Here is a 144179-nt window from a genome sequence, read left to right on the forward strand (position 1 = left end):
CCTTGCACGTTTGTAACAATTGAGCATAAAGACTTACATGCACCTTTTCTCACAGATCTTTTACTTTCAGTGCAAGCAGCAAATTCAAGTAGTACAGAAGGTCACGACAACAAAGGTTTTTATAACTTGTGTCTTTAAAGGATATTCTGACTGAAGAGGTATTTAAGAAGCTCTTCTATTTCGCCATTAACTATTAAGGAATAACAATCAGAATTCTAGAAGAGGGAACAACCTCATTTAAATGAATCTGTAACTCGTAAAGACAGAAGGCAGGTCGGTGACCTAAGAGCAACAGTCTACTTGAGATTTAATTTTCATTATGTTGTTCATGAACACCCAGAACACTGCACTATAATGCACAAATGGATACTGACATGGATCCTGCCAATTTTGCTCTACAGATCATACTTTTACATTATCTTTCTAATGGGCACTATATCTTTAGCTTGCAATGACATGACTCCAGAGCAAATGGCTACAAATGTGAACTGTTCCAGCCCTGAGCGACATACCAGAAGCTATGATTATATGGAAGGGGGGGATGTAAGAGTGAGAAGACTTTTCTGTCGAACTCAGTGGTATATGAGGATTGATAAGCGAGGCAAAGTAAAAGGGACAAGAGAAGCAAACAACAACTACAGTAAGTAATATTTTTGCTTTTCCTATTGCTAAGTCTTTAGAAATTTACACATCGTTGTTTCCTATTCCTTGATTTATAGTAATTTCAAAAGAATTTTGAATAGTATACTGACCATTGTATAAGACCAGTTTTCCAATTAATCCTACAGCAGGACATTTGTTATTGATTTTGAAATGCGTCATTTTAAATACTACATTGCAGATCTGCTAATGTATTAGTCACAGCTGGTAACTATTAGCAAACAGAGAGCCTATTTTAACAAGTGAATTAAGGTTGTAAGTATGAAAATGTATAACCACAAACTCTTCTCATAAAATACTTATGAAACATTAAACCACATTTATATAGTCCACAAACTACCTAAAAGTTTGGTGTGTTTGAGTTAACAATTAAAACATATGCAATACTAGAAAGTTCAATGGAAAGAATTATGTAAACTCTCTTGCAAAATCTTTTAGATAGTTTGCCAAGCCAGGAACAAAATCTATTATAGTTTCTGCAGTTCATTATTACAATGATCATGATGCTGAAAAAATATTCTCTCCCCTTTCTTCCAAAAACATGACTCATCTAGAGAGAATGGACATATAATATTTTGCAAAGCTGTACCAAGTACAATTTTTGAACTGGCAAAAGAATTGTTGTAATAATCTGTATTTTTCACACAAATACCTATATAGGAGGCATCAATTTTACAGTCACTATTTTTGCCACTTTGGTGTTCATGTTATTACAAATATATTGTTTATTTAGAGAACTATGACATCTGCTTGAAAAGACATTACTTAATTAAGATACAACAGGAAAATACATGGGATTACATTGCATATTTTGAAATAAAATTACAAGGAAAAGGGGCCAGAGACATGCTGGTCTAGTGTTTATAGTCAACTGAAAGGACAAATATATTTCCAAGGATGCTATTAAATACAGTTTTAATGTAGGTTGTACATATTACTGTGATTTTTATAACAGCAGCAGCAAAAGAAATCAATAAATCAAACTTCAAGAACTGTTAGTGTGATTCAGCTTTCAGCTGAAGTTGACTGCTTATTTTCTATGAGAACAGCACTTCTGCATGCTAAGTGCCTGGCTAGCGGGCTTCATAATTTATTTCTTTACTTCATGACTACATTAAGTTCTTGGCAACTTGCGTGGTTAAAACTTCATTGACTGATGTTACTGCTTTTTTTTTTAAATTTGTTTCCATATGTCTCCTTTCTTCCTACACTATTACGTAGTGAACAACCATATTCCTCTGAAAGACAACACATGGCCAGCAGCCAAATAAATTATTTGGTCCGTATTCAAAATGACTCCCATTAAGTTTCAGGAGGACGTTGCTACAATAGAGATCCATAAGGCCAGTTTCGAAGTGAAGTGTTGATCCCATAAAAACCACTGGGAAAAACTGACTGTTGAAATAGTTTCTTCTAAATTTTTGCAGATAAGTGAACATCCACTATACCCATTTTTTTCTGTTATTATTTACAAACACTTTAAAGAGGTTATGACAGCATATAGAGCTGAATAATTATATAAATTTGCTTGTTTTATTTTCACGCTGCTTAAGTAAAAACTTCGTTACTAATTTAGCATTATTTCAAATTCAAGTAAAGGTTCTCATTTCTCTGCAGGATCCCATGCTTCTGAAGCACACTAATGACACCCTGAAACATTTCTGTAGTGAAACCATTAGAGAATATCAGATCATCTTATGCTAAAGGCAATCCATTTTCTTGTAGTTTTCTGAACATTTTATGAATATTTAGTGATGGTAACTAACAAATTACAGAAAGGCAACCTTGAGTTGTTAAACCCTTGCATTTATATTGCAGTGAAAAAAATTTTGAATTATTTTTCTGGTAAATGCAACGAGTATCAGGAGAAAAAACAATCAATACTTGAATGTTTATCTGGTAACTGATGTGCGCTATGATAAACTGTCTCCACTAAATTTAACTAAAGTATGTGGGAAGTTTCCCACCATATTAAGTTTAGATCTCTTGCTGTAATTTATCTATTGTATACTAGGAAATTATATCCAAATGCTTTTGTTGGACAAGTAGAATAGGGAAATACAGACAAAGAGAACTTGAAAAATGTGAACACTGATAACTTGGATTTTCTGAGAAACTCAAAAAATGAGTATTGTGAAAAACTTTTGTCATACCCTCTATTCAACAGAATATGTAAGAAGCCTTTCTGACGATGTGTTTATGGCTTTATACTAAAATACCCATAAAGAAAATAATGAGGGGGGAAAAAACCAAAACAGAAAGCCAGAAAAACCCTACCTGAACTAATACATTTTACCAAAGCAAAATTTTTAACAGTAGAAGACTAAACAGGCTATTTTCATCCAGGGTCTCTAAAAAGCATCATTTTAAAATCATATCCATTACAAAGATGTATTAATCTGTGTGTTCAAATATTCTTGTTCTGGGATTTCCAGTTCTGGAAGTTAGTAAAAAGTATATCAGACCTGTTTCTCAGGATGGAATCCCAGAACAGTTGCAGTCAATTTAATCAATGGGTACGAAAAGTGTTGCTCCAAGAAGTATATTCTTATTTTATCCTAATTTTCCACTTACATAATAAATAAAAGGAATCCTTTTCCCTTTTGAATTACTAACATGTGCTACTAAAATGAAAACAAGAAAGAAATTCATATTTAACTATCATAACTTAGCTTCATAAAGGAAGCTGTATTGACAGTTTTGCAGAGAGTCAACTACTTGTTTTCAGTCCATGAGTTGTGAAGCATGAATAATGTGAAGAGCAATCTTCACATTGAGAAATGTCTGTAGCATGATAACTTAATCATAACTTTGGCAAGTGCCAAAATTCACAGTGGATCTCTCATCAGTTGAGACTATAAATGTAAGAATGCCAAGACAGTGAGGAATTAGGTTCTTTGTATTTCAAAATTGTCTAGTAAGTTACAGAATGAAGTATGTATACACATCCTATGAAAGTAACAGCAAAAATAATGAAAGTGTTAAAGTTTCCTAAGATTTTAATTCAAAAGCCAATTTATTACATGTATGTGGATTGAAATTCCATGACAAAATTAAATACTGAACCAAATCTTCACTCACCAGTTGTAATTAATCCGTATTTATCATTCAGTTGTTACAAAACGCATTAGAAATTAACTGCTTAGTCCAAGAAATGTTTCAGTGAAAGCAAATTGTTGAATCCTGTTTACAACAGTGGTGACCTTGTTAGGTACCCAAAGAATATTATTCTGTGCACATTTCAGAAAGCAGTAGAGCCTTCTGGTGGACATAAGGGTGATAACTCAAGAGTAAACTAAGCAAATCAGACGACAGTGATCTCCACTAAACAGAGGAAATCACTTTGCACCTGACAGCTTTGCTTTCATTCTGAAAACTAAAAGGCAGAGTGAGAAATGAGAGTCACATACTGAAAAACTAAAGCAAGAATTAGGAAGCAGCCAAGAGATGAGGTCACCCAGAAAAACCTGTCATTATTCATAAAAAATTTTCTCTTTGACAATCACTTATTATATCTTGTCCAAGCCTAAGTTATATGCTTTTTTTAAAAAACTAAATTTTGCATCTTGTTCATGTAAAATAATCTAAGTGGGCACACAAAACAGACTTTTTGAATTCATGATTGCAAGAAGTGAGAGCGACTGAACAAATCTTGGAGATAACATGCCAATTTGTTAACTCTTTATCTTTGTTAGAAAAGAAATCTCTCATCATTACTGCTTGCTCCTTCTTTCATTTCAGTTTGTGTTTATGAATTTTGCCAGGTATTATTTAATTTTGTACAGAAAACAAGGCAGCAAAAATCAGAGTTTATTTTGACGCTATCCAAGAGGATTTACAACTACAACAGGATGATGCTTTAGGACTTTCCACGCTCTGTTGCCTTTGGAATCTCATTTTAAAGACTTCAAAGGGTCTCTTAGTTACTAGAAAAGCCTTTCCGGAACCTGAATCCTAAGATGTCTGATCCTATCATATTCCATGTGTGCTCTAAACCCAGAAAGTGCCTATTTCCTCTTCTTTTCAGTGGATAAAGCCAACCAAAAAAAGTAAAAGAAGAAAAGAAAGTCTAGTGAGATCTTGGCACAAAATGGCTGAAATCTTGATTAAAATTTTTATCTTGGAAAACAACTTCTATTTTGATAAAAATCCAGCAGCTCATAGTTTTCAGCAATATTGAATGAACTGTAACTCAGTTTTGTTCAAACCTAAACCCTAACTGATGACAAAATACACTTTATACGCATCTTAGTGGTTAAATACTCAAACTTGCTTAGAAATCAAAGGTATTTCCAATAGCATTTTATATATGCTTTTTAGGGTAAAACAGATGTTGGACTATGTGTGCTGTGCCACTATATAAATTTTATTTCTGTTGCTTAAATACGTATTACATAGAGGAGCAAGAAGATTCAGTATCTGAAAATGAGATATTTCAAGGCAGGTATTGATGTACCAGATTCAGTTAAGGGTTATATATGTTCTGACCAAACAGAAAGTTTGTCTTTACAACTGCATTCTTGATTTGTCAAGAGGTTGTTGGTTCAACCAATACGTTGGCATCAGAAGACGACAAACCTTTACTAATGTGAAAGTGCTTTTGCTTCGCATTAGTACTCTGCTAATCTTTTCAATTAAAACAGACAGATTTAATTAAAATGGCAATATATGTGTATGCTCTCAAAACTTAGCCTACAGTGTCAAGGATGACTTTCTCTCCTACATTGATTAATTAGATCTAAATATAACAGATTTCCCTGCTCCCTCTCTAGCTCTTTGTCTAGCACTGGTGGTAGATACCACCCCTCAAGTTTCAACCAGCAGAAGAGACTCTCTGCCTATACCTTAGGCTATACCTTATCACAAATCCCAGCTTTTCACCATCAACTGCTGATGAAGATGGGTTTTAGCAAAGATGCAGATAACAGAAGCAGCTGAGTTATGCCTGTCTTACAGCTTCTATTGACTTTTTCTAAGAGTACCATTTGGGGGAAGTGAGGAGAAGAAAGGAGGGCGTAAAGTCTTGAACTATTGCAGCAAGATTCTTCAGATCTCAGGTATCAATGTCCAGATCAGTGCTCAACTGACACAGCATGACGGGGTGCCACAAAACACAATTAAAACTGTGCATCACTTCTGAATTTACCTCCTGAATCTTCATCACCTTTATTCCGTGGTATTTGCCAGTTGAAAAATATGTGTAAAGTCAGAATAGTAGCAGTTTATACTCACTTTCTTCTCACTTCGAGCACAAAGTGATTGCATAAGCTCTGTGAGGGGAGAACCAAAGCGCTGGGCTCAGGCACAGGCAGCAGCTTCACAAGCTAACGTAACACCAACAGGGCTATATCTGCCTGCATGTGCTTCAAAAAACTTGGGTATGACCTAAAAATCAATACGAGCAGTGAAAAACATCTAAGCTGATCCATACACATTGTGCTCAAACTGATTCATTTGAACTTGATACACCTTTGTGATTCAGCTGTGACTTGGCAGTTCTTCTGAATCTCTCAATATTGAGATTTATCAGAAATGAGAAATATTACATTTTTATGGAACCATCAATCAAGTTTAGCAGCCAACTGCAGAAGCAGCTACAGGATACATTTTAAAAGATAAATTGCAGCCCCTTTGCCCCCACAGCTTTTTTCCCCCCATTGTTTACAATTTCTGCATGTACAAAAAATTCAGTATTGTATCTTAAGCATGTTATTGTTCCATCCTGAAAAAAAAGTGCTGAAGTGGCCCTGACCTGAGACTCAGGAGACTTGAGACTAATCCAAACTTTCAAGCAATTTGCTTACAGACCTTGGGGAAAGTCTTCAAACTCTCTGTGCCTCTATGAAAAAGAATTATTCACCTCTGTGTAAAGAGCTTTAAAAATTATTAGTGAAAACACTTCCAAACCTACAAAAGAATTGTGTGTTAATGTTACAGATATTAAATACTTTTATTATAGAATATTGACTAAAATAACTTAAGTCAGTAGCTACACAGAAAAACACAGAGCTCAGATGAATCTTAAGGAAGCGATTTTCCATACAGGCAAATAGAATTTAGTAGAAAATTTAATTCCTTATACAGTCAATCTTGCAAAACAAAACCAAAATCCAGATATCTCTTCACAGCTTCCAGCTTTCTGTATTGTTCAAGTATCTGAAAGTGACTTTTTTAGATTTGTAGGATCCTGGAGCACAGAACAAAGCTGTTTTTCCCCTCCATCTTCCTTAAAACTCAGGAAGACCAGGACATCTTAAAGCATATAATTATACTGTCCCACACTACAAGATGTATCAACTAATAGTATATTTTGGAACACCTTCCTCGTCAAAACAGAGTAAGTTTAGGCAAATGAAGGCTGTTACTCTTCTTGGGTGGCACACTGCTTTTATTGCATAATTGACTGTCTATGACTATATTTGGCAACTGTATTTCAATTGTCTTTTTTGACCTTTGACTTTATTTTTAATTTTTTATTTTGGATATGAGCTGATGGAAAGGTCAAGTTAGCTTTCTGGTGTATGTAATTTAGAAACATTATTTAGAAAAAGCTAACAGTGAAAATTCCTATGGCAATAACATGATAGAGGTTAACAATCATAGCACTGAATTGTCACACTTTAAAACTTTCATAACACATGACATCATTTATACAAATGGAAAAAATTCTTTGTAACAATTGGTGCTGAAAAGTTGGAAGGGAAGTGGATATTCATAGATGTGGCCCACAACTTCATGAAAACACACCAAAAAAGCAATAAAAACACCAATGCAATCAATACGGTCTCTTGACTATTATTTAGCTTTTGAAACAAAGAACAAAATGAGGATGAAATTGTAACGGGATTTTTTTTACAGTATTCACACACTGCCTACAACATGAATCTAGTACCTCCGCAGTTTATCTACAGAAGACTACAATATTCTAAACAGGCTGAATCAGACAATCAGACAGGTAAATCCCAGTTAACATCAGTAAAGCTATGTCAATTTATTCCAACTGAGTATTTGCTCTTTTAAAGTTATAGTGGCAATCCGACAATTCAGAAACAGGATGAAATTATTAAAAAGTCTAGATATTCTGTTAAACACACTGAAATTTTGCTTCAGCATGCAATTTTTCAAAATTAAGCACAGTTAGAACATTGACAGATCAATGCAAATCTATAAACAAAACATGACCATTTCATAGCATTTATAACAACAATAACTTCAACAGGGAGTAACAAACACCACTCAACTCCACCACTTCAATCAAAACACTTTTTGAATACCTCCATTACCTGTGGGGTTTTTTGAAGGAGTTTCCTAGCGTTAGTACTTCAACCTTTAATAGCATACATGCCTTACCTTACTTCCATTTTTGGTAAGCTGGCTTGCTTTCTTTTAAACGTGTTAATAGACACTGGGAGGTGCTATAGACTATAAAAAGAAGCTGATCAGACTTGTCCTTGGCCATTCTGATACCTTGGAATTTTGATATTTGTCTACCTAGAAGGTAATGTATTTCAAAACAGAAAAAATCCCCACGTGCTAACAAGAAGCATATTTTCATTAATAACCTGCTAATTTTGTAAGTTCTCATTATGACCTTTAAATGTCAAGTGTGATTTGGTATTTCAATCAGAAGTAACTGTTTACAGAAAAAAAAAGTAAATAGAAAACTTTATGATTGTTAAAGACAGAAATTACTATAGATGAACATACATATTATCTAGAGCTGAAGATATTGGGGGGGGAGGGAATCACAATCAACATCAAATTTTGAAAATGTTGCATGTGAATCTGTGCTGAAGCCCCAGAGCTGCTCAGCTGAACTGGTGCTATAGTTCTGTAGGCTGTTTGTACACACAGCTGTAAGCAATGTAGCAGCAAAGACGAAGTCTTAGATGCTTGTCAGGTGTGTGGAAACACTTACTACAAGAGCTTTCTGGCTTCTTGTGTAATACATGCACAACATTGCAATATGACAATAGATTTGCCCTTTGAGTGGTCTATGTGAACTCTAAGGGTGGCAATGTTCAGGCTCTCTAGCTAGCCACTGAGCAGATGGATTTGGGAGAAAATGTGGATCTAGCTAAGTCAAGGGAAGAAGGCAGTACAAAGTGGGGAATGGACTGATTCCATCCAGTGCTTCTGTGGCTTCTGCAGCAAAGTGTGTGAAAACAGGAGTTGTACTCCCTGACAGAAACTCTGAAGTAAAATAGAAAGGATAACTGAATCCTAGAGAGTGCAGCCAGTACTAGTACAATTGGAAAGTGCAACTTTCACCAGCAAAAACAACTTCAATTCCACCATGCTAATTTATTTCCTTTGTAATAGCCTACGCAGCTTAGGGACTATGCATAATGTGCCAGATGATACAAAGAAATCCAAGCAGTTCTTGAGTGCTTATTGGTGAGGTTTTACGAGCTATGTAAATAGAGCACATAGCGATTCAAATAACAAAACTTACTTGTTAGGGCCACCTTGCAACAAGAGACAGATTTACGCTATGGGAAAGGCCAGTACAAGATCTTCCTCAGCAGCAGTCCTTTATGTTTGCTTATGTGGGGAAACTGCACCTGAGAAGCCTTGAAGTCATCACAGCCACATCACTTTCCAATGCCACAGCAAAAAATTGCAATATTACCTTTACGTAAGAGCAGGGACAAATACCTGTGCCTGAAGCGAGATTCATCCCACTTGAATTCCCCACCCAGCACTGCTGCATGTATTAGTTTAGCACCATCTTACTGATACCATGCTATAACATAGTACAAAAAGAAATCTGTGCCATGTGCTAAACACATCTCTGACAACATATGAACTGCAAGCATAACAAATACTCAAACAGTACTCTGCCTACAAATGTTGTTACTAATCAAAAACTAAATTGGATACAACTTCAAGAGGCTATTCTCAAACTAACTGGTGACAAAAAGCCATTCTTCCAATTAAAGTAAGCTCCATTCTTCTAACTGAACCTTTTACATTTTCTGCTAAGCATGGAGATCCTGGTCAATATTTCTAACAAAGACTGAAAATCAAATCCAAATAAAAAGGTACATAATTTCCAGAGCAAGCAAGTTCTTCTTTAGTGCACTCTAAAACACTGTTTACAAGTCAGCAAAAAGAAAAAAACTTTCTTATACTTTATGTCCAAATTATGATTCCAAAAAACCCACTCATCCACTCAGGAAAAAAATACTACCACCTACCTCATCAGGTAAGGGACAACATAAGAAACAGAGAGAAAACCACAGTGGGAAACACATGAAGAGCCTCTTCCCTGTAAGAAACCCTCCTTTCTCCCTGCTGGCCAGTTACAAGTGGCTAGCTATGTCCTCCTTCCTCCCACTTACTAATGTAATCAACTACACAGGTGTTTTGAGCCTCTTGCTCTCTTTTACATCCTGCCACCCCTACAGTACTGGTACTATGTTTTAGAGTGCTGAGCATTCTATCTGAGTATCTGCTTCAGCAGACAGGAAAGATGTTTTCTGACTGAGGCTGTAAAAGACAAACAGTCTGGCATGTTTTTGTATCTTACTAACAGTGTAACAACCATATATTTGGGTGAATTGGTATTGGAGTTTGTAGCTAGTATTTATTAGTTCAAAGGAAACCAAATGTTACATGAATTTTGAGAGTAGCCTTAGGAGACTCTGCTCAAATTATAAAGTAAATGGCAAGAGTCCTAGCCACTTATACTTGTCCCTTTAAATGCTTCTTAAGTTGAGCAATGAAAATAATACAGCTATTAATAAAACCATTCTTTTCAATTATTATACACCAATTTCAATCAGAATGTTCAAATTAGCAAACTGGTGCTCAGGCTACTTCTTTATAAATTCCAAACTAAAATTACTTAATATGTCTTCACCTCTGACTGCATCTTTGTGTGACGGGAAATTCGGTCTGTGTTGCTGAACATAACTGTCATGCAACAAAATTAAAGAAAAAAAAAAAAGAAAAAGATTACCACATCTTTCTAGGAAACCATTACCACGTCTTTCAAAGAAATCATGCTCTGTTAATTTTTTTAGCTAAGTAATCCAGTGTTTTGAATTTGAATTCATCTATTTTAATCATATTGTTCTAGGACATGTTCTGAATGATTTAATGAGAATTTCTGAAATGGCACTTTCATCCAGAAGGAACACTGGAAGCAAAACCAGTCTATACCAAAACGATAAAACTAGCATTAGACCAAACTAGACCAAAAGCAGAATTTTCCAGGTGATTCATAACATATGAGACATAAACCCCCTAATTTAGTAAGGTGGTGAACAGCCTAGCTCTGATCCAACCAGATTATTTAAGAGAATGTGATGAGTTCCAATGGCTGTATCAATTAAGCAGAAAATGATTTAGTGATATAAGATATATTTATCACCATTATTGTTAGAAATTATTGGAGAAATTATTGGAGAAAGTATTCAGAACTGTTTAACATTAGGAATGTAATAAATACCTATCTTTGCCAAAATAAGACTAAATATTAATCCCACTTTTTCTTCTTGTATAACAAAATATTTCATAAACACGTGTAGGTATTCTGTACCTTGCCCTTTTCAGATACGATCTGTAGATATCCCAGAGACAATTTTCTAAAAGTGCTGACAAGTACTCAAGGGACATTTCAAGTTACATTTCAAAAAGCAATACTTAAGCCTAAACCCCATAGCATACATATGGTACTTACATTTCTAAATCACTTCAGATGATATTTTCAAAAATGTGCAAGTAGCCACTGTTATGCAACTGTGTGAGACAAAATAAATAATAGAACCCATATTTCCTGACTTTCTCCTAATCGCTTGCAAGTGATCATCTTGTATCCATAAGATACACAACTTTTTTTTCCTGCTAGGGCTAAATTAAAATGTGTGACTACCATTACGAAAATCTTTTTTCCCTTTCTCCCTCTTCACATTAGCTGTTCACGTTTTTCTGCCTGTGATACCATTTTGTTTGGGGTATCCTTATCCATACATGAGACTATTTAACAAATATTAGTTTTGTACAAATTGCACATGAAAGTAATCATGCTTATTTCCCCAAACAATTAACTACGTGAATTCCAAAACTAGAATGTATCCTAACCCCACTGTAGCTGATGCAGGAAATTGCAGGGTATTTCTGCCTGTACACAGCACTGTAAATACTGACGATTTTGGATCACAAATTATTATATTGTTTTCTCGTTCATCCTTCAACAAGGCAGTTATGGGTACTTTCAGTTGAACTCAGCTTAGCAAAGTAGAATTGCTAGTCATAGCTCCTGTTTCATGAGTATACTCTTTTCCGGCTCCAGACGCATCACAGCGGGATGGTTTCTTTCCTTGTTTTCCTCTTAACAGCTACCTGTCAGCTGCATCCCAAACTAGCCTCTGTTAGTGGATCCCTAAAGAATTATATATACATCATCTATTGTAATCACATGTGCTGCAATTTACGTCACAGGTGGTATTGTACAAAAAAGTCTGATTTGAGCCCTGTCAGACTGTGCCATATTTATTTCATTAACATAGATTTCTACATGAAAAAATATTTCCTTCTCTGTGTGCATGGTATTTGATTGAAATACATTCTCAACAACACAGAGATGTAATCAACATGAGAAAGTAATCGTTGAGAAGTATAGCATTAGCTCTCTTTTCAACATACAGTCAAAATATGGATGTTCTATTCATATTGACTTACTGATGAACTATAGAGAACTATCATTAATAGTCTAAACAGTTGCTGCTGAAAGTAAAAAATATTGCACAGCTGTGGAGGAGTTAAGTTACTGACTAGTGGAAAAGCTATCTAACCCTGTGATTCATTAGGAAAAGTTTACTCAAGAGTTGAAAGACCCATATTAGGAAAGAGACAAATATATACTGTTTGTAAAAGCCTGGCTCTACTGAAATCAGTAAGAGTTTTGTTACTGATGCCTATCAATGGCTTGAGAAATTAATTTAAAAAGATGCCAAATAATAACTATTGCTTCTGCTTTTACTTTAAGATACGGTTTCATAACATTGGTAATACTAAGGGGTTTTTTGAGCTATATTAAAACCACAGATCCACATTTCTATCCTGAGTAGACACTGATTGCATTATTTATACCAAATATATATTTAATAGTAGAAACACAATCTATTTTTGTAAATTTTTTTCTACCGTATAACATTTGCATTCACTTATGAATCAAGAATACACTGACAGTCATGGAGGAATTAAGGTGACATAAAAAGACCAAGTTAAGAACAGCAGAAGCACTTTGCTTCATTTTGTGTGGTAAAAACCAATTGTCTTCTCAGTCATCTTTGGTACTTTTTCTCCATCTCCATGTTGCAATACAGCTGAAGTCACAAATATTTTACACAAAGAAGGAAGGTTTCTTCACCACTTTAAGTTCTTGGAATAGCCATAATTGTTTCAGTCGGAGCAAAAAGCATAGCAAATTCTTTACCAAGAACAGGGGGTTTGTATATATTTTAGAACATACCACTATAGGTATAGCCAAGCTCTGTGCTGTTGTACCTTCATGGTCTTCAAGGCAGTTCTAAAATTTCCTGCTGAGTTCAATGTTACACAGTAACTTTTCTTTTATGTTACAAACACTAGAAGAGAACAGTACCATAAGGAGTAGAAATGATCGTAAGTACAATGCAGAATCAAAAAAAGGCCTGCAAACTGAGTCTGCCACTCACAAAATTATACAAGTTTAATGCAAATCCTCCACAAAATTAAAATGTAAGAGCTGCAAACCCTTTATTTGCACATGCAGCTTGTGCTACCCAGCCCATAGTCTAATATTAAAAACCCACTAACCTTTATCTGAGTCTTCTAGCTCTATGAACCTATGGAAGAAATCTCTACCATGTTACTCTGCTTCCTTACAGAGAACATTTTACTCTTCCCTGCTTGAACAAGGTCCTTGTTTAATCCTATTAGCTGAAATGCAAGTTTTCAAACATCTACAAATCATAGACCAGCTGTTTTCCAGATTTTAAAGGGGTCCATATATACTGCTACAGATTGCTTATGTATTACTTCTATGGACCTCATCAAAACTTCATGACACCAATACATATAAAAGCCAAATGAGAATTATGTGAATTGTAGCAGAGAAATTGAAAAGTGAAGCATACCCAAAAGCCCCTGTCTGACACTGTTATCAAATGCTTGAGTAGTATGAAATCTTCCATTTGTCTCAAGATCAAGAGAAAGGTATGTCTTTATGCTTATGCCAGTGCACTGCACTGTAGTCTATCAAATAGGTTGTTCGATTATTGTCGGAGATGGAAATTTGGAATTCTGCCAATATAATAATGTGGCTGCCAGGATGGATCTGAATTTAAGATATTAAATCCTTTAACAGACTGGTCACAGATATCTTTACTATAAACAGTCACCATATAGTGATATAGTAGTACCATTGTGTTCTGAGAGCCAAGAAAACTAACTGCTGCAGTGTACAGGCACAGGAGAGCTCACATCCTTCCTTATATGCAGTTCAGGGCCACAAGAAAATTTCCTTAGCTGGCAAAGAAAGTGAAGTAGTTTCTATCACATTTTAAATACTTTCCTCTGATTAATTGAGAGATGACTGTTATGGCATACTGATTTTTCTAACATTTTTAAATTTAATCTAATTGTTTTAGGGCAATTTCTGTCAAAATGTTTAAAGAATCTTTTTAAGTGACTTGATCTTCTAAGTCACTAAGGGCTAGGATTTTAAGAATGTTTCAGTAACTAAAAGTGGAGTTAAGCAGCATTAGATATATATGAAAATCCTTCTTTTAAACTAGCCTGTAGATGGAGTTATTAGAAAATATTTACATGACACTAATTGCAATAGTTTTCTCACTGAATTCCGGATATTATGCACATGGGCAAAACTAAATGTGTGCACAAATATTTGTATCATCAAACTCAAAATCATTAACACCTGCTTTCCTCCACATCCTAGCATTTGAAGTCAAATTTTCAAATTGGATAATTTTCAAATTGGATATTTTCAAACTGGATAATTCAGCTGAATTTAAAAAGGCAGATTAAAAAATCACACAAATAAATACAAAATAAAAGAGAAATTTGGCTACAGCTCCCATAGTATATTTGCTCTGCTAATAGCAATTAGTCCTGAATCAGAGGAACAATTTTCTCCACTGCTGTTGATGCCGCTGTTTTTCTCAGTTTTGATACGGAAAAGTAAAGCTAGAAGACAACTAAAGATTAACTGGATGACAGTAAAACATTTATAAATATCTGATCATGTAAACAAAGAGAGAGATTTCAAAGTGCTGCCTGTGTGTAATGGTAAATATTCCATTGATTTCCTTAAAGTCAGGCTTTCCTCTTAGAAAAAACTTTTAGACTGATAAAAACAGTGTGTAACTAGAAGTAAATTAATTACATTAGGCAAAATTAAGACAAATTATTAAGATATTTAAAAAAAAAAAAGAATGTTGGATAATTGACACAAATTTTGATCCATATACTGAGCAAGACAGGAGACCTATCAGGTACAAAAATCCTAATTACTTTATCAGAATTGGATTAAATGATTAGATTGTTTTTGATTTTGAGGGTTTTTTAATTTTCTCATTCTATTAGTTTATATTTCGGCGTTTGGTCTAATACAGATTTTGAAAGTTGAACTAAATCTAAATTATTTATCGGCAGCAAACCAGAACAATTTGAGAGACCATATCATATAAATATATGTCTAGCAGTGTTTTGAAGGCAAAAAGAGTGAGCCAGATGGTTTCTATCAATTCCCACTCTGTGGTGCAGCGAGGGGTTAGTATGATTTTCTTAGCAGCTTCTTGCATTTTGTACCTTGAAAGGAATTACGTACTGCTTGCCTGTGTTCTTGTGGACACTGTACTTGATATATTTAGGTGTCTGGCTTCAGCTGTTCCTGCACCGAGCAGCAGATCTGGTTTGGAAATCGAACTAAAACTTATTCAGTTGGGTAGTGCTTGCCCTACATTTTACATAACTACTTAGAATGGGAAAAGATGTCTATCTCTTGCAATAGGGATTGCAGTGTTTATGAATGAAATGGTCTCTTAACTGTGTGAAACAAAATTTTACTGTTCAAAATTTCACACCATTTAAAACTATTTGTTCCTACGCCAGAGGCCCCTAAGTATACATTCAAGCTCTGGAATACTGCAGCCACCTTCTTTCTTATGCGTCCACTTTCTGAATTTACTTATTTTAAATAATTAGGTTATTAGCTACATCTGGGAACATTTTCACTATTAAAAATCCATTTTAATTTTTATTTAAACTGATAATACATTTTTCAGCACCAAGAATGTCATTATGACCATTCTATGAGCATTTAATAATAGCTTTTATCAATGTTTATCAACAATGTATATCCTAAATTATCCTGAAAGAACAGGAAGGCATTTCTCAGATTTAGTTTGTCCCCAGAATACAGCTCTGCTATTCCTTCTGTCAAGCCCATTTTAGGGACCAGAAAAGCTGCCACAGGAATGGCTAGAGACAGTACAATATGCAGAACAAAACAGCTAGACATTGAGGGTGAGGTAATACTTCATATAAAAAAGAACAGGTTGTGTCTTGATGTATTTTTGTCCCCTTTAACTAAGTAAGTCCAGCACACAGTGCTGTTATATTTATGCCATCTTTGCAACTGCCTGCAGCCAGCTTATACAGGTGATAAGCCATAATAGTACATGAAATGCACCTGGAATTGAAGTTCTTCAAAACACAATTCAGATAATGAATCATTTGATTCCTTATTCAAAGGTATGTGAATATCCACTACTGTTTTCCTCAGAAAAATGGAAGAAAAACTTTTCCATAGAAATTACATGACTCATTTTATGTCAACTGTGATCACTAATTCTACCCAGGAAAGGGGAAAGGAAATTTAATCAGCAATGGTGCTGGGGCAAGACACCAAAACACTGGCTCTTTACTAGATGAAAACACAAAATAGCATAGTAACAAATATCAAACAAATTAATATATTTAAAAACTTTGGCATTACAGAAGAATTTGGAGAGACAGGAGGCTCTGGCCCCATGGAATTTTCCAAGTTTCAGAATATCAAATTAGCTGTAAACACTGAAACTCTAAATTTGGGAACTTTTGCACCACTGAATGGATGTATCTCATTTTGCTGTGAAAAGGTTAATTAGCAGCGGTTTACATTTACTTTTGTTATGTTGAAGCTAGATTCTAAAAGTCTGCAAAGCTTGAAAAGATCATTTATTCTAGTGAAATTGGCACAAAAGATTTAAATACTAGAAATATCCTTCATCTGAGCTGTAATTGTTGTAGAAGTTTAGAGCTAAACTATTAAATCATTGATTTTTTACTGCTTGGAAATAATTATATTTTGTAAACAGTCATTACACCCTTTTTTTCCATTTTTGATATCAGTAAATTATTAATGCTGTAAGAAGAGTGTACTTTTTCAGACTAAGGATTAAGACTTAGATTTTACATGGCACTATTAATTCTAAAAAAAATTATTATTTTTCATTATAACCATATGTTTCGCTCCAAGGCAATTTTTATTGGAGGGAAATGTAGTTTCCTGCAAAAATGAGAAATTACTACATGCTGTGTAAGAGGCTGATCAAGAAAATATTTATATGAAATGCATAGTGGAGATCAGCAAAGTGAAGGGTTCTAATAAGTTTAATAAGAAATTCACAAGTGAATGTCTGCCTGGGGCAGCATGTTATTCAGTCATTACTATATACTGCTATTCGTAAGTCAGACCTCTAAATTGAAAAGTTCCATAGATTTACAATCTACTTCAGTGAAAAATGTCACACCCTTTTATTTCTGAAGATCAAATCAAGAGAAATATTGGAAAGACAGTGGTCCAAAGTGCTAATGTTCCAGAGACATACATAGAAGGAGAGAAGGCAATTTAGAGTCAGAATATCCTAGACCAATTCTTATTATGCTACTATTTTCAATGAAGAATGAAGCATTTGATTTACAAACCTATCTAACTCACCAACATTAGCAGAGAGTTAATACACAGCTGAGGCCAAGCAGGTTGTACAGTAAGGAAAAATACTCAGAAATTCTAAGCTATTTCTCTTCAGCAATAATTCATTGCAATATGGTCAGCAAAATCCTCACTACAGTCATCAGTGGAGGTAAGCTTTACTGAATGTTGTAAACTGATGAGCACTGCTTTACATTTATTCACTTTGAAAAATAACTACAAAAGGTATCATGGCTTTTAATATTTCCCATGGCAGATCAAATGTGGTAAGTTTGTAAGTAAAAAGGAAGGTGTATTTCCTAAACATCAGTCTGGAAGGTCAAACCAGACTCTTCTTTTCATGCTGTGATACCAGCAATACCTATTCAGAAGGCCAGATTATACATTTGATGATGAATGTGAAACTGTATAAATAACTTTGAACAATGCAGACTTAAGAGTGGAACTCAGTATACTCCTTCCTTTTCTGTCATAAAGGTAAACACCCACAAGTCCAAGTACACATTCAAAGAACAGATCTTGTAAGTAAAATAACAGTATTTCTAAACAGTCATTTTAGTTCCCTGTTGTATCTTCTCTCTTCTGTTTGGTTCTCATCTTGCGTTTTTTACACTGTCTTCACAGAGTTATCAAGTTGGTAGTTTCTTTCAGAAACCTCAACATGTCTCAGATTCCATAACTAACTTATCTGCCAACTGTTGAATACCACCAGGACAATGGTTTATTATAAAGTTGTTCTATCTAGCAATGCATGTACTAACCATTTTGTTGGATTGGCAAACAGTGGAGAAATTTATGGATAATGTAATGTCAAGTAAGGAATCCTTAAAATCATCAATAAATTAAAATCCACCAAAGTACAAAAAATACTTTGATGGACTTCTGTTTAGCAATTAGTTGATTTTTTTAATACAGTATGCCTACTGGTTTTGTGCCCAATGAATTGCAAAAAGTTAAACATCATCTACTTATGCTTAATCAAACATGTTCTGCACATGGACTATATCTTATAAGCAAATTCTGCTATTTGAGGATGCTTGAACAATCTGCTGCATCAAGTCCTCAAGGAATATCTCTCTATTGTTAATCATGTTTCCTCAGACAAGTACAATTTTTCCTGCTTGGAAATCACACACGGGACAAAACCAGGAGTTTTGAGTGCTTTGAATATTTGTCCATGATAACCAGATGTCTGGCATCTCACTGAAGCAGTAGCTTCAACTGTTCTACTGAAAATCCTTGACAGATCCATTGTTTATGTGCAGATCATTTTTACAATCATATTCATATCTAGAGTGATTCAGATAGTCTAACACATGCACAGCAAATGTACACATGGATGTGGCACAAAGCCTCTAAATAAAAGCTTTTTTAGCCTTTCATATTGGTCCATGCCATAAATAACAACGTATTTTATATGTGTTTATGCCATAAATCCAAATTCTGAGTATCACAAGACGCAGAAAATATATGACAATTAAAAAAAGAAAGTGATAGTGAATGTATGTACCAGCTTGTTTTCTGTTACTGTAATTAATTGTTTATTAAAATCATATCCATAGACAGAAAATTCCTGAGGTGGAGACAATCTCATCTCTGCTTTGAAAACCATTATAACATAGATTTGCGTACCTATTTCTACTTACAAAGCTTATGAACATAAGTTCTACGAGGTACCATCTGGGAAACTCTTTCACTCTCTTGCTAAGGAAAGTACAAAATACAAACACAAATTCTACTTTCTATCAATTGTAATTTAATAATGGGGAAGGGTAAAAGAAGAATTAAATCATATTACAATATCTCCTGAACTAATAACTTTATTTGCAGTAAATTTTTTACCATTAGATTTTGTATTTGAGAGAGAATGAGCACACAAACTGCTCTACCCAAAAACGAACTTTAAGACACATCCATTTAAAAGTATTAAGAATCAAAAGAACTTAAGCACAAGCAAATACTTCACAATATACACACTATTTTTTAAAAAGAGATAGAAAGGGGTAACGTTTCCTGAAACCAATGACTTACAAAACTATCCAATGAAAGTATTCTTTTACTTTCAGAAAACAAATACTGATAGACTCCTCTGGAAAAACATTTCAAGTGTAATAAGCCAGCTAATGAACATATTTACCGTGCTGGCTCACCAAATACATGCACGCGTTAATAACATCATGAAAATTTTCCAAAATACTGTATGATCGACCATCGTGATTTGTATTTTCTTGCTTTAAGAGGCACAAACATTAACTTATTAAATCCCAGAATAAAAGAACAAATTACATTAAATACCATTAAACACTGTCTTGTAAGCAATGACGAGAGCATTTTTCGTGGCCTTGAATCATCTGCAAAGGTCACTTGAATTCATAAATATGTGCTCCAAATTTAATTAATTAGAAACACAAGTTAGTGAAATTCAGAACTTTCATTTTGTTTTGACTCATTCTCCACCCAAGTCTTTTCTGCCCCCTCTTTCCCAGTTTGAGATTCCACACACTTTTATCTTAAGACAATTCTGCCTAGAAAAGGGTATTTCACAAACATGGTCCTCATAAGTGCTTAACTGTCAGTGCCAGCCTCCCTACCCCTAAAAATCAGCAACAGACTGTTTTTTTCAACTTCAGTGCACAGAAGGGCCACAAGAAATAAAGTGCCATAATTATCACAAAAAATTTGGTATTGTAAAGCATTTAGAATATTTTAAAAATCAGTATTAGATATATTATCTGTTAGCCATTGTTTTTAAAAGGACATAATAAGAATGTAAAATAACAACCAGCTTCTGGACACTTGCTTTTGCTTTTCTTTTCTTAAAAACCATACTTTTTTCTTCTTCTTTCCTTCTTTCCAGCATTTAGAAGCCTACAGAATTCTTCTTAGCAGTTTCCATTTTACCCTTAAACATTTTCTCATAACATATGTACCTGACAGAACAGAAAAATACTGGGATGAAATTGGTGTCAGCCTTGCTGAAAAATGTAATGGATGCCGAAATTTCTCTTTGAATTAATGTCTGCAGAAACTCTGATACTAACAAATCGAGGAGCAGTGACCAGAAACATTATGTGATAGATATTGAGGGGATATTGGCAACATATGAAATGTTTGGAAGAAGAGCCATCTGATGAGGGACTGAACACAATGTGTACTTTAAAACCTCTTCCTAAATCTCCCTGAACAATCTTATCACCTGCCATATTGGGGCAGTTCCCTAGTGTATGAAAAGATACCTAGCTTGGTGGCTCTGCTCTCTTTTCTATTCCAAAGACCCACTGGACAGGCTGTTACCACCTGCTGGATCTCCAGTAATGTGCTGGTTTCCTTTCAGCTCTCAGAAGCAAGAATTGCAATTGCTCTTTCAGCCTCTTGGCTGCAAAATGATTAAAGATGAAACGTCCTGATTTTGCTAAGTCACAAGGCTCTCACTACTTTGTTATAGATAGGATATTGTTATTTGAGGATATTATGGCCAAACACAAAGAAACTCTGCCTATTCAGCTATGGCTGCATACAGTTAGAAATTAGTTTAATATAATCTGTAAACAGATTGTGTAGCAACAAAAATGAAGATTTGTTAAAACAAATAAAATGTCACAGTATTATTGTGTTGTAAAAGCAAAAAAAGTTTAAGAAACAAAAAAGATAAAAATGTTAATGTGAAAATATTAATTAAATCAGAAAAAGATACTTAATATCAGGTGATTAAAAACAAAATTATCAAATATCACTTGCCAGGAAAGAATTATTTCACATGAGAATGCTCCATTTTGTATCAATGATGTAGCTAAATACCAATTTTTCTACATAAATTTCTAGCCCAAGGTACTGTCCTCTCTTCCAGGCCACAGTCATGGAATAAGTCCAGACATGAAAGTGTCTATTTGTAAAGTACTGAGCAATTGTCATTCTAGACCAGAATGCCACAAAACTCACCTCACTTGTTATGTAAATTGTCTCCAAAAACCAATATATATTTCAGCCACTAAAACTGTTGTATCAACCTAAAGGGTTGTTTTGCTTCTTTGTTTTTTTTCTAATGGATTTTATATCAACTGTCTGTTATTTAATTTGCACCAAGTGGTTAAAAAGACTGCTGCCAGCATCCATAATCATCATCTTCTAAAGAGAAACTATAGCCCATCTCAGCTGAGTGTCTTTTATGTACACCGGACAGACTTTCAGCTCTGTAGGAAACGTCATTCACTACAGGAATTTTAAGCTATGTTTGATACACTGACCACACAACCATATAAAATTGTTTGGAATTTCATGCTGATTTTATAGAAATTACAGTTGTTTTCAATTTTTATGCCCATTTTCAGGGTGTTTTTTTCACTTTCTAGCCTTAATCTGATTTCTTTCCCAGTTACTTTGTGGTATATTCAAGTCTCCTGTTAAACCTCTTCTGAACGTTTATGTTGATGCTTTAGATAAAGTAACTGAAAAACATAGTTTATAATTTCATTTTTAAACCGAGGATATTTAAGACCTTGTTGAAGTTTGGCCTTCTGAACTTCTCATCATCAGCATTTTATCAATTTAAGCATGTCTTTAAAGTAATTTTGGTTATTAGGGTATTAAAAGAGTATTTAAATGAAACAATCTACATGTAAGAATTTTCTCTTTCCCATCCTAGCTTGGTGACTTTTTCCTTTTCATGAATAGAGATTGAAAGGATTAGAGCTTTTTACTTCGAAAGGAAGCACGTAAGAATAGACTTGCTAATATAAGACAAGGAATAGTACACTATTAGATGGAGGAGAGGATGCTTTCCTTAGTAGAATTTCTGACTGTAGATTTTAGTTCTTTACAATTTCTCTGAAGTATCTGGTGCTACGTAAACTAACGCATAGAAACTGGTACAGAAATATCTACCGCATAGAAACTGGTACAGAAATATCTCACATGTGTGCCTGTTCAGTATTTTTCTCTATTTCTGTGTGGGGTTTTTTCCTGAAAAGATTTTAGCTTACTATACCTCTCCTGTCTCACTAAAGGAACTACCTTAGGGATAAAATCCTGGCTCTACTGAGTTAGCTGAAATCTTACTATTCACTTTAATGAGGAGAGAATTTTTGCCTTTATACATAAAATGGCCTACAAACGTAACACAACATAGTAGGTTTACTTCTGTTACCATTTTTCTACAGATATAGAGATTTACCTCCTTCCAGTGAATCAGCTAACAAGAATTAGCATGAACACTGAAGCTCAGATACACTTAGGTTCACAGTAGAGGAGCAATGAAACAAATACATTTTAATTCAGTTCATGTCTTAAAGGCAGTCAAAAATGGTATACTAGAAAAGACACTCTTTAGCTTTGGTCAGTTTTGCTTACCTGAGGTTACCATCCTTATAAAGCTAATCTTTAGAATATATTGCTGTTTTGTTGTTGATTTTAATACTATCAATTACTCAGAAGCAAAGCTTTTCCTGCATTTATAGAAAAATGAGATTCTTGGACTACTTTCCAGTATACCAAATGTTGTTCCTGGCTAGTCTTATTAAAGACATTGCAATGATGCAGAATTTCAAAATGAAAGAGAAGAGAAAAAAGAAGAGCTTTTTTTTTAAAATAAAACCAAACTAACTAAAAAGATCACATTCTCAGACTTGGCTGAATGTAACAGTCACAGCTATATAACAAACAATATACACTAAGAGCGTAAGGATAACCATATCAGCTCAGATCCAAATTTAATTTAGCCCAATATCCTGTTGGCAAGAACCGCCAGTAGCAGATGATTACAGAAAGTATAGAAGAAACAGGAAATATCTGCAGTTGGCCAAAATTCTGGTTGAACAGTTTTATCTCTTGACGCCTACTGATGGATTAGATTCCTATCTGCAACAACACATCCTAGTGTCTATTTACCATTATGTAATTTCTCTTACAGTGATTGAGTACCAGGAACACATACAAAATAAAGGCAGACCAATATGACTATAATGTCATATAGTGTAATATAATGTGATAGCTTGCCGTAATAGGGACACTGAAAGTAAATGAAACAAAGAGGGAAAAATACAACTTACTTTCTCTATTTTATGGATTTATTATTTTATTCTTTCATATATCCTTTAGCAATTTCCTGCTTTGGTGCTATAATTATGATATAATATAAAAGCTCATTTTTATATTTAAATGTAAGTTATAAAATTATAATTGGAAGAGACAGTGTTTTGCATTATCCACACGTCTCTTTAACCTCAAAGTTTGTGTTGAGTGTTTATATATGAAGCTGAGTATTAAAAAAATAGAAAAGTAGTTTAGATGTTTTCACAGTGAGATTATGTTGTTTATAAGTGTTCAAGATTCCATTAACTAGTTCATCAAAGAACTTGTGCTTTGAGAATTATGCAGCACACAATAGGTGTGCAGGAAACAGCCGGTCACCTTATAAATCTTGTATGTTCAGAAGCACCTTGTAAAACAGTTAAAGTACTGAAATCTCTGTCTGTATTAAATTGAATGTTACTCAAAAATCATTCTTCCTGGTCTGTGAGAGACCTCTAATATCGGATACTAAATTTAAGCATGTGATACAACTGCAATGCTGACACTGATAAACTAATGAACTTTCAATGTACGACTTCTCAAGTTTAAAGTCTCTTTCCATAGTTTCTGTACATAAAGGAAGAAATATAAAATTCATGTATGTACATGACATTTTGTAATTAACAAAACAAGTGAGTTCCATACAAAAGACTATAAAGGTCATAAATAAAATCCTCAGCTAAAATCAGCTATCACAGTTCTAACTACACAGTAAAGTCTTACTTTTCCCAGTTTGCTAAAAATTAGGTTTCCATTTCCTATATAATTTATTTAACTTAACAAAAAAAATGCAATTAATTGCAGCAATACTATATTTCTGAAATGAACAGAAGAATTGCTGAGGCACAGCCTCCAGAAGAAGAAAAGGGAGCTTATGTATGCTCTCTTATTGTTTAAGGAACTTGTGTCATATGCCTTAAAATAGAGAGGGGAACTCAGTGATGAATCACTTGCACATCGAATAACAAAAGTGCATATGAGATGCTGCCTCAGAGACCTAAATCACATAAATGCTTGGCTGAAAAGGGAGAAATTAATGCTTTGTTTCTCCTTTGGGGATACGTTAAGACACATCAAAACAGATGAGACATGATCTAGAACTGGGAACTGAAAAACAAGCACATGCAGTTTATGATAGGCCATTTGATTCTGAGACAGCCATGTTCTGAGCAAAGAATCAAGAATACACAAGCTCTGTTTCCACTGAACTCTCTGTGGTATTTTTTCTTTCTCTTTAACATTGCTAACATTACAACATTTTTAATGTGACATAATTACTGGAGAGTTCCTGTGGCGTTACCTCGCTGAACTTTATGGAGATATGCACAGACAGAGTATCTTTAGAAAAGTGCTGTTCAAAGACCTAAAACATTCTTTGGATTTCATATCACCTCCGAGTCAGGGTGTCAAATGTTATTTATATGCACGCTAGCCCTAACTCTGGGGGTATATAATAGCTTAAAATAGTAAAAACCACATAATAATATCACAAATAGTACTGAATATGCAAACAATTAATGAATTTCAAATTACCTGTTTTGAATTAAAATTCATTGCTTTTTATGCACAATGGGATTTTAACAAATAAGATGAAATCCCATGTAAAGATCTGAATACAATAAATCTATCACATGTAGTGCCCTTGTAAATTATAAGTAGAATATAACTTTGACAGATAACATTTTATTTTGCCATTCAGATTTGCTATACAAGAGGCTTACAAAACATTTTTACATCCCCAGTTTCTATCCTATACCAAATTCTATATGGATAGTGTAAAGTTTTCACATGAAAGACATTTATGTCTCAACTGAGAATAAAGTAGGAAAACAAGTACCCAAAACCAAAATAATTCCTACAAGTTAGTATGAAAGTCACTATCTACTTCAGGAAAAAAACAAGCTAAAAAATAATGTAAAAAATATAATAATAATATTGCCTTGGACAAACGCTTTTGGCATTTCCTTTTTAAAAGTAGTAGTATTTCTTACTTCTGTAACTTCAGCCAACACCAGCTTACTCAAGGAAATCTCAATTCCTATTAGCATGACTTGTTTTAAAAAGTCATTTTGAATCTTTCATTTTTTTAATTCTGTATAAATAGAAAGCTCAAACATAGATTTAAAAAAACCCTCTCCTTAAGTTAATGGCCAGCACAGGCAAAAGAACAAATGGATATAAGCTGTCGCTGAAAAAATGCAGATTGCAAATTACTACAGAGTCTCTAGCCATTAAAATAAATCAAACTCTGGAACAGCCTTCGGCGGAAACACTGGGGGCAAAGAAATAACAACTCCAATTTAGTATTGGCAAAGTTTATGAAAAGAGAATTATCTGATGCAATTCCCAGGCTAGCAGAGCACTGGACTTGATGACCCAGAGATCCCTTCCACACTTATGTTCTTTGTTTGGCTGGATGCAGATGTTCATCTGTTTTTCAGCCTCACTGTGGTTTTTCTAAAGTGAAATTTAAATGAAAGTTAATATAATTTTTGTAAGTTTCAGTTAGAAATTACTCTTTGTAAGAATTGTTGCTAGGCCTGCAGCAGAGTGGAACTTGTCAAAGAATTCTAAAAGCTTTACTTAAAGTTGGCTTAGGATTATAGAGAAGCACAGAAGTGTAAGTGTTCAGAGATGAACACCCAGCAGGGCGTAACCGAAGAAGAGGTAACCGATCTACTGGTAGGGAAAATCAGAAGAAAAAAGTAAGTAATACAGGCTAGGACTGATACATCAGTAATATCAAGGAAGAAAGCAAAACAGAACAGTAAAGAAAGCAAAGGACATCAGGATATAGAAAAGTATAGGGAAGGAGAAATATCATAGATATTTAATGCCTTTCTAAAAAACCTAATTAATGAACAATTATTATCATGTGTGGTGGCTGTAAAGAGTCAATACAAACTTGAAAGGGAAAAAAAGGAAATGTTTTGTTCAAGAGGAAGTTCATCTTTCAGGTGACAATCTAACACAAGCCTCTCTCTCCCCCTCCCTCACTTGTCTCCCCCATGCTCAGCGATTGGAATTTGCCTAGAGTTGGCTGGCTTTGAAAGACCCCATTTTGGAGAACGAGTCACAGTAGAGATGCTACTGTGCACAGTTCTGTAGGTGATTCAATATGGAAGAAAATGGCTCAAACTCAGAAGTATAACTAAACTATCGCTTAACAACAATAACAGTATCTAAGCTTGAAAACAACCTGGTGTTTCTTAATAACTTGAACCATCCTCCTGCCTTTGCTCCATTTTTTTTTACTAACATAAGAATATTTTTTATGTTGCGGATAACTTAAACGTATCATAGTGACTATAGAAAGCTATTGCAGATACACACCAGTGAGATGAAAATAAAGTAATTTACAGAAAACAACTCTAAATGTTTTCTGGTTTTGAATAAATAAGTTCTCAGAACAGCTTTTAATGATTTTCAAATACACGTATCTTTACAGCTCCCATCAGTCATAAAAGCATACAAAGGTCAAGCAAATACTTTATCTTATTTAAGACACTGTGGTCTGCTTTCTATCGTTCGCAAGTTCTAAGGTTTACAGTCTTTCAAGGAGATGATACTGCTACACAAGTCTTCAAAATAAAGGCTTTACACAAATTCTGTGAACCTTGATGGCTATGTATATAATTCTTCCAAATGAAACCCTGACCCTGATAAATTCTAAGATACGCTGATTCTTTGAAAACAGAAAAATTACTTATACTAACATCACAACTTCAGTATATACTTAAAAATTATCACCATGCAATTTTTTAAGTGGCTGTGTGCAGACATGATCACATACAGATGATTTTTAAAGTCTAGCCCTTTCTTCACATGAATAAATACATAATTTTTCTGTTTTCTAAGAACGATTGCTGCCGATTTTCAATAAACACAGAAGTATTACAGAGTATTAGTTCAACTAAACTCTAAGTTGAGTGAAGAACAAACAACCATTTCACAGCCCTTACTGTGTGCCTTTGCAGGTATTCTAGAAATCCGAACAGTGGCAGTTGGAATAGTGGCAATCAAAGGAGTAGAAAGTGAATACTTTCTTGCAATGAACAAGTCAGGAAGACTCTATGGAAAGGTATGGACGCAAACTTCTCTTGTGTGTACAATCATCATGTACAATCTTAAAGATATGTACTTTTTATATGTAGCATCTGTATAGTTTGTATAAAATAGACTCCTAACAAATTAAAATGTGTCCTGTACTTATCCCATACATCACATACTAGACTTTTATGTCCATTTAATAAATTCAGTGATTAGAGCTTATATACTTTTTAAAAATGTGGGATACTAAGGGGGAATAGACAAAGCTAAAGTATTAAGATTTCAGAAGTCCCATTTATTTATTAAAAATATTAGTAATATGTGGGGTTTATAATGCATATTCTTCTCCCATCTTCCCTACTCTAAGTATTTAAAAAACCACTTGTATTTATTTTACTCTATTTTATTATTTACTCTCAACAGAAAGTATGCAATGAGGACTGCAACTTCATAGAACTGATTGAAGAAAACCATTATAATACATATGCTTCTGCAAAATGGACACACAAAGGAAAGGAGATGTTTGTTACATTAAACCACAAAGGGGTCCCCATGAAAGGTAAAAAAACAAAGAAAGAACATAGAGCATCCCACTTTCTTCCTCTGGCAATATCCTAATCACAAATGATCTATAAAGAACTAGTTCCAGCAGGAAGATTATTTTTAAGAAGACTATTTGACAAGATATCAAGAGAGGCTGGAATACTACTGAGAAACTGAACAAGCTGGACTTGCGCATTTATGTTTATTTTTAAGAGACTACATGAAAAAGATTTGAAAATATACACAAAACCAGATTTACTAACTAAAAGTTGTAAAAAATTCTAAAGAGTTGTACAATCATTATCTTAGTCATTGTAACTGGGTAGTTTCTTAAATTAATTTACCCTGAAGAATAAGTCATTACTTGATTATCTGATAATATTTTATTTAAAAAAAACCTATCTGCTTCTTAAATATGGCTGCTATAATAATAATAAGCAGATGATAATGTTGTGTAAAATATGTCAGACTTTAAGGCTGCTGGAATGAGTTGTCAGATTATCAAGTCATTAGTAAATGTGGAGGCTGAGCAGTATTTTAAATACTTCCCCCAAGAAACTGATATCCTATACATAAACTATATGATCAGAAAAAAATATATAATCTTGTAAATGTTTATTGTTGTATTCAGATAAAAGAGTTAGTTTGGAAAAATTAAGTTTACTCTACTACAAAATGTTCCTATCTATTAATGAAACAAATACTAATGCTGCTCTGAAAGATGTTTCAAATAGAGTATGTAAAATAAGAATAGGAATAAATGATGTACTTCATCTCACTTTTCACAAATTAACATTTTATATAACGATGAAACAAAAATTCAGACATATTAAGGGTTTTTTTTATGTAACATATCCTATCTTTTGTATAATTCCTGTTAGGGCATACAGCTTTCAATATTGTTTTTCCATCCTTATACATGCTTTTTCTGTTGTTACAGCATTAAACTTTACTTTAAGTTGTATTTGAACTTTATTGTTCTAAGTTATTTAAATGTTATTTATAAAAAAAAAATACTTATTAAGCTGCATCTGTTTCATATGCTTTTAATTCTAAAGGAATAACAAAATGGTCTGGCTGAGATGCATGAATTTTTTTCTGTGACCAGACACAAAGACTAGTACACAACCCTCTTGCCAACATACATTGGATAGCAGACAAAAATGACAGCCTGCAGCAAATCGCACAATGGACATCTCAAAAGAAACAATGCAAAAATGTAAAAAATCTTTGCCACATACTCTTGTTAATTGAATTTAATAGCATGCTCAGAGTTACACCAGGTAAAAGAAGGTTACAGTTGCAGCAGGTACTGGAACTAATCCTCAGATGGTAGAACCTATACTTACAGATACAGAAATATGTAAGAGCCTGTACAACCAGTTTGAAATTTCAGCCAAAATCAGTGTGACCTGATGAAGAAAAGACATCTTAACCTTCTAGCTATTAAAGCGTTCAACTAAGCTCTACGTGACTAATGCATTATATAATTTCATTCTGTTCAGTTTGCCTACAAGTTTTCTCAGTATTGTGATAATTGTGCTTAGATAAAGATCACAAAAAAATTAGCTAAAACAGCTGCTAGATGACTGGGATGGAGTCAAGTTAATTACTAATGGTCTTAAATGCTCTACTTTTCATTACAAGGGTCTAGAGTCAACCATTTTTTCCTATATGAGATACTTTCTTTATAACAGCATTCTCAGAAACAGCAACAATTCTCTTTAACAAATATTTATTTAAAAAAACAAACTTGTTTAACAAATACTATAATTTGGAAATTATTTATGATTTTTGACTTGCTAATATCAAACATCAAAGTGTAGACATAAGTGGGTCTATACAGAAAAATTTGGCAGTACAGCTATATCTGTAAACCTTCACTGTGCTTTTGCTAGTTTATCTATTACTTGTTCACTGAACACAATAGACTGTACTATCAAAGAAACTTTTTTGCTAATAACTGTCTGCACTACTTTCTGTGAATATATAAACACTGAAACAAAGTTCACACTCATGATCGACATTAACGTACTAGCAAAAGTCTCTAGATCTAAACTAGGTTAGTCGAAGCTTTGAAATAAAAATTAAAACAACAAAATCTCATTAAGATTGTTGGTCCTTAAAAGCTTTACTGAAGTTTGAATCAAAATGTGAATATGCACATTAATATATGAATATATATGCCAAAAAACCTTAAAATTAAGTCCAGATATAGACAAGCTCTTCTAAAGATCTTTTGATCATGTAATTCAAAATATAGGAATACAGACAAAAAATTCCTGAATCCCAATAGTAATTAGCCCTTACTGCTGTATGCTTTATCTAACGGATCACTGTATTACCATCATTATCATCATTATCAGGTAAGCTGCTTTATGTTTAAAGCTGTCATATCTGAAATGCAGCCTATGAGTGAATGGCTCACAAAAAGACACCTGAGTGCAAATGATACAATCCTTCAGTAGCACAGTCATACGGCCTTACATGTTGCAATAACTTCCTTATGTTGACTTAGCAGAGGAGGGGATGTATTTGAGTTTGCCTTTCTTTTATGCTTTCTCTTTCATTTCTTCTGGCATTTTAATAGTCAAACAGACTGAAAGGTTAGAATATATCCTGGGTTGTTCTATTCCAGTACATAATGGAGAAGGTGAACAGAAAAGCAAGATCAAATCAACCCAGTTGAGCAATTTTCAAAGTATCTTTAACTTAGAAAATCTCTTCTAAAATAAAACATATTTCTTTTCAGCTGTCTCAAAAAAAAAAATCGGTTTAGTGCTAAAACCAGAGAATAATAATCAGAAAATTTATAGTAATGATCTACAGTAGCAAATTATTAAAAGATAAGGATAAAAAAAAAAAAGAATCTATTAGATTTTAACAGGTATTATTCAAATAGATGTCAGAAATCCTCACAAAAGCCTCTTATATCAGTTACATCACAATCCAACCTTAACATCAATCATGCAATATACCATGTGAGAGGAAAACAGGTTCGTGTGAAAAGAAACCGATACACCTGTCTGGATATGGCTCATTACTAACCTTTATAATACTAAAGGTTCAAGAAAATCCAAACAAAGTGGGCTATAAAAGCCACTCTCAATTGTAATTCCTTTGTTTTTCCTTCAGATGCATTGGCTTTCATCTAGCTTTTTTCTTTGTTTATCACAGATACTACAAAGTGTAAACAGACTGTGGTTTAGAACTGAAATATAAGCTCCTGCAGTTTAAGTAACCATCCCATTAAGCCACCTTCAATAACCATCCACATTTCCCAGAAACAGCTCCATTACACAGGCTCTTTAAATTTAATTAACAAGGTTCTACTTACTATCTGTTGTATTAATGCTGGTAAATACTCTGTGACACAGAAATGAGATAATCTCGTCTGGGGAATTTCACAGAAGACTGCAGAATCTCCATTCTTGAAGGTTTTCAAGACCTGACAGGACAAAACCCTAAGCAAACTAGTCTAAAATCAGTGTGGGCCCTACTTTGAGCGGGAGATGGGACAAGAGACCTGCAGCACCCTTCCAACCCAAATGAGTCTATGATTCCATACGAAAGTTATTTTTGTTAAAACAGCCATTTAGAGTGCAGTTCAACCTCTTTGAACAACTACACAAAACACATTTTCTATGTTAGGGGGATAATTACATATTTGCCTCATAGTTTATCTATAACAACTTCTATGTCATTAAAGGTATGCAAAATAGTGTAAATACATTCCTTAACACAATAAAAAAATGACAATTGGACAATTTCCATGATGTTTAAAAGACATGATATGGTACAGTATGGTCTCACTTTTAGTTCTGTTGCAAGTACTTTAAAACATCACTGTGCATGCATCTGTAATAATCAGATTACTAAATGATTAATCAATTCAGTAATTATTAAAATACACTTGTCTGTTTCAAATTACTTTTTGAAGAATAGATGTATATTCTTTTTGAATGAGCTGAAGCAAAATGTAAGTTAACATTAAATCAATAAAGTAATGACAGAACAACAGTATTTCAGTGCACTCAACAACCAGTACCCGACCAGTCTAAATTCTTCATAAGCCTATGCAATCTAACTCCTCAATAGTAGCACTGTAAAAAACATAATAATCTCATAACATTTAACATATGGGGAAATTGAAGGTGACAGGTTGGCTGAGTTTCCCCAAATTAGGGAAACAGTCCTTTTTTAACTAACATTTAATAACCAAAAAAAGAAATTCAACTGTTTACATCACTGGATGAGTTTTAAAAGGTAACACTTATTTCAATCACATGTTTACTTAAAACAGGGGAGAAGGTGAATTTATTAGCAGGGAAAAAAGCTAACTTCTCTGTGCTGTTAGTAGAATAATTTTGAAGATTAGGATGTCTTTAAAGCAGAAACACAGATGGGAAAATATTCAAGGAGTTGCATGAGGTTTTTAACATGACATTTATATTAACCTTAATGATATTCTCACAGCAAAATTTCTAAAAAAGCTTTTTAACACCATACATTTAAATTCATAGTCTTACATAAGATACAACTGCAGAATTTAATTATAAAATTTGCAAAAAAAAAAAAAAAAAAAAGAAGCATTCATATAGTATTAAAACTACCAAGTGTTATAACTTGAGCTCTGTAATAATTTCACAATACCTGGCTGAGGAAAGTTAGCTTGTAAATCTCAAGCATTCCAGACACTGAAATTCTATAACTGCTTACATTCCAGACCTAAAAAGGGAGATTTTCTTCAGTTCTGTTTGGAAGGCAGATCCTAGCTTACCAAGATTGGTTGTTTCATTAAGGAACCTCTTTTACTTAGAGGCCTGGCACTTGAAAAGATTGACTCTTAACACAGAGGGGAAAAAAAAGAAGTCATTTCAGAGGAAATTACTTCTTCACAAGAATAAACTATTTTCCTTCAGTGCCAACCAGAAAAGCAGAGGAATTTGAATGAAGATGCATAAACTTATCACATAAAGGTTACAGTGTTTTCAGACCAAAGTCCCATATCAAATAAGAATCCTTACTTTTAACATAATTTCTAAAATAGTGTTTTAGCAGAGATGGTTTAAGATCTGAACACTGAGTATTGTTCAATGAAATACAGATCTTAAAGGATACCAGGTTACCTAAATGGTGGATATTTGTATCTAGTGAGAACTTGAAGGTGTCAGGTTAAGTAGGCTGCCAAAGTTCAATGGATTTCAACAGGAAGTAGATATCTCGTGTGCTCAGCTACATTATGAAAATCGGTATTTGCCTTACCTAGTACCCAGATAACTTTGTGAAACACATTACAAGTTTACTTTACATATATCAACAGCTTCCCCATCTTTGAGGAGTTAGACTGGTCAATTTTAAGGGCTCAGTCCTCTGCAGACAAAGTTCTTTCTGGAGCTAAGACAGTCTGTGAAATTAGGAAGCATTTGTGTCACTTGGATGTTGTTCAGAATTTTGTAAGACTAAAACACACAAAAAAAATTTCTAGCTTTGCAAAGTAAACACTGAAAACAACTCATTCCAAGGACGAGTCTTCATTGGCTTGCACCTCTATTTTCTGACCGTGTGCCAACAATGGACTGACATATCTATGGTGTGATGTTAACTGAACAACTCCTTCAAATCCTTATGTAATGTCTTATTTATATATTTCTGCTTTTATACAGCAGCAGAGGCACTACTTCTAGCCTATATCCATCTTCCCGAAGGGAAGAACCCCAACCAAAGATATTTCATTGTCCCACCTTTAATTAAAAGAATCTCTGCCTCACTTTATTCACAGAATCACAGAATGGTTGAGGTTGGAAGGGACCTCTGGAGGTCATCTGGTCCAACCCCCTGCTCAAGCAGGGCCACCTGGAGCCAGTTGCCCAAGACCATGTCCAGATGTTTTTTTAATATTTCCAAAGGAGGGAGACTCCACAACCTCTCTGTGCAACCTGTGCCAGTGCTCAGTCACCCTCACAGTAAAAAAGTGTTTCCTGATGCTCAGATGGAACCTTCTGTCTTTGTTTGTGCCCATTGCCTCTTGTCCTGTCACTGGGCACCACTGGAAAGAGCCAGGCTCAGTCCTGCTTGTACCCTCTCTTCAGGTACTTGTACACATTGATAAGGTTCCCCCTTGAGCCTTCTCTTCTCTAGGCTAAACAGTCCCAGCTTTCTCAGCCTTTCCTCACAGGAGAGATGCACCAGTCCTTTAATCACTTTCGTGGCCCTTCATTGGACTCTGTCCAGCATGTCCACGTCTCTCTTGTGCTAAGGAGCCCAGAACTGAACACAGTACTCCAGGTGTGTTGTCACCAGTGCTGAGTAGAGAGGAAGAATCACCCCCCTATTCTTCCAACGAATTCAGTAATATCTTTATTACCACTAGAAACGTTTTTATAATAATAATGTTATGTGGTATGATTTTTATCAGAATTCAGGACCGACTCCCTTTACAATTACAACTGGCTGTCTAAGCATAAACACAATTTACTATTACCTTGGACAGCACCAGTTGTGATGGACATGAATCAAGTCATCTGCTAGTGACTGCTGAGTTTTCGTGGTTCATCTACTGGCCTTTGAAACCTGGTTCTGCTACAGATTTCTTATATAATTTTAAGCAAGCCACTTTCAATGTCCTATTCAAAAGTAAGAAAAAGAAGTCTGAGTCTGGTACATGCTGCTAAAACATTAAACATACAGCCACACTAGCTTTAAATTACCAGACTAATTACAACAGGGCACAGGTCAGCAGAGGAGATGTAGCTGTTTCTACCCACACTCATAGTCCTGCTACACAGGACACCATATTGTCATAGTTAGATTGTAATCTCTGTTCAAAATAGCTAACAAGGTTAGCATGTTTATGTCTGTATGAGTGATTCTGTGATTCTGTGAGTTGCTGTGATATTATTGCACAGTACAGGAACACCAGATGAGACCTTTAGAGGAAAGGGAACATTTGGAAACCATGGACACTCAATTCTTGTATAAGACATGACATGTTAATATGACAGCTAACTTGCAAATACACCCTATTCCTATTGATTTCACCGAAAACTAGGCACCAAAGTGGAACTGGACAAGCAAGTAATTTCTCAGTGGTCATAAAAGAGAACAAGTGATTATTGAACAAAACTGTGAGTGTACTGCAACCCTAAAGCAATAAGGTAGATCACAGAATAGGTTTATAACAGGAAGAACTAAAATAGTAATGCTTCTCCCTTTTATTTTATTGTCATAGAAAAAACCAAGTCATTATATCTTGGAGAGAAACATCAAGATAACAATAGCTTCAGTGACTTCAGAAATTACTGTCATTAAAACAGACTCAGTTAGGTTAGAATTGTTATTATAACAGCTGAGGTGATTTACTGAACCTGCTTCACAAATAATCACTTTCTACTCAGTTTCATATTCTTGGTTTCATATATTAGTAAAGTACTACAATGACGAAGATCTGAAAGGAAATACGATTATACCAGAACAAAACCATTGGAATTCATAAAAATCATGCAAATATTTCCACTGGTTTTTACATTTTGTAAAAGCATATTATTTTTTAAACCCAAATGTTCCTCTGCTCAAAAACATGGATACATTTCTGTTTCTAAAAACTGTACTGCAAACTGAGCAACACACAAAAAAATGGATTCAGTAAACAAGAATTTCCTTTCAAGACTGTAACATGAGGAGAGTAACACTGACTTTCAACTTTAAAGAAACCACATATCTTTTCTTTAATTGTACTTGAAGAAATACTAAAGTAAAAAAGGAAAATTATTCAGGAAAGCTAACAGGCAATACATAATGACAATAAGATAGTTCACTTTACTAAGCCACAGATGTGCATAGCCAATCCATACAAAGATTCTACAAAGCTGTATTCATTTGTAGAGACCAAGTCCTTCAGCTAGGTCTCAAAAGCAACTCTCCTCTTTGCTTAGATAGTCTGTTCCACTGGGAAAACCCCACGCAGTTCTCTTACATCTACATTACAAGAGAAAGCTTTGTGGGAATCATGGCATACGCCAGAACACTTCCCTTCCTCTGACATGTCAGCAGTACTTCACTAATTCAGGGTTTCCTGAGTACAGCATGTTCCAAACCTTCCCTCCTTATCATTAACAGATAAAAGAGACAACCCTCTATCTTTTCCTAAGCATTTAACATAACTGTAGAGAAAACGTGTCAGAGTGATATCACTGAAAATGGTAGGGGCTGGGGAGTGGAAAGACGGTTATCAACAGAGTGGGGTGAGTAGCCTTGAAAATTTGCACAGAGATATCTTTTCCCATCACTAAAGGTGATGGGAAAAGGTGGATTCCATCACTAAAGAATTTCTAAAATCATTCTTCAGCTTATCTTTAAGACTGGCAATGAATATCCCCGTTTTATATAGCCAATTATACACTAGAAAATAGAAAATCAAAGAATCACAGACTTCTCTGCCCTAAATGACACCTATGATGCAAATTTATGAGTTTTCTCCCAGATATTTTCCTACCTTGGTGACTGGGGAATGATCTAAATCCAGAAAAAGCATATGAGCCCATGGAAAAAAGGATGGGGAAAAAAAAGGCAAGGTTGGGAAAAGTTGTTCGGTTATGGTTGTGGTAGAAGGAAGATAAAAAGGAGTAAGAGAAGATTGGTAGCATAAAACGATGGCTGTATTTGTTAGGAGAACAGTAATTTCAGGCAGGGGAAAGAGAGAAGAAGCTGGCTAGCTTGAAGAAACAAAATGCTGGATCATGTTCAGAAAGGGAGCAAGCTAGAAGCAATATCAGCACAAAAAACTCAAGAAAAGATGTTAAAATAGTGGCAATGAGAAAGAACAGCAGGCTAGTATGAAAGAATAAAAGTCAAAGATCTGATCCATCAGGACAGGGAAGACAAAGGAGTAGACGTTAGAGTCTAGAATGCAAGACATACTGAAAATGGGAGCCAGGTGCCAGTGAAAGGAGTAGAAAAAAGAGTAGCTGTCATGAGTATTAGAGGAACTGACAAATCGAAACCATCAGATTTTACTAGATGGAGTATCAGCAGCTTCTTTAAATACCTTGTAATATTGTTTACAGCTTAATTAAATGGAAGTATCAGTATACTGGGAGGACATATGTTTAGAGTCGATCAAAATCCACAATTCATTTTTAATTGCTATAACATTTTGGGTTTGTGTAAAGGCAACTGAAAATATTATTAATAATTTATGTTGACAATTAGATTTTGCAATGTACTATAAGTTTCATTCCAAAATGTGCACGTGCATTATGTGTTTAAAAATATTTACAAGACTTACTGGCTGCTGTAGAACTGGCAGATGCATTAGCTTGTATGTCAGCAGTAGCATCTTTACTGGTATGATTTACTGTGGCAACTTTAAAGCTTTCGAGAGTCCATTTCTTCCACACAAATTTCCTTGGTTTTAGACCTGAAAATTAAAAATTTAATTTAGAAAAAATGTTTATGTTATTTTTGAAAATCACCCTACGAATCTTCCCAAATGAAATTAAAATTGCTTTCTTTCCTGTCTCCAATGTGCAAATTTTTATGCCCATGGTCAACTTTAGGCTTGGGATCCAAGCCTGTTAACTGAAACATTTATATTCATATACTTAAAGTCAACCAGGACAGTTTTTGCTATCTTCCTTCTGCTTCTATTTGGTTTTGCACATCGGTGAATATCCTTGCTTTGTGGTTGTTCCAATTCTGGTAATTTAATATATTTGCATATATTTCGTTGAGGTTGTGAATTATTCTGGCAGCAATACATAATTTACTTTATTCAGTGGTTTCCAATATTCATTCCAGTAGAACTTTGCACAGTTCCCACACCATAAGTTCCATGCAGATACAGAATCTATGCCATAGCAGTGGTCTCCTAGTTTCTTGTGATTTTTTTCTGGTCTGACTAAATTTCAGTTAATTCTATCCATTATCTATTTATAGTGGTTACACATTACAGAGTATACTGTGGGTTTACCCAGCTCTTCCAAGTTAAAGACCCATTTGGAGTTTGGTGCATATATAACTTTGAAGTATGTAAACCTTCTCTAAATTAAATTTTTCAGGGTAATCTTTTTCTACATACAACTTTCTCTGTCTGTAACTAGAAAGAAAATTCTGCCCAACAAACAGTGACTGACACAGAGAAAGGTTTTGAGAAAATATTTCTGTATTTTATATCTACTTCAAAAACATATTTCTATTGCATTTGTCAATCGGCTTCAACATACAAGATAATGAAATCCACATTGTCATGAAATCTAAATAAATGAGCACTAAGGATAGAAATCTGCTCTAAATCTAAGTTTTGGAATGGATATTAAATGACATACACAATCTAAAAATCATAAACATGCAGATATTTAATGGTAATATAATACTACTTCCAATAGAAACTTCTAGGACAGGTACAGTCTGAATCCTGTAAGAATATTTATACTAAGTGACCATTTTTTATAAGAGATACCTTCAAGGCCACCTACAAATAGCTACTGAGGAAGATCTCCTAGTCTTCTGTTTTAACCAAAAAAAAAAAAAAAAAAAAAAGAAAATCCTCACTATGTTCAGCAGCTTTTCCAAGAACTAGTACGGTTTTGCTTAGGGCTTGAATGTTAAGGCTTCCTTCCTGACTGCATTTATGTGCTTACCATAGATTTTTCCAGAATACTTCTCCTACACAGTATCACAGAGAAAGCAGTGAAATGAAATCTGCATTCATCAGTTCAATTATAAGTTTTCTCTCTGGGTATGATTATATCCTTGCTGGCTAATTCTGCAATAGTTAAGTACTTTTACAGCTAAAAGAGCTACTACAGAACAGAGTCACTGCAATAAGGCAATGATTGGACTGGATTAGAGCCTATATATAACCCTAAAAATACAATACTTTGTTTTCAGTATCATCCTGATACCATCTCTAAGGAGATTACCAGTTCCCATCCACTCTAACTGAGGCATATAAGCTTTTAAACACCAAGCGACATCAGAGCTTAATTTAATGGGGAAAAATATATAATTAAGTCCATCTGAAAAATGCCAATCTAGCTTCATCCTCAGTCATCTTACACGGGAATAGTTCCAAAACTGGATCTAACATGTATCATGATAGAAAGATAGAAATGCAAGCAGGTTGTCAGAAATGTCTCATATTTGCAGTACGACTTTATCATTATTGAACACTGGGAGGTCCAGTCCAGCCAATCTTGCTACACAAATAAATAATTAGAATGCAATATGCCTCCACTGTGTCAGCTGTGGGATACTAAACAGGTTTGTCAGGACAGATCTAGACAACACAGTTTAACAATTCAAACAGGTTACATGCTTTGACATGCTTTTGCCAAAAAAATTTTGAATTGTCAGATCCAGTTTTATTTTTCCTTAAAGTGAGATAATGCCATGGATAGTCAGCTCAGATTCTTTGTCTCTTTTCCAGGCGAGTGTTTTAAACTATTTATCCATATTTATATACCAACAATCAGAATTAAGATGATATTATTATTATTATTATTATTATTATTATTATTAAGCAGAGAAAGCCAGCTTTGACAATAGTATTCCTAGTACTGAATTTTCTATGTATGTATATATAAGTATATAACTACTGGGGGAAAAAGCAATGGATTCTCATTGAAATGCATGTGAAATGTGTGGACAAAATATGTCTCAGGAAGAAGGAAAAAACCCTACCAGTACCTGATATCCACTGGAAAATTAAGCCTACCAATCCATTCTTAAAATCATCATCAAAACATTTAATAGATTCAGGAAATGCTTCATAGAAAGCGACATAAATGACCTGTGACAAACAATCAGGATATACCTGACAATAAGAATAACGCTGTATCTAAAAATGCTACAAAAGAGATTTCATATTACAATTTTTTAGTAAATGTAAAAATATTCAAGTGAACTGTAGTAATTGCAAAGCCATTCTGCTAAAAATAAAAGTACAACCTTTTATTATTTGTGTGAAACATTAGGCAACTGTATCAACAATAGGGTAATTCACTTCTCAAAAATTTGCTTGATCAGTGTATAAGTTCCCAGTTAAGCCTAAACTGGAAGATACCGATTTCAAGAAACTATGTACTTTGAACAAGTCACTTAGGGTTAAAATTAGGATGCAGAATAAAGTATTATTTATTAATATTTAAATAATCATTATACTTAATGAAACACAGGACTTTTTTTTAAAAAAATCACATCTTTTAATATTATAATTAAATTTTACTAGCCACACATTATATGAGCCTAAAAATCACTTCTGATTGCCCATGATCATTTCTAGCTTTTCCTCACCATTTTTGATTGTTCTCTCTCTGGTACTTACTCTTTTGGAGCCAAATGCTGCCAATCTGGATACATGTAAATTGGTTTATGTGACATGTTAATACTTTTATGAGCATCTACCCATATATCACTGAAAATGCTAATTGTACTGTTACCTGAAAAAAAGCACCTTTAGCATCGCTGGGAACAAGAAGAAAATGTGCCATAAAATCTGCAATTCTGTCAAACAAGTGGCCTTAATCTTCTTGGTTAGGCTTCAAAGGGGAAAAAAATGAGGAAAAAGGTATCAGCATAAATCCAGATATAGTTGTGTGCTAATATACTGATGCATGACATTATTAAAGCTCATGTTTACCTTATGATGTGAGGCATTGACAACACAAAGGAGTACCACTGAAACACATATTCTTAAATTAGTTTAACCTCTTACTCCAATATGTTGTTCTTCTAAATGTATTAATAGATTTTTTTTTAGTATATTGCAGTAGTTCCTGATTCAGAATAGTACTTAAGAAAACACATTATTTGAAGCATATGTTAAGTCTATCAGCCAACAATTAAGATGGAATCTAAGTGCTGTACTGAATCAAAACCAGGGTACATAATCACAATCTCCTGCCATATGAATATTTTCCTTCTCTTCTTAATAAAGAACATAGTGATCACCTGAGGTAACATAATCCATACACTTTGATTTATGTTCTTAACCTAAATATTCCAAACTCATACCTCTTATAAATCCTAGCACCGTTACACAAAGTAAGCAAAGTAAAATAAAGAGTCCATTTGATCTAAAGGTTTATTTTAAGCTTCATGGTATAAACCTACTAACTAAATTAGTTCTTCATATGTTCAACTACTGCTCTTTAAAGTTATGTGAAAAATTAGTCTTGGGCCTATACTTGATGCAGTTGAGCTTAATCAGCAAAACACTTGCATTTTTGTACTTGCAGAATGTGCAGCTTATTTGTTTCACAATAACAGATCAAAGAATGCTTGAAATTAATTTATACCTTAAATTTTTGGAGAAACCACAACCAAAAAAAAATCCTGAAGCACTGCAATCAATGATCTTGAGAGGGACAAACTTCTCCAAACTTTGAAAACATTTTTCTGTCAAAACAACAATAAAATATTTATTACACTGAATGCAGAGATTTAAAAAATCCTAAAACCACAAAACAAACCAAAATTAGTCAAAGGTAAAAAGTACAAGCATTTTCATTTGGAACACAATCCACAAGCAAATAGGAACTTCTTTCGGTTTGCAGAAATACTGAAGGGAAAAAAACTTGCAGGGGAAATGCTTAGCTTTTACTGAGAAGAACAAAAGCTGCTTCTTTGGGGACTGATCTGGATTTGCCGAATACCTGCAACTCTCTCAAATTTTTACTGTTTTTTAAAATTTTCAGTAAACCTAAGACTAAAAGTCTAAATACCTAAAGTAAATTAAGGTATACAGAATCAGTAAGACAGCAAGTCATACTTGTTGTATTAAATTTATTACATAATTAAAATATCTGTAAGAACAGAAATATTGCAAATAACCACAACAACAAAGCAGATGAAGACACTGGATTGTCTTATTTCCTTTTACATTAGGAGGCAAGCATTGATTCTAAACTGTGCCAGAACTGTGTGCAGGAGTGCCAATAGGATTTCCATATTCCTTGCATTCTGCTTCTCTGGGTACATTTGCACATATTTAAGCACAAATAAACAAAATTTTAAAATCAGTCCTCCAAAGACTCTTTTTTTTTTTTTTAAACATAGATGTGGTATTTCAGAAAGCTACATCCGGTTCTGGCAGCGTATTACAAACGCCTCTAACAGGAATAGCTGTAGATTATAAACTCACATAAGATTTTTATCCAGTGCAAGTAGTAAGGTCTACAGCCATTCTTTGAGTGCTAAGACATTAGGTTTTATGCAAAAAATATGACATTTTATATTTTGTAGGACTAGTGATTACTTCTGTGTATTGATATTTCTCTGTCAACTTCAACAAGCATGCTTCTGTTTGTATGTAAACACTTTTTCTCAAAAATGTTAGATTCGTGCGCACACGTTTTGCAGCAAGTAGTATCAACAGGTCACTATTTAGACATAGAGTTTATCACAGCTGCTCAACAATCTGAATTTTAAATCTATCCTTCACTTGGGACAACTTGTTTTTATCAGCTTGACAGTATTTGGACTTGGACAAATTACAGGAATTAACAGTTTCCTTCATTTATAAATCTGAAGCAGTGAAAATTCATTCAGAAAAATGCAGTATGTAAGTGACATAACATTTGCAATATTCTTCAGTCTTATCGGTTAGTAACTATTTTAACATAGATTGTGAAATTCAGTCTGTGTAATACTATTTAATAAGTTAATTTGCAAAAAAAAGTTGAAAAAATTATTTTTAATTTGATTAGTAATAACAACTTACTATGCAAAATGAATCAAAAGTCGGGATTTCAGAGTATCTGATACCAGTAACATATTAATGATTGTTTTATGTTGGTGGTAATCATGTGGCTATTAGGAATTTGTTCCTCTTGTTTATATGTATTTCTGTACCAATGCAATTCTACTGATCCTACAGCATAAAGGAAGTAACTTTGTATAGCTACTTACACAATTTTTAAAATGTTTCTATAGTGAGAATTCAAATGTGTTCATAAAATAAAGTTACTTTTTTCCTTGTGGTCTAATTTATACTCTAAGTATGTATGTTTATCTAATCTGTATCTTATTACATTAAGCATTTCCATTTTAAAGATAAATATTAATGAAAGCTTACACATTTCCACTTCAAGTGGAAGTCATAAAAAAATCTAATGTACTGTATCTTGGCCTTTCACAGTGCTATGAATTCTGACTCTCCCCCACCCTGACTTTCCCAAGGAGAAAGCTACGCTGACCCACCAGTCAACTAACTAGCCACAGGAATAGGGATTACTGCCTGAAGCAGGTCACGAAGACAGGAGAGACATCGCTAAATCAGCCCTGTTTTTTCAGCTGTTACTTAAAATACTGAATTCACAAGGAAAGACTATGACTTCTCATTTGTCTGCTAGTGAAGTAACTAAAGTATTTAAAGTCATAGCTAATTCCCACTGAAGTGAGTAAAAAATCAAAACAGAAAGGTTAGGGTTGCAATAATACTATAAATTGTCATTTACAATTTTTGTGGCTAATTCAGTTAAGGGGCAGGTGCAAAAGCTTTACCTTTACATGTACATTTACATTAGTACCTCACATCAATCATGTAAAAGACAGGTGCATGCACGCTGCGGGAATTAGCATATCATCAAATAAACCTTGCCTTGGCTGACAAAAAAGAGCTGTTAACTAGCATTAAATAACAGTGCACATTGAAGCCCTTACAGTGTCCAGCTGCTGCTTTTTGCTGCTGTCGGTCGTATGAACGAAATAAGGAACGTCTTCATTTTTTACGCCCTCAGGTGGGAGGCATGAGTATGTACTTCAGTATGTTGTGAGGCCCTGTCTGACACTGCTGCTACAAGATCAGTTTCACAACCTTGAGGTTCATGCCCATCAGCTGTGGAGTAAAAGTGAATGATCACCCACAGAAGAAATTAATTTGTAATTCATTTGCATAATAGCATTCAAGTGTTTTACATACTTGCTGCAAACTCCTACTTTACCAATCCTACAGTTCCTGCAGCAAATCAGACGTAGGTGTTACAGACAATCATCTCACTGCATAATCTTAATTCACGCCCTGAGCATTGTCAGATCTGTGTACTCAATGATTTTTTTTTTAATTTATCATGTAATTTAAGATGACGTGTAATATATATGCTAAAGTGGACTGCAATAAAATTACATATTCTACATTCTAATTCTGGGTTTACCTTACTTTTGAAATTCTTTTCAAGTTTAATACTAGTTTAACATTATTTATTTCAGTACTTTAATTATTGGTCAACTCCGGGACATGAGGACAGGGCAGCAGGCAGCAAGAAGAATCCTTCAACAATAATGGCTCCTAATAATAAATGACCACTGGATTTGTCAATTTCATAGCTTCCAGAACTGCTAACAGTGATACTAAAAGGAGTATGAAAATGGAACAAAAAGATGAATGTGTCCAAATATTTTCAATGCTCTTTATCAGTAGCTTCTGTTCAGGATACTGAAAGAAAGAGGACATACTTGGAAATGCTGAGCTTTTATAACTAAGTCCCAAAGTTTTGGAGCTTCCAAATGTCTTGCTAATTCTGAAAGTTGTCTTACCATGAAACCAGTGTAGTTATAGCTCTAAAAAGAAAAGAAAAACAGTTAGTAATTAAAGCTAATTATTATGTTCCCTTTGTGTTAAATAGCTGCTCCAGTGAGAAAATACTATTTCAAACATATAACTAATTTTTTTCTGAAGTAAAATTTAAAAAATATTTCACAATAGAGGTGTTCACTTGCTGGTGACCCCGTTTTCTAAAAATACTGTCTTTAGCAGTTGCTTTCTTTTATTACCTTTAAGAGTCTGTCAAACTGCATGAAATGATCACGTCAATCTTTGATGAGGTTTGTTTCTTGTGAGTTTCTTCTTTCCCAAAATTTTCTTTTCTATCAGAAAATGACTAAACCCATGCCAAATTTCTGAGATGTCTCAGAAGAATCTAACAAAAGATTTTTTATTTTTACATATGTCAATAGTTTCTCCAATAGAAACTTCAATTGAGCTTTAATAAGCCAAATTACAAATATGATATGGCCTTATGTTAAAAATTTTGAATCACTTAATACATTAACTCAATGGGTTATTAATAATTTAGGGCCCAGTTTTATCAGTATTCACATTAATATTTCAAATAAAGAACCTGTTCATGACTGGTTATGCCCAAAGTCTAACCAACATCCAAGAAATACCAGGATCAAGACATTCCAAATTACCAGAGACACATTTGTTCTCTTTCAAGTCCCTCATCTAGCACATTGGAAAGTCCCAGACACTAGGCTCCAAAGATTTGACCATAATATGCCAAATGAATAAAACTAATAATTGTATTTACATTGTATTTGGAATTTCCATTACCCAGTATATTTAAATTCACGTAGTCTTAGAAAAATGGACTAACTCTTGAATGAGTGATTTTCAAACCTTTTCTTTCCCTTGGTTTGGTATCAGAGGTATTTCTTCGACTTCCAATTCAAATCATATTCGTAAGACAGAATGCTGTGTACTTTTTTACGTGTAGCATAAAAAAGCTCACCTCCACATTTCTACCCTTTGACTCCTCAGCAATGTCTTTGGCAACCTGAAAAATGTTTAAATACTTAATTCATAATTAATGCTATTTCACACAATAATATAAACAATATTTTCAGCTAAGACAATTCATACTATGAACTATGAATATACTTCAGATAAGGAGCAATGATCTAAAATTGAGACTTAAGGTAACTACAAAACACCTTTGGAGATACAAAGAAAAAAAAGTACTTTTTCAAGTTGGGGGTTTTTTCCCCCCAACAAACATACAGAGATAGGTGTAGTCCCACTTCTGGATCCAAGAGAAAATTCAAAATTTGGTCCTTCTTGTCTAATTCGTAAAAACAATTAAAAATATGTAATATGCCTTTGCTTTGCCCATCTCACTCGTCTGAGCCAGAACTTCCTCTGCACCAATTTGCTCAGTAACAATGTCTTAAAAATATTAGCAAGGTTTAGCTAGAAATAGAGCCTGGATTGATTATTTTATTAATTAAAAGCTCTAATCAGGCAAAGACTTTTTATACAACTACATCTACATCTAAACACGTATGTGCACAAAACACATTGTATAGTCGTACTGCCTCACCAGAATGATTGGAAGGCTTAAAAATCACCATTTTGGTCTTTCTGTGTGTCTCATCCTTCCTTTATAACACCAAGATTTGTGGAGAACAACATGTTTTCATAGACTTTTGGCCTGAAACAAAATGTTTCTAAAACCTGGGCAGAATTGGGACTTCAGCTTATTAGAATTTTTTAAATTACAAACTTAACACTTCAAACTTGCAAACTGAGGAAAAGCTGTAAACACTTATCTAGGCCAATGTCTGTCGGTTACTCTGTTCAAGGGCAGTAAGATATTCCTCTAGATATGCTGGTCCACACTGTAATGAAAACACTTTTTCAGCATGTTTCTCTAGTCCAGTGATACATGTGTTTATTCTCTTCTCCAAATCTGAGACTGGACTGACATTCAATGGAACATGTTCATACAGATACTTACATATAGCATTGAAGGAATAATCTTTGTGTAACTTATCCACTGGAGAATAAGGCTCATGGAGAGAAATACAACTTGGCCACTCTTTCTGCAATCAGTACATAGTAAAAATAGTTATTTATGAAAATGATACAAATGCAAAGATTAAGTTAGGTAATCTGTGAACTTTATTTTGCAGAAAGAATTGTAATACCATTATAATACATTTTACATATACCTTCTAAGACTCTCTAATTTTGGCAACATTGTTAACATAGACTGCAATTTCCTTCTCTCCGATGCACTGCATTCAGAGATGATTACATCATCTCAAAAAGACAGAAAAACAGAAATAGGCCAGGGAGGCCCATTATAGCATACACAGAGAAATTAAAGGACTGTAACTTTTTAGTTAGAAAAGGAGATAACTCAAGAAAAAAAGGGTTATTATGTTTCTAAAGAGCCAAATAAAATCATGTGCAATTTAAGTTCTCAGAAAGGACAGTAATGCCTTCCATCTGTTGAGAACAGCCTTGGAAGCATAGGAAGAAACTCTGTTCCTTGATCTAGCAAAAAATTTGAAGTAGCAGCTTAAGTATTTGAGCAAATTGTTGAAACCAACAGTAGTCATTTGAAGTTAATCATCAAATTGGTCACTTTCTTGAAATAACTTAGTAAGTGTTAACACAGAGTAATCAACGTGTTTTTAAACCCTCTAGTATAGCTGAGAGACAATGACATGTTCTGTCTTAATAGCAGAACAGCAAGACAAATTATTACTTTAAAAAAAAACAAATGAAATGCAAACTACTAATACACATATGTCCATTTCAGGGTAAAAAGGGAAAAGGTGAGTAAAACCTATTAGAAAATTAAAACATATTAATATTTTGTTTTGACATTATCCCAAATTAAAATGTTCCCATTGTTATGTCAGATTGCTCCTCTTAAAAATATACCTTTTAAAGAAAAAATTAAATTTTATAATGAAATGTTCCACCCATCAAAATACTTTAAAACATTTTTTGTTTCTTTGTTCCTGTGAGAGAAAAAGTTCCAGTTCAAAGCAAAAGAGCAATTTTTCTCACAGCTCTGTAGTTAAAGGCTTTGAGTGAATCAATACTTGCAAATAATGTAGGCAGGTCAAAAGGAATGTTCTATTTCCTCCAAAAAGAATGTAATTTCGACAAATCACTGGTAACCACATCAGATTAAATTCTTTAACAAAATACAAAGGCGTATTCAAAGATATCCCTAGCAATCTTATCAGTACAAGAAAAGAAAGCTCATCAAAAAGCAAAACTAGCTATTCCCCTTTTCATACTCATCAGAACTTTTCGCCTCAGGGTTCAGAACTTTCTGTTATGTTAGTAGTGCTGTGGACTGATCAAATATTTTAAACAAAGCTTGATTCAGTGTCATCACTCAGGCATGCTTCCAACAATAGAAAATTGCTGTACAGCAGACAAAAATTTTCCTCCATGGTTTAGCTTTGAGAAAAAGGGAAGTTAACAACAGAGAGGCTGCTCTCTTAAAGGTTTGCCATTTCTATGAACCTCTTAGTCTCCACTGCCTGAGGCTCTTGGAAATACAATCTATGCTCAAACTCAATTCTCAATATTTACATTCACATGGCTCTCCTCAGGACCCGACTCCTGTATGTTCACTTCACCATACACACGGGTAGTTAAAATAATAAGCAGTCAGACTTACCAAATCTTGAGACTGTAAGAATTCTTCAAAAGTAAAAGGAGGCTTTTGCATTTTCTGCTGACATACAGTAAGAATTGTTCTCATCAGAATGCCTTAAAAAAACCTAAGATAACATATATTGGCAAATATTTAAACTTTAGATAACTAAAACTGACAGTCAAAGCTATCTCTATAGCATATATAGAGCATGTTCATTGTCATTTCTTCCAATAAACAGAAGAATACTACACATTCTTAGATGTCAAGAAACACGTTAAAAATGTGAAAGGTATGTAAAGACACTTAATCATAAAGGCAGAACTTCCATTTTCTTCTCAGTACCTCCATACAAAATATTCATACTATTATTATTTATGTACTTCTAAAATAGATATGGAAGAAAAAGCAAATGTCCAATCACCTGGCAAATCTGCTCTGTTCTTACATATTCAGTTTTTGTTTAGAAGTTGGAAGAAATGTGAGGGTTGCAGATTAGCAGAAGTCTTACTGAAATCAATCAACTGGTATCTTCTGAGTTCAGTGTAATTAAAAACTCAAACTTTACACTGTTACATCTGAGCAGAAACCAAGTGTGAGAAATAGCAGTTTGAAAAAAAATTATTTTTAGTAAATTGTGAAATTAAGAACCCCAAACAAAAATGATATAGCAACCATTCCTAAAAATGGTTTTGTTAATATCACAGCTTTTGTGCAAATAACTGTATAGAATAAAAGTATATAAAGGAGTAATTCAAATTTCAGAGCCTGCTTTTAAATGATGAGCAGGCTCTGTTTGTTCCCAAACAACAGGTTCTGGATTAAGCACACAAAGAAATCATTCAAACAAAGTAAGAGATAGTACACTTAGTAAAACTTACTATAATTAAGTTTGGCAAGAAAGAATTTTAAAACTATTATAAAAGTCTTCTTTGTGTCCAATAAACATTTTTCTATTTCAAAATAATTAACTACTGCACATCAAGATGTATTGTCACAGCATAAGGAGATAAAAATATACGGATGGTGAAATGTAGCCCTTTTTGCTTACTACTGCAAGGTATTACATACATACTGCTAGCATGAAAAATGGATCAGGTCAAAACAAAACAAATAAAAACAGAATGCTGGTAGAAATCCTCTGCCACTGAATGTAACACAGCTAAATTCAGTGAGGTTTTTGGGGTGTAATGGAGATCAAAGTTTGGCATAAAATCTGCCTACAATGTCAACTTTTTCCCCTAAGGCTATTGCAACTAATATATCACAGACTTTATTTCACTGAGTTGAAAGAAATATTCTCTACACCAAAATTCCTGGTTTAGTTGGGTCACTTCAACCTAAACATGCAGTTACTGAACACTGAGCATTGGGTAAGTGCTCCTGTTGAGCAGCATCCTCATCCAGGCCAAGGCATTCCACAGAAAAGATCCCATATCTTATTTAGAGGGAGTTGCAAAACAAGAAAGGAATACGGCAACACAATTCTTCCAGCCCTTGGTGTCAACCGTAAGTATGCAGTAGGTGGGGGGAAAAAATGCAGGTAAAAAAAACCCCACTAAGTGATCTAGCTTTCCTGGAGTTAACAAGGGAGTGAAACAAAGCCTTCAACCCCCCACCACAATGGTTTCCCGGCACTTCCCCCGGGCAGACAGACCCCGCGGGACGGGACCCTCTCCATGGAGGGAACGCCTCCAGGAGAGTAAAGCGTAGGGGACGTTTCCCACGGGCTGGGAGCCGCGGGAACGGACACCGGCTGGGAAGGGCGGATTTCTCCTCGCAGGTAGCAGGATGTGGTTTCTGTTCAGGGTTTTCAGACACAAAACGTGGAAGAGCCGGTCCGGGGCGGAGGCCTCAAGTAAACACAGAGTCCAGTGCTCGAGACGACCCGTGAGGAGCCACTCTCGGCCTCGGGCTGCTCCCAGCCGTCCTCCTCTACCGGGGGTAACCCCGAGAGGCGGCCAGCCGGCTGGCCGCGGAGCTGTGAACAGGAGGACACCCCTCCGCGGAGAAGTACCCTCAGGCCCCCCGTCAGTCCCTCAGTCCCTCAGTCCCTCTGCCTGCCCCTCAGCGGCCGCGGGCGGCACGCGCGCGCCGTCACTAAGGGCCCCTAGCAACAGTTCCCCGCCGAAAAGCACTCTCCCGGCCACGCTCTTCCTGTCCCCTCCTCCCCGCGCTGGCCGAGCCCGACACTTTCGTTCCGGGGCCTGTGAGGGCCGCAGAAGAGCCGGGCGGCCCTCTGCGGCGAGTGCCGGCCCGCGGAGGGGCTGGAGCCGAGGGAGCGGGTGAGGAGCGGTGCGGTGCGGTGCGGTGCGGATTTCCCCGCCCCACCGCGAGGGTGTCGAGGCCACGGGAGTGGGGGGAAGGAGAGAGGAGGGAGCACGGTCCGGAGGAAGCGCATCTCCGGCAGCCCCGTGGCCGTGAGGGGCAGGCGGCCGCGACGGGGGTGGCGGGGCCTCGGGGCCGTGCGTGGGGCGCCCTGGCAGCTCTCTCCACGGCGGGGGGCGGCCCCAGACCGCCGCCGTGGCCGTCGGCTAGGCCGGCCCGCGGTAGGAGGCGGCTTTTTGCCCTCAGAGGCCTTGGCGTCCCTGCAGCCACAGGGGCCATTCAGTCACGCCGAGAGAGGAGAACTGCTTTGTGATTTTCCGTGAGACACCACAACAACAAAGGTCTGTGCCCCTCAGAGTCCCGGTGCGTTTCCTACAGCCTGCTTTACGCTGCCCTGGGACTTTGTTGCCACAGAAGAGTCCCAGCCCTGTAAATGGCCAGACGGCGCTCCGCCTCACGGGCGGTTGAGGGCATCAGCTGCCTCCTCAGCAGCTGTCATCGCTGCAAGCTGAGACCCAACCATGTTGCTTCCACATGGTTCAGCAGACGTTAGTGAGCAGAGATGAGTGAGCACACGGCAGTAACCGAGATGAGCATGCTTTCTGGCACTTCATGAACTTTCTAGAAAACCCCTATGTCCTGAGATTTTAAATTGTCTTAGAATTGCCGTTGGAATGTGGAGGGTATTCTCCAGCTGCAGTGATTTATCTGGGTTTTGGAAGTTAGGTGTAGATGGAGTTGTTATTTACAGTCTTAAAATGTTATGTCTGAATCAAGATTTGGATCTTACAAGTTGTGTAAACTCTATTGCTGTCTTTTTTTGAGAAGTATACTGTATGTATACTGCTGTAACTTTGTGAACAGCTATTATTTTGAGACCACAGAGGTTTTCCTGTGCCATTAGAGCAGCATATCTCTTGTCAGTATCAATAATGAAAGTGCTTCGGGGTGTCATAGTTGAACACCACAGTGCCATAAGACATTATACTGAAAAGAATCAGCTTGCAGCCTGGGAATGCATGTCAAATTACAGGGCCTCTCGCCCTCTTTGCTTCTTGAGGAAACTTGATAATAGTACGGGTTAGTCTGAGGTCTAGAGTGTATTTGCTTTTTCTCAGAGATATTTAAAAGCAAATTGCACTATAAAATCTGTGTGCATATTAGATTTTGTGTTTATTTGAATGGACATCCCTGACCTTTCAAAAGTTAGAGCTTGTCAGCGGGCGAGGGGAAGGTATCATAGCATGCATGAGTATGTAATTTTACCAGAAAATAACAACTGATTTTTCTGGGATTAATTTTAAATTTTTATTGGAAAGCTAGCCGTGTTTTGGTTTTGTTATTTTTCAATTAAATTACACTTGGTTTTATTTAAACACTTAATTTTGGATCACATCTCAGGAATTATTGTTTGTTTGTTTTTGTTAAACATGACTGGTTTGTTACATCATTTCACAAGTGTGAACCCTGACATGAAAAAGTAAACCTAAATTAGCTGAAAGTAAATACTGAGAATGTCTTTTTTCATTTTAAGTGATGCGGCACAGAGTGCAAAAGGCAGTTTGTAACTACTGCAGGCTGTGCAGGCTCCTGACTGGGGGCTGCTTTGAAGACCAGAGAGGACCCTGCGTGATCGAGTCAGAAGGGTTTCACTAAAACTGTGACTGTGACTCTGAGCCTCTGCACACAGCAATACTAATTCTGTCTGGATTGGGTATGGGCATCCAGTCATGCTTCTGATACATTACTCAGAGTACACAGTGAAAATTTTTTGCCAGCTGCAGAGGGTGAGACAACATCTGTCCTGAAGAAAGCCTGAAAAAAAATCCATCGATGTTATTAAATAAATACAAACTTGCAGAATGAGTCTAGACTGGGTCAGCACTTATTATCTGGTATATGGAGCACCAAAGCGGTGTTGGCGCTCGAGACTAATTTTTCAGCCTCAAGCCCTGCTCCTGGAAGATTTCTTTTATCTCACAAAGTTTTGTCAACAGAGATTTCATTCAGGTGGCTTGGTTTGCCAACACACAATAAATTTCGGGCTAGAGATCTAAATTTGTACAATTAACTTTTATGGATTTCTGTCCTGTAGACGTTTAATTCATTGTCACTAGTCATGCTGAAGACTAATGGGACTGCTCACTCAGGTAAATAGTGTCTACTAGTGTTTCCATAAACTTTTAGACACTGATCCTAGTGATGGAAAAAAATGCACGAGTTCAGTGAGTGGGATAACTTATCTTCGTAAAATGAAGAATGTGCATATATGTGCATTAAGGATACAGATCTCAAGTTCTTTCTAGCTGTTTATCTCATGCTCTCCTGAAATCTGTTTGGAGTTCTTGGTGCTATAACAACTGAATCAGATTATTTTATTATTCTTTCTGTTATAGGAAATACCTTCTTTGATGAGTATTTTTTGCTAAATAGGATCACACAGAATCATTTCCAATAAATCAGTGCATAGTATATTGGATTTTTATTTAACAGCTACAACATATTGTCTGTTTCAGCTAACCATGTCTTTAAATTCATCTACATTTTTAAATGAAGAACACTCTCAAGGACCAAAAAGAAATACTGAATGTTTGGAAAGTCTAGAATTGCAGACTCCATCATCGTTTCAAGATAACCCACTTCAACAATTACAGTTAGCATCGCAGGAAGTACTTGAAAAGGCAAAAAAGAGTGGGAGATCAAAATGCCCCCGATGCAGTAGTTCAAGGATGTTTTATTGTTACACATGCTTTGTTCCTGTTGAAACTGTCCCTACCACAGAAATTCCGACTGTGAAGGTTAATATTTCTTATGGATCTTTTATAATATTCTTGTGCCTTTTAGTTACTGGGGACAGAGAACAGTCTGCCTGTGACCATTTCTTTTCTGATTCATTCTTTATGGACATTCATCTTGAACACAGCTATAAGTATGAATAAACTACAGTTAGATAAAATTATTGTTCTTATTTGAGGAATTACACGTACAACACTGGCAATGTTCCAGTCCTCACATAAACATTTATGTACCTACTAGATGAGAAGATAAGCTGAAGTCACCCAGCTTCTCATGCAAATGACTATGTTTTCACTTAGTTTTTAGAAGTTTCTTTACAGTGCTCTTAACTTCATTCTCCAGTTTCTAAGAACTCTGGCCAGAACAGAGTATATTGTGAACAAAAAATATGATTTGTCCATGATCAAGAGTGAATTTTACATAAAAAGTGAGCTAAAAGGCATTCCTAAGTGTCATGGTTGTATAATTCAGATAACCACTCTTAAAATACAAATAAAGACTAAAAAGTGTAATACCCTTCAGCTAAAATACTTGGAGGAACCATCAAAGGGGACCAAGAGACATTTTGCAAAATCACGTAGGAACAAAAATGCATTTTGAAGACACTGTACTTCGAAAGCATCGTGAAAATACTTTAGAAGTACTTTAGAAATTTGACCTAGTGGATTTAGGTGTATTTTCATTGAAGTGGCCATTTTTGCAACAGGGTGAATACCTAATACAGATAAGCATTCATATTTAGGACCATTATGTTGCTCAAATTAAGACCACATCTTATCTACCTTGATACTATTTCTAGAGATTTTACCACACTACTATGGCAGCAGCATTCCAAATTGCATTCATTGCATACTTAGGTATTTACATGAACTGAGAGAATGTAACAGGTGCTTCCTGTCACTTGTCTCTAGTTTAGTTCTAAACCTATTAAAACAAAAACATTGTCAAAAATTGTCAAATATGTCTTAGTTACATGCCCACAGGGATTTCTCCTAGATTTTGCATAAATTTTTGTACCTGTATGTATGATCATAAATATTGCTTATTTCTTTTTTTTTTCTTTCTTACTGTAGTTACCTTTGAAGATTGACATTATTAAACACCCAAATGAAACAGATGGCAAAAGCACTGCTGTGCATGCTAAGCTCCTGGCACCTGATGATGTTACAATTTATAAATACCCTTGCATTCCAGAATACGAAGAAAAAAGACATGAAGTAAGGAATTCTATATAGATAGCAGGGCTTTGTGGTGGGGAGATGCAGAGGTATCTTCTGTACTTCCTCCTGCAGTGGTACTGCACTCTGCTGGGAGGGAGTGGGAGGAAAGCACTCTTCTGTTAATCTAGTCCACTCCATCTTGAGCTCTCTCAAAGCTTGGGCCTACAAACGTGCAGTGGTTACGGACTGTCCTTCAAAGCTTGGAAAAACTAGCACTATCTAACCACCTTGAATTTCCTATGTTCACCACCTCAGATAATGGACAATTTGATTCTTTGTGTACTATAAGTATTTTGCCCAAACATATGAAAGTATTCAACTTACAGGAAGTTAAACAGCAGTTAGGTGCTGTGCTCATCATATTCAGCAGCTGCAGTGTTTAAACTTCCTTAAAATTTTTAACATTCACTATTACAGGGAAAACGTACTGAAATTGTCTGAAATTGTCTGAATTGTACTGAAATTGTCTATCACGGTCAGCACAGAGCATGAAAAAAGTGAGCTATGAACTTGGATTTATACGCTCATTTAAATGGTGTGATTAATCTGAAATCTAATATTTACACATTTGATGTCATAATTAACACTTTCATTATTGTTTGACTACATGAAGAGGAGGATAATATACCTAGTTCATAGACATGTTATTTTCTTCAAGAAATGAGCCATCAAGGAAAGCATAGGTGGCAAAGAGGCAGGGAGCTGAAAAAAAGCAGAAGGAGCAATGGGGAAGGCAGGCAAAAGTGGGAAAAGAGTGCAGTGACTTTGTATTGTCCAGGCTTTCCAAGCCACAGAATCTGAATGCTGCAATAAGCAACTGAAAAAATACTACCTGAGGCCATCACTGGTCTTTTTCATGTAAGATAGTTGTGGGACCTGCAATAGACAACAAGGGCAGAAGAGATTATTTGCTCTGATCTAAAATTTGTGAATGAAATTAGAAACTATTTTTTATGGCCTTCCTGACCCATATACTGCAATGACAAGTGAAATTTGAACTTCCTCAGGGCTGACACCATTGTCTTAGATGAAAAAAAACTTTTTACAGAAGTATTAGAGGTGGTAGCAGAGGCATGGAGGTGACATTTAATTAAAGATCTCTAATAAGTATCTTTATGCATTATTTTAACATCATCTTTTATCCTTTTAGACAATAGAATATTTTTAAGAGACACTCTTTCATCTTCCCCTGACTTAAATGTTTGTGGGTGGGGATAGAAAATTTCTGTTCTTTAATGAAACAGTTCCTGGTGTGTTATTAGATATTGCTGACACTCAAGATTTCTTTCTTTTCTTCATTTAGATAGCACTTATATTTCCAGGCCCCAATTCAGTTTCAGTAAAAGATATTGCTTTCCATCTCCAAAAAAACGCTAAGAAAGGTGTTTGTAATAATGACGACGACTGTTCCAGAGAGCCATTTCTTAAGCAAGCAAAGATAGAACCTAAAGAAGAAGAAAAAAATCTAAATGAATGCATCTCAAGCAACAGGAGTGAAGGCGCTAGACTGAAGAAAATAATATTTATTGACAGTACCTGGAATCAAACGAACAAAATAATAACCGATGAACGACTTCAAGGTAAAAAAAAAGTTGATATTGAGATGTTATTGCTACAGAAATAATTAAAGGAAACATATGTCTATATAACAGACCTGAGCATGATATAAGCGTATACCTAACCCTATGTATGAGTATACATGAAAGATTCAACAGCCTATTTCAGTGCTATAGAAGACTTCCTGAGCCAAAGACTCCATTACTTTTCATGTCATATAATTTGTTTTGCAAAATGATAAGACTAGTATTAAGAAAGCATTTACATTTATTTCTCCCACTTCTCTATTGGAACAAATTTCCTCAATCTCACACAATGGAAACTGTCACATCAGACAATAGAAGAACAGTAGTTTGAATGGCCTCTGAAAGAAGACAGAAAGATTTCCTTTGCAGGTGGCTATCTGCTTTTTCAGAAGACCCAGATGATGTACTAGAGCAGACTGGCCACTAGCAGCATATAGGCCACTAGAAGGTGAAAGAGGAATCTAGGAGATACAGGGCAAGCATGTCATGGCTTAGTTTCTTTTTCTAGTAAAGTTCTTGGTTTCGTGTCATTTCAGTGACCTCAGTACTTCCCAGACAAAAGGGGAATGGCTGCTCACCCTCCACACCCTCCCATCTCTGAAAGCAAAAACTTGTAACTCTGTAAAGGTTTTTTGTTTTAGGTTCATTACAAGAAGTTTACAGTTAAGTATTCTAAATAAAACCACAAAAGATAAAACAATTTAACAATAGCATTTCATTTCCTTTGAGATAAATAGGAGTTTGAAAATAACTTTCATTGGTGAAAAAGGTGCACTTAGCTGTGAGACGTTAGTATAATGTATTGGCTAATTAAACGGTGGGACTCAATCTTAAAGGTCTTTTCCAACCTAAATGATTCTGTGATTATATTCTATAAAATCCTGTTACTAAGTATTTAGTTTAACACAAAACATACTCTATCAAATAAATTGAAGTATGACTATAAAGATTAGAGTAATTGTATGTTGCAAGTTACTGTAAAGCAGTTGGAACTTATTTTAAAAGGATGAATTTAAGAAAAGTAACAGGCAGCCAGGGGAACTGAAGATTTCTGTGGAAGCTTATGCAGTCTATCAGTCAAAAATTCGTGCTTGTTGTTAAAGAATGGTTTCCAGTTACCCCATGCAAATGCTCATCTGGCGGACTCTTCCCTCTTTTCTAGAACTTCATCTCTGTTCCAGCTGTATTGCAGTCCTCTCTTTCCCTGAGCACCTTTCAGGATTGCTCTAAGGTGTGACTAGTGTCATGCAAGTGAGTCTCACTTATCCACACCCAGGCAAGAATTTTACCCTCCATACAGCAACTAGGGCAGTGCGCACAACTCGTGCATTCACTGCTTTCCTTAGTGCCTGTCACAAAGTACGTAAGTTGCATTAATACTCATTTTAGAGACTGCAATCTGCCTTCCAAGATGAATGGGGCAGAGTTTCTTTAGGCATAAACTGATGAAATCTTTATGTTTTACACACATGAAAAAATAGAGAACTGTTGTCATTTTTCAGTTCAACTACAAATGAAGTCATCATCCAACAAAATATTCCTCATATATTAAAGTTTTAAAAGGAGTGTTCATAATTCCAAATAAAAAGTAATTGCTATACTTATTCAGAAAGATGAAATTACAAGAAATACTGGATGGAAACGTTAACAAAACCAAGAAAATGTAAAGAAAAGCCTTGTGTTTTGTAAGCCTGCATTTATATAGAGAGTAAACCTAGCTAATTGTACTGCAAGAAAAAGCGAATGAGTACATCAATCTTAAAAAAAAAAAAAAAACAGTCTAGAAAACTTGGATGAAAAATACTTCTATATCTTGGAAAAGTGGTGTAATATATCTTTAGAAAGCAAAACTAAATCAGTTGTGTTAAAGACAGGAAATATTTGAGAGTTGGTAATGTCTAGGATTGATTACTTCATTGAAAGTGATCACTAATATAAGTGATGAAGCTTATTGGCAACATCAACATGGTTGTTAAAGAAACAGATTGCTTTGGTATTTTTTCCTGTAAGTTTGATCCGCTTTGTATAAGCCAAATGTCTTATTTTATTAGCTTATACGTTCTCTTGTACAAGGCTGAATCATACATCTGCTTTAGTTGGTGTTTTTTGGTTTGGTTTTTGTGGTTTGTCTGGTTTTTGGGTTTTTTTGTTTGGTTTTTTTTTTTAAAGTTTTTGTGCTTTCTTTCATTTCTGCAAGAAAATGGTGGCCTTTGCCTATGCACAGCTAGGATATTTGAGAGCTGTAAGTTGATGTTCTCTGAGGCAAACTCCCCATATCCTCTTTTTCTGACAAATCTCTTGTCCTCTTCTCATACTTTCATTTTTCTTCTTCCCTCAAAATCACACTTGGGGGTGTAATGCAAAGAAAATGTGGGAACTCTATCATGAATTTCCACATTCTTTCTAAAATAACATATGCTGACATCATTCAAGGGGCCATAGCAGAGACAAGGTGAATCCAAGGTATGTAAACCCCTTCTTCCTCAGCCTAAATCCTTAAGTTACTCAAACCTTGGGAATCTAAAAGATTAGGAAAGGAGCAGAATTCCTGCCTGAAATAGCATTTTCAAGCTACTACCTTTTTAGGAAATTAACAGTATAATTAAAATAACAATAGGCACATTAGTAAGAGGTTACACTCTTACTACCATAGGTGCAAACTGTAATTACTCATTACTTAAAATTTTCAGCACTTGTATTTCTTGAAGTAGTGGATCTCCCAGTTCGCTACACGAACTATAGTGATGAAGAGGTGATGGAAGGCTCAAAGTAAGCAACAGGCTTCAGCATGTGTGTAAACTTTACAGTAAGGCTTGTTGATAAGAACTTAACATCTCTCTTCGATGTAACATCAGTGACCAAACATGATTAGGTTTGAGCATTCAATTATTATGGTGGAGGGAGCACAGGAACTGTGCTGTGATAATAGGATGTAGCATATCAGGAAAAAATGGAGGCTTAAGGAGAGGTGGGAGATCTCTGAAACGTATTGTCTACTGTAAGACACATACACAGGAGAATAACTTTTGTAAGGGAAATTTGGTTACATTACCTAAGCAGATTTAAAGGTAGCTGTATTTCCATTTCACTTGATCTCAGATTCATAGAAATTTTGATTTCTAATGAGCTCAAAGTATGTGGATGCTAAAAAAAGCCCAACATGTTTATTTCCTTAGTATTTGCAAGCTTTCATATGAACAATCAGTATTTGTAATAAAACATTGCCTTTGGCTGTATAGATACAAATACCATAGAGATGATACAAATATGCTCAGTGAAGTGTAACCCTTAACCCCCTCTAATTTTTTTTTTTTTTTTTTTTGTTAAAAAAACTCCTAAAATGCTATGTTTGAAATTAACTGATCCTGCATTTGTGGTAAGCTTAGTAGCATCAGTGGTCTTGCCTTCAGTGAACTTTTGTTTGTATTCAGACCACGAACAGGTGGGAGTTTACATTGGAGGAATCGTCCCCTAAATTAAGTTCACTGCTGATAAGATGGAAACATCACTGAATTTGATGAAAGTTTTCACTTTGGTTAGGGCTGAGAATTCAAGTATTGAAACCTCTTGAGGGAAACAAGCTTAATGCAGTTTCTTATAACTATTTTGAATACACATGTATAGGATTATTAGAGGTAACAATTAGACTACATTATTTTGAATTTTTCGTTCTGAAATGCCAACAATAACATTTAAATTCAGTGATGGAATCTCCTGTTTAGTTTTTTAAAAAAAAAAAAAAGCTGTAGAAGAGATTTTTTCAACAATGCAAGATATACATTACTAACTTCAAAGCAAACAACTAAATCCATCTTGCAATTACACTAGAAAGAATTAAATGTAGTTAGAAGGTAAAAAGCATAGAATTACAAGTGCTGGGCTGTAGGCCAGTTTGCGCTCCTGAATTTGGACCTTACTGGAACTTTGCTGTCCACAACTTCCAAGCAATTCTTAAACCATATTGTTATTTATACTATTACTTGTATTAAACCACCCCATGACACACATTTAGTATTTGATTTTAACATTTAGTAAAAGATAATTTTACAACCTGATCCTGGTATTATTTGACAGGTGTATACGCTATTCTTTAGAATCCAATTGTCCATCCTGTTTACAAAGTGATTACACATTAAGGTGGTTTTAATTTTGAGTAGTTTGTGCATCTTAAGGAACATAAAAATCCAGATACATGTTTAAAATTCAGCTGAATAATAAAACAGTTACAGAGACTATAGTAGATGAAAGATTTTCATATGCCATACAGAGACCAAATTTCTTTCTTTCATCTCAAGTGGGAATAGTTTCTAATAAAATCAATCACCAGATTCTGTCATACTTACTCCTGAGTAATCCCAGGGAAATTTTAGTTACTTGACAAGCATAAATGAAAAGCGTCTGGCTCTTAGCAAATATTCCTCAGTTCAGCAAAACTAACAGTCTGAGGGATTCTGTTTTACACTTGAAAGGTATTAGCTTTGCAAAAGATGAATTTTATTAATAATTTTATGAATATTGATGAGTCTTTGTAGGTGTGGGTTTCACTCTTCCTATCTGAAGAGACCCTGCAGTTTACTGAGGGCTGTGAGGCTGTATGAATGAAAAGATAATCTAGAAGTTTTAACTGCAAATATGAGGATTGTAACCTAGAACTTGCAGCACTTTTTCATGAAATTTCCAAGTGGTCCGCAAAGGAGGATAAAATTACCACCTCCATTTTACAGATGAAAAAAAATGGAGGTACAGGAAGAGAAATTATTTGCGTGCAGGCATCTAGCAGGCAAGCAGCAAAGTCAGAACACAAAACTAAAGACTTGTTTGGCATCCCATCCACCAATCCACATTGTCTAAATATACGTCATCTTTTTGTTGACAGGGTTACTGCAAATTGAGTTGAAGACAAGGAAAACTTGCTTTTGGCGTCATCAGAAGGGAAAGCCAGATACGTACCTTTCCACAATAGAAGCAATTTATTATTTCCTTGTGGACTATCATCAGGAGATTTTGAAAGAGAACTACAAAGGAGAATATGATAATCTGCTTTTTTTCTTTTCATTTATGTACACATTGATTAAAAATGCCAAGTGTTGTGCAGGAAAATAGTAAGATATCTGTCTATAGGTAAGTAACACTACATTTTATTTTGTTTCTTTTGTAATGATAAACTGCACAAATGTAACTATTTTTATCTAAATGAAGTCTGGAAGTAGCTTGTACTCTTAATAATGACTACAGTGTTTTTCCAAAAGTAAGCTGCAGACCTCATGTCCTGCGTGCTTGAGGTTGTAGAACTACTCAGATGAGCAGCCTGATTAGAATTACTTATTTGAAAACAGTTGTGCTTTGCTAAATATTGCTGTGTTTGAACCTACAGACCTGATACACTTATCACAGTGAGAGTATTTCCTGAGGTGGGGATAGGAGGACTTGGCCCCTCTAGCCATAAGGAGTGATCTCTCTAACTGTAAAAAGGAATTAGCATGTTAGCTTTTTATTATTATTAATACTTTGTTTCAGGTGTTTTCTTTGTGTTTTACCCAGTAATAGTGATTTCACTTTCACGACATCAAAAGCTTACTGAAATTATTAGGATGGTATTTAACTGGGGGGGGACACACCAATACAAAATGAAAGACCACATTAAGTGAATAGAGTATAAATTATGTACTTTCAAGATTTTTTCTGGAAAATTGTCCTAGTAATAGAAAAGAGCAATTTCTTTAAACGTCATTATACAGCGCGTGATTTCTATAGTACCATTCACATACTGTTATATTAAGATTATTCTCAACTTCTTAGATAATTTTAGACTTCTTCAAACAAGTTAATTTAGTTAAGTGTTTATTACTATTATATAATACCATTATTATTTTGGGGAACGCTAACTTAAATGTCACTATGGCATATCACAGACAGTAAAATTTTGTAGGTGCCACATACTTGTATTCTAAGCAGCAGAAGGGGCTCGTGGCACTGTAGGAGTTGTCTGAAAATGTAGATCTTTTTGCAGGACCTAAGAAAAAGTAATTGCAGAGACAAGAAAGAGGGAAGATGGTGGTTCCAACCACATTTCTGACAGACTTCCTTAAATTAGGCAGACTAAGAATCTGCTGCGTTTTTTCTTTTGCAGTAGTAGTGCAAATTTGAAGAGCGTAGATAAAACTTTGTCTTTGCTGATAAAATTTTTGCTGGTATATGTATCACTGCTGGCAAAGTCATCACATGTGAATATAATTATACAAGTGTGACTTTGCCAGGCTATACCAGTACAGCTAATGCTGGCAGAGGTAATAGACCTAAGCTATATCTTTACAAGCAAAGTTATACAAATGTATTTTTATCATACTAGGATGTTCGGCCAGAAAAATTCACGTTAGTGAAAATTACAGTCTTAAGGTAGAAAAAAAAATGTTTCATTAGAGGTACGATATAAGATGGATATTTCTGAATACTCTCAGAAGTGTGTTACTTCAGAAAAAAATAAATCTTGTTGAAGTGACACAGATTGAAAAATTACAATAGATTGTTTTTTAAACAAAAATTTTGAAGTTTTTGTTGTATATTTTCCTCAGCAAATCTGGTTAAATTATCACCTGTAGCATACTTATACATACATATACGTCCATATATACATCCATATTTGCTCAGGGAGGTAGTGGAGTCACCCTCCCTGGAGGTATTCAAGGAGCATGTAGATATGGCATTGTGGGATGTGGCTTGATGGGCATGGTGCTGTGTGGTGTGGGTGGGTGGGTTGTTTTGGTGTGGGTTGTGGTGTGTTTTGTGGTTTGTGGGTGGTTTGGGTTTGGGTTTTTTTGGGGTTTTTTTTGTTTGTTTGTTTGTTTGTTTGTTTTGTTTTTTTAATGGTTGGACTTGATGATCTTACAGGTCTTTTCCAACCTTAGTGATTCTGTGATTCTGTGATACTCTCCAGGAGGGCACCTTCACACCCCAGTGAACATAGAAACAGTGCCTTGAAAAATACATCAAAATCTTTTCACACTTACACAGCAATTCATGCAGGCTCAAATAACTAATTTGTACCATGTTTTTTAATGCTTCAAGACATTGAAATCAAAGTTAATGTTGCTTAAAACACAAGAGATAAATACACTCTCTCTGCAAGTCATACTTCAGATTTATATGCTTATCTGCACAAGTGAATGCATATAAAACACATTTCAGTGGACAACCAAACCACATCTCCTCCATTTGCAAAAAGAAATGCTAGTTAAGTTACAGGAGTGCACGTGAAGTGTGCATGAACTGTAACAGCACCACGAGAAACACAGGCTTGAAGTCAGAATGAGAAAGCTTGTTTTTAAATATACATATATAATGGCACAGCTGTTAAGTATATTGTGAGTTCATGTACCAGGCAATGAGAAAAATCAGCAGTCATGTCTCAGTGCTATTGAAACAACACATTTCTTATTCATTTGGTTCTTATTGCTATTGAGAGGTTATTTTGGCTTTTTACAATGATTAATGCTATTTCCTTTGGTATGAATTTTGATAGTCTTTTGACATTTCTATCTGTTCTTGTATTTCTTAAACAAAGATTGCTGTAATTTTTTAAAAAAATCACACAAGTATAATAGCTTGAGAAGGAAACTTTCACCCAGTTTAAACAAACAAAAATAAAATGAACCCACTGACCTAACGTTTTACAAGAACCAGAGAGAAAAATGGGGGGGCGCAGAATTACTTCCAAGACACATTTCCCTGAAAACATGTTTTTTTATTTAAGAAGCAGAGGTCAGATAAAAGCTTGTATAAGCTGTTCTTTGTTACTTTTGGAAAATAGTTTCATAAGGTTAAAAATGGTTTCCAAATTTAAGTTTTGTGTACCTCACTTAATTTGAACAATGGGAATTAAGAATCTATTCCAAAAGTAAATTAATTTTAATTCTCAGGTGAAATCAATGTACAGAAAAGATTTTAAATCTGGAACACTGTGTCCAGGAATTGGGTTCAAATTCTTTGTAATGCAAGAACAATTCTTATGCCAAGTGACAGAGGCACATCTAATATCCATAATTAATTATGGTCTGTTGATATTCCTGTGATAACCTTTTGTGAGGGCAGGAGGGAGGTTATTGTCACTTCTGCTAGAAATCTGTTCTGTCCGAGCAGCAGCTGTAGTTCCCCTTTCTCTCCCATCTCCTGCTCTTCCCTCTGTAAAAAAGATTTAAATCCTCTATTTCATTTCAGTACTGGTATAAGGAGTCAAACCAACCAAGTCATCCACCTCATACTGAAAATGTCTCAATATCGCCGATACATTTTTCCAGCTTTGAGACTAAAGAATAGTTTCGTTCCACCAAATGAAAGCGATCCAGTGGTTAATCCTTTCAAGTGCAATTAGCAGCACTGACCATCCCATTCTTTAAAATGAGGGTCATGGGGAGGTAAAGGCCAGTTCTGGGCCTTTTGTTTCATATCAGAATACCCCTTCACTAACTATCTCTTCTGTTTCCAAAAACATCAGAGAACAAGGGGGAAAACAGGCTTCCACTTCCATTAGCAGTAACTTAAACAGCCATAAGTTAAAGGGGGAGGAAAAGGAAGAGCATCTCTATCTATCTCCTTTCACAACAGAAGACATCTGGCCTCCTGTGGGGAGGCCCCAGATAACAAAGAACCTGTCATTACAAACCTCCGCAATGCGTTCAGAGAACCATTTTTACCTGCAGTCTGGCTCATTCATTTCCTGCCACTGAAGCCATCTGCTTTTGCTTATTGTGGGTATTTTTGTTCTTTGTTTGGCCAGGAGCGTGAAGTGGCTTCACTTCAGCATGCCTGTATGCTTGGTCAGAGGGAGGATTTAATCCTTTTCTCAAAATGAATAAGAGGGAGCTGCAAAAAACAATTCCTTTCCTGGAAGGTAGCACAAAAGTCATCCAAGCCTAGGTTGAATAAAGGGTCATGTGAGTGCATAGGGTAAAAATACACTGAGACTGAAAAAAGATGGCAACTTGGAATCTACAGCAGAACCTTCCAAAGCACTTGTAATCTCAGCTGATTTAAATCATTGGCTACTGCTTCTTGCAATTCTTTTCAGTTTGAGTCCATCTGATTTTTCCACATAGGCTTCTTCAGGCCCAATTGCAGAATAATGTAGTGATCTGTTCTTGCTTTTTTCTTGCACTGAGTTTCAGTATTTTGCCCAAATGCTTTAGAAATCAGTCTGTCTTCATAAATGATGGTCTTAGCATACTTGCATAAAATGTAATGTGATGTGAAAATCCATTCCACCTATCCCTATCTTTGAAAATACCAAAATAAGGAGGGGAGAAAACTTCTTATTAGTTTCCCATCATTTACTATAATGCAGTTCCTACGCTCCCAGGTACCATTAACTTGTGGCTCAAAGTATTGCAAAAAGCTGCTCATCAGCTGAATTCTTCAAACCTGTTTTGCAACACAAAACTTTAACGGTGACTACAGCAATGTTAAAACAGGAAAGCTTTCCCACTAAGATGAAAAGATTATGTGGCAGTAAGACGCTGATGTCTTGATACCAGAATATGAGGTCACCCATTAAGGTACTGAACGGCTCAACATAATTCCTGAACTGTCATCCCTTGTCTTGAGAGACATTATTTTAGTAAAATTCGAATGCTATCATTAGTAAGAATGTTGATTTTGACTGGTGACACTTAAGTAATACCAACATGCCAAGTAAGTGTTTATATGGAAAAATTACAACATTCTTCCTGTTCACTTGTTGGGAAAGATAACACATGGCTGCCATTTTATGGAGTCTGAAGAGAAATCAGATGCTGTAGAACTTTGAAAGTAGTGTAGCGCATTAAAGTGTAAAAACACTCATAGTGGTGTGGTTTCTTCACCACTACCTACCAGAAAAAAAAATTCTAATGGTTCTTGAGTCCTACAGCAAGAGGTAGGAACTACTTCTCTAATGCAAAAAAGACTTTGTATTTTCACCTCACTGAAGATGGAAATTTTTGCCTAACTTTAGCAATACTGGTGCTGTTACCACATTCAAATAAACTATGATTTTATTGCTGACTTTTCAGATCACTGGTGTTGCAATAGGATGTTTAGAAACATACCACAGAAGAGTGAACAGAAGAGAATGCTCCACACTAATATACCCAAGATTGAGTCCTACCTGACCTATGATCCTGTGCGCTTCACTTCCCTTACCTGCAAAGTTAATTTCTGCCTCTGAATAACATGTCTCCACATATGAAGCTGAGCCCATAAGCCAGTTGAACTCAGCAGGAAATTTAAAGGCTGAGTATTATTACTTCAAAGATTCTGATGGTACAATTTCTGGGTTTCCAACAACAGGGGTAGAAGAGCTATACAGAAGTATGTGTACATGCGTAAATATGAATATATACCTCCCTCCTAGCGATAAATGCATTAAGGACACAAGCCAAAGATTTTCTTCTATGATGTTTCTGTCTTCGCGAACATAAAGACAAAGAAAAATCGAAGTGTGGTATCAGAGTTTACAAAATCAAAGAATAAACTGTTATATGTACAGAGCAAATGTATACTTCAGATACAGACATATCTGCGTACATTAACAGGCTCAGCTATAAGTAGTTTGACCAGGAATTCATTTAAGTTTGGATGCACTATCCAGCACAAGTGCTATATTATCCTTCCAAACAATACACTGGAAAAACAAATAATCTTTCATACCTTTTCACTATTCTGAATATTGCTGCTAATGAGTCTAGTGTAGCTCCCTACTCTTGTCTCATAAAGGATCATGTTTTCTTTGCATCTCCAAGCAGCACTGAAGTATTAGATTTGTAATAAAAAAGCTACCCAATGCTGCAAACCCAACTCCCTGCATTAAAGTTAAGCACATCCATCCAGGCTTAACAGGGCATGCCAAAACAGGCCAAAGGGGTAAACAGGTTATTCCAAAACAATTAAAAGAGTAAAACTGAGAAAAAAAATAAATTAGAGAGTGTTGAACTACATGGAAATTCTGACTCACCTGCACAGAGGAAATGCCATGGATCGTGCTCCGCCATTTGTTTAGCAGAGAAGAGGGGAAAGGAGCAAAAGCGCACCAACCCTGGCACTGAGGAAAACGCATTTCCCTCAAGTAATCATGTGCATGAACACCTACAGTGAACATGCACATTTATTACCCTTGATGAAAAATTGATTTTATGTATAATGCAACGTGATGTTTTCTTTGCTGTCTTTTGATTACTTACTGGAGAATAAAATAATCAGACCAGAGTTAGTGTTCCTCTGATGTAATACACAATTAGTTTATAAATTCCTTTGTTTATTCTAGTATTTACTCTGTTTCAATGTAATTTTTTTTTTTTTTTTTTTTTTTTTTTTACAAACAGCAGCATGTAAACCTGTTCATGTAACTGTAAATTTTATAATATACCTTCTGTCCTACCAAAGTGAGATAAGACCTGGCCTTTACTCTGTGAGAATACATTTTTGTGCATATGATCTGTAATGACATGTAACTGTAACAAAACAAGTTGTCTGTGAGGTAAATAACATGGACTTTTAATTTTTTGTGATGTTTTATGTCTCAGTATCATCTTCAACAGACATGCTATCAACAATGATTGGATATAATCTCTAATCATATTAACGTCTATATCTGTTAATGTCTACAAGTCCTGGTTTTAAACATACTTTAGGACTTCTGAGGCTTTCATCATAATGAGCTAGGTTGGTTTCCATATGGAAAACCTTACTTCTACTCAATTAAAAATTGAATTATAAAAAACATTCCTAGGATGCACTCCATTTTGAAGTGTCTTATATAATCAGTGAGTCTTTTTAAACCATACTTGAATGCCACCCTCACAGCCTAAAGGTCTGCTTTAGTACCATTTCTGAAACTATGCTTTGGAGACAGATGCTAATGAATTGAACAGAATCAGACTCTTTGTAAGTCTAAAAAAAGTATCTTAACTGTCTTTTCTACAGAAGAACAATACTTTGGGTTCCAGCAAAAAAGTTTGCTCAAGCTGAAACTACAGACTTAATTTCAAGCGTTGCTGTTGTTTTACTTCTTTCAAAAATTATTTTTAGGGCTTCAGTTTCATGACTAAATTGGTTACCAAATGTCACATGAATTCCAGCTGACCTGAACCTGCATTTTCTCATGATTAGGCTGTGCAACTGAAACATTCTGTCTAGCTATCTCTGTTCACAGGCTTCCTTTGGACCAAATCAATGCTGCAGAGTCAATTTTTTTCATATTTGCAGCAGACAAGGAAGCAACTTGATACAGCTTCAGTTTTCAGAAGCATCATGTAAAGCACCTCAGTCTACTTGAAGTTGGATGGCGCAACTTCCTCTTACAACCTCACACACGTCTAAGTGTGTTTAGAGTATTGGCTTTGATCTGCATACTTACGTCAGTTAAGAGTACAAAAATGCTTGCATTCTTTTCTATCATGACTGTTTTAGCAAAAATATAACATAGAAACCTTTACATTGCCAAAAGCTTTCTCTTTTCTTTGAGTATGGCTTACTTTATCTGGGGAACTGGTTTAAAATCAATACCTGAAGGAGCTGCCAGGGAATTTGCCAACAAAACTATACTCTTAAACTCTTAAATGCAGAATAAACTCTAACATAGACATAGGGTAATTGATTTTGCTCATTTTAAAAGGAGAATCCATTGAAAAAATACAATGGGGTAAGAAACGAGACATCTTGAATCTTCTGAAGTCGATGAAAACTAGCAAAGTAGATTTAAGCAAGCAAGGTAATATGCAATACTGTAGCTGTTCCAATATATGGATGGTCCTATGGAAATGGCTAGGATTTCTTTTTCTAGGCCCCTGCGGAGTTCTGCTCTCTCTGTATAGGCAGTGGCTGTTTTCAGTTAAACATGCACCTATGTGTATTCATCTCGTGAGGCATCAATTTAGAGAAGACATTTCTTGTTTATTTCTCTATATGTTGGTACTTTTCTTGTGAGAAAGTAAATGTCATAACTAACACTGTACTGAACTCTGACATTGTTTTTTAGTACCTTTTTTTGCTTTCCAGAGTTCCAGTATTGGCATGCCACTGATAATAGAATTGGGATCTTTCTGTGCTGCTGAGTTTACGGTGTCATTTGCACCAATGACCAGAGCCAAATGTGTATTGGAGATAAAAAGGAAATATATTACAAAACGTATTATTATGAAGGAAAAGCCACTGCTTCGAGTTATCAAGACAACACCAAAGCACATTAATCAAGCATACAATAAACGATGACAGTTTGTTGTTTCATCTGAATGAAAAAATTAGGTCCATCTGTTGGTGTTCAAACCTAGAATCAAATCTTAGCAGTTACATGTGCTAATGAAAGCTATTAAAAAATTTGTGCATTCTCTATGTAAGATATCATGAAAATAAATACTCCTCTAAGATTTAAGAGGCAGTCTTACACAAGGCCCTTGTGAGGTAGCTAAACAGAGTACATAATGTGGTATCTGAGGATAATGTCCATTATGTTATAACATGTAGTTTACTTCAAAACTACTCACGATCCAAATCTACAATCTCAGTTCTGTTCAGTTCCTCAGTTCCATGGTTCTGCATGCAAGAAGCACTCCATTTACACACAATCTATTGTACGTCCAGGAATTAACATTTTAGTAGTCCAAGAGATTCCACAGCTTGTGTTAAGATGGTAGAACACAGCTCTAAAAATTGCTAATAATTCCTAAAACCTCTAGCCACAGTGCTCATGAATGATGTATTTCTAGAGTAACTACTGCTAAAGAAATGGGGCTTAGTTTAGAGCTGTTGCACCAGCAGTATCAATTAGATCACCCGTATCCTCATGCTCATTGAATCCTTCAATGAACTCTTAATCGGTTTGTGAAATGTGACATCTGCAAAAGCAGCAGTGATTCCTCTGCCAAACATACTTACCCATATGTGCCTACCAATTCTTTTTTCCCACAGTCTGCCCAATAAAGTCAAGCTTAATGGTCTGTATGTCTGTTCAGTCTCCTAGAGTCCTTATTAAAATCAGCATCACCTTCCAGCTTCCATACCTCTTAACCTTTTTAACCATAGGGCTGGCTATGCCTCTCAGAAGCCTGGCAGCCAGAGGCAAGGATGTTCTGGCTGTACCATTTTTATATCTTCTGCAACAGCTCTCCAAGTGACTGAGATGCATGAGCCAAAGGCATTTAGTGTACTGTTATATGGAGAACAGCCTCCAGGTGTAAGACAACTATAGGCCTACTTTGAGCAAAGAAGGGCATAAAAGCAGTCTAATACAGAAATGTCCGTTTTCCCTGCTGTTTCTAAGTTCCTAAAATGCATGCAAATAAAACGTCAACAAACTTACATCAGACACAATAATGCAAGCAGATTAGCCTCATTTACAGTAATGAAGCTACACCTGTTTCAGACATTTAAGAAAAAAAAAAAAATCTTGCCTTTCCAGACTGAGTTTATAGGATGGACAGTGAGTCAGAAACATTTTAAGATTGTCAGCTGAAAAGATTTGACATGGAATCTTCTCAGAGGCAGTAAATTCAAGATCCCATGGTACTAAATTTAGCTCATAAACCTTCCTTTATGAGCTATCACTTGCATATTTGCTTGGAACAAAATCATATAGTTTGACTCCCATCCGTTAGGCTGGGTCCAGTGATGCAAAGCAGCTCTAAAACAGATGAAGGAGTGAAGAATTCTTATGTGAAGGAAATATGGCCAGTGTAAGGTGATACAAAGATCTGAAAAGGTGCTGTTGAAATTACCAGATCCCTACCTGTCAGTGGCCTACGTAGTCTCTGGTTTAATAGTTGGCAGCCTCAGAAGGAGGGGGAAGGCCTAGAGGCAGTATAGAGCCATTTTTGCTTTTCTTCCTGATGCTACAGATCATATGCATCTCCAGAGGAATGATCACAGCTGTTATGGCCTTCCTTACTTATGCAGTGTGGAATATATTAGGAAAGATTTGCCATCCTCACAAACTTCAAACTCGTACAGGAAAAAAAAAATCCAAAAGAGACAATTAAGTGAGTGAAAATTAAAACCACAAATCATTAACACCCGGAACATTGATTTTTTGTGTTTCTGTTTTTAACACTGCAGCATTCTATTTGGAATTCACTATTTTATTGCAAATAAAGCCTCTGACCCTTTTAAAAATAATTTCTTTAATCTTCAGGGGAAGAGTATATAAACATCTTGACTAATAACAAATTTCTAGAACTTTGAGTGTTTTCTGTTAGATTTTTTTAATGTGACTATACAAAAACAACAGCACTTAACATTACTCTCTACAGCAGCTTGCCTTGCTGGGGGAGGCACTTTGGCAGTTCTCTTCTTTTTTTTCCACATCTCTCTCCTTTCAGAGGCCCCTCATCACAATGACCCATCCGTTTGGCTAAGGGCTGCATGCAGCTGCATCTGAAAGAAGCCAACTGTATTCTTGGGTCAGCTGGAGAAGTCTGCTTGATTACAACTGTAAGTATATGCAGTGCTGCTAACACCCGTAACTTAGGCAAGAGAAGACCCAGGCCTCACCTCAGGTTTCAGCAGAGGTACAAAACAGATCATCCAGCTACATAGCAAGTGTTCAATAGCTTCAGGCAATCTAGCGTGTAAAAACTATTTTATTTAAGGATTTTCTCCTACATATTTGGAACCATAATCTTTTGTTCACATGCATTCATAAAACACTCTAATTTTTTGTGATTTGTTACAATGAAAGAAGAATGATTAGCCGGCACATTTCAATGCAGTAGCTATGCTGTCCTGTAGATGAGATGTGTGAAAACTGAATGTTTCCTGATCTCCATTAATATTTTCTATGTATAATTATCCTACAGAAATTAAACTCTCCTAAAAGATCACAACACAAACTTTTTTGTTATTGTTGCAAACTGAAAATTAATGTTGGCCAAAGCTTGCCATTCTTGGAGAAATCTCAGACTGAATAGCTGATTACCCTGCGTAACTCTTGGCAGTGCCAGGTTACCCATTTTTAAGCAAAGCAGGAGATTTTTTATTTTATGAGAATTAACACGAAGAGGGAGGCCCAGTGAACTAACTTCAGTAACTTCGTCTCATATTTCTTTGCTATAAATCAGTACCATTCAAAGGTTAAAAAAAAAAAAATCCATTTAAGGTTTGTACCCAAATTCTTTGCATTTCCACTATTCCCAGCTCTACACTATAGGCCTTCATTATTTTTTAAGATGAGAAAAACTCCCAGCAGAGTTCACAGATGTAAAGTGAGACATTGTTCATTAAGGTCTAATCATAAAAGACCGGGTCTGACTTACATTGTAGCTGGAATACACATCAATAGTAAAACCTCAGAATTCCAGGATATGACAAATGGCATAAACCTGATAAAATTAAGATTAGTGTAGTCTTAGATCTAGGGCCTCGATGAACCCTTTTGCCCTATGCTGTATCATTACAAAAGGATGAGGACTGTAGTACTGCCAAGATGTATGCTGTATTATCAAGTGTGATACTTCTAGTTAACCAGTGTTTTTCATTAGAACTATAACATTAATTATGGTTGTAATTCACTATGTCAGGAAGCATTCAGCTTTCACTAATGTCACATACATCCAGGACACACTATTAAATGGGTTTACTGGTGACAAGTAGGCACCAAGTCCCCAAAATGTTGTGCTTTTTGAATACATCTGAACAAAAGGTTTCCCTGCAAACATAGGAAAGAAGAAATACAGACTTGTAGTTTGTGACTAAACATTTGTTATAACCCCCTTCTTAGCTTATATTGTATTTTTAATGTCTATCATGCAAATTTTCAAGTCTCTTGCATATTTGTAAGTGACTAAAATAACAGTTAATACTTAGCACTAGTCTGCAACAGACAAGAAAGCAAAATCTGTGCCCTGAAACGCTTAAAATCAAGGATAAAAGTTAGCATCAAAGACAGAAGAGTAGGCTTGTCAAGGTGAAGCCGGGCAATGCTTTAACAGTGTGCACTCAGGTAGTTTGCAAGTAAATGACTCAGCAGGCTTAGGCTTTCAAAACAGATTTCAAGGTAAAGAAAAATGGTACTCTGCTGGAAAGCTCAGGACACTCCAGCTGCTGAGGAAGCATAGCATATACATAGGAACAGAAATGATTAGTCATGAAGTTGACTAATAATTGTAGAGGTCTGTATTAACGGGCAAAGCCCAGGGAGGAATGGCTGCTAACATCAGATGAGACACAGGTGGCATATAGGGAGAGAAAAGATATTTAACAATTTTAATATTTGTCTAACAAGCATGAATTGGATAGATTCAAAGGAAGTGGAAGCAAGAGTTTGACATGATTAAAGTGACAGTGAACAGTGAAACATGCAGAATGTTATGCAAAATCAGAGGTAGCTTGAAAAGCCTAGTCTTGAGTAATTTAACAAACATCTGAACTCTCACCCGGGGTAATGATAGAATTAGACTCCTTTATCATTTCAAAACCTTGGTCTAATCCAGCTTCAGTGTAAGTTCCAACAATTTAAATAGGTTTCCTTCCTGCGGTAGATGCTGTGCCACATCCACCCAAAAACAACATTTGGCAAAGATCTGATCATGGCCTAAATATGAACGTATTAAACAAGCATATTGGTCAAAATAACAGTTCCAAGTCCATTAAAAGAATCCCAAAATAAATAGCTTGTTTGCTATAAATTCCCATGTAGTTTGGGAAGGCAGACTGCATTATTCTTCAGCTCATTAAAGTTTACTTTAACAAGCTGTGAAGCTGATACAGCAATGGTTCAACAGTTCAGTATTGCATTGCTTTTGAAAGCTTCAGCATCCCACTTGGCATAAAAATCACGCATTTCAAACAGATTTTCAGATATGCCTTTGAGAAAACCTTGGTTTTCAGCCATTTTTTAAAATTTTTTCTTCTCCTCCCTAAACTACCTTAACATTTTTCCCTAGCAAAACAAAGATGTTCTTTGTTTAAATAACATCTCCCCTCTTGCTTGTTATGAAACAGCACATTTCCCATTTCCTCAAAGACAGTTGCTGGGTGAGATCTTTCAGTGAAGGCCATTCAGCATTTCATAAAATATTAACTTACATTGTTGGTTTTATGAGTAAATCACACTGCTGTTACTGCTTTTCCTAGTTGTTCTTAAAGTTCAGTTGCCAGATGTAGTGTACTAGGAACTGTTTACATACACAATGGCTAGAACTCGGGCAAAGCTATACAAGTTCTCTTATGGTATAAGACCACCACTCTGATCTGAAGGAATCAACTCTCTCAAGGCCAGTAGTTTAATCTCCATGCTGACATGTGAGTGCCGGTCAATGCCCAGTCCACCATGCCTGTAACCAGCAGGAATTTAATTGTTAGCACATTTACACAGTTCAGTGAAGTGCCACGGGGAAGTGCTTGAGCTATGGGTAAAGAAGCTACTAAAAAGCATGGTAAAAATGAGGCAGGGCTCTCCTAGGACATTTATACTGAGTGCAATCCTTGAGTTAGCTGGGTATCTCTGTACAGCTCCGCATCATGCAACCCAGACATATTCCAATTTCTTTGCTCTCCTTGGCATTTAAGGAGTTCATTTGCCATATCCTAATTCTAGAAAACACACCAGACATCTATCCAGTTGTTGTAACTTTTCATTATTTACTACCATTATAACCAAAATTCTGTCAGGGAGCCAGTCCAGTCATCCAATCTCCTGCAACATCTTATTTCTAAAAGTTTCCAAAGTGGATGCCCTAGTCTTTTTTCACACAGAAAAGGGAACAAACTAATAGTATTTCCTTACCACACCCACAATGCATGACAGGATAGCTCCATCCAGAGGAACCAATCAAGGCACCCAGAATTGTCAAGACTGTTGTCAAAAAGAAATCCTTCTGCATACAAGGCTCAGCCCGAGTAACTGGTATTTTAGTACCAGGCGTATCTGCTCCACCTACAGCTGTCAGGGTCAGTCCCTGCAATTTAGTAAATGCCACATAAGGGAAAGAAAAATTGAATTCCTATTTCAAGAAATTATATAATTCCTAAAATATTAAATAAGTGAAACAAAAGGAAATAAAAGTTCATTCAAGCACCCAGTTAGCAGAAGATTGTAAAATACAATCATTATTGGGTTTGGTTGTATAAGCAGATACACCTTTAGAATTTTTGCTTAAAGATTATATAGGCATAATAGGAGCTGAAATAATTTGTTATTTTGCAGGACAAGACCCTTACTCTCTTACTCCTTTCCAAAACTAGTCCGCAGTTACAGCAATGGCTAGGATTACATATACATCTGACTAGATAAACATCCACAGCTTATTTTACAGCACTGCTGCTGGCTAAAAAGTTTTGGATCTCTGCAGTCCGGTTTGTGTGATCCTGCAGGGTCTTGCAGACTTGTTACAGAATTTCTATACGACTAGATAAACATTGCGCAGAGTGCTTTGTTGATTCCTTGTAATTTACGCCAAATTTTTCAGCTAACGTGCAAAGCTGCATTGTGGCTAGTGTTCAGCAAGTGCTGGATGTGTGTACAAAAACATTACATTTATTTGCAATCAAGAGGTTCAAGAATTGCTCTCTTGATACTACTACCATAATTGAGGAGAGTCCTGTAATACCAAGACTGCACACTAATCCAGGGGTGTATCTCGGATCCAATGTAAAAATAATCATACTAGCCACAGATGCTGCCAGCAAGCCAGCATTCAGCTAGTGATACCCAACTAGAAATGGTTCTGAGTTCAGCAAAGCTGGAAGCGAGTGTACTGCTCTAACACTGTGTTGACTTTAGCACTAAAATATTTTTTAACACTAAAGCACTAGAAATTAAGACAGACTACAGATACAAAATAAAAATACCAAAGACACTGGTCTCCTTGGAAATTAGTTTAGCTGGACAAAAGATCCACCTATTACAGATACAAGACAAAAACTTAGGAATTTTTTTGGGAGGAATACTCAGAAATGGAAGTACTCCAGCTCCTGTCATACTCCGTGACTCTTTCTATTTCAGCCTTGTTAATTATGGGAAAACAAAAGCAGTTCGATATATGATTGCTTTGTAGTAGCAAATAGGACACAGTACTCATTCAGAACACAAAGCTTCAATAGCTGTATATCATCGCAATAGGAAATAATTGATACATAGGGACCTAAAAGATCTCTTACTATAATTCCTCTAGCCACGAGTTGTTCACATCGGAACCTTAGAAGTAATGCTGTATGGAATCTAAGTCAGACTCTTAGTTAAGCAGACACTCCAGCAAATCCAGCAAAAGAAATCCTTGAGACCAACATCAACATCTCTCCCAATCAACATAAAAGCCAAAGTCACTAACCTCCTCCTCCTCTTTGTGTTCCAGTCCTACTGAATTTGTTAAGCTAAGCTGTATAAGGCTACTTCCCTCCCTTCGCAAAGGAGCTAAGAGAATTAGCCCCCAACTCCTCCTAGGATTCAACTGTATTTTAAGAAAACAAAAAACGGCCTCTAGTGAACTTCATCCTAAATTTGTGACAGACTAAAGAGTACCCAGCAGTTTTCCATAAGCCACTAAAGAAGCACTGAAAGCTACACCCCAATATAGTGCCCAGATATGCCACAATTTTGAGAATCTTGGCAGAAGGGTGAACATCAAGGTGTGGATATTCAATCACATACTCAGCAATATATGTGAGAGCTGCTACTGCCAAACCAACCAGACTTTGAAATGCAGCTACAAGCTGAAGAAGGTCAGAGATTTCAATTCCTTTTGCAATGGTAGGACCTGCAAAATTAAATTATTTCAATCCAAAATAGAATATTACATTGTGTTTCATACTAAAAGCATAAACAGACCATTGAGCGAGAAAGGACTGTTTACTTTTTAATGTTGTTTTCCTTTTTGTACAATGAAATAGAAATATAATAGTTATAGGAAATTTTAACCTAATTTAAGTCTTTTCCAAAAATACATTGCTAGAACATTTTGGGATGACAGCTTGTAAGAAACAGAGCCAGAACAGCTCTTCTGAAGCCACTGTTCTTCTGTATGGAAGAGAGTTGTGTCAATGCATTCACCACAGTTTCCAAACACATTTTGCCTATAGAGAATCAAGGCGGGCGAAACGCCTCTGGACACATTAGAAGACTGCCACAATCTAAGTGACAAACTGGCAAAGAAGTAGTACCTTTCCCTCTTCTCTCTTACCAAGTTTCAGCCTCAACCTTTGAGATCTTCTGTTGACCTCCATAGTATCAGATGCAAAATCCTCCTTAGAGAATCAGCATCAAAACTAAATGAAATTTTTCAAATATTTCTTTTCCCACAAATTAATTCTAATTCAGATCAGCTGAGACAGTTGGTAGATTCATAACAAGAAAATTGTTTCAGTTGAGAAAATAAATGGGAAGTTCCAAAAATGTCTAATGATTTCAGTGCTTTTTGAAACACCATTTTTTTTCATTTCAGAACATTTGACTTGGACAAAACTTAAGCTTTTTATCAGCAATTAAGATCTTTCACCCCAACTTATACTTCCCCCTTAGTTAAGATTGCCACCTTTAGGAATTGATACACTTTCATAATATATTTTTCTATTCTCTCAAAGAATAGTAAATTGATTAATGACACTTAACAAGGATGCTGTGAATTGAGCACATATACTGTATAAGCGTATATACCCATTGTGCCACCCAGAGCCGTGGCTATAGACATCTGTGCAAGCACTTCTGGTGAGGATTTTGGTGCTCCTACTGCTGCTTGCTCCTAAATCTCTGACACCCCAATCATACCAAGGGCATTCCCAAATCCAGAAGTGTTCTGACTAGACAACCCTGCCAGCACTCCTGCACAGCACACAACTAAGCTGAAATACATCATCTAAAAAACAAACTAAAAAAATGAACATGTAGCATTGCTGTACTCCAAGCTTTACTCTTTGTAAAGGAATACAAAGGCATTGAAAAGCTTTTAAAATCTCCAGGAGGACTGAGAACCAATAGTTTATCTTTAAAGATGAGAAAGATTTCTTCTTTGTTTGTTAATGCAAGTGAATATCCGTTTCTGATTATAAGACTTCTGCATATTCCTCCTTTCACATTTTCTGGTTTCTGTATTTCTCTGTGACAGCAATCCACCAAGCAATCATGAAACTAATTAGCATCCCAGCAACTCAGTTCCAAGATCCATTGACATATATTTGAGTACATGTTTTCAATTATCATCAATGCTGACGTATTGTTTTCTAATATTAGTCTACAATACCTCAACTACTGCCTTATTCTTTATTGTTTTCAGGCTTTTCTTAATACTCTGTCCCAAGAGAAAAATACTTACTGCATTAGTTCAAGCTGAAAGATATTACACCTTTGCTAGATTTGCCCTGCGCTGGACAAATTTAAAACTGGTTTAGCTGTTATATCCTTTATGGGTAAAAGTAGTGTATTTTATCAAGCTAAATATAAAGTTCTGATTATCTTATATTTTGATTTTAGATGTTTTGATATTAAAAATGCTCTGAAATTCCTACATAACCTCATTTAGTAAACACGTGGTCTTCCTTCTGATATTTAAATGGCACACAGTGATTTAATTTTTAAATACTAAATTGTCTTTTAACCTGCATCACTGAATAAGTCAAAAGTATGATCCAAAATAATATAGTCAGAAAAATCCATAATGCCCAAATCATAACTAACAGGCAAATACAGTCATTCAACAACATTCTTAGAACATTCGGAAAAGCCAAAAGACCATGTGTTGGCTGGTATCTTCAGATATTTATGGGCTTTTCAGACGTCTAAGTCCAAAGACTTAAGTCTGACAGAAGGGAAACTGTCATATAAGGATATTAACAATGCTGAAATGGAGCAAGTTTATAGACACTGTATCCTGAGTAGATTTGGCATGAAACAGAATAGATGTATGACTGTATTGATGTGGCTTGTACTACAGCCTGTGGAAAAGATGCAACATAGCAAGAAGCAACATAGATTTCCCAGAACACATCTCAAATACTCAAGTACTCATTTGTAAGACAACTGGAAAAAAAATATTAGCTTCAGTGATTTTACACCTTATTTTTAAGAAGCAACAATGCAGCATATAATTTTGATCCAGTGTTTATTGAATTATTAACCTGGTCCGCACAATGAATCAGGTCAAAATCTAAGTGTAAGAATTAATGTCTCCTTTATTTGTATGCAGAATATACACTGAAAATATCTGCTACTGCTTCCAGTTCAGTCTGAGCTCTCTCAGTCTTTAAGGCATTTATCACTTGTAAGATTTTATTGATCCATTCCTTCCGTGCAGAGGGAAATGTTTTAATTTATTCTTTTAGCATACATATGAGGTATTCAAGTATGGTAATACAATATAATTTCAGAAAATGGGGTTCCAACATAAAACTAACTGTGAAACAACCATTTAGAAAATAAGCTTTGTTACTATGTATAGTGACTGCCATGTGACCTTCTGGTAAGTTCCAGGACATACATCAGATTTCTCTCCAGTGATGATATTGTTTAAAAAAACTTTAAAGAATTAATGAAATCCAACACCTCATTTCTTCCAGATTTAGCGCTGAACACTATTCTAGTATGTAGGAAGCCTTAAGGGCAGGTAAGAGAACCAGTTCAGGTCTGATTACTATCAGATTTTTTTCTTCCCCAAAAACTTCCTTTCTCTGTCTTTAGTAAAGATAATTACCAATGAGATTCTACCTCTAGTAAGAAATAGCTTAGTTTTAGTAAGTTTTGAACAACACATGCATCTGGAAATGGATTAAAAAATAGCAAATAAGGTAAATATGGTCTCTTTCCTGATGTACTTACACTATAAACTAGATACAGGTTGGTACTACTGCAAATGAATTAAGTTCTTTGATTAATGTGTTGCTGCTTTGTAACTGACTGAATATTATGGAACTGGAAATGCAAAGCTGTTTCCTCTTGAATGAAACAGCACAAAGGAATATGCTCAAATAAGGACAGTAGAAAACAAAAAAGCTATAAAATTGTTTCTCTGGCCCAAGGGATAACAGATTCCATGATCTAATTAAGAGGGATGGCAAATATTTGCCCATATAAGCAAACAGTTACCCTGGAGGACCTGATTCTGCACATACCCCTCGTTCCTCGCCGCTTGTAGCATTAATATTTCAGGCAGAATCAGACTCTGTGCTTGCTCATATGACTAGCTTTGCTAGCCAAGACCACCCTCCTAGTTTTGGATTACTTAACTATTGAACAGAAGAAAACTTAACATTGAGTAACCTGTTCAACGTTATGTCCAATAGCATAGAAAGGTACCATATCCTCCTATAAACACTACTTTAGGGAGAAGGCAGAGATAATCATATTCTGGAGCAGATCATTTGAACCTCTCCAGCACTCTGTGTAATTAAGAAACCACCTGTTCAGAAATATAAATTTTACCTGTAAGAATTAGCAAGTAAAGACTAACGTGACTACCCTTTCTTTCTCTGCACATCCCTTCATGTTAAAAACTGGTGTAACTATCATTTCGTATTCTGCAACTTATTCCAGTTGCAAATTCAGTTCCCTTACGGTGTTGGACTTTACCTTGTTTTCCTTTCAGTAGGGGCACTTTCAATTTTATTAACTATTTGTGCTCTTTTTAAATGGATTCCTTATTCTCTCAAAGTCAGGCCTTCATTATCCATGTTATTTCCTAAACTTCTAGCATGGCTATGGTACTATATAAGATATGTTTACTTAAGTTTTTTCATTTTCTACTTAGAAAGGACTGTGTTGACTGTTTATGCTTTTTTAAATAAAATTAATTTTATCAAATTCTACCTTTGTTTTTCCTTGAGAGTTACAGAACTTCATGCTAGATTATGTTATCTAATTTATCTTCTTTTCCCAATCATGAGTTTTAAAAACTACCCTATAATCTTTTTAATAAGTGCTAATAGCCTTTCATCTTCCATTATATAGAACCCATCCTTCTGTTGTAAGCTCTATTACTCCATAGGTTTCCTAGTTCCTAAAAAAAAATCTATACACATCTTTCTTTCCTATCGATGCAGACTTTGTCTCTATACGTGGTTTTGGGGAGCATTTTGGAAAAATGCTAGCATGAAGGTTCTTATCTTTAATCACTGAACAAATTGGATTGTGATCCTACTGTCTCTTTTCCACCTTTATCACATCACTGGCTGACCACAGATTACTACTCAGAAACTAGATAGCTTATGAGATCTGCTACATCTGCACCCACAGACAAAATTACTGTGAGGTTCCAAACAGCATGACAAACCCACTGATTGAAATGACTGATGTACAAATGCCCCAGCGCAAGGTCCTACACTGGGGTTGGAGCAACGCCCAGTATCAATACACACTGGGGGATGAAGGGATTGAGAGCAGATCTGCAGAGGACTTGAGGGTACTGGTGGATGAAAAGCTGGACATGAGCCAGCAATGAGTGTTCACAGCCCAGAAAGCCAACCGTATCCTGGGCTGCATCAAAAGAAGCGTGGCCAGCAGTTCAAGGGAGGTGATTCTGCCCCTCTACTCTCCTCTGGTGAGACCCCAGCTGGAGTACAGTGTTCAGCTCTGGAGTCCTCAGCACAGGAAAGACATGGACCTGGTGGAGCGGGCCCAGAGGAGGGCCACAAAAATGATTAGAGAGCTGGAACACCTCTTCTATGAGGATAGGTTGAGAGGGTTGGTCTTATTCAGCCTGGAGAAGAGAAGGCTCTGGGGACACCTTACTGCAGCCTTGCAGTACTTAAAGGGGGCTTATAAAAAAAATGGGGACAGACTTTTTAGCAGAGCCTGTGGCGATAGGACAAGGAGTAATGGTTGTAAACTAAAAAAGGGTAGATTCAGACTAGATATAACGAAGACTTTTTTTACTACAAGGGTGATGAAACACTGGAACAGGTTGCCCAGAGAGGTGGTAGATGCCCCATCGCTGGCAACATTCAAGGTCAGGTTGCACGGGGCTCTGAGCAACCTGATCTAGTTGAAGATGTCCCTGCTTATTGCAGGGGGGTTGGACTAGATGACCTTTAAAAGGTCCCTTCCAACCCAAACCATTCTATGACAGAGAGGTTTCCAAGAGGAAACCCTGTCTGCAGAGGGGTAGTCTCAGTGCAAGTGTGATCAAACTAAAATATGAAAGTATGTTTTGATTGTGGCTATTTACAATGAGCTCTTTAAATCAATTATCTTAATAATCTATCCCTTCCCCCTCTGTGTGTCCATACAAACATTTGTTACAGGTTTGCTTCTGGACATTAAGTTGCTGACACAGATACTTTATAATCTGAAGTTTTCCACACCCGAGTACTCAATTGCGTGGACCAAAAGTCCATAATTATTATTCACTCTTTCACAGAACTGGTGAGCATGAAGAGATTTCAGAGGCTGTCCTAGCAGTTTAATACTTTAAAAAATTATGTTATTGATTTTGAGACCCTATTAGTAACAGAAACCTAACATTAGACATACTGACATCAGAAATAGGTATGCTATGTAGAAAAAATTAGTCAATTATCCTAGAAAACGCATTTTCAGAGCAAAGGTCTTGATCATGTGCAGTATGCACAAAACAACAAGTAATATTGCAACCTTGGACTTCAGGAGGGCTAATTTTGATCTCAAGGAACTGCTTGGATAAATCCCATGGGTGAGGGCTGTAGAGGGTAGGGGGGCTCAAGAGAGCAGGGTGATATTCAAGTCCCACTTCCTCCAAGCTCAGGATCAGTGCATCCCTAATAGCAAGAGATCAGGCAAGGGAAGCAGGAGACCTGCATGGTTGAGCAAGGCGCTTCTGAAAAAGCTCAAGTGGAAGGAGGAAGTTTAGAGCATGTGGAAGAAGGGACTCACCACTTGGGAAGATTACAAGAATGCTGTCAGAGTATGCAAGCACGAAACGGGGAAAGCCAAGGCCTCCTTGGAATTAAACCTGGCAAGGGATGTCAAGGTCAACAGGAAGGGTTTCTTCAAGTACATCAGAGGCAAAAGGAAAACTAGAGAAAATGTGGGCCCGCTGCTGAATGAGACAGGTGCCATGGCGACAGATGATGCAGACAAGGCCGAGTTCCTGAATGCCGCCTTTGCTTCAGTCTTTACTGCTCCGGCCAGCCCTCAGGAGTCCCAGACTTTGGAGGTAACAGAGAAAGTCTGGAAGATGGTAGACTTTCCCTTGCTTGAGGAGGATCAAGTTAGAGACCAGTTCAGTAAACTGGACATCCACAAGTCCATGGGATGCACCCGCGAGTGCTGAGGGAGCTGGCAGAAGTCATTGCTGGGCCACTCTCTGTCATCTTTGAGAGGTCCTGGAGAACAGGCCAAGTGCCTGAGGACTGGAGGAAAGCCAATGCCACTCGAGTCTTCAAAAAGGGCAAGAAGGAAGACCCAGGAAACTACAGGCCAGTCAGCCTCACCTCCATCCATGGAAAGATCATGGAACAGCTTGGTCTGGCCATCATCTCAACGCATCTGGAGGAAAAGAAGGTTACCAGAAGCAGTCAACATGGATTCACCAAGGGGAAGGCATGTCCGACCAATCTGATAGCCTTCTACAATGGCATGACTGGATGGACAGATGAGGGGAGGGCAGTAGATGTCATCTACATTGACTTGAGCAAGGCTTTTGACACCATCTCCCACATCATCCTCATAGGCAAGCTTAGGAAGTGTGGGTTAGATGAACGGACAGTGGGGTGGATTGAAAACTGGCTGATAGATAGAGCTCAGAGGGTTGTGACTAGCGGCACAGAGTCTAGTCGGAGGTCTGTAACAAGTGGTATTCCCCGGGGGTCAGTACTGGGTCCAGCCCTGTTCAATGTATTCATCAATGACCTGGATGAAGGGATAGAGTGTGCCCTCGGCAAGTTTGCTCATGACACAAAACTGGGAGGAGTGGCAGACACATCGGAAGGCTGCGCTGCCATTCCGCGTGATCTGGACAGGCTGGAGAGTTGGGCAGAGAGGAACCTTATGAAATTCAACAAAGACACATGTAGGGTACTGCACCTGGGGCGGAATAACCCCACGCACCAGTACAGGTGAGGGGCTGAGCCGCTGGAGAGCAGCTCTGTGGAAAGGGACCTGGGAGTCCTGGGGGACAACAGGATGGCCACGAGCCAGCAACGTGCCCTTGTGGCCAAGAAGGCCAATGGCATCGTGGGGTGCATCCAGAAGGGTGTGGCTAGCAGGGCGAGGGAGCTTATCCTCCCCCTCTACTCTGCCCTGGTGAGGCCGCATCTGGAGGACTGTGTCCAGTTCTGGGCTCCCCGGTTCAAGAAGGACAGGGAGCTGCTGGAGAGGGTACGGCAAAGGGCTACGCAGATGATTAGGGGACTGAAACATCTTTCTTGTGAGGAAAGGCTGAGGGACTTGGGTCTTTTTAGTCTGGAGAAGAGAAGACTGAAGGGGGATCTTACTAGTGCTTCTAAATACTTCAGGGGTGGGTGCCAGGAGGATGGGGCCAGTCTTTTTTCAGTGGTGCCCAGTGACAGGACGAGAGGTAACGGGCACAAACTTGGCCATAGGAAGTTCCATCTAACCATGAGGAGGAACCACTTTACTTTGAGGGTGGCAGAGCACTGGAACAAGCTGCCCAGAGAGGTTGTGGAGTCTCCTTCTCTGGAGATATTCCAAACTCGCCTGGACGCATTCCTGTGCAATCTGCTCTAGGTGGCCCTGCTCTGGCAGGGGGGTTGGACTAGATGATCTCCAGAGGTCCCTTCCAACCCCTATCATTCTGTGACAGTGACAACTGACTTCTACTACCAAATCAATTAGACTACTTAAAACTGTACATAAGCAGTTGTATTAGAAGAGCATGTTCTTCTGTCTAAAGTTTTATAAAATTAAATTGGAATTAAAATGCTTCTAAAGCCAAACAGAGGTCCACTGGCATTCAGCTTTACTTAGAATAGAAACCAAATTTAAATACTTTTTCTGTCATAAATGGAAATTTAAAGCTGAAAACATCAGGAAAAGTCTTCTCTGCAAAATGCTCTACTCCAAGAAATTGACAGTTGACTCAGCAAGGATGCTGCTCAGATTGTAAATTCCCACATGCAGCTTTGTACTTCTATATCATGGCAAATTCATGTAGTATCTCAGTTAGGCAAGGTAACCTAGCTACTTGTGTATCAATGATGTTTGGAAAATTTAACCTAGTAGTTTCATCAACTGAAGAAACAGTCTCCTATTTTGGAGACATCTTCTGTTTTGGACAATACCATGCAGAAAGAAGCTGGTCCTATGCAGATGAAAAAGCAAAGGATATAGACACACATACCAGAGGTGACAGTTTTCTCATCACATCATCTCACTATTCCCATTAATTCTGTTAAACATTTTCTTCTCTCTTCATCTTATCACTCACAGAAATATGTATATGTACTATAGAGGCAATGGGTATAAACATAAAGCCAATGCTTATATTGGCATTCCTGTATTTACAAGCAATGATCATTATACAATCCTTTTTGTTGCCAGTAAAATTTCTGTGCATGAATATGCATCATGGATCTAAGTAAAGATGAAAACAGCATTGTTTACTGCCTGGAGTAAAAGTTTTGAGGTAGGAACTCAAAACTTTGGGTAAGTCATTAACCTTGTTTTGAATTCCTGTAGGTCCCTCATAATTAAATTGAACTCAAATCTGTCATAATGAAGCATACAAGAGAAGAAAGCAGCAGACAGTACACTTAGCAATAATAAATACAACTTCTGGTATGAGAGGCAAATGGAGGCCAGGTGTGACTCCCTGGGTATGTGATAACCACTATTCCAAGCAAGAACAAATCTGGTTACCATTTGAGTAAAAGAAGGATTAGGAGAAACAAGCATCAGTCCTAAAATACCCGCCAAACCTATAAAGAAAAGTACGCCCTCAGAAGAATAAAAAAGCACTTTTCTTTATTAATCATAAAATAAAAACAGGCATAGAACCCAAACCCTACTTCCACTGAAATTGTGTCACTGACACCCATGGCGGTGGAAGGCATTTCCTGCACATGCTTTTACATGCATTGTTTTTGCCAAAAAACTAACACTGGAATAATAGAATGTTCATCAACCTGAGGATGAAGTGGGGACCCCAGGATCCAGCAGATGCATATGGGACTTCCAAACTAAACTTCTTAAATAAAAAAATATTCCAGTTGGGCAAATATGGAGAAATAGTTCATAAAAAACCCAAAATTAAATGTGTCATAAATTCCCCAGTGACTTCTCACAACCTTTACTGCTTTAGTAGGAATACAGACCACAGTGTAGCATCTGAACATTGTTAAGTCATGCAGACCACACAAAGAGTTCAACAATACTTCCTTGGGAGAAAATATTATTACTCCCAGTACTAGTCTCTTTGACCATATGTGTTGGTGGTTTAAGGAAATGTTTTTCCCTCGTTAGGAAAAGACTAGATCATTTCATTAATCCAAAATAATATAATATTTTACTTGGAGACATATTTTGTCATCACTTGCACAATGTTCTGTTAAATATACCTAAGTAAGCTCTGAGCAAATCAGTGTGCAGTATGAATTCCTCCAATCAAGACAAAGCCCAATGTAGAAAGATATCACAGTCTCACTCTTGGAGACCACAGGAGTTCAATTTTCAGTTGGATTATCATTTTAGGAAGTTTTTAACAAAAACTTTAAAACCTGTGTACAAATTGCCCAACATTAATCAAAGAAAGTAGATCTTCAAACAAGGATACTTTGGACAAAACATTTTAAGTCACTGACCCTGGGAGAAGGCAGTAAGGAAGGTCTTTCAGGTGCTGTACAAAGCTCGGTTGTGGAATGGTTCACTAAGTGAAACAGATTTCCTTCTCTTTTTTCCTCCTTTAAAATCAACTGTACCACCAAAAATTGCTTTCCTTGAACTAACAGATATTTCTACTGTTAATCATTTACCTTTAACAGGAGCTTTGAAGGTAGTGAGCCCTTGGAAATGTGTGCTGTATGTATCCTTTTCTGTTATCAGTTGCACTGTTCTTTTTTCATTCTGTCATTTCATCCATGTAAAGGCAGTTAATGCAAAGAGCATAACAATCTTGTTTATGAGGAAAATATTATTCAACATAATCAAAACCTTGTTATATGATTCATTTTCCATTTCATACATATATTTCAACACAGATAATGACATCTGGAGTTATGCAGTGTATACAGGCCCTGATCCAAAAGCTTTTGAGAACAGTCTATGTTAATTTCAATTGGCCCTGGATTGGGTCCCTAATCTATACCATATTGGCTCTTTATTTCATACATAATTAATATCAGAAGTTTCTTGGTAACAAAAGGTATACAATTATTCACCAAGGATCCTGAAAAGTTAAATTTTTAGCCTTTCATTCAATTGGAAAGCAACATGATATGCTAGCAACCCTGACTTACCACTGCTGCTTTTCAATGTTAATCCACACTACCTTTCAGGAGCTCATTTTGTTTTTACATAATTATTCTTAGCATGGCTCATCATTTAAATGCCAAACTGGCAACAAGAAATATAGATAAATTAATTCCCTTTTACCTTTTATATAGATTCCAGCTGTGGTGATAATTTTCCTAGATTGTAAGAGTTTGTCTCTTCCTGTTCTTGTGCTTTTTTTTTTAAATAGAAAGGGGTGCTGGTTTTGGGAAAGGTTATTGAAATAACACTTTACACCTTCCTGTTGCAGAACAGAACAACCATTATGATGAATTCCTATTGTATCTTGCCTTTCATTATATTATAGAGTGATCCTTCAGGCAAAGTTTGTCATGGTTACTTGGTTGTCCTTCTGAAATTAGTGGGATTACTCACATGAGTAAACAGAATGGGATTTGGCCTTTATCTTATACTGATTACAACAACACTTGGTTTGTAAAATGGCACTGACCATTGAATTCAGTCAGTTGTAAAAACCATCTTTGTGTTCTTACTGCACCAAATTTGGCCTGATGTATTTCAGATGTAATACACTTAACCCTGGAGGGGAAAAAACCAACAAACAAGAAACTCAAAACACACACACAAAGCTCAGAAAAGAAACATCAAACAAGAAAACCTACCTAAATCCTAGACTACATTCCTTAAAAGCTGAACATGAATATGCTTCTCTTTACAAACACTTTCTTAGCCAAACAGTAATTCCAGTCTGCCAATGTTTAAATGTTTAGCATGACTGTACTTTGGATTAATGCTACCTGCAGGCATATATGGATTCCTGTCAATCTTCAACTCACCATGACTACACAAATTAAGCCTTCCTCTTTACTATATCCAAAATAAACTTAACTGAAAAAGAATCAGTCTATCTCAAGAAACATCTTGCATACAGAAAATTGCAGCCAACATACAAGTAGTATCAGTTTTCACAGATCTTAAGGCTGCCTCCTGATTTAACTGTACATCTAGTTCCTTTTCTCCTCCCAGAATAAGGAGCCAAAGGATGTAGGAAGGTATGAAGGCTACTGCTATTACAACAGAGACTACTACACAGGATATAGCCTAATGATGTCATATCAGGGTTGAAATACAGTTCTTATTCTGAGGCTAAACCCCTGCTTGTTTCAATAGAAAACCACTGTATCTTTATAAGCAACAATGCTCTACTTCTCCTGACCTTGGCACAAAGACATAGTAAGTGTCATCAAACCATTTGGCCTTTGAAGTACTTGCACTACTTGAAGTCCTTTTGAGTATCACACACAGCTCACCTATTCCTACTTGTCAGCACCTTTGTTCAATACATACTGATTTGAGTCCACAAACTATCTAGCACTTGAAGTCATATTGCTTAAGGCACAGTTCAGTAGCTCAGGAGATGGGCCAATTCTCAGTAACACATTCTTTAAAAACACAAGTTTGAAGTACAACAGTCATTTTACAGTATCAAAATTTTTATAAATCTTTTTGCCCCATATTCTAGGTCTTGAAACGTGCAAGAAATTCCCTTCACCACATTATCATGTAGACACTGGATTCCTTGGAATGACTAAACTCACTAACAAAAATCAGTGCTTTCATAGAACACATTTTATATGTTTTTCTCAAAAATGTTTAAGTGGTGTTGAAACTCACCTTCATTACCAGAATTCCTCTAATGACATGATCAATAGCCCCATAATCTAAATCATCCTTTTGTTCAAAGTGAAAATATTCTCTCTCATGAGAAACAGTTTTAATAATTTCAAGATGGTATTGCAATAAAGGCTACTGGCTTGAGTAGCCATTCTACTTGGCAAGTCCTTGTAACCAGTGTTCACCACACCCTGATGAGAAAGAAAAATAAATAGTTGTCAAAGCTTTCGTGTACTGGAAACTTTTCACATATTCTCCACAGATCTGATTCCTATTTTATACATGCTAGTAAAACAAATTTGCATATTACTGCAGACATGAGTTACTAAAGTTTTCTTTTACAAGTTAAGGATTCTGTTTAATAGCTTACTCTGATGCATGACCAAAGAAAGGCAGCAATTTTGTCAGGAAGCCAGAGACTAAATGAGCTGGGAGGCCAGTCAGGGAACTGGTTACAAAACCATATGGTGCTTATTTTTGAGAATAAGAAATCAACTACTTTGAATTCGAAAACACCTCATGCTTGTCTGATAAGAATCACATTGCACAATGTGTTTCACAGATTAATTGCACTCCAGTCAATCCCAAGGAAGAAGATAGAGATACCTTCAAACCTTAAATTCTTTGCAAGTACATCTGGATTAAGATCATGTTTCTTTAACATCCCTTCCTTCATATGATTATGAATGCAGAGCATTCAAAAACCACAAAAGAATTCTAATGCCATGCTCGGAAAACAACTTATATTGAATTCTGATCTTGAACACTGTACCCTAAATTGTTTTTTTCTTTCATTGCATCATTCCAGGATAGCCATCTGGACATTGCAGTTGCCAGTTCATCCCATATGCAGCCACACATGTTAGCTTCAATACACATCCTGGAGTAAGTCATGACATGATAGTCAAGTATGGCAGCCACAGAAGAAGTCAATAAAAGACCAAATTGAAATACTTTTATTTGGACTATTCTTTTCACCCAGCTTTCCAGAACAGGCAAATGCATGTATCTGCTACCTGGAGGACAGTGAAGGCTGCAAGTATTCTATTATTACTTTATAGTCCACTTACCAAGTTGGTTCCTGATGAGAGACATTTTCTCCTTAGGTAAATTTCCACATACTTAAAAGACAGCATTTTTAATTGCTTCAAATAATGGGTCTTTACAAAAGAAAACAAATGACACAGTACTAGAAAGAGGGGAAAAATAGAGCATTGTAGTTATTACTGAAGAGAGGATGGTAGAGAATAGTAGGTGCAAAGAAGATTTTTCTCATGCACAATAGTATTTGAAGTGTTTTCACACTACAGGACTCTCACAATTTGCATCTATGCAAGCTGGGCATTTAAATTAACAGATTGAGCAAACATTTGAGCCCCACGGCATACATGTAGGCCTTCTGTGTGCCTAAAGCCCACTGCTACACCAAAACAAACATAGTGCAACATGGGACATGCAGTCTAGGTAGCACATGTGGGGAGGAGAGGCAACCAATATCCAAACTGTTGATTATATGTGACATTAGATCAGCTCAGGCATGTGCAACCTGACCCAGCACAAAATACTTTTAAATGGTTCAATAACAGGAGTATTTAAATTTGGAAGATCTACATAAAATTTAAGCATTTCAATTCAAATTTTCAACAGAAAATTAGCAGAAATATTTCTTCCCCCCAGAGAAAAAGACATAACTGAACTTTTCCTGTTAAGAGAAGATGATGATAGCAAATTTCTTCTCAGCTCTGCTGAACAGAGTTGGGAATTGTACAAACTTAACTATCTTTAACCAGGCTCCAACATTACAAAATGAAAATAGTTTTGACAACCAATTTAGCACAAAGCTGGAGATGCAAAAAAAAAAAAAAAAGAGACAAAACTAGACCCTCCTAGAAGAACGTAGGCCAGCAAGTCTATGAACACTTGATATCATCAGTTTTATGATGTTTGCCATTCTTCAAGTTCTAACTGCTAGAACCAGATCATTACAGAAAAATAATCTTCCATTCAAAAAGAAAAATATCCTGTAGCTAAAGAAATAAATTAGAAATGTGAGCCCTGAAGAGATAACGAAAGAAAAAGTTTAAAATTGATTACAACTTCACACATTTTGAAAATGGTCTCCCATCTTCTTAGGTATTTTACCACTTAAGACTGCACTATTCTGAAAAAAAACTTGGTAAATCTTGAACTGTTTAGACAGTACTGTAACATATGCTCTGGTGGCAGACAAATAATTGCACCTTTATATCATCTTACCATTATACACTGCATGACTTTTTTTCCAGATCACACCTGAACTTAGTCTTCATCTAAAAACAGTAATCCTCAGAATGATAATCTGTTAAAATCTACCATTCATGTTGTAAAATAGTGACACAGAACACTTTTTTCAGTATTGAAATTAAACAAATCTCTAAATTGATTTTTCTCTTTTTCTATATTTGGAATTGGACACTCAAAATTCTTGTTAATAAAGATCTAGGGATGAATTTAAGGGCATTATGGATATCATTGTTAAAAATTATGTTACCATGCTTATAAGAGTCACAATGCCTAAAGCATTCAAAGATGGAATGGTGTGTCTGGATAATATTCCAATTTGTGGTTTCATTACTTATGAAAGACTCTACTTTATTAACCCACAACACATCGGTAAGAATTACATGGCAGACTTGCAGTGGCTTCAAGGAAAGACCGTTTTTATTATTGTAACATCTATTACTTTTTCATTTGTTAGAGCATCACTGACATTATTTGTATTTTCACTGCACGTCAGTTATTTCTAAATGCTAATATATAATCTACACAACTCACAAATGTAAAGTTCTGCAGGATGAGTCATTTGTACTTTACTTCCAGCCTCAGCTTCATAAGTACTGATCATTCTTTCATTGACTCCATCATACTCTTAGTGATTACAATTGGTGCTTTCTTCCCCAATTTCATGTTTAAGAAAACAAACCAAACAAGTTTAATAATTCTTACTAGAAATAAAAAAGGTATATGGGGAGATATGTAATACATGGGTGCTTTCAGAAATAAATATAAAATATTAATCACATTGAGTCTGAATTGAAAATTACTAGGAAATCATTAGCAAAGAGAAGGAAATACTCTAAACCATTAAATAAAACAAAACCTAATCCTAAAGCCTTTCCTCATTAATAGTTTTTACCACATATTTAGATACACGCATATTTCACTAAGCATATTATACTAATAAGGACATATGTTTAGGCTCTGCAATAGTTATAAGCAATACCTCACCTGGAATAAAAGCTGTACTAATATCAATATCCACTTTTTACACTGTTTGGCAAGTAACACCAGATTTACTTCAATATATTCCTGGGACATTTCTTCTGCATAGCCTCCAACACCCTTTCCTGTCTCAGCAGTTCTCTCCTTTGAGAGATTCTACACCAAGAAATTTAAGCCCTTACAGTGCTGGAGGCACAAGCAAAAATAATAGCAGATACATGATTATCTTTTTTTCTATTTTTATAAAAACAATCATTGCCGTGTTAACAGAGGCAAGACAACAGTAGTTAGCAGACTCTCTCATCATAACTAGATCTATTAAAAGAAAAGGGACAAGAGACAGCTTTTAATAAGCACTAGGCAAATCAGGTTGTGCCAAGTTATTAATCCGCTTTACCTCAGCAGCTTGTAAACTTTATTTCAAAAATAAACTGATCACTAAAGTTATTTTTATACATGCAAAAATACTTACCTGGGTGTTTATTTTAACAATTAAAAAAATGAAGCTAGTTTGTCCAAACTAAAAAAAGGCTGGTTTTGCTAAGTAGTGACTGCTCAAAGAGTCTGTGCCTAACACACGTTAGGCATATGATTTAATAACTTCTTTAGAAAAACCTACCTGCCTTCTTAAGTCATGAGAGTTGCTGTTGCCTTGGATAAACCACTTACAGTAAGTTCTACAGGAATTAAATTTTCTCTGTTGTGGGTTAAAGTATATTGCAATCTCTACAGATTACTAAAGAGTTTTTATAGGGCTTTCATTTTTTGCTGTAGATACTGGGGTAGTTAGTCCATAATAATTCTACTGTGTTCATTAACAACGTATGTTTAGAATTGCAGTACTACGCATCACTGCTACAATACCAAGGTCCCAACTCAAACTCATACATGCAGACAAACAGCTGTTCTTGTGCAGGTTCCCATTTTATTTTGATGGGGGCTAGATGAACAGTCCCCAGACTTCGATATAGAATTGGAGCCCAATCACATCTACATAACTGTCTGAATAAAATGGGAGAAAAAGGCATTTCCTGACTACAAGCAAATAGATTCCCGAAGGATGTGAGAGGAACCACAGAAGTTCGGTTGCTTGGGACACAAACTTGACTATTCAAATAAAAAGGGACTGTAGTTAATGGATTACACTGGCAGAGGAATGAACTGAATGGCATAACAGGGTTTTCTATCCAAAATTATGATTTGTTTTCCAGTTTTTCAAAGTTTGAATATGAAGCAATTTGACTGGCAGGAATACAGGATCTGTAGCAGAATGCCAGCTAGAAACCCAGGGAGGAATAACACCATGTACTAATACAGGCTTGGGACCAATGACTGGAAAGCAGCTTTGTAGAAAAAGACCTGGGGTCTTTGTGCACACCACATTGACCATGAACCAGCAGTGTGCCCTTGTGGCAAAGAAGGCCACCAGCATCCTGGACATAAATTGCAGTGTTAACACATGAGCACCCAATTAATTTACCCATGAACACCCAATTATTACATGCATGTGTGCCTAATCAGTTCGTGTGTGAGCACTGTAGCAGGCATAAATTGCAAGGTTTGGTGGCAGGGGCTGCAGAGGTGACCTGAGCAGGAGAAGGCCATGAAGTGCCCTGTGCCATCCAGTTCCAGCTGGCTCTGAAACCCATGTAAACACCCTCTTCACAAAACAAAAGCTGACAGAGCAGCATATGGCACCCCTGCTCACACATGTGAGCAGTAGCTGCTAGGGTAGGAAATGTGAAGAGCTACATAAGGAGACACATGGGAGTGCTGAGAAGACAGTACCTGGTGAGACAGTCTTGAAGCAGGCATTCCATACCAAAGGGAATTCCATACCTGAGGGACTGCAGCCCAGGGATGACCCACAGTGGGACAGGGACAGCTGTGAGGGGTGGGTCAAAAACAGTTGCACACAACCCCACGCTCAAAAGGAATTGGGATGGACTGAGTCTAACATGCAGGGAAAACAAGGAAAGTTGAGACTAGGAAAAGGGGAGGAAGATGATGATGTTTGGCTTAAGCTGGGCCTGGGAAGTAGGGAAGAAACATATTTAAGTGGGTTTTTTTAATTATGTTCTCTTTTTCTGAATACTCAAATCAGTAATTTGAAGTTTGTGTTAATTAGCAATAAAATAAAAATTCTGCAAGTTAAAACTCTTTTGCCTGTGACAGAGAAACCTGGCAAATTGTTTTTGAAGAACATCCTTGAATGCAAAGAGAGCAGAACTTTGACCAGAATATTTTATAAAGTGTTAAACAGTGTTCTATATTCTAAACCATATTTTCTTACTCTACCTGATATCAAATCCCCTGACAGTAACTCCCATTGCTTTGGCAGCTCCTGCTGCAGCCAGCCCAGCAATGCCACCACCAATTATCAGCACCTAGAGAGATCAAACAGACAGTAAAGTGGATTCTATGTTCACTTATTCCATCACATGCTGTGTCTGCAGTATGCCTTATCTTCAAAAGCACATAAACTTTAAAGAGCATCAGAAGCTAAAAACTACAAGTACTTCAGCGAAGTAAAAAAATAAGTCTTATCTTAACAATGCAACATAGTTAAACAGCTGGTTTAGGATATAAGAGCAGGTGGTCATCTGTACAAAAGGTACCGTATATAGAAAATAAGATTGTTTCTATCTTGAAAAAAAATTTTTTTGTTAAACAAAACATGACAAGGCCCACTTTTTCTGGTCCACAGGACATAGACCTTAACTCAAACTTTGATAACAAAGGATGCTAACCCTATTTGTCCAGCTATGCAAATGTTTTCCTTTACTATAGCTCTTCTCAGATATTAATTCTGACAAGTATGCTGAAATGGATATCAGAAGGCAGAGTACAGTCTCAGAATAAAAAAATAGACTGTTTTAAAATCCTTAAAAAAATATTGAGTGTCCTTCTGAGGTATGATATGATTTAAGGTATTTTTTACACTGAAAATAATTGCAATCAATTGAGCATTTGACAAAAATAAATTAAAAACCCAAGACAGAACTAAAACATACATAATACATTCACCTATGAATTTCAGTTGCCCTTGGCTGCACTACATTAAGGCAGGTGAGTACAGACAGGAGGAGTCCTTGATATTAGCGTCCTGCCAAACAGAAGCAGATCTAGTACAACATCCTTTTTTAGACCATCCTGTGAACAATCCAATCCTGACCCCAGGGCAGTCTTAAAAGGTTCTGATCAAGAAAATTCTGCATTCAGAAATGCTCAAAGGCAGTTAAATCAACTTTTACAGGATGGCTCAAATGTCTAAAACCAGTACCATCCAGCAAACCCAAATAAAAATCACAAGAAATCAAATGCCATTAGCTTTTCAGTCTGAAGAAGAGGAGGCTGAGGGGAGACCTCATCGCTCTCTATAATTATCTGAAAGGGGGTTGCAGAGAGGTGGGTTTTGGTCTCTTCTCCCAAGTGACGAGAGTAACAGGACAAGAGGAAATGGCCTCAAGTTGCACCAGGGGAGGTTTAGACTGGATATTAGGAAAGATTTCTTTACTGAGAGAGTGGTAAAACACTGGAATAAGCTGCCCAGGGAGATGGTGGAGTCACCATCACTGGAGGTGTTCAAGGAACATGTGGTCAAGGCATCATGGGACACGGTTTAATGGGCATGGTGGTATTAGTTGATGGTTGGACTTGATGATCTTACAGGTCTTTTTCAACCTTAGTGATTCAGTGATCTCTTAGAATGGTCATGTGGGAGAGCTAAACTGCCTTGTTACACTAATGGTCTAGCTTTCCAGTGCAAAATTTTATTCTAAATATCAGCTGTAGCAACTGTACCTTCACAGGAGAAACTTGTCCTGATCCTATTATCTGATGAGTAAAATCCCTGCCAAAAGAATTAGATGCAAGCACTACTGTTTTGTACCTATAACATGTAAACAGAAAACATTGTAGGTAGGCATTGACACCCTCAGATAAAAAAACATTCAAGTATCCACACCAAAAATATGGCATGAAATATCACACTCCCTAGAGTTTAGATGTCAATATACAAATTACAGAAGCAGAGCCAAAATCTCTTGAGACAAATCAATTAGATAATTAATAGAAACCTCATCACAATAGCATAATGGACATCTTAAAGCAGTAAATTTTGAAAAAATATATTCAAATGTCATTCAATTTTATACCAGTGGCTTGAAAATTAAACGTTTGATGTAGGACAAATGCTGGGAAAAGAATGCATACCAAAGGTGGTGACTCATAGCATAAAGTGTTTGTTGCAACTGCAGTAATTATTTATTTTTAATTCTGTGGATCAGCTAACATGCCTATACTTCACTTTCATCGCACTTGCACAGACTGTGGACGGTGCACAGGGCTGTTTCATAGCTATTCCAGGAATTTACAACACAGATTCCCTTGCTAAAGTAACAAGTTGATGATTATTTAAACTTTACATGAACTGGAAAACAGGGCAAACCTTTTAGTTACCTTCAAAAGGAAGTATGTTTGAAACATAAGTTGCATTCATAGTTATGTGCTGCTTGAGCATTCCTGTACAACTTACCTCTCCCAATAAGCTATTGCTCAAAAATCTTTTCAGTTTATTTTTCTTTGTTCAGAGAAAAGGAGGTGGCCCAGACAATATTCACTAAAATGCTGTCACTAGAATAAAGAATATATTTTTGTTACAACAGGCTTTTTTGTTAGCAACATCTAACACTTGCAGAGTTTTTGGTGGGTGGGTTTTTGTGGTTTTGGGTTGGGTTTTTTTTTCTTTCTTTTTTTTTTTTACTTATTGGGGAATTAAGAAAAGAATCACTGATTTCTTCGAAAGTGCTGCAGGTATACCATAATTTGAAGAGGAGTTGCTGTTGTTTTGGGCTTGTTTTGTTAAAGAAAGATTTTTCAGGACACTTAACTATGGGTTTCTTAGTGCTTTATAGTATTTGGCAAAAAGGCCAAGCAGCTTCAAGATTTTGCTTAGAAAAATTGAGCACTTGGAAAACTCTTTTTCCATCTTTATAATTTTCTTACTTAAAACCTTTTTCTCCTTCTTTCAAAGTTTAAAATAAAACTAAGCTGGGCATGGAGTAAAATCCTCTTTATCCTAAAAGGGTAAGGGATATAAAACCAGTCTAACATCAGTGACCTAAATGCTGAAGCAGGGTGCATCCAGTGCAACTCTCCTGATTCCTTGGATACAGATGGGAGAGAAGTTGGTCCATTGTCAGTACTGCAGGGTAAAATAGGCAGTCATTCTGGGAATTCCTCTACAACTCTACAAAATTAGTCGTTTGTAGCTAAGTGATAATTTTTCCCACCAAAGTTAATGGCAAAATTTCTACTGGCTTCACTGAAGTGAAATTTCACCCAGTGGAAGAAAGTTAAAGACTGGCAAAAATAAGAATTGCTAACATCCAAGTTGAGCCAGGGCAAGACAGTCAGTCATTGTATACACATGCTTTCTGTATTAGTCAAAAAAACGTTTTTCTTCTGTGGGTACCATCTGCTTCACTATCATAGCCATACAATTCTGAGGTAACAATTTATTCTGGTCTGCAGGCAAATAAAAAGATAAATGTTCAAAACAAATATTTTAAGAGAAGTTGTTATTAAAAAAAATAATCAACATTTAGGGCCCTGTGTTAGAACATTGGAGGGTAATCAGAGACTTTGACACTAGGTTAGATTTAAATAGCTTCAGAGAGAGAGAGAAAATGTGCAACAGGAAAATACCATTCATCTTTGTAGCCAGATTGCTTAAGTTTACCAGAGCTGTCATCAAGACCTTTTAGAGACTAGTTTCATTATTTTGTTTATGATTCTGTAAAGAGAAACAATATCGACTGCTGACATTATCAAGGTTTTTAATTTTCCCCCCCGAACTTCACTGTGGCTGACTACATGAAAAGTGATTTGTTTAGCTTCATATCCTTCTGCAACAAAAGAGAAAAATATCCCTTTCAATAAGATAAGATGCAACTGAAGGACCCAATCTAAGTCATGAGGTCCAGTCTCCTTCAATTGCAAACACCACACACTATCCCCATCAGAAACATAATTTGACTTTAGAAATAGGTAAATAGGAAACGTTTCCTATTAAAGGTAGTTTGAAGTGTGAGGTCATAGTCATAATTTCCTTACAGAGACACAATGAATGAGCAAATGTACTGAACCAAACTTATGCTGTGGATGAAGGCCTTTCTTCATATCTGATCCAATTCAAACCCTACTGAAGTCAGACAAAAAACTGCACTAAGTTGGAAAGAAAAGCAGACCTTTTTCCTCACAGGTACAGGACAAGGTCTTGTTTTGTGTCCCTAAAGATCTGGGAAGGCTATATATATATATATATTCATCACAAGAAATCCTATCATTTAGGTTATTGTTTGCACAGAGATGCATCAGACATGTATTAGATTTCTAGAATTTTTACTTTGTTCTTCAGCCCAGATGTGATACAGTTGAAGGATTTTTCTAGCTCTCCAATACTGTTACTCCTGATGGCACTGAACTAGCATCACTTTCCTCTGGGGAAAGAAAATTTGCTAATCCCCAGTTGCTGTCAGCTAACTCCCAGCTTGTCTTCATCAACACACCTTACTGCTCACCAACTTATCTCACCTCGCTTTTTTCATTCTCAAATATGGAGAGAAAGTGAAAAAGATAATTTCCGGCTTGTATAATATGCTTCAATTTAGTCTACTACAAAAGTCTGGTTTGAAAACACCAGGGAGTGAAAATGCCACATCAAAGCTCTCCAAATACCAGCATATATGAGGTTTTAGTTCTCTTTTCCTTCTTTAGTAATCATTACTGAATCCTATTCTGTGGATTCTTCGCTATTGAGAGTGTAACAGGGCCATAAGCTCACTCTTTTCCCATGCTATAATATTTGTTAATGGATAGTTTACTCATCTCTGACTATCTCACAGTTTAGACAGCCAGACAATTTCAGTATGATCTGAATTAGTAACTGCTTACTTCTGCACAGTTTTGTTCATTAGCCACTTCTTTGTGTTTTCTCTCAAAGACATAAGAGACCCTGATAATTTGTATTTTGCAAGTAAGAATAATAAAGGGGTCTGGAAGGACTAAAGCAGTAGCAGAATCCCCTTTTTTTTTAATCATAAGGCAGGGGTTTTTCACTTAACTTTCACTTGCTCCCACCATACTGATCCGTTAACTTATCCTAGACACACTCACTGCGAGAAGGGAAGACATAGAGAAATTTTATAACATATTAATACGTGTATTAAAAGGTCCATAGACTGTATGCATTCAGAAGGTATGGAAATAAAAAAGCCTAGGAGATGGACCTTTCTACTGGGTCAATCTTATTCCAAGAGGGAAAAATTACTGGTAGGTGATTTCCTATGATCTCGTGAAAACATGGAGGGCCAAACCAATCTCTTTCCATCCACCTACAAGTAGACAGGAGTCACAGATAACAACTGCTTTGCATCATTGTGCTGAGCCTGCCAACCAGAGTCAGGATTGGTACTTGCACAAAGGTGTCACTGTCACCATCTGTCTAGAGCTAGTTCCATCAGTACCAGAGTGAGGTTTCTCACTGCGATGATGTAAGAAACCTTGACATCAGAAAACTTAAAACACAAGATATTAACCCTGTCTCTTCTAAGCTGCTACATTCTTAAAACAGCATCCCAATATAGTTCCAGCTCCCTTAGTGTAGGATGTGAGGCTGAGGATCAAGAGAAGCACTGGCAACTGAACTTCATTGGAATCCAGTGGTGACAGCACTGTGACAGTAAAGCAGGAAAGAAGAAAATATGGTGAAGAGGATTGAATTTCTCTTATCTCCTTTCTCCTTGGCAAATCTAAGCCTGCACATACATGGCACAGAGCATAAACATGCACGTGATGACAGAGTTATAAAGTAATCGAGGCAGGGTTTGGGTGAAAGCTGATGCGACCTCCAGCACTCACAGGGCACTCCAAGGAGTAACAGCATGAAAATACAGGTATCAGAGAGTGAACCAGTTCTCTCCCTTCAATAGCAGCTTAGTGTTCAACTCTAGTGGGGAAAAGGGAGGACAAATTGCTGCTCTGCAGACTGCAGTAAGTGCCGAGTCTTCTTGCTAAACAGGTCTCCTATAAAACAACATGAGATCTTGGTTTGAATTGTTCAGATTTAAAGAAAGCAAACTACTTACGGTTTGATTCAGCTTAACTACCTACAAGTCCCATTGCTGTTTTGTTAGACATACTATGATAAAGGCATTAGTCTCTGAGTACATCAGGCCAGCTGTACCTTATTTTTAAAATTAGCCAAGATTTAAAGAAAGTCTTGCATAAAAATATAGATCTTTTACAATTCAACACTAAATGTTAAGCTTATTGTTTAGAGATTCTCAAAACACTCAGATATCCGAGTCCTAGACAGGTTTTGCAGAAATAAAAATCCCAGGAAAGAGTCATTTCTCTTTTGAGTATAGAATGTTAACAGCTAAGCAGGAGTGGCCCAGGGATAGGCCCAAACATCCTTCTTGCTATGAAGAGCACTTAATTTTTTTGGATAAACAGAGAGCAGAAAAGAAATACATAAGATTACTTTGCTACAGCATTTTCAGTGTGATGTAGAAAACAGAGGACTACATTCACTCTGTACCTCCGCACTGGAATGCTATGATACAGTAAGCAGCGATATGAAAAACTGTTTTCAGATGACTTCTGAATAAAACATCAGTGGCAAGGCAACAAGTGGCAGGGAAAATGCCTTGTTCAATGAAGCACTTATGTGTTTGATATCTTTACCAAATTGATTCTGCTTGAGATGAACTGGTTCAAATTTTAAACCATTTCAATATGTAGCCTATGTACATAAATAATTGGTTCAGTATTTAAACTAGTTGTTCATGGTTTTTTTTTTTAACAAGTTCCTTAGAAATCTAAATGACTTTGAAATCAGTTCCAAATCTGAATTGTTTCAAAATGTGTCTTGTACTGAACAATGACTGGTCTTGACTGTTTGGCCAGTAATGCAATGTGATACCACATGGGGAACCAGAGTTCAAAACTAGCAGGGAGAATTTTGCACCTTTAGTTGTCAGAGGCTGCAAGTTTAGGAAGGGTAACAGATTGTTTTAACCAGTTCATACTGTCCCCAGGGCCAGGCCTCAAAATAAACACAGTAACTTCAAAGACAGTATTATAGGTTCAACACCAAGCTGAAGACAATCCTGTTTGCATGTTGTGATCTGTTCATTCTTTCCTTTGCAAACAATCTTATATTACACTCTTACTTATGTGAGAGATTATCATGGAAAAATAATAAAAAGTGGTATGTTAACACTATGCCAAATATAAGACACATTTGTCATGCTGTCGATGGAATTTCTTACCCTATGTCTCAATGGATTTACTAAAATGAGTTTTGTTTTATACCTATAATAGCTATCATTCTTAGAAAGGGCACATATAGTGTATTTTACAAAAAAGTGATGCTTGAGCACCAGAAAAAAGAAAATGTGAAATGAGCCCTAAAAAAAGTTTAACGTTTTGGTAACAGTCAAAACCCTTTATTTAGGACTGTTTGTCTATAGCAGAAGCCAGAAAACAGGGGAGTATTCCCAAAGCTCAAATTACTCTAGTTTCTAAATTGATGATCACACTTAGCTGACACAGATTAGGTTAATTCAGTTCCTTTTTCACTCCCTCTTTTGGCTTGTGCTGGGTGCCCCAACTAGTGAGGAAAATCATCCTTTGCTAGCTGTGTTTTTGCTTCATGTAGAGAACATTTCACAGCTGCCTCCTCCTCTCCCAGTGCCCATCTGCAAAGCAAGTTCTAGAAACTGCCAACATTGCTCTAGTCTCCCTTCTGAGATAACCCTACCTGTGTGGTAAAGCCCACAGCAGGAAAAACAATAATCCAGTATGAACTGGCATGCAAGAATAACAGTAGTGCACTAATGCCTGATAGTACTCCGCAGATGTTGACCATCATGCCAAGGGCATCATATCCCTAAGGAACTTAGTCCATTGCTAGAACTGCAGCTTTGCATTCAGTAAGTTTGTTGGGAAGACTGGGTTCTGAGCTGGATAGATAAGGCTGACAAGTGTTGCATTTTTCTTGAGCAAAGTTGCTTCATGCACTCCTAGATCTTCATTTAAGCTTGGACACAAAACATGCAATGCTTGTTTAATTAAACATACTAAAAATAATTTAAGCTAGTATTAAGTCTAATTTAAGATTCAGCTTTAAATAACCATATAGACTCTTTTCCCTTGTGCTGCCCTCTACTATGCTTTCAATATGTTCATTATACTAAGTACAGATGTGACAGATCCTGGCACAGGATTGAGGCTCTAGGACCAGCAACAGTAAACAGAAGTAGACTAAATTAATTTGCATTAAGTGACCAGAATTCCACCAGTTGGGCAGGTGACTTATCTGGCTAAAGGTTACGCAAGCTAAGAGATCACTAACAGAATGGTCTGGGACATACATAAAACAAGATCTCCAATGTGAAAGAAATTTAATAGAAGTCTACAGCACTAGCATACAAAATATATATTCCTTTACTGCAAATACATGAAGCTACATCTTCTCGCTGAATGATTTCATACTATAGGTAATTCAACTAATTTGGTGCAAATCTGAAGACTCAAAGTTTCTTTTCATGATAAACACGATTACATTATTCACATCGAATTATGATCTTACCTTTAAAACAGTATCTGAACCAAATACAGTTTTCACAACATTGATTACTGCTCCAGCTTCTTTATATTGCTCAGCAGACAACTTTGCTTCTTTGTCAGCTTCATGTTCCACTTACACTTTTAATCCTTGTTTCACCCAGGACTGGACATCAGTAGGAGAGTCTGCAACCCACTTCTCACACTTACATTTCTTTGGTAACTCCCACAACCAGATCCTTATAGAGAACACCTGTAAAAAAAAAGATACAGCTAAATACAAAGACTTTTCCTCCCTAGGTCATATCAACTTAGTTTTTATTTAATTCCAAAGGCACAGATTGCATTTCAACATCCAATGGATGTCAGTGGACATGGTTTATCTAATTCCTTTATGAAGTTTGAAAATTCCATCCATATATCAAATCCAGTAGATTTTTACAGGCATAAGTCATCCTTAAAGAAGTATAATCACTGGCTGATCTTAGTGGGATGGTTAGCGTGAGAGAAGGTGGCAGGATTGGGCCCCAAGTTTTCATAAATAACACAGAACATCTCCAGATGAACATTCCACTGTTAGTTTTTATAGTGCGTCTTCCACAGCCAGCCCACATGGTCTTACACACACATTCATAGATGCCAAAAGAATAACAAATTAAAGTTTGGTTTATAAAAGGGTTTTGGCTCAGATACTGCTTATACAAGTTTGCATGCTGTTTACCCTGAAAAAGGTGCGGAACTGACCACAATGAGGTGACAACCTCAATTCCACTCACACACGAGGTGGGAAAACCAATAACAAAACTACAGGATTAGGAAAGGACACTTTGTTTTTCCTAGCTGGTGTGTGAATAAACCATGTTTTGTTAATAAAGAAATGAAGTAATTTTCTGAAGCAGACTAAGGAATATCTCTCTTCGCCCTTATCACATATACGCATATAAACATTTCTATATATAGATATATAAGAAATATATAAATATATGCCTGTTTGTACACATATATCCATGCTAAATACGACGATCCGCAGAAGGATGAAGTTCTAGATTATTACTCTCCTCACTCACTATCCCTTGCAGGCAATGGAAGATTTTCATTGACTTCAGGGAAGCTGGATTTCTAAGCATTACACTCCCCCTGTGCTGAGCACTGGTTGAAGGGCTACATCACCCAAACCCTGTCTGTGCTTTCAAAACAGAGTTTAAGTGATAGAAAGGCTACATACTGCTTCCCTGAACTATTTAGTTTTACCTTTATGGCTTCATCCTCCAGAATACTGTCAAAACCCAAAGCTGTCTGTTAAAGTAGCACATACAGAGAACCAGGGAGAGGCCTTGAAAGATGAATCAGTTTCATCCAAGTACTGTTCCTGTCCAATTCAACAGGAATGTTCTCACAAACATCAGGTAGACCTGATATTTAGCGCCAAAATAGACCACTTTAAAAAGGGAATCAAATCACCACACCCATACCCATATCATTTCACAAAAGTTTTTTCTACGAATAATGTTTTTCTTTAATATTACACACAGTCAAATACCCGATTGCATACATCTCATTAAAACTTGGTTGTCCCCATAATTAACTGGGGATACCCCAAGCTATACATTAATTACTAGCACAGATGTAAAAACTAAAGCATGCTTGCTTAAACATACACTGTCAGTTCAATGCCAGAAAACATTCTACAAGAGATTACACAGACCAAGCAGATACATGTGGCAGGGACATTTCTATTAGAAACACTCTAAACAAAGCCATTTAGTACAGAGCACATTTTGCTTAAAAGATACACACATGGCATTAGAGCAAAGCTGGGAACAACTATAAGAACTTTAATTGACACTAAGGAAATAACTGCCAGTATTTATAATTCTACAAAGAAAAGTGTCATAACAAGTTCACTGGAAAAATCTCAGTTCCATCCTGCACATGTGTGCTTGATATTTGCAGGCCATTAAGATAAAACTAAAAGAAAATACTTTTTTTATTAAAAAGGAAAAACTTTATATGTAAAGTGCTACAGAAAATGGAAGCTTTTTGTTACAATCCTGGGAAGATACGCAACCGTTAAAGAAAATGTGCTTCAGATACACTCCTCAAATTAATAGCTCTTCCCTGTCCTTCGGGAGGAAGACAGTTTCATCACTATTAGCAATTACTATACACAATGCACTTGCAGTATCTCAGTTGCTTGGTTAATGAGTAGCAGGCAAGGTAAAGCAAAATCTCCCTGTAATCCTTGCCCATTTACTCTTGGAAGGAAGGAAATAAGCACAGAATACCTCTGATGCAAGACCTAAGTAATCCAAAAGGAGAAACAAAAATGAGTTCTGGAAATGCTTAACCAACATCCTGTTCTACCCCATATGGCTAATGGAATTACACAGATATAAGAAACAAAAGACTTAACCCACAGTAATTTTTGTATGATAGATTCTAAGGTCAAACAGAAAAATGCTTTTCTCTTTTTTTTATCCATAAGAACATTCTAATACTTCGCAAACTGGTTGCACAATATAGGAGAAATGGGTTTTCAGCACTAGCCTTCAATCTGTAGTCAATTCTATAGGTCATCTGTATCAACTTCCATTCTTTGATGTTATGACAGCACTACAGACCAGCATCTGGTCTTTGAGATTTAGATTTCATTTTTATATTGGAAATGGTATTTTCATTTCTTAACCAAATTCAAAAAGGCTGAATCCTCAAATCTTTTGCATGACCTATCACTGCTTCAGTGTCATGCAAGCAACTATGACTATTACCTTAAAGTGAAATACTGTTCTAGAAGTTTGTGCAGTATAGACCGCATTGATAAAAAGCATTCTAAACCTGCTTTTTCTGTTAATACAATTCTTCCTGTAGCCACTTTTGGGGGAAGAAAAAGTCATCTTTTCATTATCTCTATATATACAAAAGCAATACAAGTTCTGGCAGCCCTAGAATCAACACGATCCAAATCTCCATAAGATTTTTCTGAAAATTATCAGAGTTTAGCTCGAGAGCAAGCCTGTGAAGCAGACACATTCAGGCTCATACTTCTCCCCTCTGGTAAACTGGTCATTGGAACACCTCTATTCTCAGCCTAAACTTTTATACATTTCAAAGCTCACTACTGTAACTGTCCCCAAATGGAAAAAAATTCTTCAGTACCATGAACCAACAACAAAAAAAACAAACAACATAGTTGTAATCCTAAAGACAGGCTGTAATCGAGCTAGAATGGGGTCTGGAGCTAAGTGTTATTCCTTTCCGTTATACACCTCTTTATTTCATTTGCCAAGCTGGTGATTCATTTCAAATTTGCGCTAACAAGACACAGCACTGTCATAAATCTGGAGCTGCGTGAGCTCCCATGAATGTCTTCACTTGCAAACCATACCTATTTTCAGGCCTAACCCTCCTTTGAGCACATTTTACCAAATGGTCCAAAATACATTGCATATTACTATGTACACTATAATAGACTACAGACAGGAAATCAGTGAATGATCTTATAGAAAACACCACACTAGAATACAGAATGCTTAAGAATAATTAACGTTAGCATAGGGTAAACTTTAAGTCCTCCAATTCTACAGCAGAAAGAATAATTACAGGAAACTTTAGCACTGCGTTTGAAGAACTCAGATAATTTCCTTTATTTTATGGTTTTAAACTAGGATGCATATGAAGTAGGTTAATTAATTACATTTTTTAGGTGCATGAGCAAAACCACAGAAATATTTCTGAATTTCATGCTCCTGGGAGCTTCTAGTAATGTAAATAGTTTTGAAAAATCATGCATCATGCCCTCAAGCAAATTTACTACCTCATCAAGACTATGAGACAGTGTACATCTCCAAGATTAGTTACAATCATGCTCCTTTCTGCAGGTCAGTAAATTCATTAGTTATGTATCTTTGCTGTACACACAAGTGTTATGTCCTTCCAATAGGAAAGAAAAGACAGATAATTGTAAATTACTGAAAAGAATTTGTACCATTCTTTTGTTTTAAAATCTTCTTTAGCTGTCTTATGTAGGAGACCTCCCATATAATTCAACATTCTGTTGAACTTGGAGATTTGTTTAGTAGATTTTGTTTTCTACATTTACATTCACTCTCCTTGTAATAAGATCACTAGTTTTATTATTTCATTCCACACAGATTGTAGATCATGCATTCATTCTAATCATTTATAGTTCTTCCTTTCTGACATAATTCATCTGTCAGATACTTAAAGGTTTAAAATCCCTTTGCAACATGCATTTGGTGCATTCAAGTCAAACCTCCTCCAGAAAATTAAAGTTTTCCACAGTTGTTCTCAGTCTGGATACAGATGGCAGCAACCTAAACAACATCCTTATGTCATGTTATCTTCTAAAGGAACTCCAACAGCTTAGCTTAGGGAAAAATATATATAAAATAAACACATACCCCACTCCAGGCCCAAGCTCATTGGGTAAAGCAATATTTTTTGCAATATGCCTTAAGATTTATTAAAAAATAATGGCTATTCAGGGTTAGCAACTTATTGTGTTATTTGTCCATAGCTGTTCACAGAATATACTAACAGTTTCCTAGGAATTCAGGAAAAGGGAGCCCTTCATTGAGAAGTTCATAGTCTAAAAACCAGGAAAGTCAATTTAAGATTTATGAAGGAAAAAAATAGGCATTTTTAAAATATTTTCATTCTAGCTGAACAGTGACATCCAACAATTTACCAAGATAGTCTTTGGGCTTTTGCCATTGCTTTCAGTGGGAAGGCAAATATATTTGAGTTATATATAGTGAGGCACAGAACATTTATAACTCATTTACATACAGGTAGAGAGTATCCAGCCAGAGAAAGCATCATCTTTTCAATCATGACTTGATCTATGAAGTCTATTCTAAACACAGAAGCATTAAAATAGTATACAATGCTTTTTACAGTCCTCTTCAGAAAAGGGTTAGCATATCTCTTGCTGTTGGGATGTTTCTATTTGGTTTGGGGGGGAGTTGTCATTATTTGTATGGTGAGAGATTTAAAGGCCTCATTTAGGAACAGAAAATAATGCAATAAACATTAAAAATATGTTTAGAAATCTAATTTCTGCTACTCACACAGTTAGCTTTAAAGTGGCTAGCTCAAGATCAACTATCAATCTGTGTGTATCTATCTGTAGCAGTGAGCTTTATTGCAGATATGTTTTTACATATTTACTCTGCCTTTCAAAAGTCTACCACTGATTACAGTAAAAATGCTGCTGTTACACTGTTTACAGTACATTTGCTAGGTTAATCTAGTTTAATCGTGTCTAAACTAGACTGAATAAAAAAGTTGCACACACACATATGCATACAGAAAAGCACACACCCTTAATACCACAATTTTGTAAAGGTCAAGTTCATTTGATTTTAAGAACAGAAACTGCACTTGAGCAATATTCCTCACAGGATTTGTTACACTTTTGCCTTAAAGGCTTCCTGCCATAGGAAATCTTTTAGGTTTTACATTTTATTTAATTCTTTAACATTCTCCAAGCATTTTGAATGAAATATACTGTTCAAGTACTCCTTTATGGCAACATGATTTCCATATTTTATTTATTTCTTTTCATGTTTTCTCAATTTCTTCATTGAAATGTTCAAGGAATGTCCCTAAGGAAACAATGGCATATTAATTATTGGTTGGTTTATTCTTACAAGAACAGTAGTTTAGATTATTTTATTATGTTCCAGATAATGATTGCCCAACCAGATAATGTAAGCAAAGTAAAGTAAACTGGAAATAGAGTTTAATTACAAAAAACATCGCTTGGAACTTTGTAGTCATGCATGTGGAGTTGAGAAATACCCAATAATTCAGTTCACAGTACAGGGAAGATTATCACAATATCACAGTAATAACCAAGTAATGCAGAAAAAAGCTTTAGCCGAGGGGTAAAGCTTTAGCCGAGGGGTAAAGCTTTAGCCGAGGGGTAAAGCTTTAGCCGAGGGGTAAAGCTTTAGCCGAGGGGTAAAGCTTTAGCCGAGGGGTAAAGCTTTAGCCGAGGGGTAAAGCTTTAGCCGAGGGGTAAAGCTTTAGCCGAGGGGTAAAGCTTTAGCCGAGGGGTAAAGCTTTAGCCGAGGGGTAAAGCTTTAGCCGAGGGGTAAAGCTTTAGCCGAGGGGTAAAGCTTTAGCCGAGGGGTAAAGCTTTAGCCGAGGGGTAAAGCTTTAGCCGAGGGGTAAAGCTTTAGCCGAGGGGTAAAGCTTTAGCCGAGGGGTAAAGCTTTAGCCGAGGGGTAAAGCTTTAGCCGAGGGGTAAAGCTTTAGCCGAGGGGTAAAGCTTTAGCCGAGGGGTAAAGCTTTAGCCGAGGGGTAAAGCTTTAGCCGAGGGGTAAAGCTTTAGCCGAGGGGTAAAGCTTTAGCCGAGGGGTAAAGCTTTAGCCGAGGGGTAAAGCTTTAGCCGAGGGGTAAAGCTTTAGCCGAGGGGTAAAGCTTTAGCCGAGGGGTAAAGCTTTAGCCGAGGGGTAAAGCTTTAGCCGAGGGGTAAAGCTTTAGCCGAGGGGTAAAGCTTTAGCCGAGGGGTAAAGCTTTAGCCGAGGGGTAAAGCTTTAGCCGAGGGGTAAAGCTTTAGCCGAGGGGTAAAGCTTTAGCCGAGGGGTAAAGCTTTAGCCGAGGGGTAAAGCTTTAGCCGAGGGGTAAAGCTTTAGCCGAGGGGTAAAGCTTTAGCCGAGGGGTAAAGCTTTAGCCGAGGGGTAAAGCTTTAGCCGAGGGGTAAAGCTTTAGCCGAGGGGTAAAGCTTTAGCCGAGGGGTAAAGCTTTAGCCGAGGGGTAAAGCTTTAGCCGAGGGGTAAAGCTTTAGCCGAGGGGTAAAGCTTTAGCCGAGGGGTAAAGCTTTAGCCGAGGGGTAAAGCTTTAGCCGAGGGGTAAAGCTTTAGCCGAGGGGTAAAGCTTTAGCCGAGGGGTAAAGCTTTAGCCGAGGGGTAAAGCTTTAGCCGAGGGGTAAAGCTTTAGCCGAGGGGTAAAGCTTTAGCCGAGGGGTAAAGCTTTAGCCGAGGGGTAAAGCTTTAGCCGAGGGGTAAAGCTTTAGCCGAGGGGTAAAGCTTTAGCCGAGGGGTAAAGCTTTAGCCGAGGGGTAAAGCTTTAGCCGAGGGGTAAAGCTTTAGCCGAGGGGTAAAGCTTTAGCCGAGGGGTAAAGCTTTAGCCGAGGGGTAAAGCTTTAGCCGAGGGGTAAAGCTTTAGCCGAGGGGTAAAGCTTTAGCCGAGGGGTAAAGCTTTAGCCGAGGGGTAAAGCTTTAGCCGAGGGGTAAAGCTTTAGCCGAGGGGTAAAGCTTTAGCCGAGGGGTAAAGCTTTAGCCGAGGGGTAAAGCTTTAGCCGAGGGGTAAAGCTTTAGCCGAGGGGTAAAGCTTTAGCCGAGGGGTAAAGCTTTAGCCGAGGGGTAAAGCTTTAGCCGAGGGGTAAAGCTTTAGCCGAGGGGTAAAGCTTTAGCCGAGGGGTAAAGCTTTAGCCGAGGGGTAAAGCTTTAGCCGAGGGGTAAAGCTTTAGCCGAGGGGTAAAGCTTTAGCCGAGGGGTAAAGCTTTAGCCGAGGGGTAAAGCTTTAGCCGAGGGGTAAAGCTTTAGCCGAGGGGTAAAGCTTTAGCCGAGGGGTAAAGCTTTAGCCGAGGGGTAAAGCTTTAGCCGAGGGGTAAAGCTTTAGCCGAGGGGTAAAGCTTTAGCCGAGGGGTAAAGCTTTAGCCGAGGGGTAAAGCTTTAGCCGAGGGGTAAATAACACAGTGGAAGAAAGGATGTAAAAAGGTAGTGTAATATCACTGTAGAGGACTCCTAATCTTGGTCTTATTATGCACAAGCTTGTTTCCCAGATATAACTATTACAGTGGCCAAATGACTGTTTTAAATTATACCAGACACATTATTCCTCAGGAGGTGGTGTGACATTTGGGAAACAGACAGACATACATGCTCTTATCCTCTCGTTTTGGCATCGCAGCAATAAAATGGTGTCAGAATCATTATTTCAGCCCAACATACCTTAAGATGACATTCTAGAACCACATACAGAAGTCTAAAAGGCAGCCTGCATCGCTATTAGTGTACAAAGTAGGGTCTAGTCACTTTAGAATTCAGACCCCTATGTTCATAGAATTAGATACAGATAAATCAGTCTCAGACCACTGGAAAAACGCAGCCCAGGAGCTACAAATTGTTCAGCATCACATAAAGTAAATCCTTGCTATCACAGGTAGATTTGGGGAAGAGATTGTGGGGTTTGTTTCCTTAAAAAGTTTCAAGAACAGTACATCTATTAGGATTCCTATTTATAGATACTGAAAGACTCCACATGAAACCAAAAGGAAGGCAAAAAGATGGGTCTCATGAAGACAGGCTGAGAAGGGATATCCTCTAAAATTTTTGTTCTATACACATGGTCATTCATGTAGTTGTATCTCAATTCATTCAATTGACAGTTTCATTACATAAACAAGTCTATCAGACCTGATGAGATGCACCCCAGGGTCCTGAGGGAATTGGCTGATACAGTTGCCAAGCCATTCTCCATCATATCTGAAAAGTCATGGCAGTCAGGTCAAGTCCCTGGTGACTGGAAGAATGGGAACATCACACTCATTTTTTTAAAAGATAACAAGGACCCTGGGAACTACCGACCAGTCAGCCTCACCTCAGTGCCCAGTAAGATGATGGAACAGATCCTCCTGGAGGTTATGTCAAAGCATATGGAACACAGGGAGGTGATTAAAGACAGTCAATGTGGCTTCACCAAGGGCAAATCATGCCTGACTAATCTAGTGGCCTTCTATGATGGAGTGACTGCATCAGTGGACAAGGGAAGAGCAATTAACGTCATCTCCCTGGTCTTCTTTGACAGTCCCCCACAATATTCTTGCTTCTACATTGGAGATACGGACTTGATGGATGGAGTGTTAGACGACGAGTTGGCTCAATGGCCGCATCCAAAGAGTTACATGTAACAGGTCAATGTCTAAATGGAAACGAGTAACAAGTGGTGTCCCTCCAGGGTCCGTACTGGGACCAATACTATTTAATATCTTCATCTATCACAGACAATGGGATTGAGTGCACCCTCAGCAAGTTTGCACATGACACCAAGTTGAATGGTGTAGTTGATACCTTGAGAGAAGGGACGCCACCTAGAGGGACCTTGACAGTCTTGAGGAGTGGGCCCACATGAACCTCATGAAATTCAAAACAAGGCCAAGCACAAGGTGCTGCACCAGGTTGGTGCAAACCCCAATATCGATACAGGCTGGGGGATTAATTGACTGAGAGCACACATGTACAAAGGATTTGCGGATACTGGTGGATGAAAAATTGGGTATGAGCTGGCAATGTGTGCTTGCAGCCTGGAAAGCCAATTGTATCCTGGGCTGCATAGAAAGAAGTGTGGCCAGCAGGTCAAGGGAGGTAATTCTACCCCCTCTACTCTGCTCTTTTGAGACCCCAGCTGGAGTACTGCATTCAGCTCCGGGGTCCCCAGCACAAGACAGACATGGACCTGTCAAAGCACATCCAGAGAAGGGCCACAAAAATTATCAGGGTTGAAACACCTCTCTTGTGAAAACAGACAGAGATTTAGGGTTTAGCCTGGAAAAGAGAAGGCTCTGGGGAGACCTTTCAAGACTTAAAGGGCCTTTAAGAAAGATGGAGAGAGACTTTTCACCAGGGCCTGTAGCAACAGGACAAGGGACAACAGTTTTAAACTGAAAGGGGGTAGAGATTTAGATTGGATATAAGGAAGAATTTTTTTTTTTTTTTTTTTTTTTTTTTTTACAATGAGGGTGATGAGTCACTGAAACAGGTTGCCCAGAGAAGCTGTGGATGCCCCAGCACTGGAAGTGTTCAAGGTCAAGTTGGATAGGGCTTTGAGAAACCTGATCTAGTGAAAGATGTCTCTGTGGCAGGGGCTTGGACTAGATGATCTTTAAGATCCCTTCCAATCCAAACCATTCTGTGATTCATTAGCCAAGAAAAAAGTCTCTATAGTGTTCCTCAAAGCATATGTATATACTCATGTTTATCAGGGAGATTCATGACTTCATCTTGTCCTCATTAGGAGTTGAAATACAATAAGCATCCAATCCAACCAGGCTTTAAGTAAACAAACAAGCTCTTAAAGGCTTACAGAATAGCACACTTAGAGTATTCATCTTATGTTTGTCACAAAACACCAACTCCACGAAGTTCCTACAGCTCTGCCTGCTGTCTATAAATTCCACTAAAGCTCCAGGGAAATATTTACTCTGAAATTTCATCTTTCTGTTACTTCAGGTAGTTTCCTTAACCACCACCACCAGCAGCATATTAACTGATAGTGGAAAAAACTGAGCACGAATTTCCTATACTACTCTTAATTTTTCCTTTCACGTTAGTTTTGCAATTTATTCCGTGTGTTCCATTGCACACCATGCTATCTGAATGAGCTTCAGGGCTGAGAGCCTATAGAAATCATAAGTGGCCTCTGTCAAAAATACAGCTAATTGGTTTTTTTTCCTTTGGATTGAGCTCCCTAATACTAAAACCCTTTAACTCATTCTCTGAATGCACAGTTCTATTGTATTTTTAAATAAGCTTATGTAATCCTTTTTTTTCTCTGAGAACTGTGATCATAAGTTATCAGCCAAGTTCTCTCCTAACTGGTCTAGTGAAACAAGCAGCAGCTTTCATCTAAACCCTACCCACACTTTCCTTCTGAAGAGACAAATAGCCCGAGTTCTTTCAGCACACTTGTGAATTTGCTTTGTAGCACAGCCAAACACTACCACATTTTTATACAGGCAACATCCTTCAAATAATGTTAAAGAGCAAAGGCCTTTAAGAGGCTGATTACAAAACATGTAAAGACCGATTTCCTCCTCCAGTGTAAACCATTCAGATTTTAGGCAACAAATAAGATAACCTAGGCAAACAAACTTCAGCCAGTATCATGAACTACTTACCCAAGACTTGGTTGGGTCCTCATACTGGAAGAATTATTTTGACACAATTATTGTCAGTTACATGAACATTATAGGCAAAGTTAAGGAAAGAAAATAAACTTTTCTCCATTACTGGTACTGTTTCCTTTCTAACATCGGTGCTATCCTTGCCCTTTCACACACACTCTGAGTGTCCTATTTATGGGTAGGAGTGTCCTGTCAAATTGTCTTACCATCATGTTACTACTACTGCTGTGGCTCTTGGGCCTGTTTGTAAGTCTGCATCATTAATAAGGTGGCAAATTATCTCCCCATTTTAATATTAAATCATGTATTTACATTAAAGACTGAAAAGAATTACCTTCTCACAGTGTACAAGTTTCTCATTTTCTAGGTGCCCAGCCTGAGGTACTCATGAGTGGGACTCATTTTAACTAATTCTAGACATCTAACTTTCCGATGTGTATCCTGAACTAGTTCAATTACTTCCTTCAGAGTCTGAAAAAAACATTTTCACAAAATGTTTCAGTTGCCCTGTCTCAGACTTTTTTTAGGAAGAGGTCAGTTATCATCTGGAGGGACACAGTGAGAACAAATGTCTGCAAGGAAGGGAACTGCACACTGAACAAAACCAGGATTCTATGAGCATTGTTCATTTGAAAGAATAAATAATATGCAAATACAATATTGTTATAATACAAATGTCCAGACATTAAAGATGTAATATCATAACTTTTTGAAATGTTAACATGGCATCTTTAATGCACCTTCGCCTCCCCCCAAAAAAAAAAATCTATGAGCACATCAACAGTATTGTGAAAGCAATTTCTTTATAGAACAATCTCCCTTCATATTTGGTAGTTCACCAAAAACACAAATGGAATGATTCCGAGGGGAAATTCTTAAGCATTCATCCTTACAGAACATTACTCAGCCACTTAAAAATGAGATCTGCTGAAATCAATCTGCTTCACAGCAAAAAATTGAACTCTTGACCCATGAAGTAAAAGACAGGGTTGTGTTTTGTGTTTGGGGTTTTTTAAAAAATACATTGAGTAAGACTTGTTCTTAGACTTTCCCAAGACAAATGAATAATACCTTAATACAACATCACCACATCCTGTATATTATTGTACAATCTAACTTCTAAATTGTCATTGATGTATTTCATGAAAATTAACTTAGAAATTTTTTTTTTGTTTATTCCACAAATAATTTAGCCTTTCAAATTATTCTAAGTATACAGATTACATATACAAATTAAGTATACAGATTTCATAGCAAATGATAAAGTCAGTGCCACCTTTCCTGCTGGTATTGGTAGGAAACAGCTATGCTAAACCCAAAAATATTAGCTTGCTTTCTTACCCATTACAAATGCAATAGAGAATTTTAATATAAATCAAAATGACAAAATAATGCATGGGATTAATTATCTTCCAATGCACTATTTGAGCCAGTGTGGAAATGACACAGATTACATAATTATTTCTAAAATAATTTACCCTGATTTATAAACACCTTTTGGCTAAATATGTTATCTCGACACCTAGAAGCAGTTTGAGATTTAGCAAAATTACAGGATTATGAATTGTAACCATCAAGCAGCTCTACTTCCTCTCCATATTTCTGTAAGTAACATTTTTTTCCTCATTCTCAATTTATTTGCAGTATTTCCATCTTTTGATGTAAATATTTTACTTTCTGCAAGTAGTGAACAACATGACAGTTAATCTTTATTTCATTTTAGCAGGCACCCCAGATCTTATCCAGGTGTTTACTGATACATCATACAGCTATGTGTGTACACCACTCCAATTTAAATGTACTTTCACTGACCTGGTGAACTAAGTTGCTTATAAGTCATCATCACTACAGGTGTTTCTTGCCCCGAGATATGCAAGAACCAAACATTTCCCTCTGAAACAGCTTTTCTGACAAAATTACACTCAAGATTGCAACCAGATGTTAACCAATAAAATCAATAAGTAAATAAAACTGGTTTTGTGGAATCTTAGGACTTGAAAGGACTCAAAGACATCATCTAGACCACCTTCTGCCTCAAAATAGTATGAAGTCTACCTACGAAATTGCTGGAAACGTCAATAATAATAATGGATATTCCACCATCTCAGGAAATGTATTCTCTTCCCCGCTGTCTTAATTTACCAAGTGTCTAATTTAATTTAACTGCATTTATACATCTTATTCACTCTTAGTCACAGGAGACATAAATCAATTTTGGTTTTGCAGCAGCCTTTTACATATCCAAGGACTGATATAAAAGCTTGCCTTTGCTAAGTAAAGAAAGCCCAACTCCACTTCTCTTTAAGTCATGTTTGCTAAACCCTTTATCATTCTTATTCTTCATCTTGGTATTCTCTTCAACTGGTCCACATCTTCCCTTAAATGTGACAACCAAAACTGATCATACTAAAGTTGAGGCCATACCAATCCTAAATAGACCCAACTGATTACTTCGCATGTCACGCAGACTGTCATTCTCATTATGCACCCTGTAAGATAGCTCCCTTTCTTATAACTTGGCAGCACTGTCAACTTGCATTGAATCTTAGTGCAGTATAACACCAATATCTTTTTCTACAAAACTGTTACTTACCCAATTGTTGCCATTACAGTATTTAGGCAGATCTCTCCTAAATTCTAAGTGTGGGAGCTTGCTGTCATCCCTTGTTGCTTGGATTCTACTTTTCCCCCACACCCCTCAGAGTGCCTCCCAGCTTGCAAAAATAATTTTCAATTTAAATCCTGTCCTAGAATAAAACCTCATTGCCCTCCAGCTTCATCTCAAATGCAAATTCAACTAATAAGTCTTCTATTCCATCATCCAGATCATTAATGAAAACATTGAGTAGCATCTAACCGAAGACTGATTCCTGCCAAACCCTACTCAATATTCAACTTTCCATTTTGAGAGAAAAGCATTGATTCCTAACTCCAAATACTTCTACAAAACAGACCAACACCCACCTTACAGTAGATGCATCAAGACTAAATTGTATCAGCCTGCTTATAAGAATGCAACAAAAACCTCAAAGTCAAGATAAATGTCAAACTGCTTCTCCTCTAGCCACAAGCACTTGCTAACACTCTGGCAGACAGAAATTAAATTAGTTTGGCACAATTTTCCTATGACAAATTTGTTCTGACTATTAATCACCTAATTTTTCAGGTTTTTACAAACACTTTGGTAATTTGTGATAACATTGCTTTTTATGGGAACTAAACCAAAGTTGACTCGTCTACAATATTGTACCTGCTTTCTCTCCCTTCTCAAAGATAGGCACCGATTTTTCCTTTCTCCATTCTTTCATGCTTTAATAGCCTTCCAAATAAATTCCCAATGGATAATGTGGAAGTCCTGAATAATTCATTAACAGGCAGTAATATAAAACTTCAATACAGATACATTAGGTGTTCTATTTTGCTGTCAAATGGATTGCTTGCATGTCTTTTGCATATGGCAGCCTAGAGTAAGAAAATTAAATTGACTGTCAATGAGCCAGATTAAGTGTCAGGAAAAGGTGCTTAGCATACAGTGCAGATAATGATCAATGCTTGCTATTGCAATCAATTGCAAGTAGTTCCTATTCATCATAATGACACATTAACATTAACTAAGATAGTTATATTTAAAAAAAAAAGCTACTGGTAAAGCACTATAGTATTCAAATCATTGATTTTCTTTCTTCACCTAACCTGACAGAGCTGTTTCAATCACTTACAAAAGATATCTGTTGTAAAAACAAAGAGCTCACTGACATTTGAGGTTGAGCTTTACTCACCTATCCTTTTCCTGGAGTCTGAAACATTGATGTGACATTAATCTTGAGCAGCTGCTTTATACAACTAAGAGGAATTTGTTATGGAAAGCTCTTTTAAAAGTGCAAGTAGCCAATTAATAAGCAAATGTATAATTTAACAAAAACTTTACCAAATGCTTGAATTCTTTCCTGACGAAGACACATTAATTCTGATGAAAATTTTAAACTGCAGAAAGTGCCAAATTCTTTATCTGACTTCATTCCTCATGAAACATGGACAACTGAAGCTGCACAGCATGAAGCCTAACAAGGCTTCAAGAAGTGCAGGAGGAACATAAGTTGTGAGCTATAGAGGATAAGGCTATTAATACATAATTATGACAGCTATGGAGGATAGCTGTATCTTCCATATAACCCTATTTAGGAATTATTAGCTATCGTTTAATCTTGGAAAGTCAAATTGAAATTCTGATTTTATTAGAAAGCATGTTCAGAAAACATGGTAAATAAGGGAGTAGGACATCCAACTTAGAATTTTAGGGAAAGAATACAGCCACTAAAAGGCAGCTGCTAGATGAAGCAATATATCTTGATCAGCACAGAGTGATTACATTGGATGTATTAATCCTTATCAAGAAAGAAAATGCAATATTACATTTCATAAATAACATTCTGAAAATGAGTTGCAAAGCTTAAAGTTGTGGATTTAGAAACTTCCAAACAGCATCTCAGCAGAAAAGGTTATGCATCAGATATTGTTTATGTAAGTCTTAAATTGCAAAGATGAATAGTATTGCAATGCAATAATTAAAAAAACAGATTAATAGATCCAAAACAAATTCATAAATCACTGAATTGAATCAAATAATGTATCAGACACATGACTGTCTCTTCTTAAAGGCCACTATTTAAGGCAGTGCATTAGAACACAAAGTCATGTGAATGAAGCAAATCTAAACCAGCCTTTTTGAGGGCTATGAGAAAGCAAACTACAAAGACACAATGGCACACATCCGTGTAACAGAATGGGAAAAATTTATCAGAGGCACAACTGAACATTATCAAGGGCACCTTTTGGTCTCCCATAAATGAAAATGTCTATTAATAATCAAGAAACAGAAATTTATTAGATCAAAAGAATAAATATCATAAGAAGAATATTGATGAATGTTCTTTGGTAGAAAAAAATGACACTCAGATGTTCGGTTCAGAAGCACCTCACAAGATAAAATTGCAGTATGCTCCGCAAAACTATTGGTACATACTTACACGTGTAGCTTGGATTTCTTCTTTCTCTCCAATACACCTCAGCTTTGAAAAACATTTTAAAAGTCTAAATGACAACTGATGTATGAGAGCTCAACATCATAGGAATATTATGTTGGTATTCATGCCTATTTAACATAGAAAAGCTCTGTAGATGAGCCATTGATAACAGATGATTACTGAATTACATGCAGAGATTATCTGATATACTTTGGGGAGGAAAAAAAACTTTTCAGAATGCAAACTCAAATCTTGAGAAAGTGTTTATATACCCTAAAATTCACTTTGCAGCTACGTTAATTTGATTTAGCAAAAGGTATCACCAGTACCTATATATTTTGTCCTTAAAAAGGACCTTTTGAAGACAGTTGACTAGAAAATTTCAAAACATGTTGAAGTCTTTTTAGGCCATGTATGCATTTTCTAATAATGCAAAATAATAACTAAATTTCAATTTGTCCTAACAATGCATCTGAAAGCAAATGAATGTCTCTATTGAATGTAAGTATATACATAATTAAATAAAGATCTCAGGTTAAATATCTATACAAAAATACAAATACTGCATTCATTTTTTATTATGTAAAATTATCCATTCAATGCTTTACCTCTTTAATAAGCGATGTATGTTATTTTGCTAACGTAAGTTATTTTCGGAGAAATAAAAAGAAAAGCCTCTGGAATAGCCATGTTCACAGTACTGCTGAACATGCCCCAAAAATGCAGATGGTTAGTCACCTGATCCCAGTCTTTTGCAAACAGTAATGCTGAGCTCAGTGCTGTCAAAATAGCTAACAGTGTGAAGATACAGCAATAACTTTAGAAAATAAATAGTTGGAAAATAAACAGTTGAAACTTAGAGAAAAAAATTGTTTTTCCTGTTAGACTCAAAGTTTCATATTTCTGTCACTACTAAAACTACTCACTGTCTCTGTTGTCCCCTTAAGGAAATTATCAATCCACTGCTGTTATTATGCATGGTCCTCAGTAACCCTGATGACCAGGGTAAACTGGCCACATCTTAAGCAATGAAGCAAGAAGGATACCTGGATCCATTAGACAAAAACTGGCCACAGCTCAATTAAGCATAAAACTAAGATCCTCAACAAGCAGCAGTTTTACCTTTTGCCTAGACCTTCAGAGCAATTTGAAGCTCCAATTTCCTAACAATACAATTTACAAAATTCTCAGTGTATTCAGTGACCCCATTTAAGCAGTCATTCATGGAGGCCTCCCTCTCTCACTCCATTGGATATTGAGGGAGCCTTGTCTAGGACAATTATCTGTAAGTCTCTAAAATGAGTCCTAGCCTAGGCTAGCTGTGTGATGTGAAACAGTCTGAACCAAAGATGTAAAACTAATCCCGTAGGTCCCCAAAGCTGATATAGCAACATATCTGCTGGCCTCGAATACTTACAATACACAAACATAAGTTGCAGGTTCTCATGGATTCGAAATCCAAAAGCGTTTTAACATGCAACAGTTTATCAAAGTTTGAGTTTGCATTTCATAGGAATTCTGGAAACTTACCCTAGTTTCTGTTCACGTAATGCATGAAAGCTGATACAGATCTGCTCAAACCAAGCTGAGAAGTTTCGTGAATAACAATGCCTTATTTTACTGGATACTTGCTTCATTATAGAACTTGCAGTCAGGCTCATTTTTCAAAACAGGCAGATCAGAGCAGAGCAAAGAATATTGCACTGCACTATTCCTGTATGCAAGCGATACAAGGAGATTTTACACCTACTAATCAAATTATTCTTACTATACTTAGTATTAAAGGATAATTTATACTTATTATACAGGAGAAGTTATACTATATATTCCTAAAACAAGAACTAAAGTAATCATATTTGAAATTAGATCAGGCAAAAAAAAGCATAAGGAACATTCTATCAGCGAATGCCAGATAAATTACACTGTTGCACTATTAACCTCAGTAGCCCCACCATCAGTATTTAGCATCACACAAACACACAAGAGAACAGCTTTCAGATGCATATATCACCAGAAGATTACATTCCAGAAAACTTTCAGAATATGTCATCTGGTGTATACAGCCCACCTACCAAGGAATTTTGGTTGGGACAGAATGAAGCACATAAGAGACCAACAGTAATCAAAGTCTACTGTGCCAACAACATGAAGTAGTGCAAAGTAGCAATTACCTGAGCATGACACATACATGCCAGCCTCCTGAATACAAAAGCTTAAGTGCTAGATTTTTTTGTAACAAGACTGAAGGATTTTTAGTATGTTAGCAGTTGATTATTTGCTAAACATTTTCTTCAATTTTATTCTGCAGACTTCCATTTTCTGAATGACCACGTAGGAAAATACCCATAGCACTTCTGAAGTCTACATCTCAATGTATATCTTTAGCCTACAATCAGAGCCCTTCCATTTTCAACAAGCACTATGTATTTTTTATACCACACTAAGCACAGCTCATTGATAAGAATATGAAAGATGAATAAAAAAGGCAGGTAGTCAAAACAAGTCTGAAAATCTCTTCAAATTTGAATCAAACCAAAACTCTGGAAAAAAGCCCTAACAACAAATCATATAGATACAAAATTTAAATTTAGTTTGGGGGTTTTAACCCTTCTGAGGAAAAAAACCAACCAAACAAAAAACCAAAACAATAAGAACTTGTGCACTACATTTACCAAGGTAAGCCAAAACAGCAAAAATACTCATGGGAAGCACACTGATTGTTCTAGTGTTCACTAAAAGCTTTGCAATACTGTGTAATTCTAGAAATTGTAATCAAATGTTTAATTGCTGCAATTATTGAAAAACATCCCCTTCTACAGACATAGAAAGGTTATTTCCTAAGGCTCAGAACACTAACATATTTTCACAATTATTCATGCTTTCACACAACCCTTGATTCTCTCTTTTCTGGAACCATGCCAGCAGCATTAGGAGCTGTTTCCTCTTCTAAAGTTACCTCTGTATAACTTTTGGAACATGCATTGCAGCTGCAGTTCAGAATTTTTCCCCAATTCCTCTATCTGGTTTCAGGAGTTACACATGGACAGGAAAAAAACCCCTATGCTTCCAGGTATTCAAAGATGACCTTTTTTCATTCTTTCTCCCTCCTAGATCAACCCACCTTAATAACCAAAGCTACCTACTCATTTCTTAATTACTTTTCAGTCTCTCACAAGAGGATATTCCAATCACCATTTGATTTATCAGACACTAAATAAGTAGACTAGGATTTTTCAGCTGGAAAAGAGGTAAGTGAGTGTAAAGGAAAAAAGTCTATAAAATCATGATGAATTCAGTAGCAAGGACTAAGGGGCATTAATTGAAAGTAGTAGACAGCAGGTGCAACAGGGAAAGTAATCTAAGTTACAGAACTTACTGCTTTATTTTGTAAATGTTCAAAGACAAAACCTTCAATGCTTATTAAACAACCCACCACCTTTGGTTCAGAAAGTCCTTCAGCTGCACATTGTTGGAAGATAGGAAAGTAACATGAGAAAGTATCATTACATGTTTGCCCCAATTTTATACTCTTCTATAATTGTTTGCTGTTGGACACTTAAATAAAAGGTTTCTGACAAGACAAGAAGGTCATTGGGCTGACTAATATGGCCATTTTTAAGGTCTAGTAAAAGCTCCTAAACAGAGGTAGAAGACTCTGAACAGCAAAGAATTTACGAGAGAGATCAAAATCCCTGTTTGCTTAGAGTCTATGGAATCTAGCATACAAAATTTTAAAAATAGTTTTTTCTTGATCTATTAAATATTGGCTTAAAAAGATTTTTTTATATATATATATAATGTCACTAAGTGAAGAAATTTGGAAACAGGAAGGTTAAGTCTTCATTTTCATTAAACATGTTTGAAATGCTCAGGAGACAAAATTTAGGACTCTGATTAAACATCTCCAAATATAGTCTCCCATAAAACTCTCTCAGTCCAACATAATAATTTTTAAAACATGATGTTTATCTTGCAAGGACTCCACTCTTGGTCCCCTTCAATATTTCGTAAATCACCAACTTAATGTTTCCTGAACAAAAATGCACACAGAGCATTAGGAAAAAAAAGAGGTAAGAAATCTAGGTTGTGTCTAAAAAAGCATGACATTCCAAGACAGCTCTTTACCTTAGTACAATTGCTTACTGGATACCTTCTGTAGTGGATGTAGTTTAGTTAGGGGCAGTTAATTTTGTCATGGCTTATCTACACACTCCTTACAACCCCACAGACAAGCCCTGGGATTTACCATTAAAGCAGAACATATATTTAGAAGGAAAAGATAACCATAAGGCAGAAGTGTATAACATACGAGAACAGTAGGTCTTAAACTTGGAAAATTAAAGGGATCATTAAGTGCAGTAACTGCAGTCAAACGCATTTCTGTTTTCAAAACAGAAAAAGAAATAAGAATTTTAAACTTCAAAACAATTGTACTCAAACATTTAGATTGCCTAACTCATTCTTCTGTCTTCTAGTACTTGTACTTCTAGGTATCTAAAGTGTACAAATCACTGTTTTGTTCATTTATAAACTTGTAAAACAGAAACAAACCTGAGCAGAGAAGCCACAGAAGACAAACCAAAGATGCAGCAGCGTGAAAGCAAAGTTTTTGTAGAAGAAATAAGACAAAAACTTGCACGTTCTCAAACAAGAAAGCCTGCCATGAATCTGCAAGAGCCTCTGAAGGTATTTGAACCAGGCAAACAGTCACTGGCCAAGACTGTTTCCATTCCTTCCTGGCTGCTGATGCCAACTCTTATGTGTGCACCTGCAAGCAAAAAGAGGAAACTTCTACTAAATAGCTGAAAAACAGATGTCAGCTTATTAAGCTACCACATAGACAGCTTCAGGCAATAGATATAACTATTGTCAATGGAAAACATTGTCCTAGACTAAAAAAAAATTTGAAATGAGAGCCAAAAGGGTTTATCAAAGAGGGAATGCTCTCATACCAACACTTGCTTTCATGACTCACTCACACAGTCCCTCCCATCCCAGGAGCTGAAGCTCCCTGTACAAACTAATTTTTTGTTATGATTTTTTTTTTTTTTAATCTAATCCACAGTTTCTCTTTTTTCTGCTTCCACATCCTCTTTAATTCTTCCCCTTTCCATTGTTGCCTTCGGAAGACCATTTCCCAGTTCTTCACACCAAAATAGGTGAACAAATGCAACTTAACTTTATACTAACTATAACCTTTTCCAGGTTTAGATGGCAACAGCAAAACTTAATAAAACTCTTACAGAATAATCCATTTCATTAATATTTTGTGGAGTTCTATTATGCTATTTTTCATGCTTGAAAAATATGCCACTGAATTTGAGGTTCTGACAAATTTACAGGGCAAGGATAGTAGAAGCAAGATGAAACAATCTAGGCAAGCAACTCAGGCCATTATTCATCATTAAGTCACCTTATATCATTTTATGACTGGCCATCAATTAATTAGAAAGTTATATATTTACTGTATAGTCTCCAATAGCTATTGTACCGTAAAAAGGAACCTCCAAGTATCTGATAGTAAAATAAACAGAGCAGTTACTAATATTAACTTAAGTATAAAGCATTTTCTATGCTTAACAATGTCTGATGTTCTGATTCTGCCACGCTGCATTCTGAGTAGGAACATCAGTTAGGTGGGAAATTTTACAGCTTATCAAAACATAATGTTTAATACAATAGCGTTCTACTTTCTTGAAACATCAATTCTGACTGAGATGCCTGCATGCAATTAAATGAGATCCAAATAAGGATATCCTTTACTGCATTCTGAGGCTCATGGTGCCTCTGAACAGTAATACAGTAGGAGTTACATCAGATCCAGCATTTCGTAGTTCAGCTCAGAGTGAGTAAAATAACTACATTTTTGTGCAGCGGACTTGGATTATTTTTATTCCAAAGACCCAGCTATGAGCAAAATAAAGCAATGAAAGAAATATTTCGGCTAACAGCAGAAAATGCACCATTTGTTATGTTATTCAAAAATTCTCCTTAAAGGAGAACAAAAGGTGAGCTTTCAGGATAGCAGTTACAAGGATTCAATGCAGTATTTCGTAAATGCCTTGAATGAAAAGGAAGTCCGTGAAGGCAGGCAGAGGATAAGAATTCTACTCATACTGACAGTTGCTACATGGGCTGTATTCTACATCTAACTAACAGGTTACAAAAAAAATTGCACAATAGTAACAGCCTCCCTGTTTGAGAGATACAGCCAACTTGTTCAAGTCCTTCAGACATATTCAATTACCTATGTTTAATGTAAACATTTGTAACTAAACTCGCATTTTAAGAAAATAATAACCATTTGGAGGATATTGTGGAAGCTATCATTTCCCACATATTTAAAAGGTGACCAAAGTTACAGAACAAAAAACCATCAAGAACTAGTGAACACAAAGAAAACACACATATTCCTGAGACACAGAGTGGAGGAAGCTGCACAAGCAACTTTGAATGGTTACCCTGTTCTTTTGCTCTTTCCTAGGCGTCTGCTCTTGGTTACTGCGAAAGATAGGACCCTGGATTAGACAGATATTTGGTCTGATTCAGTTTAAGTTCACCACAGGCAAACTAATTTATTTCTTTATCATAGTTCCTTTCAAGTGCCAAATAATGGTATACAGGTTGATCTGAGCAATTCTTCAAATAAAAAAGGTCTAAGTAATGGGCCTGCTATACATACAAATTCATTAATAAACTATCATTTTTATAGACATTTTAAATTCTAAATTTCCCCTTACTTTTGATCATGCTGATGTCATTAGCTCCATCTCCTACTGCCAATGCAACTGCCTTTCCATGTTTCCTAATCAGATCTGGAACTCATGCTTTTTGTAAAGGAGTGACTCAACAGCAAGTCAGTTTTACACATACAGTCAAGTTCCAAGAATTTTCTCCAAATCAGCCTCAATAGCAAGAGCCTGAAAACTTCTGGTAAGTCAGCTGCTTTCGTAACTATTATAAGACAACATGATGTTGATCATTCCTTGCTACAAAAGATACCCTACTCATTAAATGCAAAGTCAAAGGAATTTTAAGCAACTAAAGCATTTAGCAGCAAACCTCATTCTTATTCAGCATCATAAATCATCCTCTTATGTGTATATAACACACATATATCATATGTAATCTCAACACACAGAGTATGATTATAAAACGCATTTTCTTGCGAAAATATTTGATTTCACTTTTACCTACTAAATGTTAAAAAGAAAACAACTCCCTAAAATTGGCTGCTTAAGAAAAACATTCAGCTTTCCAGCTGACACTGTGAGGATTAAAGAGTAAACAAAGACTTACTAAATTGAACTATCAACTCAATAGGCATTTAGTACAGGAATGTGCGTTTCTCTGATTCAGTACTTGGAAGAATGTCCAGTTGTTAACTGTTGCAATTATCATTACATAATGGTCAACCATACCCTCAGAGAGTTCTCTTTTGGATTTATATTTAATACTACAGCTAACCACATAGGGAATGTGACCAGGAACACAAGTTTGGTAGCATCTGCATATATATCATAGGATTTAATCGCTTGTGAAAATTGTTACACTAAAATATAATGTAAAGAAAAATCTTTCTGAAATGAAAAAGTAGGAATCTCAGAACTTTTGGAGTGCTGTGAATCACAGGAAATGCAATGAAATAAGGAAAAATGCAAAGAAAGAACGAAAACATGCATTGCAGACTCAATAGGAGTCAGAAGAACAGGTGGAGACTAGAGTGCTAATTTGTGTCTTCTAATGCAGCTACATACTCATGAATGAAGCCTGAAGCTCTATTTAATTAGTAAATAAAAAATGGATTTTTATTCAAGAGTTCAAACCCTGAGTACATGAAAGGAACACAAGCTTGTTCTTATGACAGGAACCAGATTTTCTAATCAAAGCAAATTGTTTTGGCATTCCCATAAAATGCTGATATATAGAAAATCCACTGGAGGTAACTTAATGACATTAATTTGATATAGGGTTTTTTTTTTTTATTTTAAGGTCAAGTTGTGCTCTTAAGCAAAATGAGGAAAAATTAGTTGTACTACATCTGCCTACTTGCATTTCAGTTAATTGACATTGGTCCTGTGCTGCTACTCCCACACAAACACTTAATAGCAGCAATGGTTTATTTTAATTAAGAATGGATAAGATTGTGTGAAACATTTTTGACTACAAGACCCTCCTTCAGTAAAATTTATTTTTTACAGCTTATTTTTAAAAGCTGTACAGAATACTAATTTTTCTTTTCCAAACACTGTAAAACCTTTTAAGATTGGAGCAGTTCTGGAGGAAAAAAATGGCTTTCCTGGAACAGAACACATACAACTGGAGTAGGAATGAAAGGACAAAACATGATAAACCTACTTACCAGGCTGTAACCATTAACTAGTAAAGGTGTTAATTAGCTACCAATGACAGAGTTGTCCCAAAACGAGCCCTGGTTTGACTTTTGCACTTTTTCCACAGAGTAACTGACAATTGTGAAGTTCTTTATTTTGTCCAAATATTTATGCTTTTGCTTCCTTTAAAGAAAAAAAAAAAGAGGGTAAGAAAGGAACATGGCCACCTGACAGTGACTTAGAGTTGTCAGAGTCTGTCTACAGATCTGACGTGCCTTTAACTTTAAAGTTATTTTCTTATTTTAGTACTTGAATTATTTTTGGCCTGGAATCTCTTTATTGTTTTTGTTTTCTAAATATTTTGTGTAAGTTTAAATTTGTGGCTGAGATAATGCTGTTCAGTAGAAATTTATTAAAACTCAACGTTAATCTCATTGCCAGGATGTTTGTTGTATGAATATACCGTAATGCTCTAAGTAGAAAAGGAATATGAAAGGAGAAAAGTATAAGTTGAAATAAGCCAATGAACAAGCACTGGGTTACAGGAGCTTACCTGACATCCTTCTGAGTCTACTGGATTGCTTTTTCCCAGACAAAGGAAATTTTCTTTCTCTCGACATCAAGGAAACAGTTATTAAGGTCTACAAAATCATGCTGATACAGCTGCAAATTAAAGTGCTATATAGAAGCTCTCTTTGGATGGGACACTATTACATGCATAGGGAGTCTTTTTAAGTGTTTTCTAAATATCTTATTCCTATAGCATAATACATATTTAAGAATGTTTTGTCACAATAGATGCTAGCTGACCTACTATATAGACAATTAGTTGGTAGAATAATATAGCAGTAGGGCACACCTGAGAGCACTCTTATCTCCCAGAGGAAGATCTTTATTAAATTAAATTGATAACTGCTATTTTCCCTTTTTGCCCTTTTAGTAAGTATAGTATTGGAATAATTAACATGTTGTTACAGATAGCTATCATTTAATTTTAGTTATTTTATTTTAGAAATTATGCAGCTTACTTTCTTAAATTTTAATAATACAGACTTAAAGGAAACTAGCCTCAGCATATCCAAATTCTAAAAAAGGCCACAACACAACATAGGCGCTATCTTCATAGATGTCTTGATGCTTTATTCCAAAGATTTATGCATGTTTCTCAAAATGCTGCCCAGTTACCAATGCAAATAATAAGCTTGCACAGAAGTAAGCAGTATCAACAGTAACAGCAGCAGTCAACAGCAATAGCAGTAATGATAGTAGCAATGATAGTTAAGAAACCCTAAAATAAATGTTGGAAAAGGAAAAGCTCACTTCTGCTCACTGACCATATCCAGTTTTTGCAAGAAAATTTTAAACTTTTCATTGAAAAACAGTATTTAGTGTGTATTTGCAAGGCTCGATGATGCCATATGGTATATTTGACAGCAATCTGACTGTTACGCACTGGAGCCCAGAACTGGCCCACAGCAGTGGGGTAGCTGCTGCCCAGGAAGGGCCGACTTCTGTTCTTTGCAGGCCACCTGGTGGTTGAATTTCTGATTCACGGTAACAAGGGCCTTCCAGTCCAAAAATCACCTCAAGGGCAGAGACAACGTGCTCTATGTATGAAGGTGAACAGTTAGGCATGCCTTGATACAAAAAAGGCACAGAAGTTATTAGATAAAGGAGGAAACTACTACTTCAAGTTTTCATGTATTCCCACAGTTTTGAATAAGAGACTATTGTAGTAAAAGTTACTTAATCAATTAAGTAATTTCACATCCAAGGAAGATGTACATTCACTAATAACAAACTCGAGATGGATCCTTCAGTGTGTAAAAACAACCTTTACGGCAACTCTGACACAGTGGAAATTACTACAGGTTTAAAAAGACATTATTAAAAGCTTCACAGTGAGTGAGGTAGGGAAAGGAATTGGTAAGACCCAAACCAGAAATAATTTGTCCGCGCACTCACCAGAAAGTCTCTCCATCCTCAATGATTTTAAACATTTAAGTTTCAGTAATGTAAAAATTGCCATAATTATTCCTCAGAAATAACTAGGATGAATTTGGGATTTCTTACTTAATTCAGCTCTTAAATTTAGTGCAGATGAATCTTTCTCACTTTTTTTTTCCTTTTCATTTTTCTTTGAAAGTTATTCATTCAAAAGATGAGTAAAGTGCAAATCAGGCTCACTTGAATGTTTTACAGATGACTTCACAGAAATGGTAGAATTCAAGTGGATTAAGATACCTAATGGTAGCATTGACAGCTATTTTTAAATTTTCCTATGTTATCATTTGTTAAACTGCATCATGTTGCTTGGTAAAAGAATATACATCGCTAGCATTCAGGTCACTATATTACATAGAGAAAAAGACTGTGATAATACATATTGTACCCCCATGAATTTATCTTACACTAACATATTTCCAAGAGAAAAAGAATAATTATACTTATTTTATACTGTTCCTATCTCATTCTGACAGTATGTTCTCTCAAGTCCTAATCCTCCATGATTAGTATTCATGCTGGATTTTCCCCCCCTGTATTTTGCATCTGCTTGTCCAACAATTTCAAATAAATTATGAAACAATAAAAAATAAAATTGATTTAGCAAAACTGATTTTCACAGACTAAACTATGCATTTTGATATAACATATGTTGTCAATACCACATGTACATTACAAGCAGAAATAAAAGAGTAACTCTTGCAAGTATATTTTCCATTTTTAGATTTATAATATATTAACTATAGAACTAAGACTGAAATACCTATAATACTTAGTTCAGTTAAAAACCTTCAAAAAAATCACATGCTGGTATGAAATTGTTTATGCTCTGAGGGTTTTAAGATCTTAAGAGTCTTCTCTGTGAGTACACCTGAGCCTTATAGGTCCAGTGACAGGCTATTCAAAGGCACTTGAGTACTCTTCAGGAATCTATTATCAAGATAACATCTTTAAAAGTACAAAGGCTCTTTATGCATCCATGGGTGGGCTGTTAAGAGGCTGCTGGACTGTTAAGCATGGCAAAACTGAATATTACAGTGTCTAGGAATCTTTGTTGTTTGTGGCACTTGTCACTTCTCAGATGTCATCACCTGCACTGATGAGAATGCTCACACACTATCTCCAAAGAACAAATGAGCACACTGTCATTTTAAAACAGTTAGGAAGTGGCCTCAGCCACCAACTGCAAGCACACACTATGTTTGACATGCACAAGACAGCATCTACTGAACACATCCTACATGACCAATCTGTACAAGCAAATTAGGTTTGCCTCCCTGCACATACAATTAGACTGGCTAGTAGTACCCAGGGTCCACAGCACAACCAGACAGCAGCTGTGGCAACCACATAGGGTGACTTTGAGCTCTAAGTCAAGAAAGAGCTACACTTTTCCTGACATATTCTTTTCCTCAGAGCTAAGGTGTACCCAAACAGACCAAAAAGGGACAGTCTTAATTATACTGCCTGTCAGCAACTCATGCCCTTTCTGATGGTCAAGAGAAAGCCAGCTGAATGAAATGCAAAAATAAGAACCCTACCTAAATCACTGTGGGATGGCAAATGGCAATAGATGCAGACACTGAAGCAGTAAATATGCAAGTACAATCACTGATCCAGTTATTCTGATAACAGTACGCTCTATTTCCTTTTTTAGACATTTCTATAATTTATTACTACAATATCTCAGCACCATTTATATTAAGGAATTTATATTCACACTAACCCAAAAAAAACCTTAATCTCTCCTTATATTTCTTTCTTCTTTTTATAAGTGAGGTGCACACCTGGTGATAAAAGCTTACTCTATTAAAAAGCCACAAATCATTTGTGGAACAGTCCTATCCTTCAGAATTAATAATTCAAATGTCTTATAAAGAAATGCTGTAGACAAGTAATTAAAGATTGTATTCAGAAAAAGGTAGAACTCAAACTTTGTTCAGGCAACAACAAAGGCCGTCAATTCTTGAAGCTGTCTTTGCATCATTAATATCATCCTTTTAACGTAGTTTTTGTGTGTACTACTTAGAAGACTGGCAAATAACCAAACCCTGGGACCATATGGGCTTCAAGACACTTCAATACACATGCAATTTTTTTCACATATTTAAAACAGTGGAAAAGGAAATTTTCTCTACAAGGCAAAATAAGACAAAACAAGTCTGCATAGTTCTAGTTACACCAACAAAACTAACAGATACTTATATATACTTTACTAACAAATTGCAAGGCTTCCAAACATATTAAGAAACAGATGTGATGATGATTTGCATTCTCTTCTTGTTGATATTCCAAAGACCCATGGCCATTACAACTGGGCTGGGGAAAATCCTAAGACTAACCGCTGGACTCAAAAACTCAGATAACTTATTTCTTGAATATCAATATTACTACGCATGTGATGGGATTCAAAACTTGTACTTTTCCTGTACTCTTCTGCACAGAAGGCATTTTGATTAAGCAAAATATACTGGTTTATTTATAACTTAAAATTTCAGTGAGTAAATTTCTTTGCAGTGCAAAGATCATGAGCATTTTCATTGTTAAAAGACAGGAAATGTTTTTCAGCTTAATCAAGTGTCAACAAAACCAACTGTTGTATGCTTCACCACTAACAACAGTGTAGCTTGATCATTCCCTATATTCTGGTATAAGATATTACAATGAAAAAAACAAAGAGGAATATTAAACATCAGAAATTGATGGACTACAAAGTAGCGAAGTTTTGTAAGTGAATAAATGAAATAAAAGAGAAAACCATACTTGTTTGGGGAAAAAATTGCAGGCGTGTAGGGGAGAGTGGAAGGAAAGGAGAGGGGAAGAGACAGAGAAAGGGAAAGAAGAGAGACTGACTGACTCTAAAGCCACAAGGTGTAAGCTGACAGAAAGACGTTAAAGGAACAAGTTTTGCCAGCCATCATCATCTAATTCAGTGTGTGCATGCCATACAATACACTGTGGTTTCACCCATACCACTGTGTCGTTCCCTTATCCAGATGGCAGCTGTACCCTGGCCACACACATACAGCCCCCTCTTAACCTTACAGAATAAGTACGGAAACTCAAGGTTTTATCATCTAAGGAACTGTAAAAAAAGATCAGATGCTTATGATTGCAGCTTTGTTTCATATAAAACATGTTGGCTTTCTGGAAAAGATTAAAAGAAAGCCAAGGAAGCTCTATTACAGAGAGGAAAACAATAGTTATGTTTGTAACCCATATTAAGTATGTGTTATGATGGTTTAGTAATGTCACAGACATATTTTAAAAATCATGGAATGGTTTGTATTAAACATGGACACTTACAGAAAACATGAATTCTTAAAGAAAGAAATGAGATTTTTATCCAGTTTTCCTTTAAGTTCACATTAGGGCAGACCCCTGAAAACAAGCAAAGAGAGCATACTTATTTAAGTAACATGAAACCGGATAATTTGTATTCACATTCATAGACTTGCACTGATTTCAAGCTAGGAATCCATATCAGAACGTAAATATTCTGTGTTTTAAATATTAGCATGAAACCTCAGAACCCATATTGTTTAAGTAGATTTAGTTCTCTCATCAGCTCTGGGAACACAAAATACTTAGAACATTTGGCTAACTTTACAGCAAGAAAATATTTTAGTCCTGATTCAGGAAATCCTCCTACATTTAAGTTTGTTTACACTAAGAAGAATATTCAAACCATGTAATTTTAAGCCTCTAATTTAAATTGAATAAGTTGACTATTTAAGGGGGTTTATGAATTAATATCTCAAATAGAAACACTTACACCAAGACAGTTGGATGCCAAAGACATTAACACTCCATTGGACAGATGAAGCTGTTCAAATACAACAGTATCTACCCCCTTTACAATAAAGCTTTATCTTATCATCTGGATTCCTAAGTGAAAAAGAAGAGACAAGAATTTAAAACAAAGTGTTATCATTTCTGTTGGTGTTTGTGTGGGGTTTTTTTAAAGGTTTGTTTGATCTCCCAAGTCCAATTACAATTTTATTGTACATACCAATAAAAAATAGCCATTACACAGAAATAGTCCAAGTGTATTTTTAAGTGGAAAAGGGGATACCATTATGAAAAACAACATTATTTCAGTATAAAAAAGTATGTGTAACATGGAGTGAAACTTCCTTTCCAGTTTCACTTACAGATCCAGTTTTCTCAGTCCATCTTCTTTGTTTCTAAGTTTCATAGAAAGTATATAGTCTCACAAAGTAATTATTTTGGGTTATAATTTCACAAGTTGTAAATCCTAGCTAATCATTGAATTATCCTGGGCCTTTTTAAATCTCAAGTCTAAGAATGTAACTTTAGCTTAAGCATCCTTCACTTTCAAATCAAATAAGGAGGCTCAGACCATCTTAGTTTCCCTACAAAGCTTGCTTTCAAAAATTTGTTCATTTCCTTTCTCGGGTACTTCCTCACTACTTTTCCTATATTCCCCTTTCTGTTCTCTTTCCTGTTGACAGAGATTAGACAGTTTTTCTTGAATCACAGTCATTTGTTTCTCTGGAATAGTCTTTTGCTCTGAAGCTCAAAATCAGAGGGAGAAAACAAGAGAGCAAAAGCTCTACAAAGACAGACTGAATTGGGAATTGAATAAAAATCTTTACATGTTAATGAATATGTATTAAACAGATATTGTTCTTACACTTATTTCTCCATAATATATTAATACAATGGAAAGGGTTTTTTTAAAAAATACATGCTTATCTATATGAATTTTCAATAAAAAGTTGAAACCTTACCTATAACAATTTTTTCCAAAATTCCTTCTGAAAGCAATGGTAATTAAAGTTCAAAACTGAACCGCTTAATTATTGGTGTAGTCTTTACTTCATCCTTGTTAAGAGGTACAGCAGCAGCAATGAAACTGCTCCTTCCACAACTGTTGTTACTATACAATTTTTTTTTTTTAATTAAAACAAGCTAGATGAGTAAAGGAACTAAAATGGCCCACCTGAATTTTGTCAGTATATATAGCAGCTTATAAAAGACTACCTCCAGTTGACATAGATGATGCAAAACCAAGACAGAGTATCTGATCTTTTTGGAGTAGAAACACAAAGCAATCTGAGCACTTCAAAGATAAGCATCACCATGGTTTATGGCACTTACATCTGTAGGTTTTGTCTTGATAACCATGCTTTCCACATTTTTTTTAATAATGGAATAAAACAATGAGTAGATAACTTTAATTATCTGAAATAGTAATGTTTGTACTGTGTGCTGTGAGTTTAGCATGCAACATCACTAGCAAGAGCAAAAAAAGAGTAGAGAGATGTAAAGACTTCTATCCGACTAAAATTTACTTAAATAGCTCACCTAGAAAACATGTTCACAAAAAAACCCAATACTTTATTTACTATTCTAGAGTAATTACTTGGTTTTATTATGTTATCTTGAAAGCTCAGAAAAGGAGTTATAAAATTCCCTATTAGTCAATTTTTAATATTAAATGCTTATTTAATAAGGACTACCCTTTAATACAACTTTTTAATTTCTAAATATCATGCTATACCTCATTAATTTCTATTTTCCAGCCAAGGCTATGCTATATTTCAGCTACAAAACAAAAGTTATCAAAAATATAGAATAGAATTCAATTTTTTTAATACATGTTTCTTTGGGTAATTTTTCAGACTCAAGTAGACAAATAGAGAACAAGTACTGCAACAAGATTAAAAGAACACAAGTCAAATTCAGCATCACAATTATAAACACCATCCTATTTGTGGAACAGCTGGTAGATCAGCAACACTGATTAACTTTCCATATATTTTCACATGAATGGAGCACTCGTTGTGGCATCACATTTTGAGTTAACAGTTCTTGTTTTTTCTAGGAAAATATATCCAAGTGTGGATTCTTCATTGACTGTCATTGGCCTTCAGCAGGTATGCCTTTTCTGTAGTAATACATTTGACATTCCCAATTTATGAAGCAGCATTGACCAAGACAAATAATTTCTACACTGAGAGTAAGACACAAAAACATTCTTCAAAAAACTTAAACACATTTAAAAAATAATCAAGTTTATAATAGCAACTGTAATTGTGCTTAGAGTTTAGAATAAAAGGTGCAAGCGTAACAAGAACATCAATTGCAATCCATAGGAATAGCATTCCTTCATTCTAAGAACAATAAACAGTTTTTTCAATCTCTTTCAAGAAAACTGAGATGATATAATCAAATATGAAAAAAATGCAGATTCTGAAATGCCAGTTATTTCAGTACTGTGTTAGGAAGGGTAACATGACTTCTGGAGTTTATTATCTCTTTAAAGATTCATAGGATTCTACCCACTGATTTAATTCTCTATGTAGAAGCCTGATTTATCAGGTCTACCTTCAAAAATTCATGCATATGCACTAAGCTACATACCTGCACTGCTGATACCACCTATCCTCTTGCTCAGAGGCACAGGAACTGGTGACACACAGCTGTTATACACTCATAAAACACAAAATGTGCATATGTAAGAAGTTGAAAGATTGATAAGAAATCAAAGTGGGTTGGGGGGGTTCCCCTCAACATGTAAAAACAACCATCCCAAGACACCAGTGTTTCTCACACAACCTTTAAGTAGCGTATTTTCATTATGCAGAGAGTACTTACTAACTTCCCAAAGGAGAACTCCTATGAGTTTATCTAGCATGTTTTTAGGAGTTTCACTAGCAACTTCCCGTGAAAAACACAAACAAGAGAGGGAAAGAGAATTCTTAGGACTAACATCCAATAAGGACTAGGTGTAATAATTTTTTTTTTTTTTTTTAAACACACACACTGTGTATCACTCCGGAATAACATTCCTCCCTCTAAGCAAAAGACAAGCAAACCTTTTCATATCATAAGTATCAAGTTCAATTAAAACTTATGAAGTGGTATTCTGTAGATACAAATATAATTATTAAATTTATTTTCATAGTGGTGGTGCTGACAGCTAGGCATTTTATAAAGACATTGTGAAAAATTCAGCAGTCCAAATACACACGGGAGAGATGAAGCAGGTAAACAAAGGTAAAAGGTAGAAGAAGTTGCTGATGTCATACAAGTTCTGCCAAGATGAGCTACATCAAAATTTTAGATTGCCTGTCATGAATGAAGGAAGCAATATTGACCTTAATCTTACAATATGAAGCAGTTATCTTACTGTCTTGTGCCAGGACTGATGTGGCAGTCACCTCATCATTTCACCTGTTGGGGGCTCATAAACATATAAGCTGAGTGTCTATGAGCTAGAGTAGAGAAAAAGAAATACCTGTAACAACTTTAGGCACCTCAATTTTTCAGGCAGGTTTTCCAAGCTGCAATTATAGCCATTAAAGAGAAGTCAGCAGACATGTGAGACTTGTCTGAATCACTTGTTAATGGATCTTAAAATTCATCTCCACTAACTTCAGGGGGAAACCGAGAAGACTTCCTAGCTTAGTTGTAGCTGATTACATCAGGTGCCAAATTTGACTCACACGAATACCTCCTAGGGTCCTTGCATTGGTCAGCTCAGAAGTAAGGCAGCCTTATGCACTACAAATAAAGAATTTTAATTAAATCAACAGATAATAAAAAAGACTAATAAACAGAAAACTGGCCAATAAGATCTATATCTTTGCTTTAAAAGAAGTACTACACATAGCAAAGAACATGTCTCATTACTCTTTAGAGCTCAGATTCCAGGTTCACCTGATAATTATTTTTCCCCTATAGAGATACGTCAGTATTAAGCTACCACAATGCTCTTGGGATCAAATGTACAGCAGTAAGAGTGAAATTGTGTTACCTGTCCTTTGAAACATCCACCTATCAAGCATTGTGAAATTGTGAAAACTTTTTCACTGTGAAATATTCAGATTTTCAAGAAAACAGGAGGGGAGGAGTGAAAAATTAACATTTCTTGTATTCTGCTTGTGATTGTGCTCCTAATTCTGTTGTGCTACAAAGCCAGGCTACATTTTCAGTGGCATTATGATAGAACACTCTCTTTATTTCTCTAAATGTTTTGGCAAAAATAGAAACGATCCTCTGGCTAAATGCTGTATACTGCAGACAGAAAACTGAGGCTCAAGACAAGTACAGTGCATGTTTAACCATGGAACACAGCTTGTGTTTATTTAGAGTGTATTGGAATGCCAGTGATTCTTTTCAGCTGTCCCATTACTTTTTCCCCCTCTCAACTTTTGTTTAATTTTTTCCATGGTCCTAATTAGGCAATGCTCAAATTTGGAAAAACCAGCAAACATACAGTACTGTGCAGCAGATGGCAAGATATTCTAAAGAGATCCCATTAACAGCATATTGGACATCATGTGATGTAAGACAAAAGCAAATACTTGTAGCAGCCAACTGGAATCAATTCTTCTACAGTGACACCAGAGATGGCAACCTACAACTTGCAGGAACAGAAAGCTGAGAGTGAAATCACAGGCCACCCACATACACCAAGGTGATATAAATAAAATACCCCAAGTTTGGTCACTGGTTCCAAATTAACAAAGCATTTGTCCTTAATTCACATACCCTGCAATAGAAAATGTCAAAACTGAACTACACTGGTTAATATAAGATTGCTAAACTGTGTAACTCACTGCAATGTGCAATAATTGCCTGTTACATAATTTAAAGCACATTTGATTTCACCCCCCAAAAAGTATATCTTTCCTTTTGATAGAAATAAGTTCTTTCATATTAAAATTGTTACTAGAGATGTCATCTAAGATCTCCCATCACACTGCAATATCATATGAACATTTCTTTTCCTGGCAGATTTTGTTTTCACTTAGACAAAAATCCTCAATCATGAGCTATATGTTTTGTGTTATATGTACACCACCAGTTACTTATTTTCTTCATTACTATTTTCAATGTTTTAAAGCTGATCATAAAAATTTTCTTCTAGGCTGATACTTAGATTAATATACATAATTCACATGAAAAAACTGTTTAATAAGTAAATATTTCAGAAAAATTAGTAAGAACTTTTAGCAGGATGACCTAATTGATTTTCTTAAGTTTAATTCATTTTTAGTCTATTTGATTGATACAGTCTATGTATCCTACACTTATCACAGTCAAATCTGAATATAAAGCACAAGCTTTAGTTTTCGGGTTTATGCCACACCATTCAGTTTTAGACATCTGCACTGGCTGGCTAAATTGGCCTGTAACATACCCATCTTTAAAATCTCCATCTCTTCACAATCAAAGAAATTCCTCTGGAGAACTACAGTCAGAGACCAATGCTAAACCTGCGTGCACTGAATAGCCCTTTGAGAGCATCTCTTGATTTTTTTGACCTTAGTAGTCTATGGAGACAAACTGGAGTTGAATAAAATGAACGTACTGCTTTGATCTACTTGCTTTGACTATCATTTACCTATTTGTCTGTGCTAGTCAACCTGTTAACATATCACTATTTCCTTCACATATTTCAAGTTACACTGGCTAATTACAGTAAAGAGAAAACCAAAAGTCTTTAAAGATTTCATGGCACTGTCATTGGATAAGACCGAGCAACTGACTCCTCAGCAACACTAATTTTGGTAGTCTATTTTGTCACCGTAAAAAAACCTTAAGAGTAAGTAACTGTCATTTGGTGTACAGAAATAAGTCTTGGTTATTCAGTGGTTCTTTTTACACCAGCGTTATGTGAAAACAAATAATTTTAAACATTGCAACACTAGAAGATTCTACAGTATAGTAGAATAAGTGTAATGGGGTTTGTTCACAGCTACCTCATGCTGACTGCAAGCTAGAATCCCCGAATTTCATCTCAATTCCTCTTAAGTGTTACATGACTAACTTACCTTACCTTTTTTACTCTAGATTATTTATTTGTAAAATGTTTTTACTGATTTATAGCCCAAAAGACTTTGCATGTAAGAAGCTAAGCCTTTTACCACAGGAAAGCAAAGAATTAAAGTATAGTTTGTCCAGTCTCACGCATGCCACTTAAAAGCACAAAACACCACAGTGACTGATAATAGGGCAGGAACAATGATATGGTAGTGGGATTTACGACTAATTCGTTGCTAAATCCACACTTGAGTTTGGCTACCCTATTGTTTCTCTTTTAAAAATAAGGATTTCTGTCTGAAGTCTTTGATTTCAGTTCGTCATTTTGAGAACTCTTTTAAATTAAGATAAACATAAATACACTTCCAGTCCTATATGCTATCATGAGAATTAAGTACTAAAATATGGATATTTTGCTAAATGGATTTTTTTTTTCTCCTTTCCATTTCACGATAAGTTGTCAAAACGGCCACATGGTATTAGATGTTTCCTTGTAAAGGACTCAAACCTTTTGCTAATATAGAACTTAGTATTAACAGTCATGAAAATATGTAAACTTGTCGTAAGTTACATAAACCAGATCACAACAGCAGCCAAAAATCAGACTTCTAGGCAAGACTATATTAAATGCAAAATAGCATATACTGTACTTCCATCCAGAAATAAGGCCAATGTGCAGCTTCTGATATTTTTAGATTACCCTTACTTGGAAAAGCTGTAATGCCTATAAAATTCTAATAAGAAACTGAAGAAATGAACCCCAGTTCAGTACAAATATTTGTTCCAGTGTTAGGAGTATTTGCATGAGTTTAACAAGTGTATAAATTTAGGCAAAACTACCCTTTTTTGTTTTGTATACAGAAGAATGAGATTTATTCAGGATATCAAGCTCGTATTTTCATTGTTATTATAAGCTTGTAAATATACCATTACAAAAAGACCCTTTGTACTGTCCAGCATAGCTTAGTAAGTCCTGAAAACAAAACTTCAAGTTTTGGGAACTTAATATTCATCCCACAAGACTTTTGTTTTTGAAGTCATGCATGAGTTTAGAAATAAGTGCCATGTAACGTATAAATAGAGCCTTAAGAAACGCTTTTTTATATTCCAAGAAAGGACATAATATTACCTGAAATTCATCCTACTTAACATCAAACCACCTTGACTAAAACACATGAAAACAATGTTTCATTCAAGCTACAAGCATCCCCAACACAATGAAACAAAAGCAATTAGAAAGTCCATATTTGCTACCATGTATTCATGATAATGAAAAAGAACTCTTTTAAACTCACACAGATGAGTCAAATTAAGTCCTTATATTTAATAAACATGTAGTGAATTACTATAATCCTTCAAATGAAGTTTAAAACTCACCTATGCCACACTGTTCTCCTGCTACATCCTCCCTGACTGCTTATTAAACAACTGTAACAATCTCCCTGTATATCAAAATACACAAGTGAATGAAAATAAAGACAGATTAAGCAGCACACCACAATTTCATTACATTTAAATGTAACTAGCTTCTAAAACATAAGCCATAACTCTAAGTAGACTGGTTTAAGCCTATACAGATTCAGTTCATTCATTTGAATGGGCTCCCTCAAAATCTTCCTTCTCTTCTAAAAGGAACAAGGGTACCAAATGCATTTGAAGACTTCCAATATCTTCTCCCATTGGTACAAATTCTGTTGGAGAAAGCCTTAACTCTGCTTCAGTTCTAGAAATATCACATACCATTTTTACCTGCATTGGGTGTTAAGTTGCTTATCCTAACAGCAAAACCCTTCTGTTCATATAAAATGGGAAAGAAAAACAAATGCAACTCCCAGTTTAGTCTGCGGAAGAAAATCTCCTCACCCTCCTTCCCACTATAGGTGATTACTTAGTGTCTTAAAAGACCAAAATCTATACTCGACAAGCAGCAGGGAGGAGGGAGAGTCTCATTAAAAGGAGTAAGACTCCTAAAGAGATCAGCAGAACTTTACAATATGTAAAAACAACAAGATGCTAACAAGTTCTATGTCCAAGCGCTCTGTAGAAATGGCCTGCAAGGAAATCAACCTGCTGTTGTATTCCCTAATGGGTACCTTGACTTTCCCCACTCCTTCAGAGCAGGAACCTTGGTATTCTAGCTAAGACCTCCATGTCAGGAAGTAAGTTTCTGATACACACATCCCTACACATTCAACTACCCTAATCTGTCCATCCAGAATATATGTTCATAATGATCATTCTACCACAAGCAGGACCAACTGAGAGTCAAACTCCAGTTCCACTGGCATCCCTGTCCATCCAGCCAAACAACACACTTGCTACTTCCTGCCCTTTTCCTTAGCAGCTTCCAGAACAACTTTTCATTTGCCAGCAACTAATAAGAAGCAGTATTTAAGAGGGTGTCAGACCTTCAAAAAATGAGGTTTGAGTGGGTCTTATAATAAACTATTGTAATATGACCTCAATCAGAACCACTCAAAAAATCAGTTCAGAAAAGTGGTAGAATTATTTTTGTTATGACATTCATGAAATAACCAGGTTTTTAGTTATCACGAATCAGTTTCTTTTTACACCTTTGTTTAAAATGTATTTCATGCAAGTTAAAGAATTTTCAGTGTAGCCCAAGTGTAAAGAAACAGGAAACTTAACAGGAATACTAGAAAGGGACTCAAAGGAAACTACCAGCCAATAAAAACTATCGTTTAGGTCTACCTTTTGCATTTCACAGTTCAAAGCAGGCATGTTTTAGAAAATGATTGTAGGAGAGCCTAGCAAATACTTTCCATGGTCAAAGTAGTGGTGCAAAAGCTATAAATGGAACTAGGAACATTTTTAAGTTAGAATTGAACAATAGGAGTTATATCATGTCCTTTTCTGGACTCGGAGAATGAAATTTCAAGCTATTCAAGGAATTTAGAAAACATCAATATCCCACACAGCAATGCTTTGTAGAACTTTGTTAAAAAGAGTCTGAATATTAAAACAGCCATTCTCTACTCAAGTAATACAACCTTGCTTTTCATTGCAACTAAGTAGATGAAGTGCTGTACCAACATAGCTAGACTCGTTTTAATATGTTAAGGGTTAACTGAGGTATATGTCCATGGCATATATCTGTGTATAATGCATAAATGCATGGCATCATGACTTTGTGTAACAGACCAGCATGAGAACCCGATGGTTCTTTCAATCAAAATATTAATTTCTGACCAGGAATTTTGATCCTACCTGAAAAAATACATATTTTTTACATATAAAATATTTATTGTGGAAGACAAGTGATATAATTTTGCAGTTATACTACAGAAACCTGTAGTATAACTGTACTCCAGTATAATGTATTCCATGTATATAAAATTAGTTTTAAATTGAAATTAGTACTGTATTGTCTGGAAAATACTAGAAGTGTCACATCTATGGAAAAAAATTACAAAGTACCAGTTGGCTCAGTCATAAAACTGATGGCTACTACTCTGACCTAAGCAATTGGTTCTCTTTAGAGTTAAAAACATTTCAAATTTGAGTAATAAATATTACTTGTTTTAAATATTGTTATAACGAAAGGTCACCAAAGATTCCAGAAAGCAGTTTCAAGAAAACATACAATGTATAAGAAATATAAGACTATAACCTGGACTTCTGAGACATTCCAAAAAAGATTTCTTGTTTTTACCGTTTGTCTACAAAGGACTAGAAGATAACGTAACTGAGGGAAGAGGACAAAGGATTAACAAAAATGTTGTTTAAATGTTTGAAGTTTAAGAATAATAAAATCCTGTGTGATGAGAGCAATAGGGCATAGTTCAAAATGCACTTATAATGCTAAGGGACTCTTCAGAACAGTGAAAGCTGAAGGGTTTGTTTCCTATTTCTCCTCAGGGCCATGCAGCTATAGCTCAAGAGTGTTTTAAGGAGCTGCACTTGACTCAAGAGAACATTGCTTCAGATTATTAATGGAAAACAAATGGGGGATTAACAGTGAAGATATTGGGAAGGAATAGAATGTGTGAAAATGCCTCAAATTTATTATCCTCCAGGGTTGATGGGGAAAAACATCCTTCATCAGGTCAGTCTAGTTGATTTAACTGGTGTATAGGCTACAGCATTGCCACTTCCAAAAGCTTACTAGGTTTTTAAAACATAATTTGATAGTTTAACATTATGAGACTATTACAAAATAATAAAACTAAATATGATACCCTACCTAGGATGTAAGAATATTAGTTCTTAAGCAGTATTCTCAAGCAATAATTCTTAAGCTTCACAATAAGAAAAAAGAAAAGTGTCTTTTAATATTTAGAATCATTCACCCCTTCACTCCAATTTATAAAATGAAAACAAACCAGAAGGAAAATAAAAAAGATAGGAAAGAAAAATAAGGTGAAAATTCTGACAATAAACAAGTACTTGCCTAGTATAAAGATGTGGCAAAAATTGGCATCAGTGATACCAAATTTACTAAGACACCCTGATTTGGTGATGTGCATAATAGAAATGTTATATTAATAAATATGATCACTTTAACATAGAGCTATGTTTGTGAGCAGATCTGCAGTCTTTTCAACCTGTTTAAGGCAGATCTGCACATATAGCAAGTTTTCTATCCATCCATGTACCACCTTAAACTGTAGGACTTTAAATTTTATCCAGATCATATTGGTGTCTGATCACAGGATTTTTTTTGCCACAAGCACTAAAAAAATTTACGGTTTGAAATTTAATGATGTCACTAACTCTTAGCTCATCCATTTTTCATTCTGTAATCTATGCAAAA

The 144179-nt window shown here is 36.1% G+C and overlaps 2 protein-coding genes and 1 pseudogene across 2 annotated transcripts; 2 read left to right on the forward strand and 1 right to left on the reverse strand.

Moving 5' to 3' along the window:
- The first annotated feature begins 311 nt into the window (after positions 1-311).
- FGF7 (fibroblast growth factor 7) lies at positions 312-28623 on the forward strand. Its single transcript, XM_009817060.2, has 3 exons — positions 312-640; positions 27691-27794; positions 28187-28623. The coding sequence occupies exons 1-3, from the start codon at positions 355-357 to the stop codon at positions 28379-28381; spliced, it is 585 nt and encodes a 194-aa protein (XP_009815362.1). The 5' UTR covers positions 312-354; the 3' UTR covers positions 28382-28623.
- Positions 28624-49835: 21212 nt separating this feature from the next.
- Positions 49836-67641, forward strand: DTWD1 (DTW domain containing 1). Its single transcript, XM_059824125.1, has 6 exons — positions 49836-49862; positions 50712-50774; positions 54687-54830; positions 56137-56413; positions 61293-61537; positions 66460-67641. Exons 1-5 carry the CDS (start codon positions 49836-49838, stop codon positions 61517-61519), a joined length of 738 nt encoding a protein of 245 aa, XP_059680108.1. The 3' UTR covers positions 61520-61537; positions 66460-67641.
- A 6145-nt stretch (positions 67642-73786) lies between these two features.
- On the reverse strand, positions 73787-90512 carry LOC132318029 (NAD(P) transhydrogenase, mitochondrial-like; annotated as a pseudogene).
- Between the last annotated feature and the right edge of the window lie 53667 nt (positions 90513-144179).

This window comes from Gavia stellata, chromosome 13 (assembly GCF_030936135.1).
Source record: "Gavia stellata isolate bGavSte3 chromosome 13, bGavSte3.hap2, whole genome shotgun sequence".
Taxonomy (NCBI): domain Eukaryota; kingdom Metazoa; phylum Chordata; class Aves; order Gaviiformes; family Gaviidae; genus Gavia; species Gavia stellata.

Bases quoted from the DNA above. Each gene is read 5' to 3' on its own strand.
- DTWD1 (XM_059824125.1), top strand. From the start codon at position 49,836: ATGCAGTTACTGAACACTGAGCATTGG. The intron at 49,863-50,711 runs GTAAGTGCTCCT...TGAGGGCCGCAG, and splicing joins TACTGAACACTGAGCATTGG to AAGAGCCGGGCGGCCCTCTG. The intron at 56,414-61,292 runs GTAAAAAAAAAG...TTTTGTTGACAG, and splicing joins AACCGATGAACGACTTCAAG to GGTTACTGCAAATTGAGTTG.
- FGF7 (XM_009817060.2), top strand. From the start codon at position 355: ATGCACAAATGGATACTGACATGGATCCTGCCAATTTTGCTCTACAGA. The intron at 641-27,690 runs GTAAGTAATATT...GTGCCTTTGCAG, and splicing joins AGAAGCAAACAACAACTACA to GTATTCTAGAAATCCGAACA. The intron at 27,795-28,186 runs GTATGGACGCAA...TACTCTCAACAG, and splicing joins CAGGAAGACTCTATGGAAAG to AAAGTATGCAATGAGGACTG.